At 43.0% G+C, this 144179-nt stretch overlaps 2 protein-coding genes across 2 annotated transcripts; one reads left to right on the top strand and one right to left on the bottom strand.

Annotated features, from left to right (window-relative positions):
- Positions 1 to 46788: 46788 nt before the first annotated feature.
- sst5 (somatostatin 5) lies at positions 46789 to 59688 on the top strand (the record flags this gene model as incomplete). Its single annotated transcript, XM_084312129.1, has 2 exons — positions 46789 to 46914; positions 59494 to 59688. 2 exons carry the CDS (start codon positions 46789 to 46791, stop codon positions 59686 to 59688), a joined length of 321 nt encoding a protein of 106 aa, XP_084168255.1.
- An 8095-nt stretch (positions 59689 to 67783) lies between these two features.
- On the bottom strand, positions 67784 to 131244 carry trip6 (thyroid hormone receptor interactor 6). Its single transcript, XM_084312427.1, has 11 exons — positions 131186 to 131244; positions 130577 to 130622; positions 119061 to 119280; positions 113299 to 113402; positions 104575 to 104688; positions 102291 to 102863; positions 98053 to 98149; positions 77733 to 77902; positions 77186 to 77364; positions 73584 to 73704; positions 67784 to 68036 (listed from the first exon to the last, which is right to left on the bottom strand). Exons 3-11 carry the CDS (start codon positions 119269 to 119271, stop codon positions 67905 to 67907), a joined length of 1701 nt encoding a protein of 566 aa, XP_084168553.1. The 5' UTR covers positions 119272 to 119280; positions 130577 to 130622; positions 131186 to 131244; the 3' UTR covers positions 67784 to 67904.
- Between the last annotated feature and the right edge of the window lie 12935 nt (positions 131245 to 144179).

The following is a 144179-nucleotide window of genomic DNA, read 5'->3' as shown; positions in this document are numbered from 1 at the left end:
TGGAATGTTATTCAGTACGCGTGCACGTACGCGAGGGAGTGCAGTAGGTGATGCCAAGCAGAGCCCCTTAACGAAAGAGAACAACTGCGTCTGCATTTGATCTCGTCTTGTCGATGGTGTAAAATGAATTAGGTATATTGTTAGTAAGTTAGCCATGTAATAAGCGGGATAATGTATAGCTATACTCTGTCATTGTCGCAAAATAATTGACCTTCACTGACGTTTAAAACACCTCTGCGAGGCGCCTCTGTGTTCTAAACTCTGTGTCTGTCAATTATTTTGCGACAATGACCTCGTAGCTATACATTATCCCTTACATATCTCTTGTTGTGGAATTAACACAACATTATTACATGGCGTTTTCACATTCGCCGAAATGCTTGCTTGCGATTGGTCAATAGCACTCGTCAGAGGTCTGATATTACTCGATAACGGACAATCTGACGAACAATAATGACTGCTGTGCGCAGCTGGACCAATCAAGCCCACTACACACACTGTATCAGTGCTGCTCAGCATATGCACAGCTGCACTCAGTCATGCAATCAGACCACAAACCTGCCGGCTGCCGATAATAATAATCACTTTATTTGGGCTGACAGAGCCACAGAACAACTGCGTCTGCATTTGATCTCGTCTTGTCGATGAATTAGGTATATTGTTAGTAAGTTAGCCATGTAATAAGCGGGATATACATAATGTATATGTATAACGTATTTTTTTCATCTCTCTATATTAACGTAACGCGCTATTCATATCAATCGGCATCACATCATTATAAATAACGTATTGTTTTCATCTCTCTATATTAACACTTTCTTCGCCAGGCTTATGTACATCATTATACCATCCTCTGACAGCTCTATTTGTCTATGGAGAAGTTCCCCTTCTTTGCAGGGCTATAACTTTTTAAATTGTATTGCTAAATTGACATTACTATGGCCCATTCAACGTCAATTATCTATCATTCAGGACGTAGAACGTTATACTTTTTCATTCACATATTCATACTAAAATACGGTCTAAAGTATAAATATGTTTTTATCGTTTTCTGCGGCATTCTCCAGAACGTGATTTATAGCCCTAAATGCATTATATTGATGATCAAATACAGTTTGATAGCGATCTGCGCGAGATAAAAAATTTCAAATGGACGTGCTTCTAGAAGTTACTACTTATCATCTGATGTTGACCGGATGGGGGGGGGGTCGTTTATAATTCCGTGGCCAACGTTAGATGATTCATCTAGTGTGGGTGATATGATCATTAGAGCAGTTTGTATCGAACACGGTAAAAAAAACGCTGAAACTCACCCCAGTCTCCTCGGGCCGTTGGGCGATGAGCGTGGAGCAAAAATATTCCTATTATGGGATGTTGAAATATGCGATCCATCTCCAGGTTGTATAATAGTATATACGTCCAAATCATGTTGTTTATCGAGTTATTGGTAACGGATTGCTATCCATTGTGTCTAGCTCGAGTCCCGGGACATATAGCGAGTGATCGGACCGAATTTGGATGAGCACCAGTTTCCGTTTCCGGTTTGGGCGATCCGCCGATCGGCCACCAGATGGCGTTCTTGAACTGTTGGAGAGTTGAGAGGGGATCAACAGTAGATCTCAAGTCTCCGCGGGAGAAATATGATTGCGATCACAGATTTTTGAAATATTTATCTCAATGACGTGTTACGGCGTCATTGGCAGAATTAGCATGGCGGGGAATGACGAGTTTAGGCGTCCTTGGCGGTCAAAGTGTTAACGTAACGCGCTATTCATATCAATCGGCATCACATCAATATAAATAACGTATTGTTTTCATCTCTCTATATTAACACAATCGCGGCCACTGGGATGAGTCTAATAAATCTCAAGAGGACCGGGAAATGTAAACAGACGTGGGGCTGTTTGTAGAGCTAAATCTATACTTTATAGTATTGCTATCTGTCCATTCTCATTGTCAATTGAGTCCATAAACCGTCCCTTCAAAATGGCTTAAAGAAAAAAATATTTCATCAATACGTTCTCATTTTATAGCGCCGTGAATATAAGCCTTATACAGGATTTGGTCTAGTATATTTTCTGGAAGGCTAGATATAGGGCTAATAGCTGCTAACGTTATATCCAATGGCATTTCCGTTTTACAGATGCTACAGAAATAACTCAAACTGCATATGATCTGATTATTGATTACCAATAACCGCGTTAGCCTCATAGGCCGAACGCCTGGTTGAGTATCATAATAATGCCCGATTGGGCTGTAATTTACGTGAAAAATATCTTACCGTGGTCCGTTGGGATCCCCCTGAGCATTTCCCCGTTATCGATCGCCATCTGGTAGATCGATATGTCCATTGGCTGATGATAAATCCCCTTATTGCATGGTGAAATCTGCGATGCAAAACGTAATCCAAGGTACAGGCTACACATCCAGAATCCAGCTACTGGAAACTCCTTAAAAAGCTCCAAAAAAATCTCTCTATATTAACGTAACGCGCTATTCATATCAATCGGCATCACATCAATATAAATAACGTATTGTTTTCATCTCTCTATATTAACGTAACTAGCTATTCATATCAATCGACATCACATCAATAATTAGTATATTGATGCACGGCGGTAGCAGTATATTAATGCACGGCGGTAGCAGTATATTGATGCACGGTGGTAGTAGTATATTGATGCACGGCAGTAGTAGTTAGTGCATTGATGTGCTAGTTAGTTAGTATATTGATGCACGGCGGTAGCTAGTTAGTTGATAGTTAGTAGTATATTGATGCAGGTAGGTAGCTGATGTGACAGACTTGTGGAACTGAGAAGTTCTGAAAGTTAGGAGCGAGCGTTAGGAGTAACGCGATTGGGTGTTGAGAGAAGCGTCAGTGGCCAATCAGGCCGTGCAAACCGAACGCGGAAGGACAACCACCTTGGGGAAAGTATTCCCGTGTCCTGGGCGTTGTAAACAGCGACTCCTACAGTTCGGTCGGGGCGCCTGCACAGCAAGGGAAGGATCTGGGGGAGGTAGTGTGATCATTCCACACGTTACACTCTCCCAGTGAGAGTCCGCGCTGCCAGGTGAAAAGAAGCGGTGGGCTGGGTACACATGTGTCGGAGGAAGCATGCGATAGTCTTCGCCCTCCCAGACCGACGGTAGGGGGCAGAGCACGCAACGACCAGGAAGGGGAGTGGGAATTGGCATAACGACTAACATTTGGAGGGGAGAAAAACCGAAAAAGATAATAAAAAAATGATTGGGTAAACTATAGCAAATCCTCTAATTGGCTAAACTTGACCTCTAAATGGGTCTCTCACCTCTTGACCCACGGCGGGGTGTGTGAGTGGGACGTGGAGCCGGTAGGAGTGGCTTCCGTTGGAGTGAGGAAGCCTGGACACCTCCGGGTCGCCGTGGCGGCTCCGGTTCTGGGTCCCGGTTAGGGCGTCACCCTCGCCCCCCACTGTGACCTTCCGGAGGGCCACGTCGGGAGGGAAGGGCCCTAAGGTGATGGAGACGACCCCCTGGGATGGGTCTGTGTCTGTGGGAAGAGAGAGAGAGAGAGAGAGAGAGAGAGAGAGAGAGAGAGAGAGAGAGAGAGAGAGATGGGGAAGTACTGAAACCTGCCGAATTTCCTGCCATTGACTAAAGACACACCTTTTCAATCAATATATGAAATGGACATTCCTTTTTGTAATGTAAAATTATATATATATATATAATTTTAAATGAATAACTAAATAATAATAATGATTTGATTTGATTTGATATTTTTTATTTTCGTGTCTTACATACAGATGTATGCCCAGCCCATATGGGCTTACAAGACACATAACAATAAGTATATAATAATATACTTTACCAATTACTTAACAAATGACATATAGACCAAGATGGCCATAAGAAAATACAAGAAAATACAATAAAACGTAATATAACACAAGCTGTACTCAATGTAAATAAACAGAAAAACAAGATGAATTCAAATACAATTATATAGGATACAGTGTGTTGTGTCTCAAGTGCCATGCTTTCTCCAAAAATCCTGCAAAACCGAAGATGTCCTCCACAAAAAAGCAACTCAACATACAACTCTCAGACTGCCAAAACAAATCCGGATTTACAATTTGAATTTTCTCAAATAAAGCCCTCCTCAAAGGGCAATAAAAAACAAAATGATATTCATCCTCCACCACTCCCAGATCACACAGAACACACACATAATAATAAAAAGAACGAATAACCTAGTACTGTCTTTCACTAGTATGCACTCTGATACTAAGGAATCTACTGCGCCTATATTACTACCTACTATGCCAATACTGTATGTCTTTACTACTATGCACTCAAGACTGTAACACTCAAGTTCAACAATGTTTAATGAACACTATCACTGACCCTTAGCTGCCAGTTGTACCCTTCCTGCCGACTTGTTGTACAGAACTTGTAACTAAGTGACTTTGGATAAAAGTGTTCAGCTAAATTACTAAATGTAAAGTATCTTCATCAGACGATGCACTGGCCGTGACCGCTCCTATTGATCAATACCTCGTGTGGGTTTTTAAATACCAATCAATGAAAGGCTTTATTGACAGATTTACCCATAAATAAGGAATGAACAATAGAGCAAGCAGTGCATTAGGTCTAGCAGTCAGAGTAAGTCTCATTGGAACCTTACTGCTGGTGAGACCTATAGTCCGTGGGACATGGGGCGTCCTCAGGAGCCTGAAGGTGCGGTGCTGGGTGACGGGCCAGCGGTGGTCTTCCCACTGGCGCGCGGAGAACAGGTGGGCCGACGTCGACTGGCCGTACGCGCCCTCCACAACACCACTCTGGAGGAGATACAAGAGAGAGATACTGAGGAGCGTAGCTTTGAGACAAATAACCACATGAGTCTATTTTAAAATTTACGTTTAGACAGTGGTCTTTAAATGTGAATGTATGCAAAACTCAAAACGTATAGAAGTAATGAAATCTAAAAACACCACTCATCTGAAAACTTCACGCATCAAATTCCCAATCAGGTCTCTGACATCAAGGCCACCTAATCGCCCCCCCCCCCCCCCCCCCCCCTCCCCCCCTTAATTGGCTGATATCAATCCCTGTCTCCTGAGCCATTCAGCCATTGTGTAGTGTGATGTGTGCCGGGTGCCAGTGTATGGCAGCCATTGAGCCTGCGTAGTCCAAGGTTGGGTGCTACCAGTGGTGGTGAAGGAGGCAATTTTCACCCTACATTGTGGGGAGCGCTTTGAGTCTGTCTAGAAAAATGCGCTATATTTAATGCAATGATCACTCAATGAATGAATGAGATGTCCAACTTGTTTACCTGTACCATTATGTCTCTTTTGTCGTACCTTGATGTGCCCACCCTGGGCTCCCAGAGGAATCCTGACCTCCAGCAGCCCCTCCCTCAGGCCCACCTGGTAGTCCCTCTCCTGGAGGTCCTGCTGACCCAGAGCCAGGGTCCCCACTCCAAGCCTCATCATGCCCTGGTCCCTGAACCCCCCCTGGGTCAGCGGGGAGAGGACCCGGGGGACAGGCCACAGCAGGTAGGAGCCATCCACTGTAGCCTCATCTGGGGCGGGGAGGGGGGGAGAAGAGAGGAGTGGGTGGAGGAGAAGAGCAGAAAACAAAGGATTAAGAAAAGGATGGAGAGAGAATCGTGGAGGTAAATGAGGGGAAGAAAGTGATTAATCTTACAGGTATAGTGAAGGTGATTAATCTTACAGGTATAGTGAAGGTGATTCATCTTACAGGTATAGTGAAGGTTTGATTGATTTATTGAAAATTGTATTAACAGATTGCAGAATGGGTACAATACAGTACAGCTCAATACACACAATTGTTAAGGGGATGCAGACCAGAGAAAGACTTGTCTTGTTTACATCAGGGTCCCCCATTTTCAATTCATCATAACATATATGACATACAGTACATGACATACAGAGACAATACTGCTACATCTATACATTTATGACATACCAGATTTACAAGATTTACAAATACAGTATTGTTTGTGATACAAAAAGAGTATTATCGACAAAATCTGACTTGGTCCCAAGAAGAGGGTCTTGTGTGTTATTGGGTTAGGACATTTACGGTGGCCAGTTTTGAATTGCAGTCTCCCGTAGGTGCTCTTTGAGAGTGGTTTTGAAAGTGGGTAGTGATTTACATTTCTTTACAGCTGTGGGTAGGGCGTTCCACATTGATGTGGCATAATTGCGAAACATGTTTAGTCCCTTGTTTGAGCCGAATCTGGGTTTAACATGATTTGTGCAACTCCCTCTGGTGTTGTGGTCGTGGTATTCACTGACCTTTGGGAAGTATTTTGACATGTACATGGGTACCTTAGTCGTGTAGTGTATCTTGTAGACCAGGCCCATTGCAAGTTGCTGTACTCTGTCGTCTACTCCAAGCCATCCTAGGTTGTCAAAGTGGGCAGGGGTGAGGTGGGTTCTAGGAGTAAGGTCAAGCAGTAGTCTGACCAGTTTGTTTTGTGATGTTTGTAATTGTTTTTAGCGCCTTTGGGGTGCTTTGGTACCATGAGGTGCAAGCATAGTCGTAGTACCCTTGAATGAGTGCTCCTGCCAGAGTCTTCAAGGTATTCTTGTTTACCAGAGAGGAGATCCGGTACAAGAATCTAGTTCGTTGGTAGACTTTTTTTTTATTACATTGGATGCCATTTTGTCACAGGAAAGATTTGCCTCTAGGATGGAACATAGGTATGTAATTTAATCTTTCCTTGTGACAGTATTGTCACCCACTGTAACTGAGAATCCGTCGGTCTTGCTGAGTTTGTTATTTGAACCGAAGAGAATGGACTCCGTTTTACCCAGGTGTAATGATAGTTTGTTATCAGCGAGCCAGATGCAGATTTTGCCTAGTTCCGAGCTGAGGGTTTTTTCAACCTGTAACTTGTTCTTGTCAGAGACCAGCAGGGCTGAGTCGTCCGTGAACAGGAACAAGTTGCAGTCACAAGCTGACGACATGTAATTTGCATAGATTAGGAACAGTAGGGGTCCTAGTATGCTTCCTTGTGATTAATCGTACAGGTATAGTGAAGGTGATTAATCTCACAGGTATAGTGAAGGTGATTCATCGCAGGTATAGTGAAGGTGATTATCATCTTACAGGTATAGTGAAGGTGATCCATCGCAGGTATAGTGAAGGTGATTCATCATCTTACAGGTATAGTGAAGGTGATCCATCTCACAGGTATAGTTCCAGCATAATGCAGGGTAATTATTTTTATCCTCTTTTTCACCACCTGATTTTTCTATTTTTCTCCCCATCCCAATTTAGTCGTTATGCCAATTCCCCCCCCTCCCCTACCTGGTTGTTGTGCGCATGTTCCTCCTACTGGTCGGTACAAGGGAACCCTGAAGTCTACCACATGCTTCCTCCGACACATGTGGAGACAGCCAGTGGCTCTTTTTTCACCTGGCAGCGAGGACTCTCATTGGTGAAGCGTAACGCGTGGGAGGTCACGCTGCCTTCACCATTTCCTGCCTTTCGCTGAGCAGGCGCCCAGACCTGACCTGTAGGAGTCGCTGTCCACAACGCCAGATTACCACCCACGACTTCCCTCCCCCTAACTCAGCCAAACGAGTTAGTATGACGACCGGCCCAAGCCGCAGGGCAATGCTGACTCCGGGAGTCGAGACCGCAGCCTCTTGCATTGGTGACGAGCGCAATCTCCGCTACGCCACCCGACATTTACATTTAGTCATTTAGCTGACGCTTTTATCCAAAGCGACTTACAAGTTCTGTACGACAGGTCATCAGGAAGGGTACAACTCTATCAGCTGAGTAACAATGTTCATCAAAGTGTTGCGTGTTACAGTGTAGGTTAGTTTATTAGGACAAGTGCATGACAGTAAGGTTAGTTTGATTTTTTTTTTGATTTTTTTTTTTTTCAGGTAATGGTTTAGTCGACGGCGAAAAATTTGATGGGATTCGGCTGTCCTAACTGGGGTGGGTAGTTCATTCCACCATTGTGGGGCAAGGACTGAGAATAGGCGGCTTCTCTTTGATGACCCTCCCGGAGCTTGGATAGGAGTAGGTCTGAGGCGGCCAGAAGATGCAGAGTGTAGGGGTCTTGAGGGTGTGTAGTTAGAGACCATTGACCGGAGGTAGGCGGGAGCGGTTCTCTTTGCCGCACGGTATGCTAGGTCGAGGGCCTTGAAGGGGATACGTGCAGCAATGGGGAGCCAGTGCAGGTCCATAAGAAGTGGGGTGACATGGGCCGACTTCAGTAGGTTTGAGATCAGGCGGGCCGCTGCGTTTTGAATGAGTTGAAGAGGCTTGGTGGCAGTGGCCGGGAGGCCAGCTAGAAGTGCGTTGCAGTAGTTGAGGCGGGAGATGACTGTTGATTGGACGAGGAGTTGGGTGGCTTCTTTTGTCAGGAAGTGGCGGATCCTTCTGACGTTGCTTAGGAGGAATCTGCAGGTTCTCGTTGTCACTGCGATGTGAGCAGAGAAGTTCAACTGGTCGTCGAGGACAACACCAAGGTTCTTGGCGGTCGGGGACACGGTCACAGCTGCATTCTCGACTGTGATGGAGAGGTCGTTAGGGGGGAGGATTTGGCCGGCAGGTGGAGCAATTCTGTTTTGCTTAGGTTCAGTTTGAGGTGGTTGGTCGTCATCCAGGCAGAGATGTCGGACAGACAGGCCGAGAGACGTGGATATCTGAGGGAGGGAAGGAGAGGAAGAGTTGAGTATCATCGGCATAACAATGATATGAGAAGCCATGAGACGTGATAATGTTACCCAGTGATTTAGTGTAGAGGGAGAAGAGAAGGGGTCCTAGGGCCGAGCCCTGGGGGACACCCGTCCGCAGGGTGTCTCCATGACACTTGGTAGGAGCGGTCATTGAGGTATGATGTCAGCGCAGATCCAGCCACTCCCATTCCTGCGAGGGCCTGGGAGGATCTGATGGTTGACTGTGTCGAAGGCTGCAGATAGATCTAGGAGAATCAGGAGAGAGGAGAGGCCTTTCGCTTTTGCTAAGTGAAGTGCCTCTGTGACCGCAATGAGGGCCGTTTCTGTGGAGTGGCCAGTCCGGAAGCCAGACTGATTAGGGTCTAGGAGATCATTCTGTAAGAGATAAGCAGTAAGTTGGTTGGATACAGCACGTGCAAGTGTTTTAGAAAGGAAGGAGAGAAGAGAGACAGGACGATAGTTGCCTATGACGGTGGGGTTCAGGGTTGGGTTATTTATGAGGGGCGTGACTCTGGCTTGTTTTAGGGAGGTGGGGACCACCCCCGAGTTGAGTGAGGAGTTGATGGTTGCAGTTAGGAATGGGATGATGTCCGGTGCTATGGTCTGGAGGAGTGGGGAGGGTAGCTGGTCCAGCTGGCATGTAGTGGGACGGTGCAACGTCAGGGTCTCGGCTTCTGTAATGGCAGAGAAAGATGACGGAGTGAAGGATGAGGTTCTCGATTCAGTGTTTGGAATGGGTGGGGGTTGGGAGAAGGAGCTGCAGATGTTCTCCACTTTTTCCTCAAAGAAGATCGCAAAGTCTTTGGCAGAAAAAGATGAGGGAGGAGGGGGTGGAGGGGGGGGGGAGTGAGGAGGGAGGACATGGTAGCATGCAGTTTTTCCGAAGATTCTTGGCAGAGGCCTCGATCCTAATTATAATGCAATATGGACAAAGATACTTACTCATAGTGCAGGCCACAGTAGCATCGACAGCTAGCAGAGTGTTCTGCAGTGGGTACAGGATGGTGGCGTTCAACACCTCCAAATCCACCCTGTGTACCTTGGATAATAGAACAGCATAAAACAAAGATAAAGTCATTTAAGAAATGCTGTACATGCCAGATATATAACACATAATATATATAACAAAACAAACTCAAACAATGCTATACACATAAAGATATCAGGGCCCAGTAATATAAACAAAAACACTTCCAAATTAATACACAAATGCACATTATCCCAGCCAGGCTTTGGTTGATAAACCATTTGAGATCCACACGACTACTCCTGGCTAATCGTCACTATAAGGGCAACCGAACAACAAAAAGATGCCAGTGAGGGAATATGGTACGAAGCTCTTTCCAACGCGTGGTGCTGTTGACAGTAATCAGGTCGTCTCGTTGAGTGCATTTTAAAAGTTTTATTTCCGCTTGCAGGGTGGATAAAGCAAAGCATAACATAAACTCTGTGTTTAAACTAACTTAAACAAATGACCTGTGTTGCAAAATAAACCTGAAAATAACTCAAAACAACTGAAAACAAACAAAACACACACAGTTGAAAAACGATAGGTTATGTAGATAACCTAGTTATATTAGTATTGGCTGAGCGTCCCGCTCTGAGCCTTATGAGATACCCCTTATCTCCTATGATACCTACTGTATCCCCAACGAAGAACTACATGCACCCACACCTGTATGGGGCCCCGCCCCTATGGAGGCGTAGCCCATATAACCATGACTCTGGTCACCAAACACCCTTCCTCGCCAAATCCCGTTCCAGGAAAAGATCCCTCAAGAGGGAACTCAGGGCCGCGCAGAGCGGGACGCTCAGCCAATACTAATATAACTAGGTTAACCTACATAACCTATCGTTATATATCGTATTTGCTTATCGCGTCCCGCTCTGAGCCTTATGAGATATGGGGAAGAGCGGACGCGAGACCCGACAGATGTACCCCCTGAGGACCCGTAAGCCCACATCAAGGGGTGCGGGGAGCCCTGTCACCCCATCCTTCCTAATGAAGGGGGGGCGCAGTCAACTCCACCTGAATGCGAACAAGAGGGAACCAGAACCCCTTGAACACACCGTACAGGCGGAACCACGTGTGACTCAACACACTGTGGCCCATACCCATACACTCCTGCTACCCGACCAAGGACGGGAAGCAGGAAAGGCCACAGACCCCAGAACCGCCTGGGAGACAGAACCCCCGGTCATGTCCATGAGGTAAAACCTTACAAAGGGACCCGGGGAGGACCATGAAGCTGCAGCACAGATGTCCTCCACGAGGCCCCACCCAGGAGAGCGGCAGAAGCAGCCACCCCACGAGTGGAGTGCGCCCTGACGCCCCCAGGGGGATCCTGCCCAGCCAACGTGTAGCAGAGGGTAATGCCCTCGCACAACCAATGGGACAGGCGCTGCTTCGACAGTGCCTTACCAGCACGAGCCCCACCGTAACAGACAAAAAGCTGGTCGGTAACCCTGAAGTCCTGAGTACGGCTGAGGTAAATCCCCAAAGCACGGACTGGACATGACAGGTGAAGGCCCGCATCTAACTCACTAGTGTGAGGAGGAGGACGGAACGCCTGAACCACAATATCCCGGGAGCGGAAGGAACTCCGGATATTCTTAGGCACGAAAGCAGGATTAGGTCGCAGAGTGGCACCGCAATCGGTCCGAAAAGACAGGCACTCTGGACGTACCGAGAGAGCACAGAGCTCACCTACGCGTTTAGCGGAAGTGACAGCCAGTAGGAACGCAGTCTTGAAGGACAGCTGTCCCAACGGCGCCTGCTCGAGCGGCTCAAACGGGGCCAAGGACAACCGACCGAGGACCAATTGAAGATCCCAAGTCGGAGCCAAGGAGCGTTGCACCGGCTTAACGCGTCGAGCGCCAAGCAGGAAACGCTTCACAAGAGGGTGGCTGAACAAGACATCCCCTCAAACCCCTCATGATAGGAGGATATAGCTGCTGCATATACCCTCACCGTCGAAGCCGACAGTCTATCAAGGAGAGACTGGAGGTAACTAAGGACAGCATCCAGGGGGCAGGAGACTGAGTCCCGGCCCCCCGCCTTACACCACACTTGGAACATACGTCATCTGCCCGCGTAAGCGCGACAGTGGAGGGAGCATGCGCATTCCAGATGGTAACACCATCAGGATCAAGAACCTGCGCCCCTCAACGTACCCGTCCCAACAACTGACCTAACAGATGTATGGGGAAGAATCCCTGGCGGCACGGCATCGGTCCCAGACCTGCCTGGCCATGTCCAGACGTAATCCTCACCCGTCAGGATGAGGACCGCCCCGCGACAGTACACCTGCACCCACATTCTCCCTGCCGGGGATGTGGGGAGCCCTCAGGCCACGCAGATGGAGGACGCCCATAGCCAGCCGCCCGCCGCCTGGTGCAGACAGGGGGAGCGTACTCCTCCCTGTCTGTCGATACACGACACTGACGTCGTATCGTCCGTCCTGATCAACACCATTTGTGGACCAGAAGGACCGCTTTCAACACCAACACATTGAACGTAGCGCAGACCGGGCAGCATGGTTTGCCAGCTGCCCCCTACTGCGTTGGCCCGACGCGTCACCAGCGAGGGAGGCGTCGTTGAAAACACGACATGAGACAACGCCGTAACCGTCCTAGGACGGAACCTCCCGAGCGTGTTGACAACACGCTCTGAGATGGATGCCCATAGCCCTCCAACCGTTGACTGGGAAGAGGAGTACTCTACATCCAGTCTACAGCAACCCCAGGCTGGTAGAGACCTGCCTGTTACGAGACCTGACGATCCACCATGACCACGAAGGACCAGAACGTCATCAGGGCAGAACACTCCGTAACCCCTGACGACGCAGAGGCCCCAGTGCGGCCTCCACGCACTTGGTGAAGATGCGGGGAGCCAGAGAAAACCGAACGGCAGCCTCTGGTACTCATACGCTAACCCTGCAAAGGAAGCGTAGGTAAGCCCTAGGATGGAAGATCAGAGATGCGCATACGCATCCTACAGGTCTATGGAGGAGAACCAGACCCCCACCTGACAGTGTTCAACAGGTAGGAGACGATCCAAAAAATGCTGAACCTTCCCATGGGACAGGTCCAGCCTGGGTCTTACACCCCTCCCTCCCGACTTCTCAGGCAGAGAACACCGGGAGGAGAACGCCACGACGATGGCTTGCTTCGTCCACAGAGATTGGATCTCGTTGACCAGAGCTGTCACTGCTGGAGACCCTGACAATAGGGTCTGTACCAAACCTGAAAACGGGTGGGGTTGTGTAAACACAAGTCCCCGCCACAGCGTTCTCTCCATCCACCTCGACATATGGTACTGCCGTAGTCATATGTGACGACACTCCCAACGCACCCGCCGTCACGTGGCGCAGGTCCGCCAGGAACTGTAGATAGTTGGCCCGGTCCCCCCGCTGTGCGTAGCCAACCCTGGAACCGTGCGAGCAGTGTGTTCCGTGTCGGAACATCTGACCCTGACACCACCCACGAGGCAATCGCACCCAAGGGGGAACCCCGACAGAAAGGGCCGGTCTGATACGGGGGGCTTCCGATGAAAAAAGCCCCCCCACTGAACACCCCTCCAGAACATGCTGAGGAGTTGTTCTGCAGCCGGACATGCAAGGTGTAAGGCCCCCATGGGTCCCTACACACCGTAGCCCTGCAGTGATATTACTACCACCCCAAATCACGTGTGCCTGCGACCACTTGCCAATATTTCAGGAGTGGGAGGCACCAACATGATACCTGGCCTGGCGAAGGCGAGGCCGGGGAAGCCTGCACTGTGTGCCTCAAAAGGTTTCGAGCCCCCCTGCTGACAACACTTAAGTTGACAGACGTAACACCAGGCTCAACCAACACAGCTCAAGGTGTGGGAGCCGCTTGACAGCACAACATTCTCACGGACAGACCCAGGCTCAGCCATCAACTGGGTGTCAGCCCCTGTCCCCATGAGAAGCGAAAGGGGGGCCGCCCGCGCCAACGAAGGCACGCGGCCCGCAGCCAAAGGAAACAATCAGAGCCCACTTTTTCCGCTGGTGTTGGGGAAGGGAGTGATCAGAGAGCGGGCTGCTCGCGGCAGGACAGTGACGGCTTGTTTGTTCAAGCCGAACCCATCCTACATGGCCGATCCCTCGGCCGCCAAGGCTGTCGGCCTTGTGGACACCTGTCGAATCAACGCCCAGGATACCTCCGGCGGGGGAAAACATGGCCGCCTGTCGAGGGCCTCGTCATCGCCGCTGACGAGGCCGTGCTCTCTCTTCTTCTGGCTGCGCGGTGTGAGGCGGTGTAGGGCCTAGGACAATACCGCCCGCGCTCCAGCAGAAGACCAAAATCCCCTGCGGAGAGGGGAACCCTGAGCGGTTATAACAAGCAGGAGAAAAAACAACCAGGTGCTCAGAAGGGAGAACTTGGTTAGCTCAGTTCAATATAGGTTAAGGTGCTCTTGGATCACCGGGAATGCAGAGTTCAGAGAAGAGAGTCGATCCAGGCACTCAAAAAGATGTAAAATCCAGAGGGAAGATGGTTAAAAAGCCTTTATTAAAAGTGGCTAAGTCATTTAAAATCTAATCCTAATCAACATGTTTCGACCATAGCGGTCTTCATCAGGATTGGAGTCAAATGTGCAAACACATCACCCCCTTAACACTTTGAGCGCCACGCCTGGTTTTCCGTTTTACCGGCTGAATGCCACCATCGGCGCCAATGTTAACGTTAATATCGCCTAATCTATGTTTTAAATTATGGCTATGTGTCTAATCTGCCCATCGCATTATCAAAGACTATTTTCCAGTCAGTGCTGTCAAGGCAGATTGTTTTTTTATCGCGTCGTTTCCGTTTCAGAGCAGTTAGAAAAGCCCCCGTTTTGATATAAAAAAAAACAGCTCATTCTGGAGCATTCTATGAAAATCTTCTTTTAGTGGAATATTCCACAACGTTGATATTCATCTGCCTTTTTATGAATCGTTTTCAAATAAACGCTAGATGATCAATATTATACGTGCACGCAAGCACATTACGGCCGCGCACAGATAATCGCTCCGTTGATTTCCTCACGGACTTTTACAGTGAAACCGAAAGAAGACATTTCACAAAACAGCTTATAACTTCATCAAACTTACTCTGATTATCCTACCACTGATAACATAGAGTCCTTACCTGACATCAGATGGTATCCAACTGGTATATTCCAATTCCTGATCACCATTCGAAAAAATCGATACGTGTATGGATCCAACGCGATACTGTAGATCTCTATGGTGATCTGTAGATCTCTAATTTTCAGTATAGAATCGTTATTATTGTGTACTTCTGTGAAATGTCTGGCTATGGGATAAACATGATTTTTGGTTCTGATGGCGTATTTGTGTTCAGCTAAACGATCCCGCAGACGCCGCTTGGTACGACCTACATAGAAGATGCCAGGACAAGTACATGACAAGCGATAAATGACATGAGTGGTATTACAGTTAATAAAGTCATTAATCTTGTATGATCGCTGAGATTTAAAGTCAGTGAATGTCTTGGTTTGTATGACGTTGACACAGTGTGGACAATTCATACATTTGTAGGTTCCAATAGGTCTTCTAAGCCAAGACTCAGAAAGATAGTGAGTTTCATCAACAGGCTGCTGATATGACTACCAGATTTGAAAATCGATCGTATAATCCAGATGTAGTGGCAAGGGCACGTAATAAGGCACAGACACTTAATAGGTCTGATTTGCTCAAGAAAAGTAGACGACGGAACGAGTCTCAGTCCCGCCCTTTCTTTGTGACCCAATATAGCACAGCAGCGGGACACGTTAAGCGCATCATTAATGCGAACTGGCCCATTATTGATAGTGACCCCACTCTCAGACAAGTGTTCCCTCAACCTCCAGTTTTTTCTTTCAGACGTGCTCCAACATTGAGAGACAAATTAGTTCATAGCTACCTTCCTCCCGCGACTAAGGAGTCTTGGCTTAGAAGACCTATTGGAACCTACAAATGTATGAATTGTCCACACTGTGTCAACGTCATACAAACCAAGACATTCACCGACTTTAAATCTCAGCGATCATACAAGATTAATGACTTTATTAACTGTAATACACTCATGTCATTTATCGCTTGTCATGTACTTGTCCTGGCATCTTCTATGTAGGTCGTACCAAGCGGCGTCTGCGGGATCGTTTAGCTGAACACAAATACGCCATCAGAACCAAAAATCATGTTTATCCCATAGCCAGACATTTCACAGAAGTACACAATAATAACGATTCTATACTGAAAATTGTGGGCATTGAACATATCAAACCTCTTATTAGGGGCGGAGACCGCATCCGCAAACTCAATCAGAGGGAAACATTCTGGATTCATAGCCTTGACGCTCTTAATGCCCCTGGGCTAAATGAGGATATTGACTTCATGTGTTATCTTTGATTTCTATCCTATATGTTTATTGCCATTGTATTGTGTGTATTCTTTTTACCTTACATAGGCTACATAGGCTATTATATTTTTCTGTATATTGCTTACTGATTATTTATCTATGCTTATACTTATAGCCTGTTTGATATATATATTTTTTTATTTTTCTACACTGTCACTGATTGATGGCTCCGCCCTTGCGTGTGCCTTCCAATCATCACTCGGTTCAATCATTTGGTGTTTATTGCTTTATTGTTTCACCTGACACTCACCTGTGGGTATTTAAGGGGGTGATGTGTTTGCACATTTTACTCCAATCCTGATGAAGACCGCTATGGTCGAAACATGTTGATTAGGATTAGATTTTAAATGACTTAGCCACTTTTAATAAAGGCTTTTTAACCATCTTCCCTCTGGATTTTACATCTTTTTGAGTGCCTGGATCGACTCTCTTCCCTGAGCGGTTATAGCTTGCGGCTGGGTCAAAGCTAATAACGTCAACAACCTCGCGCAATGTGTCGTCGTCGGCTGGCCCTCAAGGCCCCGCCATCTGACACCATTTTTTTAATAGAAAAAAACAGCAATTCGAACACAGTTCTAATCGTTGCCAATTCCATACCGTGGCGGTACAAGCTTTAACAGCCCACCAGCCACTCGCCAGGCCGACCCACCCATGGCGGCAACCTCCACTGTGGTGTGCACCATGAAAGGGTTAAATGAATAAAAGAACTAAACCACAAAATACTGTAGAATGAGCAAACCCATACACACAACGTTAAGGGGAGGCGGACCAGAGCGAACTAGTCCCGCCTTCATTCAAAATATTCACAACAGCACACCAGCCCTAGCTTAGCCCATTTACCAAAAAAGGTAAACAAAGCCCCCCCCGCACTACTCCCCCAGTATACCGATTGACCGTCAGTATGAATGGTTGAGAGGAGAGAAAACTGTAGCAAGACGGACCTTCTCATAGCAGAGTGACAGAACGAAACAATAGCCCACTACACAGGGCCGCCTCAGGGGGTGGGGGGCCTCGCGTTTAAATTCGCACAGGGCCTCACATTTCTCCCAGGCGGCCCTGCCCCTATACTACTACAGCCTAGCGTGAGGCGATGTGGGACCCAGATCAACAACCGCCTGCACACAGACACGCAACATGTTTACCATGTCGGCTGGACCCATAGCCCCACTACCAGTGCATGTGAGCGGATCGGAGCGTGAGCGGCGCGGGGCGCGGAGCGGCCGGTTTTGACGTGAGCGAGGAGTGGGTTTTAAAATGAGTCGGCGCGACGTCCGGAGCGAGAGTTCTCCTCCGCTCCAATCCACTCCAGGCCGCTCACAGTGGTTTAACACTGATGTAATATATACATGCAGTACAATGCCAAAGCAACAGATGGCGATGTACAAACATGAAGGCCATTTTCAACCAATGAGAAGGGTGAACCTGTGATAGGCTGTTCGTTCAGGCTTTGTCACTGTAGAGACGCCCACACTCACTCCAGTTAGAAAAAGTATATCGACGCCATTGTTGTTGACGTTAGCTTACATGCTAACGTTAATGGCAGCGACCATAGCATTGTGGCTCGGCTAGCCTATCATCGCTTAATAGAGATAGTGAATGGATAAACAACGTTATTTAACATTGCAGAATGGGTACAATTACAATGCGGCTCAATACAAACAATTGTTAAGGGGCCCAGGGGGTGTAGACTGTTGTAGTTTGAGCTCATTTACACCATGCTCCAAAAAAAGAAGAAAAAAAACTGCCGAGCGATCTGGCGCGGGGAGCGGGGAGCGCTCGATTCAAGGTGAGCGGGGAGCGAGCGGAGAGCGACTTGGGGGCGGGGTCAACATGAGTGATTAGCGGAGCGGACCAAGCTTTAAAGAGCGAAGAGCGGATTTCTCGGCCGCGCCGATCCGCTCACGTGGTCTGCCCACTACCCGACGCCAATGTGGATAGGAACTAGCCAGCTGAGCCATAACCCGCCGTTAAGTCCCATCCTGCAGTAATATAGCTCTACTGCTACACCGCCGAGCTCACGCATCGCCCCAGATGGGGACACCGTTCCATAGACCCCGCCGGAACACAAGGTAACATACCTGGCTAGGCTACCTAGCCACGGCCTACCCTGTTGTCAACCCATTTACCCGAAAAAAGGTAAATAGGACTCAGCAAAAAAAAACACAACAGCTACCGACTGACCTTCATTGATGAACCGGGCAAGAGGAGGGAGAAGTGACAACATCTCACGGCGGAGACATTAGAACAGCGTAGCAGTTAGCAGTAGTGGTAGCATGTGGCATTAGCGATAGCATGTAGCATAGCATTAGATGTTTAGTAGCACGCCCAAGACAGCTTGGAAACCGTTCCCTGCAGTGAACGTTCACCAAACCATCCTGCCCCCGGCGCCAACACACAACATGGTTGTGTAACAAATCAAACCAGCACTAACACTAATACCCATGCCTGAAGACACAGGGCCTACCTGGGTACAAGCTGGCCCGACAGCCAATCTTGTACAGCTGAACCTCGATCTGCTGTCATCAGACGAGGAACATCAACATAGGCCCGTCGTGTCGCCGAAAACATGCGTCGAAGATGCCAGGGGCCAGCAACCTCCGGTAAGCTTTCAACATTATGACTCTGATCTTTTTCATCCTGCTAGTTACGTATGGTGCACGCAGCCAGTACGCTGGAACGAAAATAGAGGAAGGGTGTTTGGTGACCAGAGTCATGGTTATATGGGCTACGCCTCCATAGGGGCGGGGCCCCATACAGGTGTGGGTGCATGTAGTTGTTCGTTGGGGATACAGTAGGTATCATAGGAGATAAGGGGTATCTCATAAGGCTCAGAGCGGGACGCGATAAGCAAATACGATATATAACTGTGTGGCTTCCCTGTGACGTTTCCCCAATTCCCTCCCGCTGCGCACCTGTGACACACATACAAATAGGCTGTGCCCGAGATCATCTGAGCCCCGCCTATGCCACCTGCCCAGCTAATTAGTCAATAATCTCAATAACACCTTCACAATAACACAGCACCTTCATACAATACAGTAACCACGGTATAATCATCAAATTGGCTACAACAGTCACCTTGCAGGATAAACCCAATATGTTAACCCCGCCTATTCACATTGCAGACAGAGAAAGTAAATATCTAAGCTCCTGGGGGGGGGGGGGGGGGGGTCATCCTTGGGGCGTCATTGCTCCACAATGGTGGAATGAACTTCTCACCACAGTCGGGACAGCTGAAACCCGGCCAATTTTCCACCGTTGACTAAAAACACACTTCTTCAATCAATATCTTACATTTTTATTTTTTTAAGGACTAACCTTCATACTGTCTTTTACTATCATGCACTTTGCTACTAAGTAATCTACCTTGCCTATATTACTACCTACTATGCTAATATGTCTATATTACTATGCACTCAAGACTGTAGCACTCAGGTTCAACACTGTTTAATGAACAATATCAGTTACCCTTAGCCTTTTTTTGGCGACCCCACACTTAATGTATAGCGTAATTTCAACGTGGAATTAAGGAATATAAAAATAAAAGCACACGTTTTTGAACTTGATCATGCATTTTTATTAGAAAATGTAATTACAGCACTATGTTATCAATACACATTTATAAAACGAGGCATATTTAACCAAAATATGTTGCCAGAACATAAAAAGAAATTTTTTTTTTTAAATGTTTACATGCCAATGCGCCACCCCACTGTCACCTACCCACGACCCCACTTTGGGTCGCGACCCGTAGTTTAAGAACCGCTGGTCTAATCGCTATCCAAAAGTACTTGTACCTTGACAGTGTATGAGAAAGGAGAGGAGTAGGGACCACGGAGGATGAGGCGTGAGCCGGCCTGTGAGATGTGGTATCCCAGAGCGGCAGCCTCCGTCCTGGACCTGGCTCTGGCCTCCCCTGGTGACTGGCCCGCTCTGTGGAACATCACAGCCCACTCTGGCTCCTCAGCACCCTGTACAGGGGAAAGAGATGAGAGAATGTCAACTCAAAGATAAGATATTCCTTTATTGATCCCCTGGGGAAATTCGGGCATCATAGCAGCAGGGAGGAGGGGAGGTACAGGTATGGGCAGGGTAATAGTAGAAAGACATAAATATAGGCAATAGAATTAGATCTGCATATAAAAATGAGAAAAAATAAACAGTGTAACTGAGGGGTACAATTCCCTGACTGTATTGTTAGATATGATACTTACTACCACTACCTCTTGTACTTTAGACTCTGGCCACCCAGTACTAGGCATAAATAATTATGGTAAACACTCCCACGTAGATGAAACGATCCAACACAAATGTACCAAGTCGAAAGTCTGCGTTTAATAATAATTAATACATAGCAAAAGGTATGTAGAGCAATCACTTAATTACATTTATGATTTGAAATAGGATGCACTTTTATGGCAAATGAGTATTCGTTGGTATATCAATAGAGAACGTCCAATCTCTGGTGGCGCAGGCGGTAAATATACAACCTGGAATATTTAAGGAATAATAGCAATGATACTTTAATGATTATAGAACTGGATACACTAGGGGGGAATTCCGGTCGCTTGTAAGACAACTGGAGAAGGGGGGGGGGGGGGTAGAGTCTGGCTGTATCCGTCTGGCCGAGGGTATCCTGGGAGAACCCACGGTTGTGCGGCTCGGTGCCTCAGCGATCCTCGATCCACAGATGAAAGCAGTTGGACTCTCTGTGGGCCGGCTTCCTCCGGTCCACGATGGAGAGACGTGAAGCGACCTCGTCGTGTAGAGCGTCTCCTCACCTGTCGTCCTCTCCGGGGGGGGGGTTTCCAACACACGGCAGTGTTGGTCTTTATCCATAGAATAATCACTGTATACAAAGCATAATCCGTGCCTGGGAAGGCGGGCTGTCGTCGGTAGAATAATCCGGTATGCAGGTCCACTCGCTCGTCGGCTCTGGGGCTCCTCGGGTGCAGCCTCACATGGGGTCGGCCACCCTGGATAAGCAGCCAGTTCTACCCGAAACGATGGGGGTACTGACTACGATAGTATTCTCACCGCACGAAGCACTACATATGAATAGACTATTATTAGCTTAATAGACTACGTCCAACTCGACGATATAGTGCCAAATATGACTATTCAAATATTAATATACACGATGTCTCAATACCGATGGTAGGCCGAACTTGGCCTTACTCCCACACGTGGCGTCGCGGGGAGGCTTTACGTCTGTCACTCTATTGGAGGGTAAGAAACTGGACTAAAAGGAAGTCCTACTTTAGTAGCGCAGTATATATACGCACTATGAACAAATAGTACCATTAGTGGTGCGGTAGCCAGATTCCTACGCGGAACTAGGACTTGTTCGTACATGTTGAGCGGTACGTTTGAACTGGGTCTGGGGGGTATGGCAGCCTGGCACCAAGGTCTCGACCAATAGTAGAATGGAGACTATTATGGGATGTTCAGTAGGCTAGAATGGATATTCAATGCATATTGTACAAGGAATATACAAGGGATATCAGGGAATATTAGAGAATATACAAATACAATTAAATATATATATATAAATAAATATATATATTCGGTTTAATCTGGCCCTTCACAACAAACAGTGTAAACAATATAATGAACTCTGAATATAACGATATGAAAAAATAAAGAGAGTAAACAATACAATGAACTCTGAATATAAAAATATGAGAAAAATAAACAGTGTAAACAAAGGTGGAGATGAGGGTCTGTACGCCCTATCGGTTATATTATATGTTACAATAAATATAGGCAATAAAACATTTGAATCTGAATAATATACTATGAGTGAGAATAAAAGTAAAAAAAAGGCACCCTAACTGGCATGATATATGTCATACGCTGTAGTTCGTGCAGGTTTAGGTGGTTAAGAGTCAGACACACTGACAAAACACATTTACCACATACATAGGGATCTGTAGTGTGCAGAGCTCTGAAAAGCAGCAAGGCCTCTTCAACAATTACAACGAGGACCAGTACCGGCAAAATAATCAGAAACTGGATTACAGCTCATGACTGTAGATTGTACCCTTCAAGAGTCCATACACTGACCTTTTCCTGACCTCTGGAGGCACCGGGCAGGACGGGACGCTGGATGGACACCTGAGGAGAGACATAGTTTCAAGTTTCTTTATTAGTTGTCATACAGAAGTACAGAATACTTTTATATAAAATGCTTATTTCTGTTTTGCTCCAGAGATTGTGCTAGATAAAAATAGATAAGGATAAAATAAGTATAGTAAGTATAAAATAGAAGTCAAGTATGTAGACAAAAGTGTTCAATATACATATATACAATGCAGAGTAGAAAAGTAACTGAGTTACAATACAATATACTGTACTATATACTATACAGTACAATGCAGAAATGGGATGAGGTACAATTTAGGTAACATTTACAGTAAGGTGTAATGAGGTATGGGTTGTAGTACAAATTCTTTACCAATAAATATAAAGTGTGTTTAGGTGTCTAAAGTGGGTAAAGTGGGTGCTGCAGTGAGTTGTTTGTTTAAAGTGCGTGTGTGCGTGTGGATGTGTGTGCTACTGTGCTGTGAGTGCATTTGATGGTTGTTACACAGTGTTATTGTCATTTAGCATTCTGATGGCCTGAGGATAGAAGCTTCTTCTGAGTCTCTCTGTGCTTGCCATGAGACTCCGGTATCGCTTGCCTGACCGCAGCAGTTCAAAGAGGCAGTTGTTTGGGTGGCTGGGGTCTTTGATTATTCTCTTGTAAATGTCTTGGAGAGTGGGAAGCCCCCCTCCAATTGTGTGTTCGGCTGAACAGGCCACTCTCTGTAGTCTGCTACGGTCTTGTGCAGTGCTATTCCCAAACCAGGAGGTGATATTGCCAGTCAGGATGCTCTCTATTGTGCATGAGTAGAAGTTCGGGTCTTCTGACTGACTTGGAACTTCCTTAGGCGCCTAAGGAAGTAGAGGTGTTGCTGTGCCTTCTTCACAACACTGCCAATGTGTGTGGTCCATGTCAAGTCCTCGGATATGTGGACTCTGAGGTACTTGAAACTGTTCACTCTCTCAACCGGTGCCCCGTCGATGCTGAGGGGGCTGTAGTCCCTGACCCCCGACCTCCTGAAGTCCACAATCATCTCTTTTGTTTTGCTGACGTTCAGGGAGAGGCAGTTCTCCTGACACCACTGCGACAGATTCTTTACCTCTTCCAGGTAGGCCCTCTCGTCGTTGGCAGAGATCAGGCCCACCACTACTGTGTCGTCAGCAAATTTGATGATTGTGTTGTTCCACTGTGCCACACAGTCGTGTGTGTACAGCGAGTAGAGGAGGGGACTCAGAACACAGCCCTTGAGCGTGATGGATGAGGAGGTGCAGTTGCCTGCTCTCACCACCTGGGGTCTACCCGTCAGGAAGTCCAAGACCCACTGGCAGAGGTCATAGTTCAAGCCCAGGTCCCTGAGCTTGGCTATGAGTTTGGAGGAGACTATGGTATTGAATGCTGAGCTGTAGTCGATGAACAGCATTCTCACATAGTTTCCCTGCCTCTTGTCCAGGTGTGATGCTGCTGTGTGCAGCACATGGGCTATGGCGTCCTCCGTGGACCTGTTGGGGTGATATGCAAATTGCAGGGGATCCAGGTTGATGGGGAGGGAGGAGCAGATGTAGCCCTTTACTAGCTTCTCAAAGCACTTCATGGCTATGGAGGTGAGAGCTACTGTACAGGGCGGTAGTCGTTGAGGCAAGCGGGCGTAGATTTTTTGGGTACAGGGATAATGGTGGACTTCTTCAGCCAGGTGGGGATGACAGCCTGTTCTAAGGACAGGTTAAATATGTCAGTGAATACTGGGGCCAATTGGTCGGGCTTTACATAGGGCTTTATTAACCTGGATGGACACCTGAGGAGAGACATAGGGCTTTATTAACCTGGATGGACACCTGAGGAGAGACATGGGGCTTTATTAATCTGGATGGACACCTGGGGAGAGACATAGATCTTTATGAAATCATCTGTAAGATCACCTGTCAGGCACAGCAGATACATCTGAAAAGGATCCAGTTCAGGTGGCAAAGTGGAGGATTTTACACCACAGGGCTACTGCAAGGTTTCAACCTTGCGACACTTGTTTTGTGGAACAGTAGGCTACAGTAGTTGATGCAATCTGGTTATCTGGGAACAGTTCATTGATCAAATGTGATTTCTTGGGGAACAGTTAAATGTCATGATGTCATGTATGTTGTGTACCTCAGTTAGTTGATAAAATTGTATTTATTTGGGAACGGTTAGTTGATAAAATGTGATTTATTTGGGAACAGTTAGCTGATGAAATGTGATTTCTTGGGGAACAGTTAGCTGATGAAATGTGATTTCTTGGGGAACAGTTAGCTGATGAAATGTGATTTCTTGGGGAACAGCTAGTCGTTCACCTCCATGTAGTTCTCCTCACAGACCATCTCCCTGGTTCCCCACGGCCACTGGAGGGCGCAGTGGAGGTGTAAGGGGTACGCCTCCACCCTCCCATCCACCTGGCCGTTAATGAACCACAGACGCAGTTGATACTCAGTGTCCGTCTGCATAGAGACAGAGAGACAGAGATAGAGATGGGAGAGTAGCAGTTTAGTCAGTAGTATATAGCAGTACTATATACCTGTATGTCATGTATGTCCCTATGCCATAAATGTCATGATGTCATGTATGTTGTGTACCTCAGTTATAGGTATCAAACTATGGAACTCTTTGCAGAATGATGAAAAGAGTTCTACTAATATATTTCACTTCAAAAGTTGTACAAAGAAAAGATAAATAGACAGTATAGCACAGTTTAGTATAATATTGCAGTTTAGCATAACAGGATAACATAGCATAGAATTGCAGTATAGGCCAGTATGAGTATAGTAATATAGTATATAGCAGCGTAACATAGAATAATAATATACAAAAATATTGTATAATACTGTATACCAATATGGTGTAGTATAAATAGTATGATTTAGTTATAAAATAAAAATTATATAGTATATAGAAGTATAATATAGAATAATACATTATATAAATGTATAGATACATATGTGTGTGTGTGTGTGTGTGTGTGTGTGTGTGTGTGTGTGTGTGTGTGTGTGTGTGTGTGTGTGTGTGTATGAACCTAAATGAATGAACCTAAATATCGCTGCTGGTGGGACAAAACCTCATAACTCCAAAAACCCAACTTTTCAGCAGATGAAAAAAACAAACACAGATTTGAGGGCGAATAGAGTTACGAGGTTTAGACAGATGATTGGTTTAATGCTTTCCCATTGTGTAGACTTTGTAAAACCACACACACATGGAGGATGATCTACTGAGTTGATCCAAATAAAAAAAATAAAAAATCAAAAAATATGGAGTTAGGCGGTTTTGTCCCGCCATATGTAGTTTGACTGATATACACAAAATGGGTTTATTTATGTTGATTTAATTTAGTTGGGTTGATGTTTCCATTTTTCCAAAATGGGTATATTCTGTTTGGTTTTACGCAATAAGTCTATCGGTGTGTTGTATGTGTGTAGGGGCAGGTATATATAAGAATTTTTCTTCTTCCTGTTCCTTTCGGCCATGGAATTTGGCGAATTATATTAATATGTACTGTTGGACTGTGGTAATTCCATGGGAATGATGATGATGATGATGATGATGATGATGATGATGATGATGATGATGATGATGATGATGATGATGATGATGATGATGATGATGATGATGATGATGATGATAAATGTCACTATGAATTGAAAATGGGGGACCCTGATGTAAACAAGACGAACGTCTTTCTCGGGTCTGCATCCCCTTAACAATTGTGTGTATTAAGCCATACTGTACCCATTCTGCAATCTGTTAAATAAAGTTTTCATTCATTCATTCTCTAAATAAATAAAAGTCTGCAGCGTTTCACTCTGACCACATGCAAGACTAGACATTATGGTGTCATGTGTGTCAGCGTGGGTCAATGTGTATTTGCGGTGGGCCTGGTGCACTGGCACAGATAAACATATATATATATACTGTGTTTTGAAAATAATAATAAAAGAGATTACATGAGCACCAGTGTTGTAGTGCTATGTCTAACTAAGGTGGCACGGTGGTGTAGTGGTTAACACTGTCGCCTCACAGCTAGAAGGTCCTGGGTTCGATTCCCACTTGGGGACCAGGTTGCCGTGTTGCCAGTTACCCAGGTGAGGTATCTCCCAGGCCTTTCTGTGTGGAGTTTGCATGTTCTCCCCGTGCTCGCAAGGGTTTCCCCTCCCGATAAGATAAACCCAATGGAAAAACATGCAGAACAGATCGCTAACGCTGTCGCATCTCTGACGAAGACAGACAGGAGCACTTGGATTGGTCCCTGGGCGCGGCCCCACGCCGCAGCCCATGTCTACTCCCGACTGCCGGGAAGGACGACGGGGTGGGAAAAGTGCAGAGAGACATTTCATCGGCGACTCAGTGCATGCGTCTGATCCTGTGGGTCGCCCATCTCGCATGTGTGTGTGTGTGTGTTAATCTGCATGACAAATAAAGACTTCTTCTCTAACTGTGATCATAGACTGTAGACACCCCTGGTGGATAACACATCAAAAACGATTCCATGTCAATCAACAACCTGTCTGCGGACGTGGCAGGCCAGGAAGGAGGCGCGGAACACCAGGTCGCCATGGTGATCGAGCAGCACGGTGTAGCCACACCCTGTGGCTTCCTGTGCAGAGAGGAAGTGGAACCCATGCTGGTCTGGTGTCGTCATTATCAGAGGTGGAGGAAGCAAGAGAGTAGGTAGGTTACATTTCAATGACGTAGAAAATGGGATTCAAAACCTAGCCTCTGAGACAAGAAACCAATGTGAAAAGGATAATCTCTCCTTTGGCCAATTAAAGAGGATATTACAATACGGAGATGCAAAGAAATCGAAGGGGGGGGGTGTTGCAGGGGACACGTCCCCCTCATAGAGAAGAGGTTAATTTCAGAAAATATAGCTATGAAAGACAACCCCCCCCCCCCCCCAAAGAGGTAATAAAATAAGGGGGTATTGTCCTCTATCCAGTAACGGTTGTGCACAATATGAGACCTGTAAGAGTAGCCTAATCTTTAAAGATGTGATTTCTTGTGATTTTGACTGTCAAGATTTATTGTTGATATGTACATGATTCTGAAAAAACAACCCAAAACACATGAGGTATGTTTTGAATGTGCAGAAACAATAAATGCCTTACTGCATTATATTTGTGTCAGCGGGTAGCTGAATATCGTCTTTTTCCTTTACATAAATAAAGACATTTCCACCATGAATTGATGCAGAAAAGGCACAAATTGGTGCAGAAAAGTACACCAGAATGCAGGAAGTGAAGTGTTTGATGCTCTAATCTAATTTCCTAGGGGAGGACCCCCCAATGTTGAAACCAAACCTACGCCATTGCTGAGATGTACCAATTAGCGGTGTAGTTACAGTGATCCCCCACCACCTCATCTACCATTACACCACTAATTGGTACATCTCAGTATTTAATTAACTGCTATAATGGGAGGAGGGCATGTGATCCACCATCCTGTGTATTTCAATGCTACGGAAGCCCCGGGCCTGGGGCCAGCTGAGGAAAAAATTTATTGATTTAGAAATCTGTACTCTCGATTTCATTTTTTCTCATCTGACCCCCTGGCTCCATAGTTACAATGGTAATTAATGCTGATATATGAAAATACTCTTATTGGTCAGAAAAAGAGGGGAGTAGAATCTGTATATCTACATGATAATACTGTATACCCTGAACTAGTATCCGACTGACTGACACCATGTCAGTGAGTATTTATACGCTTGTTATTGATTTTACCTTCAAAGTCAAAGCGGTTCTTCGGCCCAAGGAAGCTGGATTTGATGGAAAGCCAGAAGTGACGTTCATGACACGCACTCTGAAATGTTCCTAAAGACACGGAGGAGTGAATCAAATGTCACACTGCCGCGTTTTTAAGTGTAATTTGAATGTCAGCGACAATAATCATCGTATCATAAAATATGATATCATGTTATATACAGTATTTGTGTAATATTGCATTTGGAGCATTGGTTGCAGTGGAGGCCTCTAGAGTGCCACAATGTCATTCGGAAAAGTAGAATAATGCATCTTTCAGAATTAAGTTATGTTTTGGTCATGCATGGTAGGTCATCCGCTCATTGATTGATTGATTGATTGATTGATTGATTGATTGATTGATTGATTGATTGAAAATTGTATTAACAGAGCTCAAAGAACACCTACGAGAGACTGCAATTCGAAACTGGCCCCTGTAAATGTCCTAACGCAACCCCCTCCAATGTACAATAAATGTCCTATTAAACCCAATAATACACGAGACCCTCTTCTTGGGACCAAGTAAGGTTTCGTCGATATTCCAATGTACAGTTTTGCTTGTACAGTTGTACAGTTTCCCCCACCCCGCCTACCCAACCCCCCCCACCCAACCACCTCCAATGTAGAGTTCCCCCCCACCTACCCAACCCCCTCCAATGTACAGTTTCTACGTCAAGTGTATACTCTCTTTTTTAGACTCTTTTTGTAGCAAAAACAGTACTGTATTTGTAAATCTGGTATGTCATAAATGTATGTAGCAGTACTGTCTCTGTATGTCATAAATGTTATGATGAATTGAAAATGGGGGACCCTGATGTAAACAATCTTTCAATCAATCAATCAATCAATCAATCACAGATTGCAGAATGGGTACAATACAGTACAGCTCAATACACACAATTGTTAATAAGGGGATGCAGTCAGACCAGAGAAAGACTTTCGTCTTGTTTACATCAGGGTCCCCCATTTTCAATTCATCATAAGAATCACAGAATCAAACTTACCAGATGGTGCATCATGAGCGGCGACGCGGAGATGTGACGTCACGCCAAAGAGCAACAACACTATGCTGTAAAAAGATAATATTTCAAATTCAAAGCATATGACCTCCAATTTATGTTATCATGCTATGCTTTTTTACTCTGTGAAACTCACCCAGGAAATCTTGTTAATTTCATTTTGAAATGTATAGTCATGTTTGGAAAATGAAGAATATACTCTAACAAGTGATTGGATTTTTTCTTTTTGAATCTGTCTTCTTTCTCTACACCTACAGATTAATTAGTGACGCAGCCGCGCACCTGCCTAATTAACGTTAGTTGATAGATAAACAAACACAACTATTAATTGACATTAGATTTAGCGCCTACCTCAATAAAATCACGTAAATAGACTGGAGAAAGACAATATTCTCTAACAGATATAGACCACAGTCAACGTCGCCATAATTGTATGCTTTCATGTAAAAACTATTTGTTGTAAATTACGAGGACCAAATCAACAGGACACCAGCGCCTCCTCGTGGTTCATATAGAGAGACACACCTTACAACTGGTTTGATTGATTGATTGATTGATTGAAAAGTTTATTAACAGATTGCAGAATGGGTACAGTACAGTACAGCTCAATACATACAATTGTTAAGGGGATGCAGACCAGAGAAAGACTTTCGTCTTGTTTACATCAGGGTCCCCCATTTTCAATTCATCATAACATATATGACATACATGACATACAGATAGACAGTACTGCTACATCTATACATTTATGACATATCAGATTTGCAAATACAGTACTGTTTGTGATACAAAAGTGTCCAGAAAAGGAGTGTATATACATTTGGCGTAGAAACTGTACATTGGAGGAGGTTGGATGGGTGGCGTGGGGTGGGGTTGGGTGGGTTGGGTGAGGGCTGTACATTGGAGGTGGGGGGGGGAGGGGGGGGGGGGGGGGGTTGGGTAGGGGACACACACACATTTTACACTGTACATTGGAATACTGACAAAGCCTTACTTGGTCATTTACTGTACAACTAGGTTAGGACATTTGTAGGGGCCAGTTTCGAATTGCAGTCTCACGTAGTTTCATCCTCAGTGGTTTTACTGTTACACTGAGACTGTTGAAAGCAATGAAGAATCAAGATTCAAGAGAATTGACTAGGAATAAAGGCCAGACTGACATGTTTATAATTTTGCTTTCCATCTACGAGCATTGCAGAACTATCCCAAATGAAGATATATATTCACAGAGCCGCCAATATAAAGACCCTTTTAACCCTAAAACCCAGCAAATGCAATTTAAAAACGAATATTTACTGATTGTCTAGTGTTAGTCATTGTAGAGCTAAATTAACTCATATTCTCTTATTTTTTGGGGTATGCCCCGAAGATTGGCGCAGAACTTAGCATTTCTTCCAATAATTTGGTGGTTTGTAGACCCAATGAAGTCACACCCACTCTCCTTTTGCAGATACGTTTTTTTTTAATTTATCATAATTTATCATTAATAAATCAGACTTTTTACTAGCAAAAAGGATTGCAGGCCTCCAATACTTTAAGTCTAATTACACTGAACCTTTAAACAAGTACACTGAACCCTTCAACAAGTACACTGAACCCTTCAGCAAGTACACTGAACCTTTAAACAAGTACACTGAACCCTTCAGCAAGTACACTGAACCCTTCAACAAGTACACTGAACCCTTCAGCAAGTACACTGAACCTTTAAACAAGTACACTGAACCCTTCAACAAGTACACTGAACCCTTCAGCAAGTACACTGAACCTTTAAACAAGTACACTGAACCCTTCAACAAGTACAATGAACCCTTCAGCAAGTACACTGAATCCTTCAACAAGTACACTGAACCCTTCAGCAAGTACACTGAACCCTTCAACAAGCACTGAACCCTTCAGCAAGTACACTGAACCCTTGAGCAAGTACACTGAACCCTTGAGCAAGTACACTGAACCCTTAAACAAGTACACTGAACCCTTCAACAAGTACACTGAACCCTTGAGCAAGTACACTGAACCCTTGAGCAAGTACACTAAACCCTTGAGCAAGTACACTGAACCCTTCTAATAATTTGGTGGTTTGTAGACCCAATGAAGTCACACCCACTCTCCTTTTGCAGATACGTTTTTTTTTAATTTATCATAATTTATCATTAATAAATCAGACTTTTTACTAGCAAAAAGGATTGCAGGCCTCCAATACTTTAAGTCTAATTACACTGAACCTTTAAACAAGTACACTGAACCCTTCAACAAGTACACTGAACCCTTCAGCAAGTACACTGAACCTTTAAACAAGTACACTGAACCCTTCAGCAAGTACACTGAACCTTTAAACAAGTACACTGAACCCTTCAACAAGTACACTGAACCCTTCAGCAAGTACACTGAACCTTTAAACAAGTACACTGAACCCTTCAACAAGTACACTGAACCCTTCAGCAAGTACACTGAACCTTTAAACAAGTACACTGAACCCTTCAACAAGTACAATGAACCCTTCAGCAAGTACACTGAATCCTTCAACAAGTACACTGAACCCTTCAGCAAGTACACTGAACCCTTCAACAAGCACTGAACCCTTCAGCAAGTACACTGAACCCTTGAGCAAGTACACTGAACCCTTGAGCAAGTACACTGAACCCTTAAACAAGTACACTGAACCCTTCAACAAGTACACTGAACCCTTGAGCAAGTACACTGAACCCTTGAGCAAGTACACTGAACCCTTGAGCAAGTACACTGAACCCTTAAACAAGTACACTGAACCCTTCAACAAGCACTGAACCCTTAAACAAGTACACTGAACCCTTCAACAAGTACACTGAACCCTTCAGCAAGTACACTGAACCCTTCAACAAGTACACTGAACCCTTCAACAAGCACTGAACCCTTAAACAAGTACACTGAACCCTTCAACAAGTACACTGAACCCTTCAACAAGTACACTGAACCCTTCAGCAAGTACACTGAACCATTACACAAGTATACTGAACCCTTCAACAAGCACTGAACCCTTAAACAAGTACACTGAACCCTTCAACAAGTACACTGAACCCTTCAACAAGTACACTGAACCCTTCAACAAGTACAATGAACCCTTCAGCAAGTACACTGAATCCTTCAACAAGTACACTGAACCCTTCAGCAAGTACACTGAACCCTTCAACAAGCACTGAACCCTTCAGCAAGTACACTGAACCCTTGAGCAAGTACACTGAACCCTTGAGCAAGTACACTGAACCCTTAAACAAGTACACTGAACCCTTCAACAAGTACACTGAACCCTTGAGCAAGTACACTGAACCCTTGAGCAAGTACACTGAACCCTTGAGCAAGTACACTGAACCCTTAAACAAGTACACTGAACCCTTCAACAAGCACTGAACCCTTAAACAAGTACACTGAACCCTTCAACAAGTACACTGAACCCTTCAGCAAGTACACTGAACCCTTCAACAAGTACACTGAACCCTTCAACAAGCACTGAACCCTTAAACAAGTACACTGAACCCTTCAACAAGTACACTGAACCCTTCAACAAGTACACTGAACCCTTCAGCAAGTACACTGAACCATTACACAAGTATACTGAACCCTTCAACAAGCACTGAACCCTTAAACAAGTACACTGAACCCTTCAACAAGTACACTGAACCCTTCAACAAGTACACTGAACCCTTCAACAAGTACACTGAATCATTCATCAAGTACACTTAACCCTTCAACAAGCACTGAACCCTTAAACAAGTACACTGAACCCTTCAACAAGTACACTGAACCCTTCGGCAAGTACACTGAATCCTTCAACAAGTACACTGAACCCTTCAGTAAGTACACTGAATCCTTCAACAAGTACACTGAACCCTTAAACAAGTACACTGAACCCTTCATCAAGTACACTGAACTCTTCATCAAGTATACTGAACCCTTCAGCAAGTACACTGAACCATTCAGCAAGTACACTGAATTCTTCAACAAGTACACTGAGCCCTTCAACAAGTACACTGAACCCTTCAGCAAGTACACTGAACCCTTCAGCAAGTACACTGAACCCTTCAGCAAGTACACTGAACCCTTCAAAAAGTACTGAACCCTTAAACAAGTACACTGAACCCTTCAACAAGTACACTGAACCCTTCAGCAAGCACTGAATCCTTCAATAAGTACTGAACCCTTAAACAAGTACACTGAACCCTTCAACAAGTACACTGAACCCTTCGGCAAGTACACTGAATCCTTCAACAAGTACGCTGAACCCTTCAGCAAGTACACTGAACCCTTAAACAAGTACACTGAACCCTTCAACAAGTACACTGAACCCTTCAGCAAGTACACTGAACCCTTCAACAAGTACACTGAACTCTTCAGCAAGTACACTGAACCCTTCAACAAGTATACTGAACCCTTCAGCAAGTACACTGAACCCTTCAGCAAGTACACTGAACCCTTTCAACAAGTACACTGAACCCTTCAACAAGTACACTGAACCCTTCAGCAAGTACACTGAATCCTTCAACAAGTACACTGAACCCTTCAACAAGTACACTGAACCATTAAACAAGTACACTGAACCCTTCAGCAAGTACACTGAATCCTTCAACAAGTACACTGAACCATTAAACAAGTACACTGAACCCTTCAGCAAGTACACTGAACCCTTCAACAAGTACACTGAACCATTAAACAAGTACACTGAACCCTTCAGCAAGTACACTGAACCCTTCAACAAGTACACTGAACCCTTAAACAAGTACACTGAACCCTTCATCAAGTACACTGAACCCTTCATCAAGTATACTGAACCCTTCAGCAAGTACACTTAACCCTTCAGCAAGTACGCCTAATCCTTCAACAAGTACACTGAGCCCTTCAACAAGTACACTGAACCCTTCAGCAAGTATACTGAACCCTTCAGCAAGTACACTTAACCCTTCAGCAAGTACACTGAACCCTTCAGCAAGTACACTGAACTCTTCAGCAAGTACACTGAACCCTTCAACAAGTACACTGAACCATTCAACAAGTACACTGAACCCTTCAGCAAGTACACTGAACTCTTCAGCAAGTACACTGAACTCTTCATCAAGTACACTGAACCCTTCAGCAAGTACACTGAACTCTTCAGCAAGTACACTGAACCCTTCAACAAGTACACTGAACCATTCAACAAGTACACTGAACCATTCAACAAGCACACTGAACTCTTCAGCAAGTACACTGAACCCTTCAACAAGTACACTGAACCATTCAACAAGTACACTGAACTCTTCAGCAAGTACACTGAACCATTCAACAAGTACACTGAACCCTTCAGCAAGTACACTGAACCATTAAACAAGTACACTGAACCCTTCAGCAAGTACACTGAACCCTTCAACAAGTACACTGAACACTTCAGTAAGTACACTGAACCCTTCAACAAGTACACTGAACCCTTCAGCAAGTACACTGAACCCTTCAACAAGTACACTGAACCATTCAACAAGTACACTGAACCATTCAACAAGCACACTGAACTCTTCAGCAAGTACACTGAACCCTTCAACAAGTACACTGAACCATTCAACAAGTACACTGAACTCTTCAGCAAGTACACTGAACCATTCAACAAGTACACTGAACCCTTCAGCAAGTACACTGAACCATTAAACAAGTACACTGAACCATTAAACAAGTACACTGAACCCTTCAGCAAGTACACTGAACCCTTCAACAAGTACACTGAACCCATCAGCAAGTACACTGAACCCTTCAGCAAGTACACTGAACCCTTAAACAAGTACACTGAACCCTTCAACAAGTACACTGAACCCTTTGGCAAGTACACTGAATCCTTCAACAAGTACACTGAACCCTTCAGCAAGTACACTGAATCCTTCAACAAGTACACTGAACCATTAAACAAGTACACTGAACCCTTCAGCAAGTACACTGAACCATTAAACAAGTACACTGAACCATTAAACAAGTACACTGAACCCTTCAGCAAGTACACTGAATCCTTCAACAAGTACACTGAACCATTAAACAAGTACACTGAACCCTTCAACAAGCACTGAACCCTTCAGCAAGTACACTGAATCCTTCAACAAGTACACTGAACCATTAAACAAGTACACTTAACCCTTCAACAAGCACTGAACCCTTAAACAAGTACACTGAACCCTTCAACAAGTACACTGAACCCTTTGGCAAGTACACTGAATCCTTCAACAAGTACACTGAACCCTTCAGCAAGTACACTGAATCCTTCAACAAGTACACTGAACCCTTAAACAAGTACACTGAACCCTTCATCAAGTACACTGAACCATTAAACAAGTACACTGAACCCTTCATCAAGTATACTGAACCCTTCAGCAAGTACACTGAACCCTTCAGCAAGTACACTGAACCCTTTGGCAAGTACACTGAATCCTTCAACAAGTACACTGAACCCTTCAGCAAGTACACTGAACCATTAAACAAGTACACTGAACCATTAAACAAGTACACTGAACCATTAAACAAGTACACTGAACCCTTCAGCAAGTACACTGAACCCTTCAACAAGTACACTGAACCCTTCAGCAAGTACACTGAACCCTTCAGCAAGTACACTGAATCCTTCAACAAGTACACTGAACCCTTCAACAAGCACTGAACCCTTAAACAAGTACACTGAACCCTTCAACAAGTACACTGAACCCTTTGGCAAGTACACTGAATCCTTCAACAAGTACACTGAACCCTTCAGCAAGTACACTGAACCATTAAACAAGTACACTGAACCATTAAACAAGTACAATGAACCCTTCAGCAAGTACACTGAATCCTTCAACAAGTACACTGAACCCTTAAACAAGTACACTGAACCCTTCATCAAGTATACTGAACCCTTCAGCAAGTACACTGAACCCTTCAGCAAGTACACTGAACCCTTTGGCAAGTACACTGAATCCTTCAACAAGTACACTGAACCCTTCAGCAAGTACACTGAACCATTAAACAAGTACACTGAACCATTAAACAAGTACACTGAACCATTAAACAAGTACATTGAACCCTTCAGCAAGTACACTGAACCCTTCAACAAGTACACTGAACCCTTCAGCAAGTACACTGAACCCTTCAGCAAGTACACTGAATCCTTCAACAAGTACACTGAACCCTTCAACAAGCACTGAACCCTTAAACAAGTACACTGAACCCTTCAACAAGTACACTGAACCCTTTGGCAGGTACACTGAATCCTTCAACAAGTACACTGAACCCTTCAGCAAGTACACTGAACCATTAAACAAGTACACTGAACCATTAAACAAGTACACTGAACCCTTCAGCAAGTACACTGAACCATTAAACAAGTACACTGAACCATTAAACAAGTACAATGAACCCTTCAGCAAGTACACTGAATCCTTCAACAAGTACACTGAACCCTTAAACAAGTACACTGAACCCTTCATCAAGTATACTGAACCCTTCAGCAAGTACACTGAACCCTTCAGCAAGTACACTGAACCCTTTGGCAAGTACACTGAATCCTTCAACAAGTACACTGAACCCTTCAGCAAGTACACTGAACCATTAAACAAGTACACTGAACCATTAAACAAGTACACTGAACCATTAAACAAGTACATTGAACCCTTCAGCAAGTACACTGAACCCTTCAACAAGTACACTGAACCCTTCAGCAAGTACACTGAACCCTTCAGCAAGTACACTGAATCCTTCAACAAGTACACTGAACCCTTCAACAAGCACTGAACCATTAAACAAGTCCACTGAACCCTTCAACAAGTACACTGAACCCTTTGGCAAGTACACTGAATCCTTCAACAAGTACACTGAACCCTTCAGCAAGTACACTGAACCATTAAACAAGTACACTGAACCATTAAACAAGTACACTGAACCCTTCAGCAAGTACACTGAACCATTAAACAAGTACACTGAACCATTAAACAAGTACACTGAACCCTTCAGCAAGTACACTGAATCCTTCAACAAGTACACTGAACCCTTCAACAAGCACTGAACCCTTAAACAAGTACACTGAACCCTTCAACAAGTACACTGAACCCTTTGGCAAGTACACTGAATCCTTCAACAAGTACACTGAACCCTTCAGCAAGTACACTGAATCCTTCAACAAGTACACTGAACCCTTAAACAAGTACACTGAACCCTTCATCAAGTACACTGAACCCTTCATCAAGTATACTGAACCCTTCAGCAAGTACACTGAACCCTTCAGCAAGTACACTGAACTCTTCAGCAAAAACACTGAACCCTTCAACAAGTACACTGAACCCTTCAACAAGTACACTGAACTCTTCAGCAAGTACACTGAACCATTAAACAAGTACACTGAACCATTAAACAAGTACACTGAACCATTCAACAAGTACACTGAACTCTTCAACAAGTACACTGAACCCTTCAGCAAGTACACTGAACCATTAAACAAGTACACTGAACTCTTCAGCAAGTACACTGAACCATTAAACAAGTACACTGAACCATTAAACAAGTACACTGAACCCTTCAGCAAGTACACTGAACTCTTCAGCAAATACACTGAACCCTTCAACAAGTACACTGAACCCTTCAACAAGTACACTGAACTCTTCAACAAGTACACTGAACCCTTCAGCAAGTACACTGAACCATTAAACAAGTACACTGAACCATTAAACAAGTACACTGAACCCTTCATCAAGTACACTGAACCCTTCAGCAAGTACATTGAACCCTTCAACAAGTACACTGAACCCTTCAACAAGTACACTGAACCATTCAACAAGCACTGAACCCTTAAACAAGTACACTGAATCCTTCAACAAGTACACTGAATCCTTCAACAAGTACACTGAACCCTTAAACAAGTACACTGAACCCTTCATCAAGTACACTGAACCCTTCATCAAGTACACTGAACCCTTCAGCAAGTACACTGAACCCTTCAGCAAGTACACTGAACCTTTCAGCAAGTACACTGAACCCTTAAACAAGTACACTAAACCCTTCAACAAGTACACTGAACCCTTCAGCAAGTACACTGAATCCTTCAACAAGTACACTGAACCCTTCAGCAAGTACACTGAACCATTAAACACGTACACTGAACCTTTCAACAAGTACACTGAACCCTTCAGCAAGTACACTGAATCCTTCAACAAGTACACTGAACCCTTAAACAAGTACACTGAACCCTTCATCAAGTACACTGAACCATTCATCAAGTACACTGAACCCTTCAGCAAGTACACTGAACCATTAAACAAGTACACTGAACCCTTCATCAAGTACACTGAACCATTCATCAAGTACACTGAACCCTTCAGCAAGTACACTGAACCCTTCAGCAAGTACACTGAATCCTTCAACAAGTACACTGAGCCCTTCAACAAGTACACTGAACCCTCCAGCAAGTACACTGAGCCCTTCAGAAAGTACACTGAACCCTTAAACAAGTACACTGAACCCTTCATCAAGTACACTGAACCCTTCATCAAGTACACTGAACCCTTCAGCAAGTACACTGAACCCTTCAGCAAGTACACTGAATCCTTCAACAAGTACACTGAGCCCTTCAACAAGTACACTGAACCCTCCAGCAAGTACACTGAGCCCTTCAGAAAGTACACTGAACCCTTCAACAAGTACACTGAACCCTTCAGCAACCACTGAATCCTTCAATAAGTACACTGAACCCTTCAACAAGTACACTGAATCCTTCAATAAGTACACTGAACCCTTCAACAAGTACACTGAACCCTTCAAGCACAATGACTAAAGTATATAATGAAGAAAAGGAACAAAATAAGCAGCCATATACAGTATGTAACACTGATGCACAGGACTAACTTCAGCAAGCACACTGAACCCTTCCAGGAACGAAGCTCACATTACTATTATGCTTTTATGCTTAAGGTCCTTCAAGGTTTTTCTAATTTTGGAAAAACTGCCTTCTCTTTTAGTGCTCCATACTCTTGGAACGTCCTTCAATGCACTTTAAAGTTTGATACTCTTCCAGGCCAGCCTTTGGACAATTTATAGCTTTAATTAATAACCATTGTATGTCATTTTGTAATTGCTTTTAGTCTGCTTTTCCTGTTTCTTGTTTCCTGTTTTTATCTTATTTTAAAGGGGCTATGTATTGCTATTCCTAGCACTATTTGGGCAACTTTACACAATTCCTGTGAGTCTATGTAACACATCTGTAAGGTTTATTCCAAAAATAATCATTGTTTTATATTTCTAATCAAGTACTCAAAACCAGCATTTTTCTGTCTTAGGATTTCAAGCTGTTATTGGCTTGGCTCCACCCATACTAGCAGAATGCTTTGAGTGACAGCCACCCACCAAATAGCTCCGCCCATCTCCCCGTCCTTCCATCCAGGTGAAGGTCTCAGGTTTCAGGTTTTTATTTCGACACGCAAAACATATACCGATTTTACTAACTAATACAACATGGCTGTACATTATGTTTGGGATCCAGAGAGCGACCCACACCGTCACCACAGTATGATTCAGAAGAAGAAGTCGAGTTGCAACAGATTATGAACAGGATTACTGGACCCTACTCTATCAGCCTCTTCCTTGTGACTAGTTGGCGGCGCCAGCAGGGGGCGGTGGCAGGCAGAGAGCGTACGTGAGAGACGGAGAAGGAAGTGGACGGAAGTGCGAGGAAGCAGCCTGTTCGGTCATGTCTGGAGAGCCCCGTATTGAACCTGAGTATATTACGGGTTATCCTATGAATGTACTCGTAGTGGAGCCTTGCATGTTTCTCCCTGAATATCCCTAGTGATATACCACGAGTTATCCTAGAATAAGAACGCTATAGCCGAGTTGGGCTTAAGTTAAAGTTATTCCCTCTAGCGAGGCGCCCCTCTAGCGAGGCGCCCCGCCAGCGTGGCGCGAAGAGGACCAGTGTTTAGGAGCACCCTGCGTTATGATATATCCTGTCTAGCAGAAGGGCTGTTTGGGACCCAGAGTTTAGCTGCAGTGTGAGTGAGGGCAAGTTAGATCCGCGTGTCGACCCAGCACCAACTCTACAACCAGTCCGCTCCGGCTGTCTACAACCAGATCTGCACCCGGCTGCCTTCAGAGACCGACAGAGGTCGCTACCACCCAGCACACGCTCTCAGCCCAACACTGCCCTCTGCTCCAACCCCGCCGAGAGCGTTCGACGCCATCTTGCCTTCCGGACGACGGTGGCGCGGCGAGGCCGCCATTTTGGATGAGTACAAATGAGCATCTATGCTCCGGAGCTATTACACCGTACACAGTGTGGTGCAGCCTGCGGGCGAAGTTAACGTTGCTACTACAGTTCATAAGGGGAACCCCAAACAATATATGCCGGCATTAAGATAGGACTTTTGTATGGTATTTGTGGGCCCACCTTTTGATTTATTTTCATTTTCTTTGAGTGTGATAACATGTTTGCTCTTTAATAATATTTTCCCATTTAATTAACCCTTTCCCTTTGGGGAGGTTACAGACCTGGCGCATCATAAGCAAAGCCTTAGGGAGGTGTTATGCTTGCCATATAATTAAAGCCTGATAAGAGGTATTATACCGGGTACTGACCCAGACGTGGGTGAGGAGTCCAACACATTGACGTATATTAGCCCTGGCACTAACACAGAGGTGTGTGTAGAATATACGTAGACATGGTCTGTGTTGCTTGCATCCTTGTAACTAAACGGTAACAAATAACAGTAAAGAATTAGATGGGAGTTCTGTGTGCGTGTCCATTCCTGAGCCGTATTAACTCTTTTGGTGTGGGTAACATATATAATATTAACCCCTTCCTATTCAACCTTCCCTTTCCTACTGTAAGGTTTCTAGTGTCAACGAGGGAGGGTACTGCTTGCGGGGGGAACCAAGTTATTTATTTACAATCCAGTCACTAGGTGTGGGAGGGTGCTAGAGGAGTAATTGGGGGAAGTGAGAGCGTGTTGGGGAGTACTGCTGACCGCCCTGGAAGGGAGAGGAAGACCAGAGTACCGGACCAGGTTCGTAAATCCCGGGCCCATCCACTCCCACTGCCAGCCTCCAGTTGACGCTCCAGACCCAAAGACGGAGGTGCAGCTAGCCAGAGTTCTACTGTGTCTCGCTACCCAGTGACTGTGCACACCCGTTCCCACGAAGCATGGATAATCCACCCTGCTACATAATGATGATACATATTTGCCCTTTAGCTAGCCGTTGATGGTTTGAAGGAACTCAAAGGGAGGTAAGGTAAGAGTAGTGGGAGGTTTGGACCAGGCAGCAGTGGCCTGGCAGACACTCCAATTAACATTTGAGTCACTTTGTGTGATTAACAACAGAGCAGCAGTCAGACCTCACACTGAGCCTGGGAACACGGACAAGGCTGGTTTCACTAATCTACACTGACACAGCATTCGATTTTTATCTTCAATACCTTTGTCCCTTTGCATGTAGGGAAATCAAAATCGTTATTTTAATACCCATGGGGTAGGGTGGACTACAATCAGCAACGTTTATATATTAGATCTGCCCCAACCCTAGCTATTTTTTGTATCCACTTTTTCACCTTATTTTCAATTTTTTTCCCATCCCAATTTCGCTGTTTCCAATTCTCCCCTCCCCTGTCTTGAACGTTGCTCGCATATGCCCCCCACAGGTCGGTTGTAGGGAGGATAGAAGCCTTGCATCACGTGTCCCCTCCGATACACGAGGAGGCAGCCTGTCACATCTTTTCACCTGCCAGCGCGGACTCTCATTGGCGAGGTGTAACGTGTGGGAGGCTCACACTTTTCCTGTCTCTGCGGTGCAGGCGTCCCCCAACCGACCTGTAGGAGTCGCTGTTTACAACGTCCAGATTACCACCCATCGACTTCCACCCGCTAACTCTGCCAATTGAGCCAGTATGACGGCCAGCCCAAGCCGGAGGCAACGCCGACAGCCGGATTTGACCCCGGTGTCTCTTGCGTTGGTGACGAGTGCAATGTCCGCTGCGCCACCCAGCCGCACCAACCCTATAGCTATTTTTAAGTCTTTGTTAAAGACTCAGCTCTTCTGACTGGCTTTTCCTTCAGGTTGAGCCGTACATCCGTGCTTCTGTTTTGACTGTGACTATTTTCACATTGTATTTGTATTGTTTGTTATAATGTGTAGTACTGTTTACTATTTCTGTTAGTGGAAATTGTGCACCTTGTGTTATATCTTTATTAGTATTGTATTTACATTACTTTTCTACTTTCTATTGTGCAGCACTTTGGTCAACCTCTGTTGTTAAATAGATCTGACCTTGACCTTTTTTAATTACCATTTAAATTCAGTAGCGTAAAATGGAAATTATTTCCAAAACCAATTCTGACTTAATTATAGATATTGTTATGGTCACCTCTGGTTCTGGTAACACGATAAGTATTTGATTGACTGTCAGTCTTCTTAAGACAGGCTTTGATGATGGGAGCTGTCAAAACAGTCAGTCAGATCACGCTTGATTGACAGCTCCCTTTCAGCTGTCAAATGTGCCCTACTTGGTTAGAAAGCTTGGCTAATTGACTAACTAGCAAACTAGTTTAGACCGCCAAAATCTGTGTTTTTATTTAACTATACCTCCTGGAGTATGGTACTAATTATTTTAGAACTTTCTATTCACATACATGAAACGGTTAGCATCAGCTTTGCAATGCTATACTTTCGAGCTACTATCAACTCTGGGAGAACCATGCTAATGCGCTCTAGTTTTTATATAATGTTATGGGAGGGGTTATGATAAGGATGGCTCCAGAGTGTCATCAAGCCAGTATTTCAGGCCCAAAGAAATTCTGGACAGTGGACACAAAAATGGTGAAAAACTGTTTATTGGTCTAACTCCACTCCATCATACCCATGTTGGACAAGATGTTTTCCACATTCCGAGTGCTGGAGGTGGGGAAAACAGACAATGGCCCTCCTTTCAACGGTAATGACTTTACAAACTTCAGCTACTACATCAGGTTCAGACACAGAAAGATCACTCCCTGCTGGCTGATTGATTGATTGAATTGATTGAAAACGTTATTAACAGATTGCAGAATGGGTACAATACAGTACAGCTCAATACACACAATTGTTAAGGGGATACAGACCAGAGAAAGACTTTCGTCTTGTTTACATCAGGGTCCCCCATTTTCAATTCATCAGGACATATATGACATACATGACATGTCCCGGGGCCAAACGTGGAGGCAGAATCCTCAAGAAGACGGTCTCAGCCACCCTCCCTGCTGGCCCGGGGCCAAACGTGGAGGCAGAACCCTCAAGAAGACGGTCTCAGCCACCCTCCCTGCTAGCCCGGGGGCAAACGTGGAGGCAGAACCCTCAAGAAGACGTCGAGCGGCTGAGTAGCGCAGTGGACTAAGAACTCGCCTACCACCGCAGAGACAGCGGGTGGGAAGCCGGTGAGGTATGTGTCCTGGTCGTTGTAAACTGCGACTCCTACTGGTCGGTCGGAGCGCCTGTTCAGCAGGGAGGGGATCTGGGGGGAATGGTGGGAATCTCTGCATTCGTTATGCTCTCCCAGTGAAACTCCTCGCTGTCAGGTGAAAAGAAGCGGCTGGCGACTCCACATGTATCGGAGGAGACATGTGGTAGTTCTACAGTCACCCTCCCCAGGCAGACAGTGGGGCAATGCACGCAACGACCAGGAAGGGAATTGTCATAACGACAAAATTGGGTTGGGTGAAAAATACAGAAAGCCCAAAAAATAAATAGAATAAAATAAATTCTAAAAAGAAGACGGTCTCAGCCACCAACTCACTGGAAAGCCCTGGAACCAGAAAACAGCCCCTAGCACTACACAAAAGACAGCAGAACTACTGTTCAGGCGTAAGACTTTTGGTACTCCAGCAGCACTGCTTTTTCTGAGACAGTTCCCCTGACACTAGTGGTCTTAACTTACGGGGGTAGGATAACACCGACCCCCCCTTTAGGGTACACTGATCCAGAGAGTACCAGATTCTCAACCGTGGCGGAAATCTCGAAAATCACATTGCATCACAACCTTGACCCCTACTCCCCTCAAAGGCCTTCAGCTGGTATTGCTATCCCACTTCTGACACCAATAGTGTTTGTTAATTCAAAAATAATTATAAAAAATATATATTTAGTCAGTATGAAAGTCAAATGTGATCTGAATAGTGAGATCTTTTCTTTTTTTTCTTTTATTCTTTATTCCTATTATCATAAAAAAAAATCTTGTTTAAACTGTGGATTGTTGTTTCTTTGTATATGGTATAAATGATTATTTTGTGTAAATTAGGTTGTACACCGACCATCAAGTAATACTTGTTTAGTTTAGGAATAAGGGGCAGGTAACTATAAGAATTATTCTTCTTCCTGCTCCTTTTGCCCATGGTATGGTATTTATGATTTTGTATGAAAAACTCCATGATTGTATTGTTTCCATGTGGCAAATAAAACTCTGAATCTGAATCTGAATCTGAATCTGAATCTGAATGGATGGATAATTGATAAATTGGAGGTGAGACAGCTGGATTGTATAGACATACGCGTATGTATTTACGCTGTGTCCAAACTCCCACTTTAGGTGATATGATGAGATAATATTACCTCAAGAATAGTTTTTCTTTGGGTAAATATTTGGCTTAATTGGTTACTAGGAAAATTGGGTCCAGCACCAGGCCATCACTTACTTACCTATTTTTGCCCTTGGCACGATAGTATGAGATTCTGAACAATCTTCATGTCCTCCTCATAGAATGTTGACAGAACTCTGCCTCACATGAAGTTGTTGTAATGATGATACATATTGCCCTTTAGCTAGATGTTGATGGTTTGAAGGAACTCAAAGGGAGGTATGGTAAGAGTAGGAGGTTTGGACCAGGCAGCAGTGGCCTGGCTCCAATTAACATTTGAGTCACTTTGTGTGATTAACAACAGAGCAGCAGTCAGATCTCACACTGAGCCTGGGAACACGGTTTCACTAATCTACACTGACATAGCATTTGCTCCCAGTGGAGTCATACTGCACATCAGCATACTCTGTTAACACCTATACCACAGATTAGATTAAAATGTATTGTCATCATACAGCACAAGTACAATACAACAAAAATAAGTTTGGCATCCAACCAGAGTTCAACTGTAACAGTAAAGTGCAATAGTAATATACAATGTACAGGTGATTAAACTGGGTATAAAATATATAAATCAGTACTAATGAGTAATAGCGCTAATCATATGTATGTACAGAATTCTAGTATTAATATGTACAGTGATACAGGTATAAAGATACTATGGTAGTAAGTCATACTGGCCAGCAGCGTAACTAGTAGGTAAGGGATATGTACAGATATAGATATAGTATCTACACAGATATGTAAAAACTAAAAAGGATTATATGCAGGTATGTACAGACATGTGGATATGGATAATATATATATATATATATATATGGTAAGAATAAATATATACAGCATTATTGTACATGCTATCATACAGAGTTATGTGGGTTATATGCAGATGCATTAAGTAGGTACATAGGAGGATTATATGCAGGTATATTTAGACAGATGTGTGTATATATATAGAGAGTGCGCGCGAGAGAGTGAGAGAACACAAGCCTGACACACTTTCCCAAGACAGACATGAGCACATGACAAGACAAGTTACCAGGGGCCATGTTTCAATTCCTCTACCGAGATCAAATGCAATGAAAATAACTGCTATGTATATAGGGCCATCTCACAGTGGAATAGGTTGCCATATGCAATTACCCAAGCAACAAGCCAAGAAAGCTCTAAAAAGCAAGTAAAGAGGTTACTTTTGGGTATAGGCACAATGCTTGACATATACAATTTTATTATTTTACATTTTGTAATATTTTGATATAATGCTAATGTAATGAGTTGGGTTGGATGGGTGTGGGGGGGGGGTTGTTTGATTATGTTATGTATAGTGTTTCGTATGTTTGTTGTTGGTTTTATTTTTATTTTTATTTATTTATTTAAATTTTTTATTATTATTATTTTTTAGTTTGTTTGTATTTATTGTTTTCTGTGGACCCCAGGAAGAGTAGCTGTTGCCATTTGTAACAGCTAATGGGGATCCAAATAAACTTAAACTTTGTTTGTCACACATTTAAAACACATTCCATGTCAGGGACACTTCTCACATTTGGGGGTCGCTTGCCATTTGTAAGGTCGCAACTTGTGGTGTTGGTTAAGACCTTGGATGCAAATAAAAGCGCTAATGACTAAATGACCACCTCCTCCCTCACAGCCTCCAGCCCCCACCTCCTCCCTCACAGCCTCCAGCCCCCACCTCCTCCCTCACAGCCTCCAGCCCCCACCTGCTGTACGTCCTCCTCCTCAACCAATCAGGCCGCTTTGTTGGCCTGAGGATGAGGATGATTTGAGGATGAAGAGACCTATTTATCAGCCCAAACAAATGACCAGAGACCAGCGACTTTAAACCGCTCAACGTCTCCATCCCTCCTGAAAGACCTCAACGTCTCCATCCCTCCTGAAAGACCTCAACGTCTCCATCCCTCCTGAAAGACCTCAACGTCTCCATCCCTCCTGAAAGACCTCAACGTCTCCATCCCTCCTGAAAGACCCCAACGTCTCCATCCCTCCTGAAAGACCTCAACGTCTCCATCCCTCCTGAAAGACCTCAGGCCCGGCTGCTTCTCCTTCAGGACGTCATCGAACAGATCAGTTAGTGTCGCAGGAAGCAGCTCCGGTGGTTATTATTATAATAGGATATTAGGAGATAGTGTGTGTTAGTTTCATAGAGGCTTGGTCAGCAGGAGCTAAACGATGCTGCGCTCCCAGCTGCAGGTGCTTCTGGTGGCTCTGTTCTCCTCTGTGCCGCAGGTCAGCGGCGCTCCCCACACAGACGTGCTGACGGGGCTGCTGAGAGCAGACCTCTCCGAGAACAGCGAGGTGAGTGCTGGATTTAGGGCTGTACCGAATGCTTCGAAGCTTCGATCATGTTGACATTCGAATTTTACATTTTTAATAAAACTTTTTTTTTTATTCAATCTGATTAAACCAATGGGGGTTTTCTCCACAGTTGCAGTTAAATATTAGGCTACACTAATATTATAATATTATACTATAAGATGTCACCATCACTTTCATACCAACTGTGCCCTTATTGGATTATTTATGTTATTATTATTATTATTATTTATGAAACTGATGAGTTATATTCATTAAAGAAAGTTGAAAATACTCATTTAATCAGATTAATCACTTTATTCAAATTGAGGATTTAGTTTGAGAATTATTTTAATTTATTTTATTTTTTAAGTAATTTCTTTTTATATAGACATTCGAAGCTTCGTTCGAATACTTCAATCGAAGCTTCGAATGTTAAAAAATGATATTCGGTACAGTCCTAGATTTATACCTGTGTGTTGTTGTTGTTGTTGTTGTTGTTGTTGTTGTTGTTGTTGTTGTTGTTGTTGTTGTTGTTGTGTAACTACTGCCATAACAACTGCACCCTGAGAGAGGGAACTGCGCCCTGAGTGGGAGGTTCGAAGGGTCAAAGTGGGTATCAAAGAGGAGGGAAGACTGTCAGGTTTTAAACTGTGGATACCAAACAGAGAAGGTAAAGACGACTTTAAACTGTCCAGAACTATTTTATTGCACTGTAAAAAACTGATTTTATATGTCTGCACTTATATGTCTGCTCATTTTATGTCCATTCTATTCTACTATTTGATTGCACTGCACTATCTTACCCTTTTTTATTATTGTCTATTTAAAACTGAATCAAACCATAAACAAGGTGGCCTGTTGGGATGTTAGATCCTAATGTGAAAAACTGTGATTTTATGCCTCTCTTTTTTCTGTTGTGAAGCACTTTGAGCTGCAGTTTCTGTATGAAAGGTGCTATACAAATAAAGTGTATTATTATTATAATTATAATAATAATAATTATTATTATTATTATTATTATTATTATTATTATTATTATTATTATTATTATTATTATTATTATTATTATTATTATTATTATTATTATTATTATTATTATTATTATTATTATTATTATTATTATTATTATTATTATTATTATTATTATTATTATTATTATTATTATTATTATTATTATAACCATACAACCAATACAGCCATGACTTTCACTGTGGATAGTGCCACCTCCCAAATTCACTGCACTGATCATGCCTAAAAATACTATATAACTATTGGTTATATTATCATACTGGCCAATCGCGTCTCGCTCTTCGCCATAATGAGATAACTCTTATCTCCTAGCACCTACTGTGCTCATGAACAAATAATTTGCACCCATGCACGTGACCAGGCCGCGTGAATATTTTAGGCAACCAACTTGTGTTCAGCGTTTCTCTGATTGGCCACTTCGCCCATGTGACCGCGGCAGCGAGAGAGCGGCAGTGCGGAAATAGGCTGCATTCTATTGCCATTCTCTGCGACAAACTCTAACCTTAACCAACTCCGAAACAGCGCCTAAACTTAACCCTTCTAACCTTAACCAACTCCGAAACAATGCCTAAACTTAACCATAACCTTAACCAACTCCGAAATAATATTGCCATGCTCTAAGACAAACTCTAACCTTAACCAACTCCGAAACAGCGCCTAAACTTAACCCTTCTAACCTTAACCAACTCCGAAACAATGCCTAAACTTAACCCTAACCTTAACCAACTCCGAAACAATGCCTAAACTTAAAGGGGAACTATTTTACTATTTCTTTCACTATTTGGGCACTTTTACACAATTCCTGTGAGTTTATGGAACACCTCTGTAATTTGAATTTTTTTTTAATTCATTGTTTTGTATTTCTAATCAAGTACTCAAAAACAGCATTTTTCTACCTCAAGATCTTAAGCCGTTTTGAGCTGATGTGGCCTGGGGTGCAGGGGCCTGATGCTACACAGCCACATTATTATGCAGCGGAGTCTCTCTGACATCACAGATCAGCACATCTTCAGATGACTCAGTTCAGTGAGGGTGAATATTGTGAGAGGAGAATTGGAAGAATGCGCCAATATGAGAATTAGAGACATAGATCATATTAATATAAGTCCACATAGCTAGGAAACAATGCTAAACACTGAAAAAGGCCATTTATAAGATAGTTCCCCTTTAACCGGCGAAAGAATGCACGTTAAAAAAAAAAAAATTGAAGGGATTCAAACTTGTTACCAACGCACCACAGGATCCACAGCAAGGTGGCGAACAAGTTGAGCTAGCCGTCAATGTTAAAAGAGGGGGAATTACTGCTACATAATGCTGCCGCGGCAGAGCGGAGCTGCCGCCTGCCGCTACCGTGTCGCCGCGGGGGCGTGGCTAGACGCAAGTTGGTTACCTTAAATAATTACGCGACCAGGCCACGCCCCAGCGTCCTCCTATAAGACGCCGGACATGGTCACACTCCTCCTTCCTCTTTTTTTGTTTCCAACATGGACGCTGCAGTGCACTCCATGAACTAGTTGTTATGAAATGCAGAGAGAAATTACACAATGTTGGGTTTTCGCCGGAGATTCACCAGCCCCTGGAATCTTCTCGGCACATCCTAACAGCGCATCGGGCCTGTCCTGGGGTTTCCTCGTCTCGTGACAGCGGATCGAGGGACGTCGCGCGGCGGCTAGCTGTCGGGCTAGGTCGCGCACAGGTAGGGCCTGCGCTGCCAGGCATTAACACTTTGAATGCCAGCCACGACATAACACGTGTTAGCAGCCCGCCCCCTGAATGCCCACTACGATAATTAGCGTGACATTTTTTTAATTAGCGTTCTGAATTCTGAATATTTCATCAACCAAGTCTACCGTTGGGAAACCAGCCCCACCAGGAGCTCAGATGTGAAAAAAGCGCCCCCTATCGTCTCCCAGATGGTAATGCACCCTTTTGGAATGGACTCAATGAAAATGGATGAGAAAAAGAAATTCCGGAATCCACATTTTACTTCTCACGCATGTAACCGGAGATGATCCCAGTCATTGTGGAGCCTCCGAACAGCGTGTAATATGTGTTTTACAGTATACGCGTTGGATCAATAAAAGGATCGATTTTTGGAATGGCAATCAAGAATTGGAATAATCTTTTTGGATACCATCTGATCTCAGGTAAGGAATCTATTTTACCAGTTTTAGGATAATCAGACCTGTTTTCACGGAGATATAAGCTTTTCCGCTATGTGTCATATGGCTGTTTGGCTGTGCGAGCGATCAGGAAATATATCAGATCAGATATCAGATCGCGGCCCCAGCGTGCATATGTACACATATACTATCGATAATCTAGCGTTTATTTGAAAACGATTCATAAATAGGCCGAAAAATTTGAACTTTTTTGTGTATTCTAGAACATTCAGTTTATTTTGGAATATTTTTATTTTCCTTGAAAACGAGGGCTTTTCAAGATGCTATAAAACGGAAATGAACCGATAAAAAAACAATCCGCTTCGACAATGTTGACTGGAAAATGAGTCATTGATAAGCGACGGGCAGATTAGATACATAGCCATAATTTAAAACATAGATTAGGCGATATTAATGCTAACATTGAAGTGGATGTTGGGCATTCAAGCACTAAATCGTGCGCCCCCTGCTGGGCACTGAAAGTGTTAATGCTAGCATTTGTGATACTGCTCATTGTCCCGTGAGGCAGCCGAGTTGTGTATTGGCGCGAGGGGCAGGATATTTGGGAAAACATGGTCGTCATGACTCTGTTTTGGGTGTTTTCCCAGCTATCCTAGTGCGCGCGGCTAATGCTAATGCTACAATGCTGGGTCTCCGTTCTTGTTCCCCGCCGAGGGCTGTCTTTTCTAAAAGGTCTTCCCTCCTCTTAACCATTCATGCTGACGGTCAATTGGTGTCTACTGTTTGGGAGTTTTGACGGGGGCTTGTTTACCATTTCATGGGTGGATGGGCTGAGGCCTAGGGCTGGTGTGCTTTTTGTGAATCTATGAATTGTGTGCGGGACTGGTGTTTTTATCTGGTCTGCATCCCCTTAACATTTGTGTGTATGGGCTAGCCCATTCTGCAGTGTGTTAGTGGAGTTTTCGTTCATTTATTCATTTACCCCTTCATGGGTGCACACCACAGTGGAGGTTGCTGCATTCCTACTAGTGAGGCAGTGCTTCACTAGTAGTAGTCTTTTGTTGCAGCTACCACTGGTGCTCCGTGCTTGTGAAGCAGGTGGCATCAGTCCTTTGCCTCTGACATGGTGGAACGGTGTCACGCCCGGCCGACGCCATGAGGAGAGTCGGCCCGGCAGGTGGCTGGTGGGCTGTTAAGCCTATACCGCCACGGTATAGAATTAGCAGCGACTAGCAACATTGTTCGAATTGCTGTTTTTTCTGTCAAAAATGATGTCGGGTGGTGGGGCCTTAGGGCCAGCCGACGTCGAAACATCGTGCAAGGTTTTGAGGTTATTAGCTTTGACCTAGCCGCAAGCTATAAGGGCTAGGATGCTGTCAACGCTTGTTTACAGACATTTTGGTTGGAGGAGGAGAGAAGTTTTTCCCTCCTCTGGGCTCCCCTCTCTGCAGAGGGACTTTGGTCTTTCCGCAGGAGCGCGGGCGGTATTTGATCTAGGCCCCACCACCGCACACTGCACAGCCAGAGGTGAGGGCGCGGCCTCACCAGCGGCTGTGGCGAGGCCCACAACCAGCGGCCATGTTTCCCCCCGCCTGAGGTACCCTGGACACAAAGACAACAGGTGATCACAAGGCCAACAGCCTTGGCGGCCGAGGGATCGGCTACATTAGATGAGCACGCCCTAAAAAAACGTCGCCGTCTAGCTGTGTCTAGCTCGCTCTCCAGTCACTCCCCCCCCGCAACACCAGCGGGATAAGGGCTCTGATTTGTTTCCTTTGGCTGCGGGCCGCATGCCTTCAATGAAGAGCAAGCGGCCACACGTTTCGCTTCTCATGGGGACAGGGGCTGACACCCAGTTGCTGGCTAGGCCTGGGTCTGTCCGTGAGAATGTTGTGCTGTCAAGCGGCTCCCACGCCACACGTTCTGCGTCTGTGTTTGGTGAGCCTGGTGTTGTGTCTGTCAACAACAAAGGTTGTCAGCAGGGGAGCTCGAGGCCCTTGGGGTCGCAGCGCGAGTTCCCCCAGCCCCGCCCTCGCCAGTTAGTGCCTCCCACGGCCGGAAGACCGGCGGTGGTCAGGCAGGCGCGCGTGATTTGGGTGGTAGTAATATCACTGCAGGGCTACGGTGTGTAGGAACCCACCCTATCGGGCAGTGTGGGGACCTCACGCCTTGTATGTCCAGCTGTATAACAGTTCCTCAGCAATCCATGCCGGGGAGGTGTTGGCTTTTGTCACCCTGTGTGATATCAGATCCCCCCGTATCAAGACCGGCCCTTTCTGTCGGGGTCCCCCCTTGGGTGCGTTTGCCTCGTTGGTAGTGTCAGGGTCCGATATCCCGACTCCGTGAGACACCCTGTTCGCGCGGTTGGCGGGTCCAGGGTTGGCAACGCACAGCGGGTGGGACTGGGCCGCCTATCTACGGTTCCTGGCGGACCAGCGCCAAGTGGCGGCGGGTGCGCTTAGGATTATCATCACATATGGCTATAGCAGTGCCATATGTCGAGGTGGATGGAGAGAACGCTGAGGTTTTCAGGTTTGGTACAGACCCTATTGTCGGGGTCAACAGCAGTGACAGCTCTGGCCGACGAGATCCAATCTCTGTGGGCGAAGCAAGCCATCGTCGTGGTCCCAAAGGAGGACGCGATGTGTGGCATTCCTCCCGGTATTCTCTGGTGCCCGAGAAATCGGGGGGGGGGGGGGGGGGGGGGGTGTCAGACCCATACTGGACCTGTCCCATGGAAGGTTCAGAATGTTGACCGTATCCCACCTGTTAGACGCTGTCAGGTGGGGGCCTGGTTCTCCTCCATAGACCTGTAGGATGCGTATTCGCATCCACGATCTTCCATCCTAGGGCTTACCTACTCTTCCTTTGCAGGGCTTAGCGTACGAGTACCAGAGGCTGCCGTTCGGCTATTCTCTGGCTCCCCGCATCTTCACCAAGTGCGTGTAGACCGCACTGGGGCCTCTGCGTCGTCGGGGGTTACGAAGTGTATTCTGCCCTGGACGATGTTCTGGTCCTTGGCCGGTCAGGGTAGATCGCCAGGTCTCATACCAGGCAGGTGGTGTCTCACCAGCCTGGGTTTTGCTGTAGACTGGAAGTAGAGTTATCCTCTTTCCAGTCAACGGGTGGAGTACTTCTCTAAGCTTTTTCTAAGCTCAAGGTCTATATGGGCATCCCTCTCGGAGCGGCGGCGAGTGGTTGGGTTCTCGCCGCGCTCGGGAGGTTCCGTCCTAGGACGGTTACGGCGCTGTACGTGATGCACCTGCTGCTGGGGTCCCTCTTGGCCTCCTCTTCATGGGGAGGATGCAGAGGTGGTTTTTTCCAGTATGGAAATGGACCCGGTGTGAGACATATGGAAGCGGCTGAAGGTTCCCATGTCAGTACTGGGGGACCTTGTCTTCTGGGGAGGGTCTGGTGCCCTCACCTGCGGGGTTCCCTTGGGCAGCAGGCTGTCGCATGTCACGGTCTTCACCGACGCCTCCCTCATGGGATGGGGGGGACGTGTCGGACCAACGCAGTAGGGGGCAGCTGCCATGCTGCTCGGTCTGCGCTACATTCAATGTGTTGGGATTGAAGGCAGTCCTTCTGGTCCTCAAACGGCTCGACCACCTTGTGGTGGGCAAGCGTGTTCTGGTCAGGACGGACAACACGACGTCAGCGTCGTATATTGTCGGACAGGGAGGAGTGCGCTCCCCCCGTCTGCACCGGGCGGCGGTCGGGCTCTGGCTATGGGCGTTCTCCATCTGCTCTGCCTGAGGGCTCTCCACATCCCCGGCAGGGTGATGTGGGTGCAGGTGTGATATCGCGGGGCAGTCCTCACCCTGATGAGTGGAGACTACGTCCAGACATAGTCGGGCAGGTCTGGGACAGATTCCGTGGCCGTCCGGGATTCTGTACGCTTCCCCCCCTTACACCTGATAGCTCAGCTGTTGGGGCGGGTACGTCGGGAGAGCGGGACTTGGTCCTGGTCGTGCCGGGCCGGGGCTCAGCTGTGTGGTCCCCGGCCCTGATTCAGCTGTGTGGCCCCGCCGTGGCCTGTTCCGTGGTCACCGCGGGCCCTCTCTCAGGCACGCGGAACTCTGTTCTGCCTTCCTGTTCTGGGGCAGCCTCTAGGCTTGGCTGCTGACAGTGTGAATCTAGTGGGGATGCATCTTGACTATTCTGTGGTTAACGCTATCCGGTACGCGCGCGCTCCGTCCTCTACCACGGCTTACGCTGGGGAGTGGCGTATGGTCGAGTGTGGGGGCGGATATTGTGATTCAGGCGTTTCATCCGCCTCCTCAAGCTAGTGGGTTAGAGGCGAGCCTTCATCTGTCGTGTCCTGTCCGTGCTTGGGGGTTACCTCAGTCGGACTCGGGATCTCAGGGCTGCCGATCAACTTTTTGTTTGTTACGGTGGCCCTCGTGCTGGTAAGGCACTGTCCAAGCAGCGCCGGTCACATTGGTTGTGCGAGGGCATTGCCCTTTGCTACACGTTGGCTGGACAGGTCCCCCCTGGAGTGGCGGCCTCTGCCGCCTTGTTAGGGGGGGGACATCTGTGCTGCGGCCTCCTAGTCCTCCCCGGGTCCCTTCGTTAAGTTTTACCTCATGGACATGACTGGGGGTTCTGTCTCCCAGGCGGTTCTGAGGTCTGGGACCTCCCCTGCGTCCCGCCTGTCGGTGGGTTAGCAGGGGTGTGTGCCACGGGGTGATGTGTCACATGTGGTCCCGCCTTCGCTAGGACGGGCGGGTGGACGGGACTCCCCTCCCCCCTGGTAGTAGGGCTTGCGGGCGCTCAGGGGGTACACTTGTCGGGCCACACGTCTGCTCTGCCCCATATCTCATTATGGCGAAGAGCGAGACGCGATTGGCCAGTATGATAATATAACGAAAGGTTATCCTATAACCCAGTTATATGAATACTGACTGAGCGTCTCGCTCTTAGCGCCCTGAGGTCGCTCTCTCGTTGTCGGAACACAGTGTGAGAAGAGCATTTATGCAGGTGAACACCAGGAAGGCTGCTGGCCCAGATGGCATAACAGGACGTATACTCAAGACCTGTGCCAACCAGCTGGCCCCTGTGTTCACCGCCATATTTAATCAATCACTGGCGGAGTCAGTGGTCCCTGCCTGCTTCAAGATGTCTACCATCATCCCTGTGCCGAAGAAACCCTCCCCAGCATGTCCAAATGACTACAGACCGGTGGCACTCACCTCTGTGGTCATGAAATGTTTCGAGAGGCTGGTCAAGGACCACATTTGTGCCTCCCTCCCCAGTGATATGGACCCTATGCAATTTGCATACAGGACAAACAGGTCCACCGACGACGCGGTCTCCCAGGTACTGCACAGCACCCTCTCGCACCTTGACCGTCAGAAGGGGGGCTATGTGAGACTGTTGTTCATTGACTACAGCTCAGCGTTCAACACCATAGTCCCCACCAGACTGGTGGACAAGCTGATCGAGCTAGGTCTGAGCTCCGCCCTGAGCGCCTGGGTACTGGACTTTCTGAGCGAAAGACCACAGGCGGTCAGGGTGGGGGGTCAGACCTCCAACACCATCACCCTGAGCATCGGGTCCCCCCAGGGCTGTGTTCTGAGCCCCCTGCTGTACTCACTCTACACACACGACTGTGTGGCCAAGTTCAGCTCCAACTCCATAGTGAAGTTTGCAGATGACACAGTGGTGGTGGGGCTGATCTCGGACAACGACGAGAAGGCCTACCGGGAGGAGGTTGAGGTACTGGAACGCTGGTGCCAGGACAACAGCCTGCTCCTGAACATTGGTAAAACCAAGGAGCTGATCGTGGATTATAGGAGAGGACAGCAGGAGACGCACACACCACTGATGATTAACGGGGCTACCGTGGACAGGGTGAGCAGCTTCAAGTACCTGGGGGTCCACATCTCAGAGGACCTGACATGGTCAACACACATAGACACAGTAGTAAAGAAGGCGAAACAGCGTCTCTACCACCTGAGACAGTTAAGGAAGTTCAGAGTATCGGGAAAGATACTCCAGTCCTTCTACTCAGGAGCTGTAGAGAGCATCCTGACCAGAAACATCACTGCCTGGTATGGAAACAGCACGGCACAGGACAAGAAGGCCCTACAGAGAGTGGTGCGCTCAGCAAAGCGTACCACGGGTATTGCACTACCCCCCCTGCAGGTTCTATACAACAAGAGGTGCAAATCCAGAGCCTGCAGGATAATGAAAGACCCTCACCACCCCAATAACAGCCTGTTTCAGCTGCTGAGGTCAGGCAGACGCCTGCGAACCCCAGCTACTAGGACAGAGCGGCTTAGGCTCAGCTTCTTCCCCCAGGCCATCAGAGTCATGAACAATGAACATTGAGTGCTCAGAACACTGAACTGTCCACACACAAGCACACATGAACACACACACGACACGCACACTGTGCACGCTCACACACGAGCAGCCACTTAACACTTTAACATGAGCGGGCACACACTCATGTCGCACACACGCACACTTATGGCCAAAGGAAAGGACACTTTAAATTAGAATAACAGGAACAGTGTATTGCACTACCAAAGCTAACTAGCATGTCCCATATGCTCTGTAAATAACTATGTACAGATACCGAGATGTCACTCCATGTTACCTGCTACCTGTTACTGCACAATGTTGTTTCCTTTTTTGATTCTATTATATGTATCACTGTATTGCACATCGTTGCGGGCAAGACCACCCGCATTTCATTGTATACCTGTATGCCGTGACAATTAAAACTCTTGACTTGACTTGACTTGAGGTCCCTTGGTTGGGTTTTCAATGTTGGAAACTTTTTTTCCCGAGGAAGGGGAAGTGTGACCATGTCCGGCGTCTTATAGGAGGACGCTGGGGCGTGGCCTGGTCACGTGCATGGGTGTAAATTGTTTGTTCATGAGCACAGTAGGTGCTAGGAGATAAGAGTTATCTCATTATGGCGAATAGCGAGACGCTCAGCCAGTATTCATATAACTAGGTTATAGGATAACCTTTCGTTATGGCTTATGATCAGCTATTTGTCAAAACGGTGTTCACTAGCGGTATGGTGGTTTTATATGACGAGGGTAAGGAATTGTGCATCAAGAAGGTCTGGAGATGTTTCTTCATAGTGACTTAATAATAAAATCAGGCTAAAATAAAGTCCTGTTGTATGCAGTGTGGTAAATCAATGGCTGGCTTACTGTATATTGACAGTGAGAGTTATAATTGACTTCAACACATCACTGTGACTTATACACATGGCCATCGTTACACTCAATGAGAAATTCATTGGCTTACACTAATTTACAAACCCTTCCTTGGTCTGACCCCTCCTTATTAGATACACCTGTTAAAATAGTCATCTACTCCCCTATAACACCAGAGCTGCTCACCATATCTCTCTAGATGTTCCCCGTGTTAACACTGCCTTTGGTCAATCCTCCTTCCAATGTGCTGCTCCCATCAGATGGAACGAGATGCAAAAGACTTTGAAAATGGACAAATGAATCCCCCTCATTTTTTTTTTTTTATCAAATCTTTTTTATAAAAAAAATTCCACATGAAACAAGACACAACACAATACATTAATAATAATAATAATAATAATAATAATAATAATAATACATAAAAAGACATCACAGGACAGTAACTTATTACAATAATCACAAGACAATAATTGAGACAGACTGTATAGTGATCATCTTGAGCCCCCTCCATCACCAGACACAGCAGCCACGATCCCCCAGCCACGATCAAAGCATCATGCCTCTTTAACACCACGACTCGCCGAGGCCCCGAACCAGGGCCCCCCCCATTCCGAGCCCGCAACCATCAGACCCACAGCCAAAGGGGCCCAAAACATATACATAATTAAATATACAAAAAACACCAAAAAAAGAAAAACCAATGGACATGGGCACTCGCTCGCTCTCCCCCCCGCTCACCCCAGGACCTCAACGTGAGTTACATACACAATATATGATTCAGTAATCGAAATTTATATGCACTCTTTTAGCTTTGCCCCCTCATTACATACCTTGTCATTTTATTTGGTTAACTTGTTTGTTTGATGTGTGTTTTATTTTTATAAATTTTTTTAAGATAAATTTTTTTTGGTCGATTTGTATTGGTTTATTGGACAAGCCCGGCAGAGAGGAAGGATGGGAGAAGATATGGGCGGAGGACATGCGGCAAAGGTGGCCGGGTCCGGGAGTCGAACCCGGGACGGCCGCGTTGCACTGCAGTGCGTTACATGGTGTGCCACCCTGGCACCCCTGTTTGATGTGTTTTAATTATTTCCCTTAGTTCTGTGATTTATGTATCTCGTCTCTTTTCTATTTTATTTCATAAAATATTTGTGTCCCCTTTCCCTGTTACCCTTCGAGAGGCCCTTTGTCCTCTCGCCAGGCCGTCATTGTAAATAAAAACTTGTTCTTAATAATATCGCCTTAGGGCTTGTGTCCACCAGGGACGTTTTTAGGGGTCGTTGGACAAATCGGGCCACCCATAGGGGTCGGTGGACCCCTATGTGGCGACCGACACATAGCCTTAAGCTGTAAGGTCCCCCAATTGGGGGACCCTGCTGTTTTTATCATAAATCGATCAATACAGACCGTATTAATTAATGTTGTTTCTTTTTCAAATGTAGCCAAGAGTAAAGACCTTAACCCTATAAAAACAGCAGTCAAAGTGTATATTTTCAGCACTAAGTTTGTTTACCGATGTTTTTAAGATTTTCCAAAAATAAGAATTGATCGGAAAAATGCTAATTCTATCTCTCTTTTATCGAAAAACCGTGTGGAAATGACTAAATCCAGATGTAACACTCCCATTGGAAAGAGGAGCTTTTCCCCTATCCACAGATGTATGATTTGGCCATAATAAGGTAATTTATAGTTCATAATAACATTTTGAATGTATCATTCAAATGGATTATAATTTATTACTGTATCTACAAATCCTTCTGTTTAATCATCTTCCCTTTATTCATTTGCTTAGATTTTTTTTACACTTTATCTCAAGAAGGTGCTGAATGAGCTCAGTGAGCGAGGTTGGATGCGGCACAATTATCACATGGTGTTATTCACCGGCAGAGATGCAAAAGAAAATCATAATTTATATTCTCCTTTGTTTCATCACAGTTTACTCAAGCCTAGTAACAGACACAATATTTCTGACACTGGGAAATACATACCCCCAGGTCCCTAGATGTTCCTAGATACAAGGAACATGCTAATTGACCTTGTAAAAGTGGAGTAATCTTCCATTTACTTGGGCATGTACCTTTAGGTGAGATTTCTGAAAATAGGGCTACAGTTTAAAAGGTTTGACCTGCCTGGTTAAAGAAATTAAAATAAAAAAAGATTTGACATGGGAAAACAAGCTTGCTTCTGATAGTAGTTTCTATTTCTAACGTCCCTTCTTCCTCTTCCTCCTCCCCTTCCCCCTCCTCCAGGACCTCACACACCTGCTCCTGCTGAAGCTCATGTCTGAGCTGGTGGACGAGGGAGAAGACAAGGTCCTACCTGAGCTGGACCAGAGGTCGGAGGTCAGGGAGGAGTTGTCACAACGACAACACCTGCTACTCTCCCAACGAGAGCGCAAGGCGGGCTGCCGGAACTTCTTCTGGAAGACGTTCACCTCGTGTTGAAAACCTTATTATTAATGTCTCAAAATATGAAGATACTTCTTTAGATACATGTTTTCCTTTTTGCATCCTTTGTCTTAAAATATGTCACTGTCTCTTGTCACAAGACACGTTTCTTGGGTTATGATGACAGGTTGTTAATGTAAGCCTACTGCTACTTCTATGTTGGCTTCATTTAGCTGTAATACCCTGGGGGGTTCCTAGCTTATATGCCGCACTGGGCGAGCCCCTCCCTATGCCTCCTCATGCCGCACTGGGCGGCTGCCCATGTCTACGTCCGCCACTGGTGATACCAAATGTACAGGTGTGTTGATGATTGTAACTGATACAAGGCTGCACTGTCTGTCTAGAGATGTCGACAGATGAAAGTTGTGGCAGCGCTGAGCAGGGAGATGAACTCTGTCTCGCAAGTCAAAGCAGAAGCCAATTAAAAGGCTGTTTCTTGTTTCTCATGCTACACCTTTGTCTGGTCTTTTTTCCTCATCTTCTCAGAGTTGTTTTTTAAATGAGTAGGCGGTCTGCTCATTCTTTTCTTCATTAAAACAGCTGGAAGGCTGAGAAGGAGACAGAATAGGGGTGATACGGGAAGAGAAGGTTCTGGTGGGATCTGATCCCAGGTCAGTATTGAGCTGTACTGTACTGTACCCATTCTGCAATCTGTTAATAAAGTTTTCAATCAATCAATCAATCAATCAATCAAGCAGGGGTACTTGTGCAAGCCTTGGTGCTCAATTCTGATTTATGGCTCATATCAGATTTAAAAAAATAAAATAAAAAATGTGGCCAATATCAGATGCCAGTGTGAACTGACCCACATACGCAAAATGAACAATAACGATGATGGACATGGAGGACACTGAAGTCACAGTTTATGGTTTAATTTCTAAGTTGAATGCAGTGGAGGCCAGATGATCAAAACAGATCAGACCTGTATCTGATTTAGGACCACGTATGAAAGTGGCCCAAATCAGAATTGAAAAGATCAGATTCCATGTGATTTGTGCTGCTCACTGTTGAAAAGACTATTGCTGTCAATAGATAATTTTTAAACTAATTAATCTCACAATTTCTGTAATTAATCTAGATTAAAAATAGCATTTTTCTATTTAAGACTGAAGCTTGTAACAGATATTTACTTTAAAAAAATCATGGAATTAATGTAAAATCAACACAAAGAAAGTATATTTCGATTCAAAGACTATTTAAATAGCTTTCTTTGAATAGTTTCTCTCCTGTGAAATACAAATGTTCAACCAAACCATCAACATTGACTCAGCTAGACCGCTTTCTTATATCCGTGGCGCTAACAGAAATAAAAACAACGCCGGCCTATGTTAATGTGCAGATTGGCTTAGAGGACGATAATGTCGTGTATGAACTACCAGTAATATAAATAATATTAACAACAAAAATGTGTTCCATCTTCATGTCAGATGATTTTCAAAAAGGTGCATGAGTCGATGCAAAAAATGAACAAGCAAATTATACTGCTGAAAGTTCAGAACGTTGAAGATTTTTCACTCCATAGATTAATCTAGATTAATTTATTTTAATGCTTTAAATAATTTTAATTAATCTCAAGTTAAAGCATTAACTTTGACAGCCCTAGAAAAACCCCACCTGAGTCAGATAAAAACAGGGTCACTTTTCACTGCAGTCTGAACGTAGCTTTAAAGGGATAGTTCTGAGTTTTGGAATCGTAGCATAATTTACTTTTTAAATTAAGTCATCTCTTCATGCTGCTTGTCACCTCTGGTAAAAACAAATCATTAATCATCTGGATCATGCCGTTCCTACCCAGTTGTGAAATGACTCATAAATATAATATATTCGGTTACGTTTTTCTCAAAACTTGAAAATATGACATAAGCCAATGAGGGAGGGGGGGGGGGGGATCAGATTTGGGACACTCTTTGCCTGCAGTGTGAACAGTCTTGGTGTCTTTGTTTTTCATGGCAAGAGAACATTCAAGTAATAATAATAAAAATGAAGAAAAGACAAATGCACCTATGCGTTTGCTGAAAAACGGATGTTTTAATAATATATCAATTAGGTACTAATGTTACAATCTGCCTCTGAAGGAGAAAAAGCTAACACAGAGACGGGGGGTTCAACACATGCAGACGCTTCTCCATTCACTCACCTACTCTGGGGTCCTACTCCAAACATAGTTACACTGCACAACCACCTGCTTCGCCGGTACAAAAAGCCTCCTCCTGCTCCTCCCGCTCTCAGTTCGTATTCTTCATTTGGACAGATAGTTCTGTTGCAGTACCAAAGGGCTTTCTCTCTCCCCCCCCCGAACGGTTTGCATTCATGAGTAAAATTTCACAGCATTCCAACATTTACACACACAACCGGTGGAGCCATCAAGGCCGCACGACCAGGCAACGAAGAGACAGTGGGGGTATGGGGTGATGAAGCACAAATAACTGGCTTACACAATAAAAAAAAATTAAAGAAAACATATTGAATTGAAAAAGAAAATGTCAGCACTTACAAAACACATTTAAATGCTTATTTCATGCATGGCGACGGACAGAGATGAACAAGTCTCCAGGGTCGTCGTCTTCTGCCGTATAAGCATTTTATATATATATTTTTTTTTGTGCTGACGTTTCCTTTTCAGATTGAAAGGTATACCGGTACAAAAAAAGTGATGTTGTTACAATGAGCAATGTTTCTATGACAACGCACTTGGCGTTCTTACACGACACTGTGAAACAAACGGAATATAACCCGCCGCGAGCATAAACCAGATTGAACGAACAACGTGAGATGAAATAAATTAACGGATGTGTAAAGAAAAAAATGCATGTCGAAAAATACTGTCGACCAAGTGTGCTGATAAAACCGTTTAGACTGGAAAGAAAAACACAGAATCAGGGTTTCGAAGGACTAGCGTCAGACTGAATGAGATTGTTAAAAGGAACACGCCGACGCTATGGGAAATGCACTCAGTCTTCTCCAGAGTCAGACAAGAAGATACCAATTTAGTAGAAAGCTTTCCGGCTGCAAGCCATCCTAGCATAGCACAAACAGCCTATATAGCTGGTGTTGGCCAAAAATACCTCTCCCGGAGTTTTAACCTAGGCTAGGCTAGCTTGCAGATGGATAGGTTTCTACTGAACGCAGGGAAATTGGTATCGCATCTTCTTCTCGGACTATGGAGAACACGGTAAGCACATTTCCCATAATGTTGGCATGTTCCTTTCATATAAGGCTTTATAATGACAAGCCCCTGGTGTCACCGTTACATAAAACACCTGTCAACACTGGGACGGAGAGACGGAGGTGATACTAAATCAAAGTGGCAGTTATAAAATATTACTAAGTTGGCCGACACAACAAACTAAAAGAAATACTCCACAAAATAAAACACAGATAAAAACAGACAACATATATTAGGATGTTTTCACAGCCGACAAGCCACTGTCAGGCAACTTAAGCACCCCGTTTCCTCCATTAGACAGTGGAAAGCATTTGACTTCATTGCACCCTCATCTTCATTGTAACAGTCATGTATTAAATCAACAAACAAATATTAAAAATGAAAAAAATAATTAATAATAAGCGCATGGAGTTGCCTTCCTAGCAAATATCTTAACGGACATTCAAAAATGTTGATTTGGCTGGTATTACAAGAACAAAACATCCTTTCCAATTTAATAACCTGCTATGTTGATAGTGTGACTATGCGTTCGTGTTGAAGGAGCGAACGTGTCATCGGTCAAATAAACGTATTCTACATAGTACGAGCATTGAGTAACAACAAACCTCTCTCTCCCCTCGGGGTCACTCACTACGCATTCCTTCAATCTACTTTTCTTAATCCTATCAGGCTACTCACTGCAAAATTCACTGCATCTAACACTACATGCTTTCCAACGCGGCGGATTTGTTCCAAATCGACCAGTTTAAATATAGCCACAGCTTAGCATTCCGTCATGTGCTTTTCATAGTGCTTCTTCTTGAGACAGATCAGCACCGAAGACTATAGTGGTTTCATCGTTTTTCTGTGACTTCACAATCGTCCTACTACACCGATCAGATACCGGGTCGATACCAAGGCTAAAAAAATAAAACAGTGCATCGATATCAGAGGATTTCCCCAATACTAAGATCGGATGCCAAGAGCCATGTCAAAACAACATGAATTTATTTGTCCATTTCTGGCATATAGAAAGATGTTAGATCTCTCTTATGGAGAAAATGGATTATATAGGTAAGAGAACGGTCAAAGTCTGTACCGGTCAGTAATACAGGTACGTACTGGATTTGGACCGGTTCTTGGCATCGGCCGATACTTTCATTTTAAAACTCGGCCTCAGTATCGTCAGAGCATCCCCCTAAATCCTCATCCCCTGCGGGTAACGCCGCCGTCATCAACATGATTTCTCAAAACAATCTTCAATCAGTCACTGAGCCGATCCCACATCCTCTTTTTTTGTCCTGGACAGGAAGAACACTGTGCAGTAGTGATAATGTGCAGTACCATCATGGGGGGGGGGGGGGGGGGTAGTTAAGTTAGTGGAGCCCCTGCTGCCTGCAGATCAGGAGCCACTGTGCAGTAAACATGTGGGAATATAACACTAGTGCACCAGGAAGTAACACAAGACGATAACATCATGTGTCAAGATCCTATAGCCCGGAAGGACGCTTTAAACCCTTTCACTGCCACACGACAACGGGGTTAACCCTTTCACAGCGACAACAATACAGAAGGTTAACCCTTTCACTGCCACACAACAATGGGTTAACCCTTTCACAACAGTCTGTAGTGTGGTAGTGAAAGGGTTAAAAAAAAGGGAATTGGGACTTTTTTTGGCCATAGCTGCAAAGCTGTAACTTGTCCGTGAACCTATTCCTTACCTTTAACACATTGAGTGCCACGCCCCTTCCGGGAAGTGCATCTGGCCTTGTAGTTGTAGTTTGTAGAGCTAAACCTATATTTTATATTATAGCTATGGGTCTAATAACGCCGTCGATTGACAGTGAGTTGCATCCAGTCAACATGCAAAAAACGGATTCTTTTTTCATCCGTACATTTCCGTTTTATACCGTTTTGAATATGAATATAGTTTGGGTGCTTCTGAGTAATTCCAGGAAAAAGATGCGATAATAGCGTTTTTTGTGTAATTCACTTATCACGTTGTGATTTTTCGCCTGATTATCAAATCTTCCTGAAATCAACGCTAGATTATCGTTATTATCCTTCCTCATGCATACATGAAATGTGGTTTAGATATTAGATCAACGCAAGATTGGATATATCCAATCCTTACCTGGTCTCTGATGTAATGCAAAAAAAATTATCCAATTATTTGATCGCCATTCCAGTTATCCACAGCGATCCTGTCTCAGACGTTATTGGGCATTGCACATGAACGGGCGGGCGGGGTCAGTTGTCCAAGCCCTACAAGCGCGTGTTTTGCCGGAGTGTTTAGGACCCGCCCCTACGCCGCAGCTCGGTAGAGAAAAGAAACTACACCGTTTCGAATGGAGTGCAATAGCGGCCGAAGGCGTTAGAGGGCGGTATAAGACCGTCTGCCAGCTCAGACACACTCAGAACAGTATGCACAAGGTGCCCCGCTGAATTATGAATGGCAATAGCGAATAAAATAAATATCGTGAGAAAAACGTAGTTCTACGTTTCCGGCACTCAACCGTCGGGCGACAGAAACGTAGAACAACGTGAACGGCACCCCAAAGGGTTAAGGCTGTGATCACATCGGATCTGCGCTCTAACGCGCGGCGGTGTACACGGAGAATCGAAAGTGCACAGGGCGCAACGAGCGATACCACCGATGACCGTTGCTGCCTCAGCTAACGTTAATATGAGTTACATACATTACTGCTCACGGCCCTCCAGGCGTTGCTGTTCATATCTCGTCGTGGTTTGTTGTCAACTGCCAAAATGAGCTTCTCCTCCATTATCGATTGATTTGTTTCGCGTGAGTTTCTCTTCAGATACCTCAGGTTTGTAATCCCTCCGCTCGGTTGATTTGATCGGTCCGTCGACAGGAAGGTTTCAACTTTATCGTTGTTTAAAAAAACTCTGCGTGTAGTTTGGAGGAGACGTGCACCCCCGCCGTGACAAAATCATTGAAAACCGCAGAGAGAGGGCGCAGGCGTGTTCAAAAAGGTGTCCAATGTGCTCACAACCTAACCCTGACTTGAGAATAAATGTACAGGACTTGGAGAAGCTGACGTCATGTTTCTAGGGCAAGCTGCCAGTTGTACAGGAGTATTCCCATTGACTGGGTGTGTTGGACTGGCAGGTTTTTGGGTTAAGAGACGGTTTTCAGGGTTTGTCGTTTGAAGAGCTGCCACAGAAGGTCACACGACCCTCACTAGGAGAAACCTCCTCCCTTCTCTTTCTCCATCCCTTCCTCTGTTCTTGTACATTTCGCAGTTCTAGCGATTTCTCAATACAAATTGATTGTAACGTGATCATCCAGAGACGTCGTCCATAGCAACCATCTCTAACTTCCCGCCCACACCCCGAGCACCCGAGCTATGGGATCTAGGCATAATCGTAACATAAGACGGTAGGGGAATGAATGGAAATAGAACTGGAGTGATGAGAGCCTCAAAACACAATTTTCTCTTTTGCTGATATCAGCGACATGAAGCAAAGACTTTTCTACAAATAATAACGTCTGAGTCGGGCAGCAGGGTGGCCTGGTGGTGAGAGAGACCGCCCTGTACCGGGAGGGTCGCAGGTTCGATCCTCTGCAACAGTTAAATGTGTCCATCCCTGTCAAAAGTGTCCTTGAGCAAAAGACACTGAACCCTTACCTGCCGCCAGACGGCTGACCCTGCGCTCTGATCCCTCTCTGGTTTGCACTGTGTGTAATATGGCAGTAAGAGTCTGAACAACCACCAGAGGGACCCACAGCATTTGGGACTCGCTCGATGGGACTTGGGACGAGGAAGATGGTACACAGGACAGGAGCGCAAAGGGAGGGCGGGATGAAAGTGTTACCCTTGATTGTTGGGGTCTATTGACCTATCTACAAGCACCAGCCGCCTTTCTCGATCCTCCAATCACAACTGTTGCTCGTAAGAAAATAGGGCGGGTTTGAGATAGGTAAATTGTCCTTTTTAAACAATGTTTTGACCCTCTGTAGATAAAAGGTGCTATACGTGGTATTTATTTTGTTAAAATAAGTGTTAAGTAGCTCTACATTCCAACAGCCATCACTGAAATAGAGTGTTTGGTCAGTAACATGGGTCTCCGATAGGGATGTCCCGATCCGATCACGTGATCGGGGCCGATCACGTGATTTTCCAAAGATCGGGATCCGCATTTAAAAAAAAAAAAAAAATCAGGATTTTTGTATTCAACAAACATGACCATGTTCACATCTTAAACTCATACTGAGGCCTTAGTTTTGGTTTTAAATTGCATATCATCATTCATTTATTTATGTCACACAGAGCAGAAGAATTTTGCCAAAACAAACCAATAGTATCCAGCTGCAGAACGGCAGACCAGCCACACTCTCAGACCCAAACGCATTTCCTTTGATTTAATTATACATCAAATGATTTATGTCAAGGATTGCAATGCCTCGCTTGAATGAAGTTAACTTTTCACCTGGATAACGTCAACATTCAGGGTGAATGTAATGTGAGAAATTGGGATAAAAAAAAAAAAAAAAAAAAAATTATATATATTTTTTGATCGGATCGGGAAAGATCGGTATCGGTAGATACTCAAAATCACATGATCGGGATCAGATCGGGAGCAAAAAAATGTGATCGTGACATCCCTAGTCTCCGAGTCCCTCCGCTCTGCAGTAAGCAGAAAATACATGTTTTGATACCCCTTCCCACTTTATCCAATCAGGAGAGAGAACCCTATATATCATTACTTATTTCAAGAAATCTTGCCAAGGCATATTTGCTGGCAGATTATTTTACTTGTTTCAAGCACATATTTAGCTTAAAACAGACAATTTTTTTGTTCTCTCCCCTGATTGGATGAAGTGAGAACGGGATGCCAGGATATATATAGTGTTTACTGCAGAGTGGAGGGACTGGGAGACCCATGTTACTGATCACACACTCTATATCAGTGATGGCTGTCGGAATGTAGAGCTATTCTTTTAACATGTAGACTTACAGCACCTTTAAGATAAATCCTATCGAGGTTCCTGACACTAGGGGTGTTGGGGGGGGGGGGGGGGGCTTGGTTGAGCAGCCCAAAAGGATCAGCAGTCTGTGGAGATCTTGGCAGAGAGGTGCTGGATACGGCGGGCGCTGCAGCTCTTGCACAAGATGTGACCGTCTAGCGGGTAGCAGCCGCGGCCCTCTCCCTCCGAGGACAGCAGGAGACCACACTCCTGAGGAACACACACACTTACATCAGCTCAGTGTTACTCGCGCTCTCATCTCCCTGTCCAAAACCAAAGCCTTTACATCCCCTCCCTCTCCGTCTCTAATCTCTCTTTCTGTCTCTAATCTCACTTTCTCTCTCCGTCTGTCTCTAATCTCTTTCTTTCTCTCCGTCTCTAATCTCTTTCTTTCTCTCTCTCTTTCTCTAATCTCTCTTTCTGTCTCTAATCTCTCTCTCCGTCTCTAATCTCTCTTTCAGTCTCTTAATCTCTCTTTCTCTCTCTGTCTGTCTCTAATATCTTTCTTTCTCTCGTCTCTAATCTCTTTCTTTCTCTCTCTCCGTCTCTTAATCTCTCTTTCTCTCTCTCTGTCTCTAATCTCTCTTTCTGTCTCTCTGTCTCTAATCTCTCTCTCCCTCTAATCTCTTTTTCAGTCTCTAATCTCGCTTTCTCTCTCTGTCTGTCTCTAATCTCTTCCTTTCTCTGTCTCTAATCTGTCTTTCTCTCTCTCTCTGTCTCTAATCTCTTCCTTTCTGTCTCTAATCTCTTTCTCTCTCTCTATGTCTCTAATCTGTCTTTCTCTCTCTCTGTCTCTAATCTATCTCTTGCTGTGTCTCTAATCTATCTTTCTGTCTCTCTCTGTCTCCAATCTCTTTCTTTCTCTCCATCTCTAATCTCTCTCTATCTCTAATCTCTTTCTCTCTCTGTCTCTAATCCATCTTTCTGTCTCTCTCCGTCTCCAGTCTCTCTTTCTTTCTCTCCGTCTCTAATCTCTCTCTCTCTCCGTCTCCAATCTCTCTCTCGTCTATTTTACTTCACAAGAGTACATGTACACTGTGATTATTGTACACGTTTCAGACATACACTTTCAGACATGTTTTCTTCAATCCTCCCTGGATGAATTGAGCGTGGCTGGGTCGTGATGTTGAACAGCCTCCTAGGGGCCCGGCCACATTGATCCGTTGTGTCTGTCAGTCTACATTTGTTTTATTTGTATATTTTTCTCAGATTTTTATATTCAGATAACATTTTATGGCCCATATTTATTAGGGATGTCCCGATCCGATCACGTGATCGGAATCGGCGTCGATCACGTGCTTTTCAGAGTATCGGGGATCGGGAAAAAATAATAATAAAAATCGGCAGTCAAAAAAAGAAAAATTTTATTCAACAAACATGACCATGTCCACGTCTTAAACTCATACGGAGGCCTTAGTTTTGGTTTTAAATTACATATAATATATCATCATTAATGTATTTATTGTCACACAGAGCAGAATAATTATCCACAACAAACACATTCCCCTTTAATTTTCACCGTTGCAACAAACATTCCCTTTAATTTAGACGCTACACGCTACACGCAAGTCGCGACCACATCACAACAACAACACGTCGCTCCCGAAACACGGTTAATATCCACTGACTTGAGCAGCTAGACTTAATGTCAGAGGTTTGGAACTAAGCATTTTAAAATAGAAAGTCAAGCAAGTTGCAATGTTTGCAAGAAGGAGATTCCGCGTGGAGGAAAAACTCATGAAGCAGCAGGCTGGAGGCGAAGTTTTCAGACTAACTTTTCAACTGGAGGATAACGTTACGTCGGCGTTTCAGACCAGAATGGACCATTACGTAAGTCGAACACTGAATGTATACTAATGTGCAAACATATATTGAAACTTTTAATATTTCTCATATGAAGCAGAAGCACATTTCTCAGGGTGAATGTAATAACAAAAGCCTCCGCTCTCGCGCCCTATTATAGGCAACAGATGGGCTTGTCTCACTCTGCCAGTTTCTGACAAAAATGCGTCAAAATTGATTACTAATGTGAAAGATCGGATCGGAAACGATCGGATCGATAGATATTTAAAATCATATGATCGGGATCGGAAGCAAAAAAAGGCGATCGGGACATCCCTAATATTTATGTCTTTCTACCATTACCCTGCCCATAACGGTACCTGTACCTTGAGAACTGTTAGGACTATCTGACTTAATAATAAACACTGTTAGAACTATCTGACTGTTAATAATAAACACTGTTAGGACTATCTGACTCTTAATAATAAACACTGTTAGGACTATCTGACTGTTAATAATAAAGACTGTTAGGACTATCTGACTCTTAACCCTTTCAGTGCCACGGACGACATATCTTGTTTTATCAGCCCCCCCATTGAGTGCCCACGACGACATATTGTTTTATTTTTTTTATTAGCGATCTGAATTCATATTTCATCAACCGAGTCTCCCGTTGGTACACCAGCCCCTACAGGAGCTCAGATTGGAAAAAAGCACCCCCTATCGTCTATCCCTGTGTAACTGCAGGTCAGTCGCTTAGACCTGGGATCTGTAGATCTCTGGGGGGGGGGGGCAACTGGCTCCTTGTGCTGGCGAGCAGTCTGCTCAAGAGGGATCTGCTCGCGGGACGGAAATCAGCCTGGAATATATATTTACAGCAGCCAATAATCAATCAATAAGCGTGATCGATATTTGGAATGGCGATCAGGAATTGGAATACTCTTTTTGGAGAACATCTGATCTAAGGTAAGGAGTCTATGTTACCAGTCTTGGGGTAATCGGAGCTGTATTCGTGGAGATATCAGCGTGTCCCCTATGTGTGATGTGCTGTTTGGCTGTGATCGCTGATGAGGAAATAAGAGAATACATTTTTCAGCTCGCGTCTATAGCGTGCATACGTACACATATACTATCGATAATCTAGCGTTTATTTGAAAACTATTCATAAATAGGCCGAAAAATGACAACGTTTTTGTGTATTCTAGAATATTCCAGTAAATGTCTTTTATCATGGAATCTTTATATTTTCCTTGAAAACGATATAAAAAATATAAAAAAATATAAAAATAAAATATTTTTTTTTAAATAAAAAATAAAAAATTCAAATGTTGATTTAGAATTCGAATGTCAACATTATGATCGAAGCTTCGAAGCATTCGGTACAGCCCTAGCTAATGGCACGCATACCAGAGGCTAACTGCCTATGAAAACAGGCACAGAGGCACTGAAAGAGGATTTCACCCATCTAATGAACACACTAGACTAGACAAATATCAAGATGTATCCATCAGTGGACCAATTGCATGCTTTTGCAGAGGACAAGAAGCCTTCAATCGACTCCTTCAGACATTAAGCATCCCCAACAGCCCAAATGGAATGATAATTTTTTATTTATTTTTTATACTTTTTAATTTTTTTTGTCGACCAACTAACAGCAAATTTTGGCCAATCATAGTCGACCATCCAAATCCTTAGTCGGGGACAGCCCTAAAACACTGCACAGACTCTGGTGCAGTGCGTTACTATGGTTTCTTTGGACTTTGGACTATTACTACTGTGTGATTGAATCCTGCCACGCACTACTGTACACTACTACTCTTATCACTATTATCATTACTACTTGCAATTTGTTCTACTATTATTACTACCTTAGAAACATAGCTAAGGTACGGCCGTTTATAAATCAACGCTGAAAAACGTATCCATGTCTTTATCTCTTATTTTATTGCACAGTATTATTTTACTCAAAGTGGGTATAAAACAGGAGGGAAGACTGTTTTAAACTGTGGATACCAAACAGAGAAGGTAAAGACGGCTTTGACCCCTCGCTCCTCTACTGAGCCTGAGTGCTCGGCCCCACGAGGGACGGACCTGGGATGTGGGGGAGCCCTATTTCTAGGGGTGGATGGCGGGAGGGGTCCCCCTCTTATGGGGGTCTGGGCGGCTGAACGCAGCCGTATTATAGAAATTCAAGGGGCCCATGTTTGTATATTGTTATGTTATTGATGTCATTGTAAGTAGTGTCTAAGTGTTGTATGTCTATAAATGTTAATACAAATTTTAGTAAAAAAAAAAAAAAAAAAAAAAAAAGGCTTTGAACTAATCCAGAACTATTTTATTTCACTGTAAAAAAAAATTCTATTATACTATTTTATTGCACTGCACTATTGCACTATTTTACAGTCTATTTTATCTTACTCTTTTTATTATTGTCTATTTAAAACTGAATCAAACCATAAACAAGGTGGCCTGTTGGGATCCTAATGTGAAAAACTGATTTTATATGTCTGCACTTTATGTGCTCATTTTATGCCTGTCTTTTTTCTGTTGTGAAGCACTTTGATCTGCAGTTTCTGTATGAAAGGTGCTATACAAATAAAAGTTTATTATTATTATTATATTATTATTACCTATCCTACCTGTACCCCCCCCCCCCCCCGCCCATGCTGCTATGACACTTGAATTTCCCTAATGGGATTGATAAAGGAACACTTGACTTGATACGTCGCAGCTGTTGTTTCTCAAAAACTCACGATTATGTTTCTCTTAACACAATGGCGCCCGACCACGGAGATCTGTGTTTCGAATCCAACGGTTGAGGACCAACCACGGACATGTCCGTGGCAAGGTTGTTTTGGCTTTTATTCCATTTTAATAACCTACTCGATGTCACCGAGCAGCACTGCAGAAGTACCCTACTCTTTGAATTCGAAAAAGTGCATTACCGGCCAGATCCTTAGGGGCGCTATCTCGATAATGCAGTGTTCCCTGTGGCAGAAGTGGTCTTGTTTTTTCTGAAACTCCAATGTAGTTTTCTGCTAACATGAAGCGATGCCTATAGCCTGTAGCTTGGAATATGTTGTGGGACGCGGATTTCAGTGTGCAGTAAAAGAATATATCATCAGCCAATGGACATATCGATCTACCAGATGGCGACCGATAACTGGGAAATCCTTTGGGGGATCCAACCGGCCCACGGTAAGATCTTTTTCACGTAAATTACATGCTGATCAGGGCTTGTTATGATAGCCATCCACCCGGTCAGCGAATGTGGCTACTGAGGCTAACGCGGTTATTGGTAATCAATAATCAGAAACGACGTCCCCCCCCCCCCCTTTCATGGATTCATGGTGGACCATCATATCGATCATATGCAGTTTGAGTTTTAACTGTAGCTTCTGTATATCCAAAATGCCATTGGATTTAACGTTAGTAGCTTAGCGGCCTGTATCTCGCCTTCCAGGAAATATACTAGTCCAAATCCCTTATAACGCTTATATTCAAGACGCTATAAAATGAGAACGTATTGATGAAAAAAATATTTCTTTAAGCCATTTTGAAGGGACGGTTTATGGTGTCAATTGACAATAAGAATGGACAGATAGCAATACTATAAAGTATAGATTTAGCTCTACAAACAGCCCCACGGACTATGCAAGTCTGTTTAGAAATGCTGGCCGTCTAGAGTGATTTTAGACGGATCCAAGTGGCCGCGAAAGTGTTAATTCAAAAGCAAACTAACGGACAGCGATTACCTTCCATCGGTTTCATCTGTTTCCTAATGGATCAGTGTGGCCGCTCCCCTGAGACCCAACATAGCCTCCAGAACACAAGCATCTGTCTCAACAGCCGACACGTCACATGGCTCATCATCATCTCAACCCTCTGGGACTTTGTTCCTAGACAATAACATTGAGCTTCTCAACGTTGTTATCTGGGAAAGGTAAACAAACAAAAAGTGCAGCGTTATCTAACCTCGCAGACGTAGCAGTTGACGTGGAAGCTGCGGTCCAGGGCCACGATCCTGACGGTCTCCTCCTGGCCAGGCTCCGGCATGATGGCCTGGCCGCACACAGAGCAGCGCGGGGCGAACTTCCTGTTCGGGGGGCCAAAAGCACCGGGAGGGACGTTTACAAACTCCAGCCTGACTTTGATTCCCCCCCGTTCAACCACACCCTCCCCCAGACCGCCGGTAAGGGCAGCGCAACGACCGGCGAGGGAATTGGCATAATGACTCAATTGGGGGATGGGAGCAAATGATAAAAAGGCAAAAAAAATTATTTCTGTAGATATGAACAAATGCTAAATGCGCTTGCGGGATGGTACAGTGCAAGGGGTTAAAGCCTTATGCATATTTTATACTCAGACGTCAAAGTGGTTGCGCAGGTTGCGGAAGTCAAATCCAAGTCTACCGGCGAGGCCTACATGCAGCTGGCAAAAATTTAACTGTGCATCAAATCGACACGAGATGACGCGGACAGTGAAGAGCTGTGATTGGCCGCTGCCCTGGGCTGGTCCGTGCTCCTCTGACGTACCTCCGTATTTACCATTTATCATCTCGGGAGCTCAGTCGGAGCGTTCCATTATCGATCGTGGTTAACTACATCTCAAACGTGGACCAAATCGAAGAAAGACTGGCAGAGGAAGTCCCGAAGATATATAGCCATTTGTACAACACAAGGCAGCACAGCCTCGGTGGTGTACTGCAACCCACGTGTTGAACTGACGTCAGTCTCTAGCGCGTGCTAGTGACGTTAAGATTCACCGATTCGCATCGGTGCACCGGCATAAACTTTCAAGATGCAAGTGCACCGATAGAATAAGTGCGCATCGGCTAGAATTCAGGTTGAACTCGCGATGCATCTGTTGTTAGCGTCTTTGCATCGGTCAAAACCGATTCATTCATATAATTTCCTCTCATCCACTTCTGTCAGCAGTGCACTGCACACAGCAGATACTATCTTTGCTTCGCTACTACAGAAGGCGAGCGTTATCAACAAACAGTGGAAGTCGAGGAGGAGACATGAATTGAATTGATCAACTGGCTAACGTTAGTAGCCGCTGGCTAACGTTAGCCAGTTAGCCGTTCAGCTAACGCTAAACTACAGTATCTAACTAACTAACGTGACTCTGCAACACCAGTTCCATTAGTGAGGAAATGGGGGGGGGGGGTATATTGATGACGTTTGACAACAGGTTCAAAGATAACTTCACATTTATTGGCAATTTGTTTCTTTATATCGCTTCCTCCAGGTTCAAACTGTGTTGTTGACAAAATGCCATCATGGTGTGGTTAGCTACGGAGCATCAGAACGCTCAAACTCAAATGCGCTCTCTCTCTCTCTCTACGTTCAATGATTTAAAGTGGCCAAACGTTACAATATAAATACTAACTGGATAGTTGATTTCATTATCTGAAATATTATAAAATCATTAAGTCTGCTATAAGCCATTATCCCTTTGTGTGTGATTATTATTGTCTCACAGTAGTGTGTATATACATTGTGTGTGTGACTAATTTGGTAGTCGACTAATCTGTCGATTATTTTTTCGATTAGTCGACTAATCGAAAACCAATTATGTAAACAAAAAAAAACAAAAAACAAAAAAGGATATCATTTTTTTTTTTTTTTTTAAACTACCTATCTTTGTGAAAGTGGCTTCTCAGCTCTGGTCCAGCTGAAGACAGAGCAGAGGAACAGATTGGACATTGAGCATGACCTCAGAGTTGCTTGTCTACCATCACCCCAGACTTTGAGACTCTTGTCAGGACCAAACAACAACATCATAACATGATGATCCCATAGCAAATTAAAATAATGACTCATGAAACATTTGAATTTGGATCTTAAGCCACTTTAAATGAAAATGTATTTGAAGAACAATACAGCAATCACTCATAACAAGATAAATAAATTAAATAATACAAATTAAAGTGGAAGTGTACTTTAAATAACTAAAAAGATAATAATAAAAAAGAAATAACTAGCAGCATCTGCCCCCAGCACCGCGGCTGATAGGGCTGTAACTTGGTCCAGGACCAGGAGGGTGACGTGGAACAGCTGTAAGGGGAGAGGGGGATGAGTCAGATCAGACAGACTTCTAGGTCTTTTGTTTGCTGTGTGTGAGAGGAGTCCGTGTGTGTATGTGTGTATGTGTGTGTGTCTTACTCTGATCGCTGTGTGAGTGAGAGGAGTGTGTGTACTGTGTAATTTGTGTGTGTCTTACTCTGATCGCTGTGTGAGTGAGAGGTGTGTACTGTGTAATTTGTGTATGTGTGTGTGTCTTACTCTGATCGCTGTGTGTGAGTGAGAGGAGTGTGAATGTGTGTGTGTCTTACTCTGATGGCGGTGTGTGAGAGAGAGGAGTGTGAATGTGTGTGTGTCTTACTCTGATCGCTGTGTGTGAGTGAGAGGAGTGTGTATGTGTGTGTGTCTTACTCTGATCGCTGTGTGTGAGTGAGAGGAGTGTGTATGTGTGTGTCTTACTCTGATCGCTGTGTGTGAGTGACAGGAGTGCGTGTGTAATGTATTGTGTGTCTAGTCTGATCATCATCTCCTGCAGGGGAACAATGTTTTCAATGTCCAAAATTTGCTATGGGATCATCATGTTATGATGTTGTCTGGAACCCTGAGAAGCCACTCTCACAAAGATAGGTAATGCAAAAAAAAAAAAAAAAAAAAAAAAATTAAATAATTTTTTTTAATGACTAATCGACGCAACAATTTCTCGTCAACGATTTTTTATAAACGACGTCGTTGATTATGTCGACTAATCGTTGCAGCCCTAGTCTTAGGCACCCAAGAGTTTTTATATAAATTGTCTTACAGTAGATTATTTAATTTTTAATAATAATATAAGCTGCATATAAGGAATACAACCAAATCCTCTGTCATACCATAAAATTGTATCATTATTTTGCATCGTGTTGAATCGTATCGCATTATGTTGAATCAAATCGTATCGAATCGTATCTCAACAGGGGTGAATCGTATCGCATCGCCCGGTGCTTCAAATGTAACGTATCGTTGGCACCGTATCGAGATGCGCATCGCATCGGCCTCAGTGATGGAGATGCACATCCCTACCACGCGTTAAATATCGGCAACAGCCAACATTGAAGCATATCTCAGCCTTTAAATGTGTGGCAGTTTCATTTTTGTTTCTTTCTTATTAGTGATGCACAGATGTGAAAATTGTGGCCGATACCGATAACCGATATTAATATTGCCTCTCTGGCCGATACCGATATTTACCGATGTCGATATCCCTGTATTTATGATAATCAAATAAAGAGCTATTTTCCAAAACGCAGTTTCTTTTTACTTTTGTAACTTATTTTCAGAAATGACTGATATTCTGAAAATATTTGAGGCCAAAACATGTAAAAAAATAAAAAAAATAAATAAAAAAAAGATTAATAAAAAATATATATATATTATATATATATATTTTTTTATCTGCCCATATCGGCCCTATTTTGATATCGGACCGATACCGATGTGTAAAAAAACGGCCGTTATATTGTGCATCACTATTTCTTATGAAATGGCTTGTGGTGTGGAACGTGCATGTACCTGTGGAAGTCCTCTATGCAGTGGATCTGGGAGGTGGCGTCCACAGTGAAAGGTACTCCGTCGAGGCAGCAATTACACACCACGCAGGTGAAGCAGCGTGGGTGGTAGGCCTTGCCCATGGCTCGCAGGATACGGTCCAGGATGGGTTTGGAGCACTTGGAACAGCGCTCTAGAGTACTCTGAGCAGGAGGGGGAGGAACCCAGAGAGGAACGGAGGGGAGAACCGCGAGATGGTGAGTACAATGTTAAAAAAATATATTTAGGCTTTCTACTGATGATGTCATGGTGGCTACTGATCATTGAAAGCTAGAGACGGTTTCAAAGTGACAACAAAACCGTTCTAAAAAGGACCCATGTTTGTATTTCCTGTTGCATTTAAATAGTTAACAGGAAATACATTTGGACACAGACAGACAAGACAGACAGACAGACAGACAGACAGACAGACAGACAGACAGACAGACAGACAGACAGACAGACAGACAGACAGACAGACAGACAGACAGACAGACAGACAGACAGACAGACGCAGTGTGTCTCCACTCACGATGTAACAGCTCTCACAGTAGCTCTTCTTGTCCAGGGCGTAGAAGGGCTGTCCGCGCAGGCGGGCGTGGCAGGTGATGCAGGTGAAGCACTCCACGTGGAACACCTGCTCCATGGCGATGCAGCCGCTGCCGTCCCCGAGCACGTTGTCGCCGCAGCGAGCGCAGCGGCCTGAGGGAGGGAGACGGCGGAAAAAACGAGTCAGCAATGTGACGGCAGACATCTTACAAAACGTGGTCAAATGCATGTTTCTTGTAGTGTGTGACGACTAGGGCTGACCTTCGAATTATTTTTTTGAATTCGAAGCTTCGGGGCCGAGATTCGATTTTAATTCGAAGCTTCGAGATAAAAAAAAATAAAAAATTATAAATGTTTACCTTATTTTCTTTTTTTTATGTTGTGGGACTTGTACAGCACTTTGTTCAACTTTGTCAGTGCTGTAAAGTTTAAACCTTTTTAAATCTTAGACAAACAAAACACTTTGGTTTCATGAAATATTGTAAGCCGTCATTTGAGGCTTTATAAAAGCAGCACAATGAGCACAAGTCAGTGTCCGACCTCATCTTAAATAACAAACAGCATTGCTTGTTGTAGTTAACACATCCTGCGCCAAAAACGTCATAAAACGTGTTTCAAGGTCATGCTAATTCTGCCATTCCACGGCGTACGACGTTATTGAGATCATATTTAATTTTTTCGCCATGGTATTCAGAATGCCCTCACCCAGCCTCGGCTGATACAGTGGGAGCCTGCACAACTCTGCAACGCTTCAATACTGCCGCCTGGTGGTGATCAGGCGAGTTACAACCGGAAATGGATCTCTGGTGATCTCCGTGTACCCGGGAAATGCGTCCGGCACTCACATATTGTGGGACTCTAGACACACGTCCGTACATATGGATCGCTGCCATAACTCAAGAATCGATATGATTTGGGCGTTTATTATTATTATACAAACCGGAAATGGATCTAGGCGATCCACGTCAAATAAGTGGGATCTTTTTCCTCCAGTCTCATCGGCGAACGGTAAGAGGACGCTGACGGCATTTTCACCGTGATTGTTTATTATTATTATGTTTATATATACTTCCTGCTTCTGCTATGCAAGCTGCTTTTCACTGTCGCTCCGTGTTTTTCTACCTATCGCTACCTTAATGATTTATTATAGCCCTTTCAACTCTAAATACTCTGTATGTTAACTCCCAGTTCCTATGGTACTTCTCCAGAACTGTGAATTTATTTATTTAGATTTATGACCGCAGTACTTCACCGAAAGGAGAGTAGCGAGCTCTCTCCGTGGGAGGACCAGCGAGATGAAGAAATCTCCGTCTTATCAGCTACACACAAAGGACTATATCAGGCACTGCTGAAGGCGAAGATATTTATGAAAGGCGAGAATACTTCATAAAGACCCCGGCTGAAAGAAAACAAGACCCACCATCACCAGCTAAGTACCTAGCTTAGCTTCAGTTTAGCCTAACCTAAAAAGACAATTAATAAGGGAAGATGCCGGGACTCGGCTCTCCCGCAGAATGTACTAGCTGCATGAGGATGAGTAAAAGGATTGTAGAGCTGGAGGCTCGAGTTACTATCCTGCACCAAATCCAACAGGATGAGCGAATCATTGACTATTTTTGAAGCTACTACAAATATAGCCAACGCTACCATGATTGAGACCTGGCCTAGGCTAGTTACAGAACAGCACCACCCAAAAGACGGTCCCTGGCACAAGCAAGGAGCTAGACCAAAGCAGTGAACCACCGTCAAGGATAAAAGGAGAAATAAACGAACCAGGAACACGACTATTACCTCGCCCCCGGTACCGCCAGGAAATAGTTTCAACCTACTCTCGGAAACACGCATATCAACACCAAAAGCAAAGAGACATAGAAGCGTGGCTAATGACGCTAGCGAAGCAAACAGCGAGCGGAACGGAGCTCACGCTAACAACGCTAATAGCAGGAATACCGGAGCTCACGCTAACACTAGCGAAGCAAACAGCTTGTATGCCGGAGCTCACGCTAATGCTAGCGAAGCTAACAGCCGGCACATCGGAGCACACGCTAACGACGAGACGACGAGGAAAACAGAGCCACGAGCGACACGGCTAGCAAACACGACCCAGGCCGAGCTAACGGCTAACAGCAAAGAGACTACCATGCGCAGAGGAGAACGTTGCGGTAGCCAACGCCAAAGGTACGCGACCAGCGTTAACATGCCGGCTATTGAGAAGGCTAGCGAGGCTTCACCAAGGCCACAGGACTGTGGTAAGAACCGGCAGGCTAGGCCTAGCCCAAAAACAAACGGCCCCAAAGCTGTTGGAAAGAAAAATGCTAACCTCACACAGAAAATAGACTGCATACTGATTGGAGATTCCACAACAAGGTATGTGGAGATGGCAAACACAGAAAATATCTGTCTAGACAATACATCTGTGAAAGAGCTGGCCGAAATACTTCCAACACTCATCAGACCGGGAATAACAAAAATTGTCATTCACTCTGGATCGTTTGACATCCTGCGAAAGAAGACTGGCACAGAGACTTTGAAAGACGATTTCACACGTTTAATGAACACACTAGACAAACATCAGTCTGTGTACATAGACACTGATGTGTCCATCAGTGGACCAATTGCATGCTTTCGCAGAGGACAAGAAGCCTTTAGTCGACTCCTAAATTTGAATTCATGGTTAGGGTCTGCATGTCTTATACACGGCCTGAAATTCATCGACAACTTCAATGTTTTCTGGAATAACCCAGAACGTTTTCAAAGAAATGACTTCTTCCCAAATCGCTTAGGTTCGAGGCTTCTAGCAGCAAACATGCGTCATGTCTTAATGCAAACCGTGCAATGTAACCATGAGAAGTTTCACATGCATCACATTAGATGTACTCTGCAAAAACTGTCTCAGAATGTAACTCCTCCACCTCAGACATTGATCCTATACCTACAGCTTTCTTCAAACGGGTGTTTAATAGTGTTTCAAGCCCTGTGCTAGATATCATAAACACTTCCCTTAGGACTGGTATTTTCCCAGATGCCTTTAAAACAGCAGTTGTAAAGCCATTACTAAAAAAGACCTAACTTGAATAGTAATGAAATGGCAAATTATCGTCCAATATCCAACCTACCATTCATTCATTAGTAAAAGTACTTGAAAATATAGTTTCAGTTCAAATAAACTCCTTTCTTGAAGAAAACAACATCTTAGAATAATTTCAGTCAGGATTCAGAAAATATCATAGCACTGAAACTGCCCTCACCAAAATAATCAGTGACCTCAGACTAAACTCTGACGAGAATAAGATCTCCATCCTTATCCTGTTAGATCTCAGTGCAGCATTTGATACAATCGATCACGATATTCTAATCGATCGTCTTGAAAACCATGTCGGTTTCTCAGAACATGTGCTGGGCTGGTTTAAAACATACATCAGAGGGAGGAAATTCTATGTTAAACTAGGAGATCACATGTCTGATATATACGACAACAACTATGGAGTTGCACAAGGGAGTTGCTTAGGTCCTTTACTCTTCTCCCTTTACATGTTACCGCTGGGTGATATCATCAGAGAACATAATGTAGATTTCCATAGCTATGCGGATGATACACAACTGTACATATCTGCTGAACCAAATGATACAGCGATTAGCTCCATTACAGACTGCTTACTGGCAATAAATAAATGGATGAGTAAGAACTTCCTGAAACTAAACGAGAACAAAACTGAAATTCTAATTATCGGCTCCAAAACTAAAAAAGAAACATTAATAAAGAACCTGGGGGGACTAACCCCTTGGATCAAATCTGAGGTCACTAGTCTTGGGGTTATCATAGATTCAGAACTGAACTTCAATTCTCATATTAGCAAAGTGACGAAAACATCGTTCTTCCATCTCAGAAATATAGCAAAAGTACGACCATTTATTAATCAGAACGATGCTGAGAAGCTAATTCATGCATTAATATCTAGCCGGTTAGACTACTGTAATGCACTTTTCACAGGTCTCCCTAAGAAAACCACAGAGAGGCTTCAGCTAATCCAAAACTCTGCAGCCCGACTGCTAACTAGAACCAAAAGGAGAGAGCACATTAGTCCAGTTTTAGCTGCTTTACACTGGCTTCCTGTAACATTTAGAATCGACTTTAAGGTCCTTCTCCTTACATACAAAGCTCTAAATGGACAGGGACCTAGCTACATCGCCACTAATAAATTACACACCAGCAAGAACACTGCGATCATCAGCTGCTGGACTACTAGAGGCTCCCAGAAGCAGTCAAAAGAGGATCGGTAATGCAGCCTTTATCAACTATGCCCCAAAACTATGGAAGAAACTACCCCAAAACATCAGGGAAGCCAACTCGCTAGACATCTTTAAAAGACAGCTTAAAACCTCTTTACTCAGGCATTTCACTGATAGATATCTGCTACCACCTAGTGGCAAGAGGAAACATCAGGGATATCCTGACACAACTTGTATTTACCTGCACTATTCTTACCCTGCCTACTCTTATACACTGCCTATCAAATTCATGTGTCGGTTATTGCACTTTTTACTGATTACTATTTTTAAACTGAATCATTTTAAACTACTTTTATTATTTGCTAGATCCAAATGTGAAACACTGTGATTAATGGTATTACTGAATAGAGAGCCTATTAAGATGCTAGATCCTAATGTGAAACACCGTGATTTACCATACCTTGCTATGCTCGCTCATGCCTGTATTTTTTATGTCCGTTCTATTTTATAATTTTTAGACTATTTTTAAACTGAATCATTTTAAACAATTTTTATTATTTGTGTTACTGAAAACTGTAAGCGGAGAGCCTATTGGGATGCTAGATCCTAATGTGAAACACTGTGATTTGCCATACCTTGCTACCTGTCTATCTTTTTTATGCCCGCTTATCATAGCTGTCAACACGCACGGTTTTACCGGGATTCTCCTGTATTTCGACCGTCTGCACGGCGTCTTTACGGTGCACGGATTGGTACGTATTTTGTACTAATTATTATTTATTTATTTTTTACAAAATGGGTGCAATTCTCCTCCGTGACGACAGGTGGCAGCAGTGTAGATTAGACCGTTATCACAGGAAGTCAGACCGGGAGACGGTTGCGAGCCGAAGAAGAATAAGAACAGATCAGCGAGCGGATTTGCTCAGAGCTCAGGGGAGAGACTGATGCGGCACCGAGGGTGTCAAATCAACTTAGCCAGTGACTCTTGATTGCCCACTCTGTGGCTTTTGTCTCTGGAACAAAGGGTTTGCAAATCTTCTGTGGATAAAACAATACAAAGTTACTGTGTATGTGATGCAGGAAGGAATGTGTAAATGTCTTGGTGAACAGCCGTTTGCTCTGCGCCTCGGCGTCCCCCTCCTTCACTCTGACGCCCAATTTCCTGAATGCGATTTATAAATAATAATTGATCCGTTTTAAAAGTTGTCGTGAATTGTCATGGTATGACAAATACAGTTACTGGTAACTCGCAGGCATTGCAGAGATATTGAGGAAAAACACAAAATCGCATTGGCTTTTTTTCTATCTCACATTTCTCTGTAGACACACACTGTTCCAAAATAATATTCCCACTGCTAAATTAATGACCATAGGTATTTTTTTATAGCTTTAACGAGTTGTAGTATTAATATGTAGCCTGCTACAGTGATGAAGGTATAAAGACACTATGGTAATACATTGATTGATTGCTTTTATAGTTTCACAAACACATGAAGACAAATCACAAACACAAAGAAATAAAAAGAACAATAGTATGTTGCCAGACACTGTCACATCAATGAACAAACATACACCATGTCATATGCTTTACACTAAGGACGCAAGGGGCTGATTCTCTGACATATATACACACATTACATATATACACATACACATATATATATACATATATATATATATATATATATATATATATATATATATATATATATAATATATACACCAGCGCCGCCAATAGATAAAAAAAATTAACTAATCAATCTCACAATTTTCTGTAATCAATCTAGATTAATCTAGATTAAAAACAGCATTTTTCTACATAAAACCGAAGCTTGTAACAGATATTTACTTGAGTAAAATCATGGAATTAATGTAAAATCAACACAAAGAAAGTATATTTAGATTCAAAGACTATTTTAATAGCTTTCTTTGAATACAGTTTCTCTCCTGTGAAATACAAATGTTCAACAAAACCATAATTTACATAGCATTTACACTCTAAGTAGGAAAAGTTTACCCTACAACGAAATGGCTGGGTACATACAGGTTTTGACCAGCAGATGGCAGCGACGAGGCAGCTCCATTGGGAGGGGGCGGGGCCGGGTTGGAGGGGGCGGGCTGAGGGGGCGGGGCCAGGAGAAGGGGCGGGGCTAAAACGTGCACGTTTTCTCAAAACGAAATGTTGACAGCTATGCCGCTTATGCCTGTATTTTTTACTGTTGTGAAGCACTTTGAACTGCAACCTCTGTATGAAAAGTGCTATACAAATAAAGTTATTATTATTATTATTATTAGTGGCCTCCAAGAATATCAAACTCATACCAGCACGAGAGATAATCACGAAGGACACAATCTCGCCACGAGGTGCAGCAGCAGCACAAGGCATTCTCCCCCCCCCCCCCCCCCATATCACACAAGGCCATCTCGTCTGATCAAATGTCCCCGAAAGCACAGTACAGTCAGTACGCTGCAGTATAGCACAATTGCCATGCCATCTCTCAAAACATACCGGTAATCATAACCAGCCAATGGCATGGTGAAAAATATACGCCATCAATGCGTTTACCTGCTATTAACCTCAGGGCCATCAAGGTCAAGCCAAAGCAGACCTCCTCTAATGAAGTCCAACAAATAAAATTAGCACTCCTAAATGTCAGATCACTGAATAATAAAACATTCTTAGTAAATGATCTGATTAAAGAAAATAACTTAGATTGCATCTGCCTAGTAGAGACATGGCTAAATAATGACACAGCTACATCAATAATGATAGAAGCTTGTCCATCAGACTATAACTTTTTTCAAATACCCAGAAAAAATAGAAGGGGCGGAGGAGTTGCAGCAATCTTCTCCTCAAAACTCTTGTTTAGAATCACAGAACTAGGCGAGTTCATGTCGATGGAATATCTTGCCATTGAGCTCAAAACAGAATCAACTATTATCGTCACAATATACCGCCCGCCTAGACACTCACCAATATTTATACAGGAGCTCTCTGAACTGATCTCACTATGTGTTACCGGATATGATAAGGTGATCCTAAATGGAGACTTGAACATCCATTTAATAAGAAAACAGACTCCAAAACTATAGAACAAAAAAATCTACTGGATAGCTTTGACCTAATACAGCATATAACAAATGCAACTCACAGGCTTGGGAATACACTAGACTTAGTTATAACAACAACTGGGCTAAGCATAACAAATATCTCAATAACTGAATTACCTCTCTCCGACCATCACTGTATATTTTTTGATACTCAAATAACCCTTACTAAAACAAAAAAAGAAATCATAGTTCAAAAGAGACTCCTAAACGACAAGGCTGAATCAAAGTTCATTGATCTACATGAACCACACAATCATGACAGCTCTCTAAATGAAATGGTAGAAAATCTCAATGATGCAATGTCATCTATAATAAATTCTGTCGCCCCATTAAAAACGAAAAAGAAGAAAACTAGAGCCTTGCCCTGGTTGAACTATAATACGGTCAACAAAGAAAAAAGGAAATGTCGTGCAGCGGAGCGAAAATGGAGAAAAACAAAAACCACCATATGCTGTGATATATACAAAGATGCTTTAACTGCTTATAATAAAACCATCCGCTTAGCAAGGAAAGATTACTTCTCTAAAATCATTACAGAAAATGCTGGAAACTCCAGAATCCTTTTTTCCACTATTAATGTACTACTCAACACTGCCCCTACACCTCCTCAGTCATCAACGGTTAAGTGTGAAGAACTTGCACTATTCTTTAACAACAAAATAACCTTGATCAGGGCCAGCATTACTCATGATGGAAATAAAGCTGATTGCGGCAAACCGCGCAATGTAACCATGAGAAGTTTCACATGCATCACATTAGATGTACTCTGCAAAACTGTCTCAGAATGTAACTCCTCCACCTCAGACATTGACCCTATACCTACAGCTTTTTTCAAACGGGTGTTTAATAGTGTTTCAAGCCCTGTGCTAGATATCATAAACACTTCCCTTAGGACTGGTATTTTCCCAGATGCCTTTAAAACAGCAGTTGTAAAGCCATTACTAAAAAAACCTAACTTGGATAGTAATGAAATGGCAAATTATCGTCCAATATCCAACCTACCATTCATTAGTAAAGTACTTGAAAAGATAGTTTCAGTTCAAATAAATTCCTTTCTTGAAGAAAACAACATCTTAGAAGAATTTCAGTCGGGATTCAGAAAATATCATAGCACTGAAACTGCCCTCACCAAAATAATCAGTGACCTCAGACTAAACTCTGACGAGAATAAGATCTCCATCCTTATCCTGCTAGATCTCAGTGCAGCATTTGATACAATCGATCACGATATTCTAATCGATCGTCTTGAAAACCATGTCGGTTTCTCAGAACATGAGCTAGGCTGGTTTAAAACATACATCAGAGGGTGTTAAACTAGGAGATCACATGTCTGATATATACGACAACAACTATTGTAACTGAGGGGTACAATTCCCTGACTGTATTGAATAAGTATGGTATCATTAAACCACTACTGCGTTATGTACATTACTACTGGCCATACAGTACACATGTATATGAGATGAACACCCACACAATAACACGGCTTAACAAGAAAGTACTGTTTATAATATTTATTAGAAGAGCACCAAGATTATCTTACATTTATTAAGAATTAGAGTTGTGCTTGTAAGGCGAAGAATGTGCATGAATAGGTCAAGAGCGTAAGTCCGGGGAGCTCCAGTAGCTCACCACGTACCGCGAGTGCTATTTCAGCGCCGTGGACAACCGCGCTCGCGCGGATCTGGGGCTGAGCGCGTTCGAATCCCGGACGGCAGCCGTGCCTTTCCCAGAGTGTCTCTCCCCCCCATCTGAACCCTTTCAGCCTGCATCTGTCGGTCGAACTTGACCAAGTATGAATGCGAAGAAAAAGCGATAAACGCTAAAAAGAACCAGGTGACTGGTCAAAGTTTTAAAAAAAGAGCCTAAGTCCATGAGCATAATACGATGGGGATAATTAATACCACCTGTAGCATAAGAATTATATAAGGTACACTCGTAGGTCAGCTGGAGATACTAGGGGGGTTCCCTCCGGTTGTAAGCCAGCAGGGGAGAGGAATGTTCGGGAGCAAAAGTCTGGATCAACGCGGAATCAATAAGCTCCAGCTACGGGAGGCGGTACATTACTCCCTTGATCGGCAGACGAAAGCAGCAGCTATAATCCAAGTATGCGTGACAGCATAGGTGAAAGCCAGCCAGCCTCTTCCTAGAGACGGGCTCGAGTGATGCTCCTCACGGGTTGATCCCACACAGCAGCGGGGTAGACGGTTCTCTGCTCCAGCAACCACAGTACCAAATCAATATAATCCAGCCGGAAAAGGCTCTGCATTCACCGGTGTAGATTCTCCTGTGCACGGTACTTCACATTAACTAGGTCGAACTTGACGTTATTTCACTAAGCTCTGACACTTTTACTATCCTATTCGCACGCGGTTCTAAGTGCTCTATTTAGATGCACGGTTGCTCACTTCACTTGGTCGTTGACTCGTGATGAAGGCTTTACTAGTAAGGAACGAACGATACGTTGAACGAACGTTTTTGTTTTTTTAAACTTTGACCAGTCAGCTGGTTCTTTTAGCGTTTATTGCTTTTTCATCGCATTCATACTTGGTCAAGTTCGACCGACAGAAGCAGGCTGAAAGGGTTCAGATGGGGGGGAAGACACTCTGGGAAAGGCACGGCTGCCGTCCGGGATTCGAACGCGCTCAGCCCCAGATCCGTGACGAGCACGGTTGTCCACGGCGCTGAAATAGCACTCGCGGTACGTGGTGAGCTACTGGAGCTCCCCCTGAACGAACGTTTTAGGATAAGACAAGACTACTGCTGTATCCACCTGCGACGTATTTATACGTAAGGTGAATAATCTAGTGCCAACCTCAGTTCTGTCTCGTATTACTGCGCAAATCTGGGCATGTTGAGACATGTCTTAGCGGTGACTTTGAACTAGACATTGGGGGTATGGCCGTGGCGCCTAGGGGATCGCTGTCCAATAGGAGAACGAATATTATGGTCTGGCCTGTACTAGGTAAAGGGATATTCCGTGTATATGTACAAAGAATATACAAGGGATATCAGACGATATACAAATACTATACAATATATCTCAAGTAATAAATATATATATTCGGTTTAATCTGACCCTTTGTAACAACTATGGAGTTGCACAAGGGAGTTGCTTAGGTCCTTTACTCTTCTCCCTTTACATGTTACCTCTGGGTGATATCATCAGAGAACATAATGTAGATTTCCATAGCTATGCGGATGATACACAACTGTACATATCTGCTGAACCAAATGATACAGCGATTAGCTCCATTGCAGACTGCTTACTGGCAATAAATAAATGGATGAGTAAGAACTTCCTGAAACTAAACGAGAACAAAACTGAAATTCTAATTATCGGCTCCAAAACTAAAAAAGAAACATTAATAAAGAACCTGGGGGGACTAACCCCTTGGATCAAATCTGAGGTCACTAGTCTCGGGGTTATCATAGATTCAGAACTGAACTTCAATTCTCATATTAGCAAAGTGACGAAAACATCGTTCTTCCATCTCAGAAATATAGCAAAAGTACGACCATTTATTAATCAGAACGATGCTGAGAAGCTAATTCATGCATTCAGATCTAGCCGATTAGACTACTGTAATGCACTTTTCACAGGTCTCCCTAAGAAAACCACAGAGAGGCTTCAGCTAATCCAAAACTCTGCAGCCCGACTGCTAACTAGAACCAAAAGGAGAGAGCACATTAGTCCAGTCTTAGCTGCTTTACACTGGCTTCCTGTAACATTTAGAATTGACTTTAAGGTCCTTCTCCTTACATACAAAGCTCTAAATGGACAGGGACCTAGCTACATCGCCAACACTCTAATAAATTACACACCAGCAAGAACACTGCGATCATCAGCTGCTGGACTACTAGAGGCTCCCAGAAGCAGTCAAAAGAGGATCGGTAATGCAGCCTTTATCAACTATGCCCCAAAACTATGGAACAAACTACCCCAAAACAGGCATTTCACTGATCGATATCTGCTACCACCTAGTGGCAAGAGGAAACATCAGGGATATCCTGACACAACTTGTACTTACCTGCACTATTCTTACCCTGCCTACTCTTATACACTGCCTATCAAATTCATGTGTCGGTTATCGCACTTTTTACTTCTTACTGATGACTATTTTTCCAAATGTGAAACACTGATTATTTGTATTACTGAATAGAGAGCCTATTAGGATGCTAGATCCTAATGTGAAACACTGTGATTTACCATACCTTGCTATGCTCGCTCATGCCTGTATTTTTTATGTCCGTTCTATTTTTTTTTGTATTTTTTTTTTTTATTATTTTTTAAACAAACAAACAAACAAACAAACATGACAACACACGATAAGATATACAAGCATTAGTTGACAGTGCACATCCAATGAAATCACATTTGAGTTAATTGTCATATATAGGATATACCCTTAATACCTGTTATCTAAAAACCTACACACATATGCTCCAGCTCGTACCCCCCCCTCCCGGACCCCCCATTGGATAATCCATCCATTTTCCCTCGCTCCTAACCAGACATTACCATTATATGCTAGCTTTTATTTTCTCCACCACTTCTAACCACAATGTCATTTTGGATTCATTGAGACCCAAAATTCTTGCTGTAGATATTTCTTGATAGATCACATCGAGATATGTAATAATCCAGACCTTTCGGCAAATTTTTTCCGGTTGGAACCATTGTGATGCTATCAGCTTTTTAGCCACTGTGATACCCGATAAAACCAATCTCTTTAGCTGTGGATGTACTGCACACTCAAAAACATCATTCAGCAGTAATACAGAGGGGTGTACAGGTATATTCCAAGTTAAGAGATTTGATAATTGCTGGGTCACCTCTTTCCAGAATATCTTAACTGGTGGGCAGTCCCAGTACATGTGCATAAATGTCCCCTCGTCCCCATTTGTACATAAAGAGCATTTGGAGTCTTGTTTAAGACCCATTCTGTTCAGTCTTATAGGAGTCAAGTATGTCCTGTGAATATAGTTAAGATTGATTTGTTGATGGTCCGGGTTCCTTGATGTGAGTCGAACATTTGCATTTGCCCAGGCTTCTTGCCAATCAAAATCACTTTCCAGTTCTGGTATATCCCTCCTCCAGACGGAGTCTAGGTGGAGGGTTTCATATGAGGACGTTAGTAATTGATGATACAAATCTGAAACAAAACCTCTTGATGTCTCTCTTTCATAGAAGAATTTGTGGTATCTGTGGTGTTCAATTGGTTTCGTTAATGGAACACCTTGAGTCTTCAAACATAACAATAACTGTAAGTAAAAAAGATGTGTGGACTTGGTGAGATTACATTTCTTCTGTATTTCTTCATAACTACAGAAACCCTGTTTGTTAAAAACATCCCCTAATGAGTGTATGCCTTGCTTTTCCCATATAGGGAATCGTATAGGTCGTTTTCCAATCAAGAGTGCATTGTTATTGAATAAGGGAGTATGATTGTGCCATTTATGTGGGTTAGGATATTTTTTTTGTGTTTCACGCCATATCCGGATCGCATGAGTAATTATGGGGCCAAATTTCCGTTCGCAAAGCTTGATTGGCAGTTTAGTGTATGCTATGTCCTTCAGTCTATGTGGGGCTACTATGTTTTCTTCTAATTTTCTCCAGGATACTAATGCTTGGGGATCAAACCATGTTGTCAATGGTCTTTTTTTTTTTTTTGATCCACTTTTTCTCCCATTTTCTATATTTTCTCCCATCCCAATTTCGTATCATCCAATTCAACCCTCCCCTGTCACGAACGCTGTTTCTTGCCTCCCACAAGCCGGCTGCAGTGAGGACTAAGTCATACATAGCACAAGTCCCCTCCGGTACTTGAGGTAACAGCAGTCGCATCTTTTCACCTGCGCAGCTCGACCTCTCAGTGTCGAGGAGTAACGCGTGGGAGGCTCACGCTGCCCCCGACACTTCCTGATTCTACTGCGCAGGCGCACCAACCGACTTGTAGGAGTCGCTTGTTCACAACGTTCGATCCCCACCCTTCAGTTTTTCCCTCCCCGTAATACGGCCAATGTGTATTACTGCGGACGACCAGCCAAACTGAAAAACAATGTGGAGAGCTGGATTCGAACACGCGAATCCTAGCGTCTCCACACTGGTGGCGAGTGCCTTAGACCACTACACCACCTAGCCGCCCTATGTTGTCAATGGTCTTAATGTGTACGCCTTAAAATAGTGGAAAAAATCTGGAAATGCCATGCCACCGTCTGCTTTATTTCTCTGTGCGGTGGATCTTTTTATACGTGGTGGTTTGTTATTCCAAATAAATTTGTATGTGGAGGAGTGTAATCTTTTCCAGTAACCCTCTGGAGGGGGTAACGGTAGCATTGAGCTGAAGAAGTTGATTCTAGGTAGTACGTCCATCTTAACTATTGATATCCGTGCGAGTTTTTAAGTTTTGCCCACCTATCAAGGTCGTCTTTGATTTTGTTTTGGATTTTTGTGTAATTGTGCTTCACCGTTTGTCTTATGGTGGGGAATATTTCCACTCCCAAACATCTAAAATGTTTTACAATAGGTATCTCTCCTGGGAGGGTTATATCTTTTTTTGCAGGGGCGTTAAGTGGAAGGAAAGCCGACTTCGACCAATTTATCTTGAATCCCGATAAATCTCCAAAGTTCTCAATCAACTTGAGCAGATGAGGCAGTGTGGTGTTGGGGTTTTGCATGAACAGTATTACGTCGTCCGCATATAAACTAATTTTATGTTGTGTGCCCTTGATTACGATTGGTTCTATGGATTGGGATTGTCTTATATATTGTGCTAAAGGTTCTAATGATAGATCGAATAGTCCGGGACTAAGAGAGCAACCCTGTCTAGCTGAGCGTGATACCGGAAAGATTCCGGAGGTGATTATACCTGTTGTAATCATGGCCGATGGGTCTTTGTATACTACTTTAATCATATAAATGAAACCTTTACCTAACCCCATCTTCTCTAATACTGCCCATAGATACGACCATTCAAGCCTGTCAAAAGCTTTCATTGCATCCAGGGACAGCATCGCCTTAGGTATGGTGTCGTCCTTGTCGGCATCTAGTATGTGCAGTATTCGTCTTATGTTATCAGTGATCAGGCGGCCTCTTATGAAGCCAGTTTGGTCCGGATGAACTAAAGACGTCATATGCTTTTGTAATCTGATGGCTAATACCTTAGAGTACAGTTTGATATCGGTTCCGAGGAGGCTTAAGGGTCTGTAACTACCGCACTCGGTGGGGTCTTTGTCTTTTTTTAGATGGACTGTTATGAGTGCAATATTGTCGTTCTTATGGAAGTTCCCCTCCTTGACTGAGTATAAGATCATTTTAGTAATAAGGGTCCAATTATGTCCCAACAAGAGAGGTACATTTCTGGTGGGATACCGTCTCTTCCAGGAGCCTTACCACTTTGCATTTCGGATATGGCCTTCTTGAGTTCCTCTAGTGTGATCGGTGTTTCTAACTGTTTAGCGTCATCCTCTGAAAGTTTAGGGAGAATAATTTGATTAAGATATGTGTCCATTTTGTTTTGATCGAAGGTCGTTTCTGATTTATATAAGTTGGAGTAGAATTCTTTGAATGTCACGTTTATTTTTTCCGGGTCTGTTTCAAGTACTTGTTGTGCTCTAATGGTAGTTATATCTGCAAATTTTGCATTAATTCTTAATCGCATGGCTAATAGGTGACTAGGTTTAGAACCTTGGGAGTACTGCTGTTGTCTTGTGCTACGTATTTGTATTTCCGATTGTTGTCTGTATATGGCATTGATCTCTTTTTTTAGTACCTTAACTTGATTTTCTAGTCGAGTTGAGTTGTTGTATTGTAAAGAATTAAATAACGTTGAGTAAAGCATTTCCAGTTCAACCAGTTTTGTGCATCGATTCTTGCGCATTTTGGAGGAAAAGCTATCAGTGAAATCCTTGATCATTCCCTTTACCGACATCCATATTATTCTGGGGTCTTGCACCGAGTTTGCATTCTCCCGTAGGAATACTATAAGAGCTTCTTTGAGTTGTGTAATGAATTCCTTGTTATTAAGCAGCATCGAGTTAAATCGCCATCTTGGGGCTCGGGAAGATAGTATACCAAATGTTCCTTTTAGGAGTAAATAACAGTGATCTGATAGTGCATTGGGTATCATTTCCACTTCATAGTTATCAAATAGTCTCGGGGATGCAAAGACATAATCTATTCTGGATAATGTGTTATGTCTCGCAGATCGACAAGAGTACTTTCGGGTCGTGGGATTAAGTGATCGTCATAAGTCATTTACACCTGTAATCTTCGACCAATCCTTTAATGCATTAGATGAATTCTTTTGTTCGCTGGAAAAGGCGAGGTAAGATTTGTCCATCCTTGGATTCCAAATGGCATTAAAATCCGCACCTATTATAAATGAGTAATCGGGAAGGTCTAACATTGCTTTGGTTAGTGTAGTGAAGAAACCCTCTTCGTACAAATTTGGGGCGTATACCGCTGCCAACGCTATTTTCCTGTTGTGTACAATCTTAGCTATAGTTATCCGACCATCTACATCAGACCATACTCCCTTTAATTCAATATTCAACTTACGTCTAACGACTATGGCTACACCTCGAGTTCTCGTACCAAAAGAAGAGTGACTAATATTATGATATGTGTTGTCACCTAACGTATCTATGTCTTTCTCTAGAATGTGCGTTTCGCTTAGCAGAGCAACGTCCACCTGTTCTTTTTTCATCAGTGTGAGCACGCGTTTGCGTTTGTGTTGGTTATTTATTCCCCCAGTGTTCCAGATCATTATATTCAAACTAGCCATAATCTATACATGTTGTTGTGTAGTTATTGGTAATGCTTCTGGAGTGCGAGGCAACAATAGATATACATCCAACTAGTGAGGTCCCGTTGAGAGCCGAGCTTAAAAACATACATATATACAAATAAAAATCCCCTTTCCCCCCCTCCCATCGAGAGTCGTACAGGATTGTGTCCCATAGACACATCCTACACTTATGACTCCCTCCCTTAGGCCACCGGATTACCCAAATTGAGCTTTGTAATCCTATTCTTCCTATGCTAATTGCCATAGGATCTAAAACGTTCATTCTAATTCGATAGAATGTCGCTTTTGGTCTTGCGCCTTCCCATTAATGTACTAACAATAGTTTGAAAAATGAAAAATATACCTTCATTAATATATTCATTTGAACCTTCTACTAACTTATGTAGGAAACATCAGAAAAAAGGAAAAGAGTGGAGATAAACACTAACACCTTAAAATGAAAAAAGATAACAATGAAAGATAAAAAATAAAAAAGGAGTGAGAACTAAAATAAAACTCAGAGAAAAACAGATAAAATAAAATTGAGTAAAGAGAAAAAAAGAGAAAAATAGACTTTTAGAGCTACATTGTGCAAATCTCTAAATCAGTGGAGTAATTATTTAAAATATTAGAATAACCTTGTTGTGCTTATGCATTTAGATGTGGCTAATGTCTTTTTATTTTTTATTTTTTTTAAAGCCTTATTAAAGCCTAATTAAACTTCAGTCCTTGAATCCTATGCTTATTCACACCGGATGTTAGTGTTAAATTTACAGGCCTTCGTTGAAGGGGTGCATTATATTCTAGAAGGTTGTAGAATACTAGTAAATATGTAAACACTGCTGTTATGATCCAGAATGATCTTCCTACCCAGGGGTCATGACCTTCTAGTATTTTCCGGGATATTTCTTTGTGTCCCTGAGCAGTCGAGAGAGGAGCCCAGAATGTTCCAGAATATTCATAATGTCAATGTTGGATTATTGTCTCCACAGAGACCAGAAGACTGTAAATATAATGCCTTACGAGCCATATTAAACATCTTGTGCCTTATTGTTGCCAGCGTGCATATCATCTGTTACTTTTGTTGAGCCGTGGTAAAGTCATTCTAATAAAATTACTAAAATACAAAGAAATAGAGAGATGAGTAAGCTTATCTGATTCAAGCCAGTGTTGCGTCCTGCCCGGGGGGACCTGATCCATGTAGCTTCATGTAATCTTCGGCGGCTTTAGGCGTGCGTATTCCCTGTCTAATACCGTCTTTTCCCATGATCGATAATAGTGCCGGGTAGTTAAGAATTGGCCTGAGACCACTCTTGAACATTCTCTGCATCACATCCTTGTAGGGGAAACGCTGAGCGATGGCCTCCTTACATAGATCTTCGTAGATAGCTATTGAATTTACACCATATTTCAGTTTCCCCCTTTGATTGCGCGCTGCTCTAATGATGGCGTCTCTTATTACCGTCTTACGCAGGGTAACAATGATAACTCTCGGACCGTTACCTCTTTGGCCTCGTGTACCGACTCTGTAACATTGGTCCACTGTCGGCGCTGTGGGAAGGTTGTTATTACCTAAAATATCTACTAACACTGTTGGAAAGCTGTCGTGTGTGCATTTGACTGATTCATCCAGTCCCACGATGCGGATATTATTTCGCCTGTAGTAACGTTGGGTCTCGAGCAGCCTCTCCATTGCTTTCTCTTCGACTTCTTGTATTTTCTTCCGACATTCTTCCTCCACCTGTTTTATCTCCGTCGATAATTCTGTTAATCCATCGTTGAGGTTCTTCTCGTTCACTTGGACCCTCTGTGTAATTTCTATCACCGTATTCTCCACTGCCGTGATTCGCCCGGCCTGTACAGCGGCTGCTTCCATCACCAGTTCGAATTTAGCACCGATGTGTGCTTTGAATTCCTCGATAGCGACCATCTGTTCCTTCATCAGGATAGTCAGAGAGTAGAAGTCGGGATGTGAAATTGCACTGCTTGTGTCAGATGGTGTTGTGGGTGCAATGATGGACCCGATGAGTTTGTTGGAGATTATCTTCTCAAATTCCCCGGCTTTATCTTTTACGGTATTTTTACACGTCGTTACCGTTGTGTCGTCAACTGCTGTCTCCCTCTCGGGGCCAGTCGTCGTTGGTCCCGGTATATTCTCTATTATAGACCCCCCATCGGGGCTAGTCTCCAACGGTACCGCTGCTGCGTCAGCTGTGCCCTTCGAACGTGTCAAAATCGGCGCCGTTTGAGGGTTTTTCTTTCCACTCTTTTTCTTATCATTAATATCCATGTTGAGTCTTTCTGTCTTTTGATATAGTTAGTAGAAGGTCTTATCAATACATACAATGTGGTTTAATCTCTTTTGGTTTATTGTTTATTGTTCAAATAAGGTTTTTAAACGAAATTAACGTTGACGGGAGCGGAGCTATAACCAAACGCGTATCGCTTCACATTGCGTTCAAACCGTTCTATTTTATAATTTTTAGACTATTTTTAAACTGAATCATTTTAAACAATTTTTATTATTTGTATTACTGAAAACTGTAAGCGGAGAGCCTATTGGGATGCTAGATCCTAATGTGAAACACTGTGATTTGCCATACCTTGCTACCTGTCTATCTTTTTTATGCCCGCTTATGCCTGTATTTTTTACTGTTGTGAAGCACTTTGAACTGCAACCTCTGTATGAAAAGTGCTATACAAATAAAGTTATTATTATTGTTATTATTAATGCAAACTGCTCTGATCAATATATCACCCATACTACATAAAGCATTTACTGACGATCAAGGAATTATAAACGACCCCCCCCCCCCCGTTCATCCGCACAGTCATAACGTTTAGGATCATGTACAGTTGATTTTTAATATAGCGTGTATTGGCAACAAACGGCAGTTGATAATCTATATATGCGTTTATGCCTATAACTCACGTTCTAGGAATTACTGCAGAAAACAATAAAAACATATTTATATTCTAGACGGTATTTTCGTATGAATCTATGAATGAAAAAATTAGGGCTGTCAGTTTATCGCGTTAATTAGATTAATTAATTACACAGCAAATAATCGCGTTATGAAAATTAACTCAAAATTAATTACAAAAAAAAGTTTTTTTTTTTTTTAATATAATAATTTTTTTTTTGTATCATTCATTCCATACGCATGTAGGATACACATTTACAATTTTTTTTAATATGGTCCATTTGCATGTTCTTGGTATCTGATTCTAGGGACATCTATGAATCTCAGGGAATGTATTCCCAGTGTCAGAAATACTGTGGGCTAGATCCACAAAGAATGGATTGCACGGTGCAAGTTGCACCCTTACTTACAATTCATTATGAATTGAAAATGGGGGACCCTGATGTAAACAAGACGAAAGTCTTTCTCTGGTCTGCATTCCCTTAACAATTGTGTGTATTGAGCCGTACTGTATTGTACCCATTCTGCAATCTGTTAATAACATTTTCATTCAATCAATCAATCTGCGCGGTGATTGATTGAATGAAAATTTTATTTTGAGTAAATTGTAATGAACCAAATGAGAATATCAATAAATTTTTTTTTATCTTTGACTGTGAATAACACCATGCTCAAATTGACCAGACCTGAAAAATCTAAGCAAATTAATAGATGGAAGATGATTAAACAGAAGGTTTTGTAGATACAGTACTGAATTCTGCCATCCGGACACATGCAATTTGAAATATGATTATAGAATATGAGGCATAAAATGGTAATGCGATTAAAATGCGATTAATTAATTACAAATCCTGTAATTAATTAGATTCATTTTTTTAATCGCTTGACAGCACTAGAAAAAATTTAACGTTCCTACATCCTGAACGATAGATAATCGATGTTGAATGGGCCATAGTAATGTCAATTTAGCAATACAATTTAAAAAGTTATAGCCCTGCAAAAAAGGTAAACATCTCCATAGGCTTAGAGTGGTGGCAGAGAGTGGTATGAGATTGGCAAACTCGCAGTTAATGTGTTAACAAAGAGAGGCAGAGTTGATTTTGCAAAGAAATTATAAAAATATATCATATATATTTTTTTTAATAATCTAATTTTATTTACATATTCGAATCCCATGCCCATCGAACGAAGCTTCGAAGTATTTAAGACAGCCCTAGTGATGACTATCAACGATGAGGACAAATACCAAAGTATTCTTCGGCAGGGGGGTGGTTCATGTCGTACACCAGTTTCTTGGTGAGGCGGTCCAGCTCCTCTTCAGGCCTGGATGCCGCCGCCGCTCCCTGGTGGAGGAATGAGGAAGAAGGGGTCAAGAACTTGCTCACGCCGATTTAAGAACGCACATTTTTACAAAGGCTACGTTCACACTGCAAGCCTTAGTGCTCAATTCTGATTTATTGCTCAGATCAGATAATTTTTTTGTTTGGCTGTTCACATATTTACATTTTTATTTAATTTTTTTTATTCCAGTGTGAACTGGTTCACACTCCTGAACAGTAGGCCTGTCGCAATAAGCAATAAATCAATTTATCGCGCATTAATGAAAATGAATGCAATGATTTTGACAGGCGCAATTAATTGCTATTTGCGTGTTTGTTTTAATGAGGCGGGAACCAGTACCTTTTGTCAGTCACTCTCCGTGTGGGGAGGCGGGCCGCTGGCGTTACTACAGAGTACAGCACGGGAGCTCCTGTGAGCACCATGCGTATGTTGGGCAGTAGCAATGCTATGCTTAACTACATTTCTCAGTAGCGTGATGGTAGCGTCGCTCCTTTTGAACCAAGTAGCGTTCTTTGTAGTGTAGCTATTTTTAGACCCAAGTAGTGATGTAGCGTGAACAAACGCTATACGCTACTGCCCGGAGAAACTGGACTGCTAAATAAAGATTAAAGATCTAGCGTTGATGCTATGACGCTTCCTCCTCATCGTTGATTGCCTGTAGTAGCTGCATCTAACGTTAGTAGCTAACGTTAAAACGAACCTAAAGTTAGTTGTTCACCAACCAAAACAAACATTTGTTTTATCATTAGCTCAAAAACACAGAACCGGACGACACAAGTTGTCCGCTCATAGGTTCTGCTAGGATAATAACAACAATACTTCCGGTCGGTGGGTTTCAAAATAAAAGAGCAAAGTCTAAAACACTGGAAAAGAAGTTTATTTTGTACAGCGTTTTCCTCCACGAGTACTCGAGTACATCATGTGATCAATCGATCTGGATTTTTTTTGCCCATCCCTAGTTTATCCTGTGCTGAAAAGTCTCCATTCCAATAGATAGTATATATTTTGGTGTTTATTTGATTATTGTTTCACTGCCTTTTATTTATTACGTTTCCACAGTTTTTTCCTCATACTTTATTAACATTTTGTACATGGTACCGCAAGGTTAGGGATGCCCCCCGGACCCCGGTTCTAAACGGGAACCGGTACTGAATTAGAAAAAAACTGAGTATTGATAAGCTCCGACGTTATTGGTATATCGATACTCTAGAAATTATTATTACTATGAGTTTTTTTTCGAGGAATTTAAACGTTGCGAACTATCTCTCCTCTCTGTCTCTGCACGAGAAGCGAGCCGCAGCGAGCCATTATTACTCACACTCAACTTTTTTTGCCATTGCTATGTCTACTATACATTGGTTTCTTGTTCGAATGCATTTATTTCTATAGACCAGTGGTGCCCAACCAGTCGGCCGTGATCGACCGGTAGATCAATGACATGCAATAATTGATGCGAGCAATGTTAGCTGCTAACTAAGCGTTAGCCGCTAACCCTGGAAAACGCTCAAAGCGGACTCCACGACACCAGTTCCATTCGTGAGAAAAGGGGGTGGGTTATATTGACAAGGCTTGACAACAGAGGTTCAAATATAACTTCATATTTATTGGTTATTTGTTTCTTTATATCGGGCATCCAGTTTCCACCACCGTGTGTTAAAACTCTTCCTGTGTTGACGTTCGAGCGTGACATCATCGCCTACGGCAAGCTTACACGCTCAAAACGCAAACCGTAAACAGAACCCGGAGCGCACCAAGACACACAGCCTCTACTAATAACATGGAGTATTGAACGGTTTTTAACACTTTCAGTGCCAGCCGTATTTTCCTTTTTACCCCCTTGAATGCCTCCACCCACTTCAATGATAGCGTTAAAAACGCATAATCTATGTTTTAAATTATGGCTATGTGTCTAATCTGCCCGTCGCTTATCAATGACTTGTTTGCAGTCAACATTGTCGAAACGGATTGTTTTTTTTAATCGGTTCATATTCTTTTTATAGGATTTCGAAAAGCTATCGTTCTCTCGAAAACTTCAGGAAAATAGAAAGATTCAGTCTAAACGGCATTTATTGGAATATTCTCGAATACACTAGACACGTTGTCATTTGTCGGCCTATTTATGAATCGTTTTCAAATAAACGCTAGATTATCGATAGTATATGTGTACTTATGCACGCTATAGAAGCGAGCTGAGAAATCGATTCTCTTATATTCTCAACAGCACACACACATACGGGACACGCTGTTTTCTCAGTGAAAACAGCTCTGATTATCCTAAAACTGGTAACATAGACTCCTTACCTTAGATCAGATGTTCTCCAAAAAGATTATTCCAATTCCTGATCGCCATTCCAAATATCGATCGCGTTTATTGATTGATTATTGGCTGCTGTAAATATATATTCCAGGCTGCTTTCCATCTCACAATCACTTCCCTCTTCATCAGATCCCTCGCCAGCATAGTGGAGCCAGTAGGCTCCCCCCCCCCACAGATCCACCAGTGTAATCGAATGGCCTGCAGTTACATGGGATAGACGATAGGGGGCGGTATTTTCCCATCGGAGCTCCTAGAGGGGCTGCTGTACCAACGGGAGACTCGTTGATGAAATATGAATTCAGATCGCTAATAAAAAAAAAAAAAAAAAAAAAAAACAATTTGCGTCGTCTGCACTCAACGGGGGGCATGAAATAACACGTCGCTGGCACTCAAAGTGTTAACAGCTGGGTATTGGGTGGGACATTCTGATTTAAGAACTTTCTAAATCAAATACAAAGTCCCAAAATAGTTAATTTATCTGACTGCTTGTATTAATTGATAAAAAAGTAGCCATGTGCTGTAATATAGTTATATAAAAGAATAATAAAGCAATGTCGATTCTGTTCTTAATTAAAAAGAAAAATTTGCTAAATAAAAAAGAACCGATAAAGAGTATCGATAAAGCACCAAACCGTTAAGCAGTATCGATAAGAGTAGTAGTATCGATAAAATCCTAACGATACCCATCCCTACGCAAGGTACATTAATACAAGTACATGTTAAAAGCCAGACAGAGGGCTTGTTTCCAGTTTCAGTTTGTTTTATAATAAACAATCAAACTGAGAATTTTTTGCCTGCCTATTTGTTCGGTGGAAACTTGATCATGAAGTTGATAAAAAAAAAAGTAGTGCCGATGTAGCTAGCTATTTTTGCCATGTTGCTTGTAGTGTAGCTTGCTACATTTATCTGGGGATAGCTATTGTTGTAGTTGAGCTATATTTAAATTGAGAGTAACTGGTAGTGTAGCTTACTACATTTTCCAAGTAGCTTGCCCATCACATAATCCGCATGCAACAGTAAACAAACGCGAGCCACAGTTAGGGTGACCAGGTGTCCCGCTTTTGGTTGTACTGCACAGCCATTTGACCTAATGTCCCGCGTCCCGCATATTGAGAGGATGTCCCTCTTTTCGAAGCAAAACAAAAAACATGGGTCTAAAAGCCCCTTCCTACAGTAAACGTAGCAACCCGCCTCTTGTCCACACACATTGCTCTGCTCGTTTTATCATTGCTCTCACGGAGATAAAACTGGGAAACGAGGTTACTCTGCTTCTGATGCTACCTCATATCGCAGATCTGATTGGTTAGGTAGTAATTTAGGATATTTTAAATGTCTTCCAATGTTAAATAAAGGTTTATTGCACTTTGAAACGTTTTCCTTGCATTATTATGCTATTATCATTATATTAGTAAAAAAATAAAGTTTATTGAAAACTTTTGGGAAATACATTTCTCAAGAAAATTATTTCTCTCAAAACCGCAATAATATCACTTATCGCAATAATTTCTGGGACAATTAATCGCCCAACAAAATGTGTTATCGTGACAGGCCAGCGCAAATTAACAATAAAGGAGATGGATGTAAAAAGTTAATCTGACCTGTATCTGATTTAGGACCACATAATATGAAATTGTGGCCCAAATCAGAATTGAAAAGATCAGATTCCATGTGATTTGTGCTGTTCACACTGTCGTGAAAAAAAAACCCACATCAGAGTCACATAGGAGCAAAAAGATTAATTTGATTTGGGCCACTTCTGCCTGCAGTGTGAACGTAGCCAAAGCATAGATAATACATGTATCCTACAGGGACAGTGGACCCCCTACCATGCCAGGCTGATACGTGGCACTCTGTCCCGACCCGGAGCCCGCCTGGTTCATCTCCGGACCCCTCTTGGCCTGGCCGCCTCTCCCTCCGGACCCCATGGCGCTTCCCTGGTACCCCGCCTCGGAGTGCACGTCCTGGGGAGGGTACCAGCCCTGGGGCCCTTGGGCCTGCTGGGCCTGCGGCCGCGAGGCGTGCTGGCGGGGCGGGGGCGGGGTGTACGCCTGCTCCGCCTGCCGGCCCGTCTGGGAGTAGGTGACGGGCTGGGCCGTCTTCACCTGCACACTGAACCGGGGGCCCGTGGGGGTGGAGGCGGTGGTGTAGGAGGCGGGGACGGGCTGGGGGTAGGGCTTAGGGGAGGATGACGAGGAGGAGGAGTAGTAGTCCTGCTGGTGGGCGGTGGCGTACTGGGGCGCCGGGTGCTCACTGGGGTACGGGGGCGCCGGGTGGTACTGGTTCTGGGGGTGTGGGGGGTATCCCATGGACGGCCTGCCCTGGGGAGGGGCTGCAGGCTGGGCTGTGGCCTTGTAGCGCTCCCCCGGGACGTGTTTGGTGTAAGGCACGTTGTCATACAGCTACGAGAGGAGGAGGAGACACAAGGAGAAATCAACGGCGCAATTTATACATTGAATACAACGTTTATACATTTTGCATTGAATGTATTAAATATTAAATTCATATAAATTCTAAAATCTAACCCTTGAGGAGTGGCACACACAAGTATCCCAAAAAGGAAAAACGGTTCCAGTGGGAGTACTTTCCCTTGTGTATACTGTTTACTTTTACTCTCACTCATAGTATACCGTATATTCAGATTCTAATTCTTTATTGCCTATATTTATTGTCAAGTATAATATAACCGATAGGGCATACAAACCTCATCTGCACCTTTGTTTACACTGTTGATTTTTCTCGTATTTTTATATTCAGATCAAATTGTATTGCCTATATTTATGTCTTTCTACCATTACCCTGCCCATACCCCCCTCCCCCTCCCCCATGCTGCCCGAATTTCCCGCAAGGGGATCAATAAAGGAACATCTTATCTTAAACTGTCAGGTTTTAAACTGTGGATACCAAACGGAAGGTAAAGACGACTTTGAACTGTTAAACAGTAATCCAGAACTATTTTATTGCACTGTAAAAAACGTATTTTATAGTATGTCTGCACTTTATGTGCTCATTTCATCATTCATGTCTTTTCTATTCTACTAAAACTGAATCAAACCATAAACAAGGTGGCCTGTTGGGATGTTAGATCCTAATGTGAAAAACTGTGATTTTATGTCTGCTCGTTGTACCCTTGCTATTATTTTACTTATATTTACTTTTATCTCTACGCCCCACTATCCGCTGGGTGCATACTCTGACCTTTATCGTGTTTTGTAACAGATTACAGAAGCCTATTGGAACGTGAGGTTCTGATATGATTTGATTAATATATCTGCATTATTTTATCCCACTTTATGCTTTGTTCTTGCTGCTTGTTTTACACTGATTTTATGTCTTATTTCTTACTGATGTAAAGCACTTTGAACTGCAATCCCCTGTATGAAAGGTGCTATACAAATAAAAAAAATGTATCTACTTTTTCTCCCCATTTTTCTATTTTTCTCCCATCCCAATTTTCGTATTATCCAATTTCTTCCCTCCCCTGTCTCAAACGTTGCTAGACCATGGCTCCCACTGGTCGGCTGCAATGTGGACGAAGCCTTGCATCACGTGTCCCCTCCGGTACACAAGGAGGCAGCCGTCGCATCTTTTCACCTGTACAGCGCAATCTCTCAGTGGCGAGGAGTAGGGTTGGGAACCGAGAACCGGTTCTAATAGGAACCGGTTCCTAACTTCCGGTTCTGGAAAAAAAAATCTCCTGCGAAATAAGCTGTGACCTGTTCTGACCTGCACCTCAAAGAATCGGAATCGAGAATCGTTTAGAACAGGAATCGAAATGGAGAATCGGAACCGGAATCGTTCAAATCCAAACGATGCCCAACCCTAGCGAGGAGTAACGCGTGGGAGGCTCACGCTGGGCCCGATACGTCCTGATTCTGCTGTACAGGCGCACCAACCGACCTGTAGGAGTCGCTGTCCACAAAGTCCGATCCCCACCCACCGGCTTTCCCACCCCCTAATACTGACAATTGTATTAGTATGAACGACCAGCCAAGCCGGAAGCAACGCTGAGAGCTGGGCTCGAACCCAGCATCTCCTGCACATTAGTGGCCACTTAGCCGCCCCAAATAAAATTATTATTATTATTAAACTTAGCAGCGATGTTGCCGTTACCTGTGTGGTGGAGTTGAGTGGGTGGCTGTCCAGGTCTGCCAGCATGCTGGTGAGAGAGTCTATATCGGCGTCAATGTTGGAGTGGTGGCTGACCGGCTTCTCAGGACCACGGTGCTGCTAACAACAACAACAACAACAACAACAACAACATGCATGTTAGTTCATTGTGTGCTCACCCAAAACCTCAGACATTTCACCCACTACCAGTGTAAATGTTTGTGACCCTATCCCTAGGCCCCATCTCAAACCCCACCCTCTTTTCTTGATCCTCCGAATGTTCAGAGAGGGAAGTTGTGATTTAACACATTCCCGCCCGGCCACGGACATGTCCGTGTTTAGAATCCAACGGTAGAGGGCCAACCACGGACATGTCCGTGGCAAGGTTGTTTTGGCTTTTATTCCATTTTAATAACCTACTCAATGTCACCGAGCGGCACTGCAGATTTACCCCACTCTTGGAATTCTGAAAAGTGCATTACCGGCCAGATCCTCGTAGGGGCGCTGTCTCGATAATGCAGTGTGCCCTGTGGCAGAACGGTGCCTTTTTTTTTATTTTTTTTTTAAACTTTGAATGGAGTTTACTGTTAGCTGGAATCTATATGTGTAGCCTGTAGCTTGGAATACCTTTTGCGACGCCAAATTCACTATGCAGTAAAGGAATATATCATCAGCCAATGGACATATCGATCTACCAGATGGCAATCGATAACTGGGAAATCCGTTTGGGGATCCAACCGGCCCACGGTAAGATCTTTTTCGCGTAAATTTCATGCTGATCGGGCCTTGCTTTGATAGCCACCCAGGCGATCAGCGAATGTGGCTACTGAGGCTAACGCGGTTATTGGTAATCAATAATCAGAAACGACATCCCCCGCCCCCCCCTTTCATGCATTCATGGTGGACCATGAATACAGACAATATGCATTTTGCGTTTTAGCTCCAGCTTCTGTAGGGCCGAAACGCTGTTAGATTTAATGTTATTAGCTTAGCGCCCTGTATCTCGCCTTCCAGGAAATATACTAACCCAAATCCCATATAACGTTTATATTCACGAGGCTATAAAATGAGAACGTATTGATGAAAAAATTATTTCTTTAAGCCATTTTGAAGGGACGGTTTATGGTCTCAATTGACAATGAGAATGGACAGATAGCAATACTATAAAGTATAGATTTAGCTCTACAAACAGCCTCACGCACAATGCAAGTCTGTTTTGAAATGCTGGCCTTATAGCATGAGATTAGACAGCCCCCAATGGCCCTGAATGTGTTAAGGGGGCAACTTCACTTAAAATATCCTACTGTTCGCACCGCTCTTAACCCTTTATTCGCCAATGACGTGTTACTACGTCATTCTCCGCCATGCGTAATCTGCCAATGACGCCGTAAGGCGTCTTTGAGATCAATATTTAAAAAATCTGTGATGGCAATCATATTTTACCCACGGAGTCTTGAGATCTCCTGTTGATCTCCTCTCAACTCTCCAACGGTTCAAGAGCGCCATCTGGTGGCCGATCGGCGGATCGCCCAAACAGGAAGTGACGCGCCGGAAGTGGTGCTCGCCCATATTTCATCCGGGCACTCGCTATCGTTAGCGGGACTCCATCTTGATACACTGGACATCGATCGGTTGCAAATAACTCGATAAACAACATGATTTGGACGTATATTATATTATTATACAACCTGGAAATGGATCGCATATATCAACATCCCATAATCGCGAACGTTCTGCTCCACGCTGACCACCCAACGGTCAGAGGAAGCTGCGGTAAGTTTTAGCGTGTTTGAATATTATGATCCATATAAACTGCTGTGATCTATGTATGGCCCATACTACATAAATGATTTAACGTCGGCCACGGACTTATAAACCCGCCCCCCCCCCCCCCCCCCCCCCCCCCTCCGGTCACCAGCAGATGATGAGGCATGACGCTTAGGACCTTGCACAATTGAAAGTTTTAATATGACGTCAATCGGTATCAAACTACATTTGATGATGTAATATGTATTTAGGGCTATAAATCACGTTCTGCAGAATGCTACAGAAAACGAATAAAACACATTTATACTTTAGACCGTATTTTAGTATGAATATGTGAATGAAAAAGTAGAACGTTGCTACATCCTAAACGATATACTTGACGTTGAATGGGCCATAGTAATGTCAATTTAGCAATACAATTTAAAGTTATAGCCCTGCAAAGAAGGGGAACATCTCCATAGACTTACAGTGGTGGCAGAGAGGGGTATAAGATCAGAATAATCCCTGGCAGATAAAGGGTTAACACTATCAGTGCCGGCCTTGTTTACCTTTTTACCCCCTTGAATGCCATCATCCACTTCAATGTTAGCGTTAAAAACGCAAAATCTATGTTTTAAATTATGGCTATGTGTCTAATCTGCCCGTCGCTTATCAATGACTTGTTTGCAGTCAACATTGTCGAAACGGATTGTTTTTTTTTTTTAATCGGATCATATCCTTTTTATAGCATTTCGAAAAGCTATCGTTCTCGAAAATTTCCGGGAAAATAGAAAGATTCCCCCATAAATGGCATTTATTGGAATATTCTCGAATACACTAGACACGTTGTCATTTGTCGGCCTATTTATGAATCGTTTTCAAATAAACGCTAGATTATCGATAGTATATGTGTACTTATGCACGCTATAGAGGCGGGCTGAAAAATCGATTACCTCATTTCCTCAAGATCACACACACACACATACACACACGGCACATGCTGATATCTCAGTGAATACAGCTCTGATTACCCCAAGACTGGTAACATAGACTCCTTACCTTAGATCAGATGTTCTCCAAAAAGATTATTCGAATTCCTGATCGCCATTCCAAATATCGATCGCGTTTATTGATTGATTATTGGCTGCTGTAAATATATATTCCACGCTGCATTCCAACTTGCGATCACTTCCATGTTCATCAGACGGCTTGCCAGCACAGTGGAGCCAGTTGGCTCCACCTCCACAGATCCAGCAGTATAATCGAATGACCTGCAGTTACACAGGGATATACGATAGGGGGCGGTATTTTCCCATCTGAGCTCCTAGAGGGTCTGCTGTACCAACGGGAGACTCGGTTGATGAAATATGAATTCAGATCGCTAATAAAAAAAATGAAACGACAATACACGTCGTCGGCATTCAAAGTGTTAAAAGCATGTGTGTTTCAGTTTGTGGGGTAGATTTATGGAATGGACTACAAGTGGAAACTAAACAGAGCAATAACGTTGCACAGTTCAAAGATAGATACAGAAAAGCACTGATAAGACAAATATAGAACTGAGGAACTATAGATAGTTGGGTCATTCTACGAAAGCTTGCCATTTTCACTTTTTAATGTTTGATTTGAAAAGTATTGTTTTAAAAGTTTTGGATACATTTTTTTTATTAAGTGGATTCTTATCTCTCAGACAAATGGACCGTGCCATATCAGGCTATTATATTTTTAATTGTTTTCACATTTAAACAACATGCATACCGGTATTTGTTTTTCCGTCAGCCCTGTTACTACATATCAATTACTGTTTGAAAAGGTTATAAATACATATTTAGAATAATTATGATATCATATGAAAGATAAAAGCCCCTTGTTACAATAGTGTGTTTGTAGTTAGAATATTGACGAGTTAACTTTTTTTCCCATGAATAAATATGCCCATTCACAATGGACCCTTTCACAGCATCTTTGATTTAAGAAAAAGATATGAAAGCAAAATAATAATATCCCAATTTCTTTAAGGGAGCCACTGGTTTCTATTACTTAACATATAAAATGAGTTTGTTTTACATTTTTATTTTATTTTCTTAAATTACATCAGAATATTGTACAATTAACAGGGCTGACACCTCAGTAACAGGAATGACACAGTTACCGAAATGGTTATACTGCTTGTTTAAGTTACAATTGTGGGTGTAATGGAGTTATTTAAGAAGATGTTATGGAGATAGTTATGACACAGTCATAAGCCTTTAATTCAACATGACATATCAGAATACTTTGTTGACAGATATGAGGTTTTAGTGTAGAAGATGATGAAAATAATTATGATACTGCAGATGTAGTCAAATTCAATCAATTGTTTTATTCAAAAACAAAACAAAAAACAATCAGGAATAGGAGGGGGGAAAACGCCATCTCAGGTACCCTATCAACCTCGGTTGACAGCTGAAATTCAACCTTGGCAACAAACAGCAGTAGAACAATGTTTCAAACATCTAACATCTTTTCAAACATCTACACCCCCCTCCCTAGAATTGCAGAACAAACAATCACCTAATGCACCATTAGTTTGCCTATACCCAACAAGTTTTGACCAGATGTCTTTCCGGATCTCTACATGTCGTGCTGTCACATTGACAGGAGAAGGAATCAACCTTAAAATGTCGTCAAACATGTACCAGATACAGTCCTCGCGGGATGGCCAGAAATATCTATTCTGGCCAATATGGCGCATGCACTTCACTTGGGCATATCCTTCACCTGTTGCCACAATGATTCCAGGGTACAGCTCCTGGTCATATGTAAGGACACACCATTGACCGATAATCCCATCACTACTCCAATCGATCTCCTGGGGTCCTTGAAGTTCTTCAGTGAGCTGTTCTGCTGACTTTTGTGCTTGTGTGGTTGGCTGAGGTATGGCTGGGGTGCTTGTGGTTGGCTGAGGTATGGCTGGGGTGCTTGAGGCTTGGGTTGCCTTGATCATTTGGGGGCCCATTATCAGTGGAGCAAAGATGAAGTGGTTAGTGTTGAAACATGTACAGGACAGGTTCTTCAATGTGGCACACAGACAACTGACATCCTTGGTGATCAAGTGGCCTTTCCTGTTGGTGACCACTTGGTGTATTCGCATTGTCCCTGGAACTAATGGGATATTTGCTGGCATGTTACGATAAGCATCCACAATGTTCTCGGTTTCCACATAAAAGAGCTTCACTGTCGTGCCAGTTGTAAGTAGTGCTCGGTAAAGTGTGGTGGCATCAGGAATGTCACGCCCTGTACTCACAAGTTGATCTGCCAGTCTTTTTAATACTCCCCCAACACCATCAGGCGCTCCCTTTCCGTGGCTTGCTTCAAAAGAATTCCATGTGCCACTCTCAAAGCCCCTCTTACTCAATTCAGTACAGAACAGGAAGAGATTACCCTTCTGCCTGTATTGAGTACAAGGACCGTCACTGAAGAAGTGGACCACAGACACAGGTGGATGATTGGCTTGTACGTGGCTCAAGGTGTTGCCAGATCGCAGGGGGACCTTTTTGCTTGGATTCTGAGATGGTGCAGAAGCAGAGAGGGCGTGCATCTTCACCAACATACAACACACCTGTGTGCATTGATGCCTGTTGGTGCGAGGCACCGAAATGCACAGCCTGGATCTCAGCACTGTACTTACATGAGTAGTTTTCTGAGAAATCCACATGTATAATGCATTCGTGTGAGGACAGACTTCTCTTTAGCTCTCTGGAGAATGAGAACTGCTGCTTGATGTTGAACACATGTTTCTTAAACATGTGCAGCAGACAAGTGAAATGCTCAATGAGCTCCTCTACAGAGCTTTCAATTTGTTTTTTAGCTGTCACTTTGAATGACACAGCCTTTTCTTGTAGCATGGTCTTCTCCTCCATTACCCACTGTATGTATGCAACACACATGTTGGTGTCAGGAACAGTAGCCAGTGGGAAGCTTTTCAGTTTGCATGTGGGACACTCTCCATACATGCACTCTTTACTGTTTGTGCTGCAAGAGACCTCTTCAATAAACTGCTCAAGGTTGGAATTGGTAAGCAAACTTAGTTGCTTCAGCTCGTCAGCCACAAAGCCGAGGTTCTCATGGATTTTACACATGCACGTATCTCTGTCCTGAATGGTGGGATGTACCACCCAGAAGGGTCGAAGTCTGCAAAAGAGACTGTAGGACAAAGCTCTGTGTGGATTTTCAGATAGGAACTTCCTGTGAAGATTTTGCAGTGAATCAACAAGAAATCTCTTTTGTTTTTTAACTTTATGCCGTGTTATTGTCTGCTTTCTTCCAGTCGTGACTCGACTGACATCATCACGGTCATAGAAAGCTTTGACATTTGATTTGAACTGTGTTGGGATGCGGAGCTTTGCTTTACCAGTGAAAGAAAGTGAATTTTTTCCCAAAGTCTTCCACCTTCTTCTTGGAAGACCACTGGCACTATTTCCATATTTCTGCATGCGGTACCTTTTTACAATCTTCCCGGATAACATTTGGGAGATAATCTGCTTTTCTCGTTCATCTTTTGAATCTAAATATTTTCTTTTTATGTCCCTCAACAGTGCAGTGTGAAATTTGAGGGTTCTTCATGCTTGTGAGCGCGCAGATGGGGTGCTCAAGTCATGGTTCACTTTGGAAGATGGGGATGCTGCTTTTTTCTTCAAGCGAAAGTACTTTTTTTGTACTTATCTAGCTTTTGTTTTTATTTTTCCAGGCTACTCCTCAATTTTTCCAGCTCTTGGTGGAGCCTCTTTCTCTCCTTCTTTGACCTTAAATGCCCCTGAGCACGTTGCCTGCAGCACAATAAAGCAAAGATTAGTCAAATAGTTGTACTGACAAATCAAATACTCACCAATGCATGTGACTTACTCAAATGCTCCCCTTACACATACACACACTCACACTCACTCATACACACACTCTCTCTCTCTCTCTTGTTCCTCTAACCTTGAGGGGCCTGGATCTGACCCAGGATCTGACCCTGAATTTGGCCCTGGGTCTGGGTCTGGACTTAGAGGCTGTCATGCACTGATCTATGGTTGCTGCAACTGCTGTTTTGGCTGCTCTGCATCTCAGTTGTTGCGCTCTCCATTTGCGCCGCTTGGCTCTCCTTTCTCTGTCACTTAGTTGACTTATAGACAGCTTTTTCCCTGTCTCCTTATCTTCTCCAGTTTCACCCTCTCTTTCTCTAAATATCTTAGTCGCTTTTCGGGATCGGCATCTCTACGTTGCCTGTATAGGCACTGTTTCTCCACTGCAGATAGTCATCCTAAGAAAATCATATAAAATACAAATACAAAAGTCACGTTAACATTGGCTGTAACCTCTTACTATTGGTTAGGGAAGTATATTTTAATGTACACACAAAAGCATATACTTTTGTCAGCCCTGTTACCATTCAATCAACCCTGTTACCCATTGAAAGGTAACAGGGCTGATGGTATCAGGGCTGACGAAAAAGGCAACTAGCAGCCATTACTAGCCATATGCTAATGGTCTTGACACCACATGGTGTGCATTCGAGAGGAAATAATTATGTTAAATATGTATATTCACAATTTCAAACAAATAACTTTTTAACATGCGCATTTATGGTAACAGTTCTGACGCAACAAGCTCGTCCCCCTCTGTTGGACATCACATAACTCGAATAAAATGCATGAAAAGAGGAGCACACGGGGAGCTCCAGTAGCTCACCGCGTATCTCGGCGCTATTTCGGCGTCGGGGACAACCGTGCGCGTCACGGATCTGGGGTACACGAGTTCGACTCCCGGACTCGACGTATTTTCTCAGAGTGTCTTCCCCTACTCTACACCCCATTCAACCTGTTTCTGTCGGTCATGCTTGACCAGAAAAAGCGATAAACGCTAAAAAGAACCAGCTGTCTGGTCAAAGTTTTAAAAAAAAGAAAAGAGGAGCACACTTACTTGTCTTTTCTCCACCATCTTTAGAAAAGGAAGATGATGTCAGTTCCTGGGCTATATGTAAATTTCAAAACAGTCCATTATCTCTGAAGGGGTGTAACAGGGTTGACAACAGGGTTGACAACAACATGGGGACCCAACTAAAAAGTCATTTTCATTCATGCGTAGTGAAACAACACTTGTACCTTGATATAGGTTTACTTTTTATGTTCTAGTTTGGATTTTTTTGGCCTTAATAGCTAGCTTCGCACAAAAGTGTTTAAAATTCTTTTAAAAACAAAAAGCAAAATAAATTGTATTTGTTTTTATGTTACATGACACATCAGGAATCTAAATTATGAAATGTTTTATTGTTCATTCTTTTTTTTATTAAAATTGACAGGAGTTTTGTTCGAGGGACACAAAATGGCAAGCTTTCGTATAATGACCCAGTTGCTCTCAGGGAATGTTTTGCTTTCTTCAAAACAGAAAACAATGGTTGTCTTGTTTCCCCCCCCCCCTCTTTTTTAGGTAGTAAGAGAGTTTTCTTTTAAATGTTGTGATATTGTAAGAAAGGGGCAGGACTAGATAAGCTGTGCTTCCTTCTGCCTCTTCTCCAACTCATCCATGTTGGTTTTACGGACGGATTCACTTGTTTATGTTTACATTTTGTCTTTACTGTGATTTGTATGTCTGTTGTGTTCCGAGATAAATAAAGATAAAATCTAAACAGATCAGATCAGATCAAATCAACTGAAAGAAAAGAGGGCGGGGTTTGAGATAGGTCCTTTGCCTATTGGCTGATGGCAGTGCGTAGGTTTGATAACCATGTGAGACCAGCCATCACTCTGCGGCCCCCGTGGCTAAGTGTGTATAACAGATGGATGTCTTATTCAACTGCAAGCAGAAGCTACACATCACCTACCATTAGGAAAAAAAGCAAAGAGTGCAGGTAACTTATTTGTTCAAATAGCGCACACACACACACACACACACACACACACACACACACACACACACACACACACACACACACATACACACACACACACACACACCTACCATTAACTCGTAACTGTCTACATGAGGGTTCCAGTTGCGGTCGTCTTTGGGCCCGTGCTGAGGAGGGTAGTAGTGGTCAGCAGGTGGATGTTGCAGAGGTCCACCTTTTGTGTGGAGAACAGGCATCAAAACAGGTCTTTGAATGAGACTAAAACGCGTATAGAATATAAATGACGTATTCACAAAGCTTCCCGGAGTAGGAGTGCAGATCAGGGGTCAGTGAGTAGTGTTGTCACGATACTGGAATTTCGAACTTCGATACGATACCTTGAAAAGTATCGATATTCTATACCATTTTCGATACCACGGGGAAAAAGGTTCAATCTTAAAATGTAAAAAAAAAAATAAGAATAAATATATAAATATATATATATTTTATTTAATAAATGTTGCTTTTGTTGCTGGTTGATTCTCCTCAGCTTCTCTCTGGTACTATAAGATAAATATACTGTTGGATTAGGGCTGGGCGATATAACGATAACGATAAATATCACGATATATTTTAATAATCGATATCGAATATCGAAAAAAAATATATATAGAAAAATCGTTTTTTTTTTTTTTTACCTGCAACAGGGCAGTTTTAAAACCAGAGACAGTGGACAGACTTGTCTTTCTTGCCTGCAACTTAAAGTAATGACTTTGCTTGTCCAAATGACAATACTGACCAAATTGAGATTTATTTATCTCTTGTCCATTTTTTTTTCTTGCTTTCTAATTTGAAACCGTCTGTACACAGTAGGCTATGTGTGCTAGCAGAGCTAGACTCCAGTCATGAGTCACGGTGCACATGTGCGGTGGTTTGTCCACCAAAAAAGCGCCAAAAGATCGAAAATAAACTAGCAGAGCCAGAACTGTTCCAACTCCCCTGGAGCCACAGCCAGCAGAGAAGCCGGTTTACTTTTGCTTTTAAACCAGCTGCAGCCTGAGAACTGGAGTGTGAGGGGATGTAACACTAAAGATGGCGGCAACGACAAATAATTGCTGCAAAATAAACATACATCTGTTGTTTTATAAAAAGAAGAAAAAAAAATTATACTTATAACAATTTCGATAATTATCGATAGAGAAATATGATAACATTATCATATCGTTATCGCGATATGATTTTTTGCCATATCGCCCAGCCCTATGTTGGATTCTGATCAATCAGCCAGTATCACGTCTTCATCTGTTTGGCTTGTGTAATCATCTCCCCATCTGCGTTGTGTTTTATCTCTCCGACGTCTCATACACTGGCTGTACAATCCTTATCATTCCCTGTTAATGCAATCCGCGAGCATAAGTATTCACCACCTCCGTAAGAATTCGACACTTGACAGTGTACTACCTTACAGGGAAAAGCGTTGTTTATTCCATAAAGAGAAACCTCAGCTCAGATGTTATCAGATTGTATTGTCCTTGCTATCGTCTCTTCTGTGTGTTCAGTCCAATGGTGGCTCAGGCCTTGTCGCTAGCCAGAACCCTTCCCCCGTTAGCCGAAGCTAATGATGATGTGGCATTCCCCCCCCCCCTCCGTGGGATTCGTTCCTCAGTCGTTCTTAGTCTCAGTCTTGGTCTGGCTTACACCCGGAAACACTGTTAGATTTATAGGATCTTCATCATAGCAACGACGGCCTCGCCCCTCTCCTGGTTGTCATGCGACGTGCTGTCATGACAACTGCTAATAACCTTTACCACACATTCAAAATGTTTCATTACTGTCAAACCCTCCATCGCTCTGCTCTGTCTCCTGCCGCTGTTATCAGTGTTTATGTTACCACCCTGCCGATGACCTCGGAGCCCATGGCTCTCTGTCTAGTTTGACTAGAGACAGACACACATGCTAAAAAAAATGATGATAATGGTAATGATGATAATGGTATTACCCTCTTAAAGCTTGTCTCTATATATCAGTTATAAACCAAATATACATTGAAAAACACAGATTTCTTTCACTTTTAAAACCCTTTGTTTATCTTTAGATCACACATATAAAAATAACTAAATGATATAATCGTAGAAATTAAGTAAAGTTAATAGTACTGCGTGTAAACGACCCTCTAGGTAGCGTCATTCGGTTTGTGTGTGATAGGGAACTTTTATTTTGAAGCACCGCCAAACCGGAAGCAGCTACCTCGAGCATGAGCTTAGCTCGACGGATGAGATGAAGGTTTAGGTTACGGCTAAAAGGAAAGAGAGATCTCCGTGAATATCTTCGTTATTCTTTTGTTATTTGGGAATTGTTTACAAGGTAACTGCTGTGCACTTCTATGGTTTTAATATTTGGTTTGAACTCACTTTTGTTTGTGTTTTTGACAACCTAAAGTTATTCCTGTTACTGTGAGGAATACGTTATTTTCTTGCTAGCTTGGTCATTGCAAATTGCTAGCTTGCCTACACATTTAATAAGGTCCAGAGTACCAGCATTTTAAGAGTTTTGTTTGCTTATAGATCCGGAAAGAAGACTTTCATATGGTTTATGGTTAAGCCCCCTGTTGGAGAGAGAGGACAAGGTACGGGATGTCAAATTGTCCTAGTGATATGGGCTGTTTATCTTATATTTGTATTCATTTATGTATTTGGCTATGTCACTGTTATTGGAAGCCATTTGTGTCAAGTGTTATGTTAGCTTTATTGAACAATGTGAATGTGGCATTTATGTATATCTAATGTATATCTGTATATATATAATGTATATATCGGAGTATCTTTTCTTTGTCTTTCTTTGTCTTTTCACTTTGTGAACTGAAAATAAACATTCATGAAACACCAGTAAAGGAGTCCATCCATCACTCTCCCAGGGATGCTACACTGTGTGTTAAGCATAACAGATTGATTGATTGCAAATTGTATTAACAGATTGCAGAATTGGTACAATACAGTACAGCTCAATACACACAACTGTTTTTTTTATTATCTACTTTTTCTCCCCATTTTCTGTTTTTCTCCCATCCCCAATTTTCGTATTGTCCAATTCTACCCTCCCCTGTCTCGAACGTTGTTAGGCCATGCCTCCCACAAGCCGGCTGCAATGTGGACGAAGCCTTGGATCACGTGTCCCCTCCGGTACACGAGGAGGCAGCCGTCGCATCTTTTCACCTGCACAGCGCAATCTCTCAGCGGCGAGGGTCTGCGTGGGAGGGTCACGCCGCCCCCGTTGCTTCCTGATTCTGCTGCACAGGTGCACCAACCGACCTGTAGGAGTCGCTGTCCACAACGTCCGATCACCACCCACCAGCTTCCCACCCCTAACACTGCCAATTGCGTTAGTATGAACGACCAGCCAAGCTGGTAGCAATGCCGAGAGCTGGCTCAAACCCAGCATCTCCTGCATTAGTGGTGAGCGCCTTGCCCACTGCGCCACTTAGCCGCCAAATACACACAATTGTTAAGGGGATGCAGACCAGAGAAAGACTTTTGTCTTGTTTACATCAGGGTCCCCCATTTTCAATTCATCATAACATATATGACATTTAATTTTTTTTTTAAATGTCATCAAATTTAATGTATTACCTTTTTTCAACTGCAAAGTAAAACTTTGTCAACATGTTTTTATCTAATAAAATAAAGTTCAGTCTGTTCATCTCACTTCAACCATTTTTATTGCAGAACATGGTATTTTCTCAAGCAGACTGATGTAAACACTGTAATCTGTGTTGCATGTACCTGACAAACTGAACTGTTTGTATTACAGTCATATTCCAACTTAACTGAATGCACATGTGTGTGTGTGGACTACTGTACTATTACAGGTATTGAAATGAACAATGCAACTTCCTTATACAAAATGTATTTTTTATTTTTATGAATAATTAAATATAGATATTGCAGGAAATTAGTATTGAAACCGTTTTAAATAATCAGAATCGAATATCGAAAAATCGATATTTTTGACAACACTATCAGTGAGCCAGGAGCGCTTGACTTCATGACCTCATTCACACCAACAGACTGAAGCGGATTTGAGATCAGTACTCCCACTTTGCTTTGTGAAAATGGAGTCCTTCCTTTGAGCACTTGAGTCTTTTCTAACTATAATGTGTTCAATGTCAGGGTATTTCAACAAGTTACATTTAAGACTTTTTAAGATCTTTTTAATACCACTTAGAGCAAAATGTAATATCAAGAGACTCAGAAGGAGCTTCTATCCCCAGGCCATCAGGATGCTCAATGACAATAACACTATGTAACAAACCATCAAATACACTCACAGCACACACATCCACACGCACACACTCACTTTAAATAAACAACTCACTGTAGCACTTTACCCACTTTAGACACTTTAACACACTTTATATTTATATTATTGGTAAAGATATTTGCACTACAACTCATACCTCATTGCACCTTACCCTAAGTTGTACCTCATCCCATTTCTGCATTGTACTTTATATTGTAACTCAGTTACACATTTCTTTTTCTACTCTGTATTGTATATATGTATATTGAACACTTTTGTTTTGAACACTTTTGTTTACACTTGTTACGTACTTTTGACTTCTATTTTTTATTTATCTATTTTATTTTTATCTAGCACACTCCCAGGAGCAGAACAGGAAAAAGCATTTCATATAAAAGTATTCTGTATTTTTGTATGACAACTTGAAACTTGAAACTTGAACTCAATTTCACGACCATACGACAACACATAGTGACACTGAACTGGCAGCTGCACTGAACTGGAGGCTGCACTTGTGCGCCAATTTAAATGAAAAGTCCCACGTTCCATACAAGCTCTCGCCAGACACGCCAAGCTCCCTGTAGCGCCGCCAAAAACAACAACTTGAATACAAAAACATTTTGTATATTTAATATTATTTCATCTACCGACAGCCGGGCTGCCCCCACAACCTTTTTTTTTTTAATACCTTTTAGGGGTGCACGATATTGATTTTTTGACCCCGATATCGATAACTTTCTGCTCCTCAAGGTCGATACAGATACCGATAACCGATATATATATATATATTTATTGTATTATAATACATTTTTTAGGTATATTCCTGTAGTTTTGACCTAACCAGATTTATCATGACATGAGCGTTACTACTATGAACAAAACAAAGCCAAGAGAACAGTTTTGACTCTTCAAATAAAGTGACTATATTTATTTTTCAAAATAAATATAATTTGAGTCAATCACAAAATTCACAATCCATCAATGTCATTAACAATGTGTTTCCCTGAACAATGAGTGAACTAAAAACCAACAGGTATTGTGCTTTGTCAGTAGGCCAGGGATGGGTACCGTTCACATTTGAACCGATAACGGTACCGGTACCTGTGAATCGATACCGGTACCCAACGGTACCTTTTTTCTGTACTTTAGTCTCTAAAAATGTAATCTACCTACCTCAGTTGTGAGAAAAAAAAATCCAAACTTCAAATTTTCAACCGTTTTCGGCTTGCCATTGCCCCGACTGCTTTGTTGTTGAATCAAGTCAAATCCTAAGTAAGCATATATTGTGCGTGTGAACGTTGACATGAAAAGAAAAAAAGAAAAAGATAAATACAAAAAAAAGTGTAAAATATATATATATATATATATATTTAAAAAAAAAAAAATCGGAGCTATCAATACTTTTATCGGGTTTATCGGGATGACGTCATAATTGCTGATATCGGCCCGATAATTATCGACCCGATAATTATCGTGCATCCCTAATACCTTTTAAGGCCTTAAATTGAGAATTATGAATGTAATACTTTTTAATACCCTGAATAAGAAGGAAATGTTCTGTGACCCTATGTCACTCATATGTCACTCATGGTCTTACCTGTGGGTCCAGTCGCCATGTAACGATTAGCCATCCCCCCTCCTCCTCCTCCTCCGTTCTGGTCATACTGGCCGTATTTGGGCCGGGGGTCGGACGTGCTCTTCTTGTTGGGGGCTCTGTAGATGGCTGGCCCGCCTGAGTGGGACATCTGGGGGATGGCTCGCTCTGGGCTGCCTAGAGTCCTTGGCGGCAGCCAGGTAGGACCAGACATAGCAGGTTTCTGAGGACGAAGCAGGGGAGAAGCTCAGTGTTGCGTTACCTCGCGTGTTGTTCTGAGTCCTATAGGATATTGTAGACACCTATGGCATATTGTAGACACCTATAGGATATTGTAGAGGCCTATAGGATATGGTACAGGCCTATAGGACATGGTACAGGTCTATAGGACATGGTACAGGTCTATAGGACATGGTACAGGCCTATAGGACATGGTACAGGCCTATAGGATATTGCACAGGCCTATAGGATATTGTACAGGCCTATAGGATATGGTACAGGCCTATAGGACATGGCACAGGCCTATAGGATATTGTACATGCCTATAGGATATTGTACATGCCTATAGGATATGGTACAGGCCTATAGGCAGGGATTAAAGCAAAAAAAAATCTCCTGACTGAACTTTTTTCAGGCCAAGTCATATTCTTATTTTAACCTCCACTATATATTTTTATTTAATAGCGTTAGCGTTTTAAGGGAACTAGATCATTTTGAACATCTTTTCTATTGCCAGTTTGCTTTTACGTAATAGCAATGCTGTTTTCAATTCATTAAATGAAACTGATTGCAAGGGTTGACTGACTTTGTCATAAAAATAAACAAATCTACATACTGTAACCTTTCAGTATTGTGTATAGTTCAAATTATGTATTGTCTATAGTTCAAATTCAGTATTGTGTATAGTTCAAATTCAGTATTGTGTATAGTTCAACTTCAAATTCAGTATTGTATATAGTTCAAATTATGTATTGTCTATAGTTCAAATTATGTATTGTGTATAGTTCAAATTATGCAGGGCTCGAAATAAAAAATGTTACTTGGTAGCACTGGTGCTCCCAACTTCGAAAGGTTGGGAGCACCAGCAAAATTGTAGGAGCACCCACCTACATGTAAGGAGCACCAACAATATATATGTAATATATTTTTTGTATTGATAAAAAAAATGACAATATAACAGTACTGTAATGCAGTAAAACAGTGAAAGTAGCCTTAAACTATAGTATAGTGTAGACCTAGTAGTGTAGCCTATAGTGTAACTAGGCATGTGCCGGTATGACATTTTGAGGGTACGATAACCTTGGGCAAAAATACCACGGTTTCACGGTATTCGGTACATACAAAAATCCCCCATTGAACACAACGTATTACAGTGCACAATAAGCTTTTCTGTAGCATAGCAGGTTTCTGAGGACGAAGCGGGGGAGAAGCTCAGTGTTGCGTTACCTCGCGTGTTGTTCTGAGTCCTATAGGATATTGTAGACACCTATGGCATATTGTAGACACCTATGGCATATTGTAGACACCTATAGGATATTGTAGAGGCCTATAGGATATGGTACAGGCCTATAGGACATGGTACAGGTCTATAGGACATGGTACAGGTCTATAGGACATGGTACAGGTCTATAGGACATGGTACAGGCCTATAGGACATGGTACAGGCCTATAGGATATTGCACAGGCCTATAGGATATTGTACAGGCCTATAGGATATGGCACAGGCCTATATGATATTGTACATGCCTATAGGATATTGTACATGCCTATAGGATATGGTACAGGCCTATAGGCAGGGATTAAAGCAAAAAAAAATCTCCTGACTGAACTTTTTTCAGGCCAAGTCATATTCTTATTTTAACCTCCACTATATATTTTTATTTAATAGCGTTAGCGTTTTAAGGGAACTAGATCATTTTGAACATCTTTTCTATTGCCAGTTTGCTTTTACGTAATAGCAATGCTGTTTTCAATTCATTAAATGAAACTGATTGCAAGGGTTGACTGACTTTGTCATAAAAATAAACAAATCTACATACTGTAACCTTTCAGTATTGTGTATAGTTCAAATTATGTATTGTCTATAGTTCAAATTCAGTATTGTGTACAGTTCAAATTCAGTATTGTGTATAGTTCAACTTCAAATTCAGTATTGTATATAGTTCAAATTATGTATTGTCTATAGTTCAAATTATGTATTGTGTATAGTTCAAATTATGCAGGGCTCGAAATAAAAAATGTTACTTGGTAGCACTGGTGCTCCCAACTTCGAAAGGTTGGGAGCACCAGCAAAATTGTAGGAGCACCCACCTACATGTAAGGAGCACCAACAATATATATGTAATATATTTTTTGTATTGATAAAAAAAATGACAATATAACAGTACTGTAATGCAGTAAAACAGTGAAAGTAGCCTTAAACTATAGTATAGTGTAGACCTAGTAGTGTAGCCTATAGTGTAACTAGGCATGTGCCGGTATGACATTTTGAGGGTACGATAACCTTGGGCAAAAATACCACGGTTTCACGGTATTCGGTACATACAAAAATCCCCCATTGAACACAACGTATTACAGTGCACAATAAGCTTTTCTGTAAGTGTTATTTATGAATGTGTGAAGACTGTCTGTATTACACACAGAGGGAACTGTCTGACCACTTTAAAACTAAGTACAGAATATAAAATACTTCCAAATAAACGTTCATGATTATGAATATGTAGGCTACATGTCAAAAGGGCATTTTGCTAATGTAATCTACTTGCAAAGATGTGTTATAATATAGCCTAGTACTATTCTTAATTTCTTACTATATTAAACTTTGGATTCATCTTTTGTGGTGGCTGAACATTATTCACACACGGAATTTTTTGTGTTGGGGATGATGGTTCCGCACGGACCATATTGTTTGTTATATTGCTGTCGGCAAACTTGCTCAACAGAGTGTTTTGAAGTTGATTTTAGCTGCTAGCTGGCTACCCGAACAGCCAGGCAGCCAACCGTACAAAATACAGTCTCAGCCAATCACATCGATTTGTACAGTTAGTTAGCTCCACTCCATTGCGAATTAAAAGTTAGCCAGCCAGGACGCGTTTCTCGCAGACGCTCTCTGATTGGCCGACGCCTGTTTCTACACTGGTTAAGCTTAGGCACTCTTTCGAAGTTGGTTAAGGTTAGAGTTTGTCTTAGAGCGTGACGGCAAGTTCTTTCGACGGTTAAGCTTAGGCACTCTTTCGAAGTTGGTTAAGGTTAGAGTTTGTCTTAGAGCATGGCGATAGAACGCCAGGTAGTTTGCAGGCTGTTCGACGCGGAAATGGGCAAAGACACAGCTCGTCACGCGATTGGGCAAACATGTCAGTGGCCAATCAGAGAGCGTCAGTCAGTGGCCAATCAGAGAGCGTCTCCGAGAAATGCGGCTAGGAAAAGAAATAACGCAGCCAGGACAGCCCGTATTAGCATGCTACAGTTGCTAGGTAGCTAACGTTAGCCACCCGAAGATCAGTAGCTAGCTAACGTTAGCCACAGCTTCAAAAACGAATTTCAATTATGTTATGAGCTATCAGCTAGCCAGCTAGATAACGTTAGACAACACGCCACGCCTCGTGTAGTAAACTAAAGTGAATAGTTTACTGGGCCATTGTTTAATGCTTCAGTGGTGTTAAAAGAGGACCTGCACACTTGCCATCTTCGGTGCAAATGATACGGGTCTGTGACAAGACGGGTCTGTGAGGGGGAGGGCACTGCGAGCAGCGTGTGTGTGCGTCAAGCTCACATTTGATTGGTTAGAATGGTCAAAATGCCCTTTTTCATGATATTTGACGCCTCTGATTGGCTAAATGTTGTTTCAATCTTTATACATCTACAAATCATATTATACCAGGTAGCCAATTCCGTCAGACTCCAAATCAAATTGATGGGGGAAAAAAAGAAAAAAAAATACTGAAATCGTTCTAACGCGTTCTAACGCTTTAATGCATGCCTATAGGACATGGCACAGGCTATAGGATATTGCACAGGCCGATAGGATATTGTACAGGCCTATATAGGGCTGGGCGATATAACAATAACGATAAATATCGCGATATATTTTAATAATCGATATCGAATATCGAAATTTAAAAGAAATCGAAAAATCGTTTTTTTTTTTTTTGTGACCTGCAACAGGGCAGTTTTAAAACCAGAGACAGTGGACAGACTTGTCTTTCTTGCCTGCAACTTAAAGTAATGGCTTTGCTTGTCCAAATGACAATACTGACCAAATTGAGATTTATTTTTCTCTTGTCCATTTATTTTGTTTGCTTTCTAATTTAAAATACAGTTTGAAACCGTCTGTACACAGTAGGCTATGTGTGCTAGCAGAACTAGACTCCAATCACGAGTCACGGTGCACATGTGCGGTGGTTTGTCCACCAAAAAAGCGCCAAAAGATCGAAAATAAACTAGCAGAGCCAGAACTGTTCAACTCCCCTGGAGCCACAGCCAGCAGAGAAGCCGGTTTACTTTCGCTTTTAAACCAGCTGCAGCCTGAGAACTGGAGTGTGCAATAGGGTCCAGCTGCAGACTCGGAGCCTCGGTCCAGATTGGAACTTCCGCCCTGCCACAGGATTATTACTCCTGTGACAGGGCAATGCGCTGATTGGCGGAAAGTACGGAAGTATCTCGAAGTACGTCTGACGTATCTCGAATTACGTCTGACGTTTCTCTACGTTAGCGAACGTTAAACGTTGTATTCATAAAATAATATAAATTCAGCAGCATGGGGAGGGCCGGGGGGAGGGGAGGTACAGGTAGTAGAAGACATAGAGGTACAGGTCACATAATTATAGTACAGTGGAGAAGTAAAAATAGAATAAAAAGGCAGTGTAAACAATATACAATATTATTAACTCTAATAATAACACGCCTCGCGGGCTCATTATAATACGAGAGCCGTGGGTCTGCATTGTATAGAGCGGATCCCCCGGCCGTATTCAAGCGCTGGAGTGCTTTGCGATGGATCAAACTGTATTAATATAGTAGTAATAATAGTAGTTGGCTAGTTGCGCGCTTCTGGCCACCTCCCGCAGTGCGCGCATACACACATACTGTCTGTAGCCTATACAGTACGTGCAAAATTAGTTGTCAAGAGCCAATCGCACAGGTTGCCTCATCTCATCTGGCTCTGCAAATAGATCTAGAGTCTGAATATCATATATAGCCTGCTGATGATCTCTCTCGAGTCAAATCCATTCTGAGAACGGAATGCAGTGCCCGCGACGAGGGTCTTGATTGATTGATTGATTGATTGATTGAAAATTGTATTAACAGATCATGCTGGACCTACAAAAGGCCTTTGACACTGTCAATCACTCCATTCTTGATTGAACATTTTATTAACAGATTGCAGAATGGGTACAGTACAGTACAGCTCAATACACACAATTGTTAAGGGGATGCAGACCAGAGAAAGACTTTCGCCTTGGGGGGGGGGGGGGTCGGGTAGGAGGGGTGGGTGGGTGGGGGACACTGTACAACTGTACAAGCAAAACTGTATATTGGAATATTGACAACTTGGTCATTTACTGTACATTGGAGGGGGTTGGGTTACAACACAGGAGCAGAGTATAAACAACAGTACAGGAATGAGAAACAGTGCTCCTGTGTTGTAACCCAACCCCCTCCAATGTACAGTAAATGACCAAGTATGGTTGTCAATATTCCAATGTACAGTTTTGCTTGTACAGTTGTACAGTGTCCCTCACCCACCCACCCCTCCTACCCAACCCCCCCCCCCCCCCCCCAACCACCTCCAATGTACAGTCCCCCCCCCCCCCACCTACCCAACCTCCTCCAATGTACAGTTTCTACGTCAAATGTATATACTCTCTTTTCTGGACTCTTTTTCTATCACAAACAATACTGTATTTGCAAATCTGGTATGTCATAAATGTATAGATGTAGCAGTACTGTCTATCTGTATGTCGTGTATGTCATATGTTATGATGAATTGAAAATGGGGGACCCTGATGTAAACAAGACAAAAGTCTTTCTCTGGTCTGCATCCCCTTAACAATTGTGTGTATTGAGCTGTACTGTACTGTACCCATTCTGCAATCTGTTAATAAAATGTTCAATCAAGAATGGAGTGATTGACAGTGTCAAAGGCCTTTTGTAGGTCCAGCATGATCTGTTAATACAATAATCAATCAATCAATCAATCAATCAAGACCCTCGTCGCGGGCACTGCATTCCGTTCTCAGAATGGATTTGACTCGAGAGAGATCATCAGCAGGCTATATATGATATTGAGACACCCCAGCCGTTCCATGTATTTGTTAAATTCCACCACCAGCACACCTTGATTCAACTAATAAAGGGCTAGTTAAGTTGAATCAGGTGTGCTGGTGGTGGAATTTAACAAATACATTGAACGGCTGGGGTGCTTCGAGGAGAGGATTGGGAAGCACTAGTCTAGTCGATTTTTGTGTTTTGAGCACAAAGTTCATCATAGATCTAGCCTCTTTATTTTGCTCTCAAATTGCACCAGATTGATGCATTTAACTTTAAAATGTACAAAAAAGAAAAGTTCCGGGGGGGGGGGGGGGGGGCATGCCCCCGGACCCCCCTAGAGGGTCGGGGGTTCACTCCCCATAGTCTCTGAAAATCCTGTGGGAAACACTGCATTATGATTAGCTCAAAATGTGAAAGAAATATGCTTTTATCATAATAAAGTATCCAAATAAGAAGCGTTTCAGTGCTGCCTAACAGCCCAGCCCACAGCGGAGCCAAAAGAAGGACAGAAACGACCCCAGTGACCACGGCTACAAAACAGTTACATACAGAGGAAACATTACATGCAGTGTTTTCCATGCATAGACCACCAGAAAGGCAGATAGACCCACCATAAATAGATCTCATCAAACATATCAAACGGTGCTTCTTGCGGACTATGCACATTCTATTCCACTGCTGTGCTAGATTAGATTAGATTCAAATGTCATCATACAGCACAACAAAAAGAAGTTTGGCATCCAACCAGAGTGCACATGTAACAGTATAGTGCAACAGCCAACAGCAATATACAATGTACACTACAGGTGGTTAAACTGGGTATAAAATATATACATTAGTACTACTAGGTAATGTGGGTATAGTGCTAATCAGATGTATGTACAGGGTTGTAGTATTAGTACAGTGATACGGGTATAAAGACACTATGGTAGTAAGTCATACTGGCCAACAGCGTAACTAGTAGGAAAGGGAATAAGGGATATGTACAGATAATAAAGATATAGTATCCACAGATATGTAAAAGGATTATATGCAGATTGGATAGATATATATATAGTAAGAATAAATAAATATATATATGTGGTATATACAGTGCATTATTGTACATGCTAGTCCCCCGGCTGGCCACCACCTCAAACACTATAACTAGTGGGGGAAACGCTGTCTTATACGATGCGTTTAATCGTCTCTCAAGTGTTTTCTCTGGCATCCGAGCGCGATGGAACACCGCAACTCTCTCTCGACGACCGCAATCCAACCTAACAAGCCGGCTTCCATCACTCTACCGCAGTCGAAAGCAAACAACAAGAGAGTGAGAACGTCCGGCTTCCCATTCAGCTTCCATTCAGCTTCCACCCAGATCCGCCCGACCGCAGCTGCGGCCACCGCTGAGGCGTGTGTGTTTGTGTCGTGGTACAGTAGGTAACCAATGGAAACGGAGAGATGCTACGGCGTGGGTTTCCCTTGGCAACCGGCACACATGAACTCAACAATAGGCCTCTAGCTGAGGAGCAGGAAGAGAACAAGAACTCCCAGAGGCGAGGGGATTTCCTCCAAACAGTCACGCACTGCCCCCCGAAACGTGCGTGCGCGACTGCGCGCATGCACGTGCGAGTGGATGTCGAGTGCGAGTATTTTCCAGAGAATCCCCCACCACACACACACACAAATGCAAGAGGTCTTCAAAACACACATACGCACACAGGCAGGTGCAAACCCACGGTTGTATGCCCCACAATAGTTATTGTCTCTGCTGTTTACGCCCAGGTTCTAAGTGATTACAAAGTGAAGTCAAAACAAAAACAAGACAGGAAACGCCGTGTAATGATAATGTCTGTGTACATTAGCACCTGGCTCACAACAATATATCACATTATCCTATGTGGGGGGTAAATAACAGCTGAGGTGAGGAGAGGCCGGCCTGGCTCACTGTGATGCTAGCCCTCTCCTCCTTACAGCAATAAGAAGCATGGGGGTGTAAAGGTACATGTATCCATACCGAACCGTTTCAGTGTGTAGTACCGTGTACCATACCTTACCGAGCGGCTGTGTACCAAACTAATACAACCGTATGTTGTTAACCACTAACGACCGCCCACCGGGGGCTGTTTTTTTTCACAATCTAATATAATACATTTTTTTCTTTACAAGTAGATTATTAATTTCAATATAGAATATTCGTTGACAGCCCTACAAGTACAATTAGTTACTGCACAATACATCACCCCTGAGTGGAGCATGGAAAGCCAGACTTTTCCCCCACTGTACCGAAAACCCGTACCGAACCGTGACTTCAAAACCGAGGTACGTACCGAACCGTGGTTTTTGTGTACAGTTACACCCATTGGATGTTGTTGTGTTCAAATTCATTCATTGCAATAACCAGACTGCAAAATACAAATATGATTGTTTAAATATACATTACAATTAAGTAAAAGATTTGTCAGACGTGCTTCATTCAAACACAGAAATACTCTGCCTATAACACAAGGACATTGGTCACCATCACTGGATATCCTATAGGGGACTGCGTAATACACAGGCTATAGGTCATCATCAGTGGGATATCCTAGTATAGGAGACAGTGTAATACACAGCCTACTATATGCGATTACTATTACATAGTGGTAAATAGGGATGCCCTGATAAAAGATTTTGCCAATGATACCGAATGCCGATCATCTACGAGCCATATCGGCCATATGCTGCTGATACCGATTATTGTTTAGTTATAGCAGCTGGTATAGCAGTATTACAGGGCAGGTTACATTGAAGATCTGTCTCAGACACTGAATAGGAATAGTTCAAACATGCTTCAGGGTCGTTAGCGTGTGACAATGACGGCAACTCTGCTGAGAATTGTCTCGCGTTTGTTGCATCATCGATCGGTCGGCATAAATTAACTAATGTTTATATGATCTTGGGGTCATACATACCATTCATCCTAGTGATGCACGATATATCGGCCGCCGATATAATATCGGCCGATATGGCCGTTTTTTTACACATCGGTATCGGTCCGATATCAAGATAGGGCAGATAAAAAAAAAAAAAAAAAAAAAAATTATCTTTTTTTTCTTCTTTTTACATGTTTTGGCCTTAAATAGTTTCAAAATATCAGTCATTTCTGAAAATAAGTTACAAAAGTAAAAAAAATTATGCGTTTTGGAAAATAGCTCTATTTGATTATCATAAAAAAGTGTTTTCTATACAGAGATATCGACATCGGTAAATATCGGTATCGGCCAGAACAGCAATATTAATATCGGTTATCGGTATCGGCCACAATTTTCACATCGGTGCATCACTAATTCATCCTTAAAGAAAAAACACGCCAACATTATGGGAAAAGTCAGACAAGAAGACAGATACCAATTTCCTACTATGACAAATGAATGGAAGTGGATATGGACCAGCTAGCCTAGCTGTTGACCAAGAACACCTATCCATGAGTGTTAGGCTAGGCTAGCTAGGCTAGTGGTCCGTATCCGCTTCCATTCGTATGTCCTAAGCTAGCGTGCAGTCGGATAGCTTCCTACTGAACGCACAGAGAGGACATTTCCCATAACATTGATGTGTTCCTTTAAGGTATGTGTTGGAACCTTTCGTCCTAAAGGTTTCTTCTATAGGACAGTGGGTACCCTAGTCTGACATCCTTTGTGGAATTAGTCCACATGGAGGACCACAACCGCTGGGAGAGGCCACAGCAGTTCAGTCATCCCAAAGTGAAATTGACAGTACACTCAAAATTGATTGTGGGACCAAATAAGGTTGTCGATATTCCAATGTACAGTTTTGCTTGTACAGTTTCCCCCACCCTGTCTACCCAACCCCCCCCCCCCCCCCCACCCCACCCACCCACCCACCCACCCACCTCCAATGTACAGTTCCCCCCCACCTACCCAACCTCCTCCAATGTACAGTTTCTACATCAAATGTATATACTCTCTTTTTTAGACTATTTTTTGTATCACAAACAGTACTGTATTTGTAAATCTGGTATGTCATAAATGTATAGATGTAGCAGTACTGTCTATCTGTATGTCATATATGTTATGATGAATTGAAAATGGGGGACCCTGATGTAAACAAGACGAAAGTCTTTCTCTGGTCTGCATCCCCTTAACAATTGTGTGTATTGAGCTGTACTGTATTGTACCCATTCTGCAATCTGTTAATAAAGTTTTCAATCAATCAATTGTAAGAGGGACAGCGGCTGCAATACTGTCTTTGTTGGTAAGAGAGGATTATAATCTTCAGTGAGAAGAAGATGCCTACAAGTATATAGCCTACATTATGACCATCACTTGATTCTAAGTTGTAGTTGTCGTGTCCTTTTTTCTTTTAATCGTGTAGTTCTTCCTAGCAAAGAGAGAGAGAGAGAGATGTCCGTGGAGCCTATTTGTTTTGTATTTGTTAAAATGTGTAGCAGTGAACGGTGATTTGATTGCTATTATTCCATGACCATTCACAAGAACATGTGGGACTATAGCCCCCCACCCCTCGACCTGGTTTTAAACCCCGTCTAAATCCGGCTGAGCACACACTCAAATCTGGGGATTGCTGGGCCGTGGAAATTAATCACAACAACGGCTTTATCTTTCTGTGATTAAAAGCTACTTGATGAGGTTGCGATACACAGATCACCCAATCATTAGCTATAGCTCTCTAGTCTCACTCTGAGTGAAAACGGTCCAAGAGAGAGATGACACACTACTGTCACACTTCAAAACAGAACAGCCCTGTTGTCCTCGCAGAAGTGTATTTGCTACAATGAACAGCAACCCACCATAGAACCAATGAACACTGTAGCAGAAATGTAGCAATGCTTTGGTTTGTTCATTGTAGTTCATTCTTGGCCAACAGCTAAGGATAGCTGGTCCGTATCTGCTTCCATTCATGTGTGCTAGCTAGCTTGTGGCCCGGATTGCTTTCTACTGAATGCACACAGAGAGGATGCCACTACTACTGTCAAACTTCAAAAGGAACAGAACAGCCCCATAATTGTCGTCCTTGCGGACGTTTATTATTTGCTACAATGAACAAACCAAAGCATTGTGGACGTTTCTGCTACAGTGTGGATTGATTGATTGAAAACTTTATTAACAGATTGCAGAATGGTACCGTACAATACAGTACAGCTCAATACACACAATTGTTAAGGGGATGCAGACCAGAGAAAGACTTTCGTCTTGTTTACATCATCAGGGTCCCCCATTTTCAATTTATCATATCCCTTGTCCTCCTACCTTTTTACACTTCCGCAGAGGCTGCTCTCCTTGTCTTCGGTCTCATCTATACGAATACAAGAAAAAGGACACAATGAATGAATGAAAACTTTATTTAACAGAATGGGTACAATACAGTACGGATGCAGACCAGAGAAAGACGTTTGTCTTGTTTACAAGAGGCTGCATGTTATATCGGCGCAATGTCCACTGCTGTACTGTCTAGGCAAACGTGCAATGATGCCTCATACTAGTAGGAATTAATATTAATAGACAACTCTTGTGTTTCGTATCCCCAGTCAGTCCCCACCCTGTGTTTCGTCTCAAATTGGCCTCGCTGCTGGCGGCGTCACGACTTAAATGTAAAAATAAACAATAAACAGTTAAACACTGTAGATTTAAGGGAGGCTAAATGGCGACCATTAACTTTAATGACGGGTTTGTTTACTTGATAGCCTGTTGTCTCTCTAGGCTACTCGTAGTGTAGCCCCCTCTCTCACGCAGAAAAAAAGCGAATTTTACCAAGTTTACGCGAATAATGTAACTCTATACGAATTCTGCGACCGACTTCGGACATCAATTATTCGAAAGCAACTTTCTTTGTTTACGGTTAATTTCTCGTTAACCTACTTTCTCGTGGATCGTGAGTTTGAGTCACAGGCCTTCCTCCTTCTAACAGCTTAAACAGCAGCAGCAGCAGCAGTCGACGTCACCACATTCCAAATGCGTGACGTAGCTCCTCGCTGTGTCCCAATAGGGGGTATCTGCAGAGCCGCAGAGCCAGGCTGGACGGGTATAAGTGGTCTGGACAAGTATAAGTGGTCTGGACAAGTAGTTGCGAATGGGGGGGGGGGGGGCGGGGTTCGTCTCGTTTACATAGGTACATTATACATAGACAGTAATGTTACATCTAGACATGTAATAATAGAGTAAACTTGTACCCATACAGTGTTACATCTAGACATACCAGATCTAGTAATAATAGAGTAAACTTAACTTTCGTCTCAGTAACAATGTTCATAAAGTGTTGAGTGCTACAGTGTAGGTTAGTTTATTAGGACAATTCCACCATTGTGGGGCAAGGACTAAGAATAGGCGACTTCTCTTTGATGACCCGACTTCTCTTTGATGACCCTCCCGGAGCTTGGATAGGAGTAGGAATAAACTGTACATATACAGCACTGTTTGAACCTGGCACACAACATACTTCACATGTCATTTTTCTTTTTGTTATTCCACCATTGTGGGGCAAGGACTAAGAATAGGCGACTTCTCTTTGATGACCCGACTTCTCTTTGATGACCCTCCCGGAGCTTGGATAGGAGTAGGAATAAACTGTACATATACAGCACTGTTTGAACCTGGCACACAACATACTTCACATGTAATTTTTCTTTTTGTGGAGACGAAGATGATGAGTACCGGTCTTCTCCTCAGACATAAAATCAGTTTTTCAATACAAGTACGACTCAAGACACAGAACATTAGTATGCAAAACAAAAAATAAACACAGATTTTGAGTGTGAATGAAAACTTTATTGCAACAAGATTGCAGAATGGGTACAATACAGTACGGCTCAATACACACAATTGTTAAGGGGATGCAGACCAGAGAAAGAAGTTTTGTCTTGTCTTCTCGTACTGAAAACGTGACTGTTAGCACAGAGACGGCTGCAGTTACACACAGGGCCATTTTCGTTTCGTTTTCAGGGTCAGTTTCGCTTTTCAGAACGCAACGTAATGGCAGGCAAGTTGCCCAGTCCACACGAGCTCTGGATTTAATATAACCATGATTGTATGTGCGCAGTTGCACTGTTCGGCCACACACAACCGGGGATTTGCTACACTGCAACCCCGGTCTTTGAAAACGGCGGACGTGTGCCCCTCTCACCCAAACGGCAGAATCTGCTCCGATAGAATGTTTAGTTAATAGCTATCAAAGCCTTTTAGTTTATAATTCCTTATAAACAGATTAAGTTTATAAGACACGCATTACTAATTTCACTTACACATAGCACAAAGTGGTTTTCGGTCCAGGCTGGAAAGACTATTGCATGTTTCATCTTCATGTCAGCCTAATATTTATGAAACATGAGTTTGCCATTAGAGTAGGGATGTGCCATTATGCTTATTCAATTTACTAACTGAATAATTATATTTATTTCATCAATTAATTACACTTACCGGAAATGAAGCTAACGGGTTGATACTTCGGTCCTTCCAGGTAGGAACAACATACATGTCTTCTATATAAATGTCCATGTCCTGATGAGGAAAAAACAAACATGATTATTAATAGTCTGCCTTCAGTACCAAAAGTTACTTTTAAATGTGTAATTAAAAAAGAGGTCATACACGTTTCAGAGCCAGTTCACCAATGAGCTTCAGGCATGCATTTCCAATCTGCAAGAAATCACAATTAAGACATTATAGTGAACATGACTGAAACTCTCCCTTCGGTAATAAATGTTAATCTGTTAGACCATGTGACTACTCACAGTTGAATCCATATAGCTGTTCAACCCAATAAGGCTCCAAAACTCATCCCGTGTCAAACAAGTTTGTCCTTCCTTCACAATTATTTCTTCCGAAGGCCTCTTTCGGTCCAGGACATAACTGAGCTGAAGATAATAACCATTGTTGTGATACAGATGAGTAGTTTTACATAGAAAGTAATTATTTGTAGAAATTTGCCTACCAGTTGTTGTTCGATAGGGTTTCGGGACTTCGCCCAGGGTTGGTCTGGTGAGTAGTCATTGTCCACTGGAATCTCAAGTTCTACAGGGATGGACATACATAAAAATATAAGAGAAATAATAACAATGTTTAATAAAACTAATAGTGTAGAGGTAAGAATTACTGTAGGCATAGGTTTTTATAGGCCTGCTTCTGCTGCAGAAGCCAGGTTCTATGGTGTACTAGTTAGCACTCTTGACTTGGAGCAATTAAGAGTTCACTATTTAAGGTAGTGGGTGGCAGTTTAATATGATTATTGGACAAATCATGCGTGGTTTCAGTCAATAGGCGGCTAAACTTGAATTTAAGGACATTTTAAGACTTTCTAAGGACCCAGGCATGCAATTCCACTTACTTGTCATTGCTGGGGGCAGACCTGAACCCGCTTCAGGGAGCACACCTTGAGCTGCTTCCAGTGATGGATCAAGGACTGCTTCCTGTGACACTGTAAGCAGATGACAAACACAGCTTAGTAAGGAACAGTGAACTTGATGAATGAAGACATTTATACATTATTTCCTAGATCAATTAAAAACAGGATTAATGCATTAAATATCTTTAATGCAAGTGCAAGTAGAAAATGTACCCAATACAGCCTGGTGGTAGCTGTTTATTGCCACCGCTGTCGTCCCAAATAACTTTTTGATGTTGTCCATTCGCTTCTTGTTTTTGTTGTTGTTGAAGTGTTCTAGGATGTTTCTCATTAGGAACAGATGGGTCGATGGTAGTTGCTGCGTTAAAAAGTAATTGTTCTTTCTCAAGTCGGGTCATCAAAGAGAAGTCGCCTATTCTTAGTCCTTGCCCCACAATGGTGGAATAACAAAAAGAAAAATGACATGTGAAGTATGTTGTGTGCCAGGTTCAAACAGTGCTGTATATGTACAGTTTATTCCTACTCCTATCCAAGCTCCGGGAGGGTCATCAAAGAGAAATCGGGTCATCAAAGAGAAGTCGCCTATTCTTAGTCCTTGCCCCACAATGGTGGAATTGTCCTAATAAACTAACCTACACTGTAGCACTCAACACTTTATGAACATTGTTACTGAGACGAAAGTTAAGTTTACTCTATTATTACTAGATCTGGTATGTCTAGATGTAACACTGTATGGGTACAAGTTTACTCTATTATTACATGTCTAGATGTAACATTACTGTCTATGTATAATGTACCTATGTAAACGAGACGAACCCCGCCCCCCCCCCCCCCCCCCATTCGCAACTACTTGTCCAGACCACTTATACTTGTCCAGACCACTTATACCCGTCCAGCCTGGCTCTGCGGCTCTGCAGATACCCCCTACTCCTGTGTCTAGCAATAGTATCTAGCTGCAGAACCACAGAGCCCAACGTCTGGGCGGGGCTTCGTGGCGTGGACGTGGCTTGTGGCATGGACCTGGCTTTGCACTACTGCGCATGCGGATGAGGGGGGGGCTCTCTCGCTCGCTTTGATTGATTGATTGAAAAGTTTATTAACAGATTGCAGAATGGGTACAGTACAGTACAGCTCAATACATCAGTGGCGTCGCGTGGGTAAAATAACAGGGGAAGCCAAAAAAAAATTATTAAAAAAAAAATTATTTAATATTTTTATTAATATTTTTATTTATTTTTTTTTTTTTAAGTCAAGCAGTCACCATGTACACTACAGTATGGCTCGGCGGCCAGTCAAACTTTCTTTTTATTTATTTAACAGATTGCAGAATGGGTACAATACAGTACGGCTCAATACACACAATTGTATAAGGGGATGCAGACCAGAGAAAGACGTTTGTCTTGTTTACATCAGGGTCATTAATACTGCTGGAGCATTGGTTAATTTTTGGTCCGATTTTTCCTTGCACGATTTTGCGCGCCGCGTGGGCGAGACACATATTCGGTTGCAAAAAGGTGTCCCACGGTCTCATCTATGGCCGTGAATATTTTCACGCGGATCGGAATCACGGCGCGCCCGTGGGACACTTTTCCGTTTCGGCGAGTTTATTCCACGCTTTCTGTTTTCCTTTTCTAAGCATTTTAGGGGCTACATGTGATTGAGTAAAAGTTGCGGGACGCCCAGATGTTTCCACGATAGAAAGCTCGCGTGGATCCCATAATAGGCTCACTTAATACAGCGTTTTTAAAATCACGCGACATTTTCAGGGTCGCGAGCCGACCTTTTCCCCTCGTTTTCGATGATGGAAGTGATTTAGGAAAAGCTTCGGCACGCCGAGAGGTCCCCGTGGATTTAATCTCGCGAGGATCGGGGCAATATTCGGCCCGTGGGAACAGTTACGGGTTGCAGAGGGGAAAATATGCTGAGTGTTTTCCTCTGGCAGTCAGCTGTGGCAGTCAGCTCGAATCTGATTGGCTAGGATCGGATTTGGACTCTATAATGCTGGAAGCCTGGAGAAAGAGACCTACCATCTGCCTCCTCTCCTGCTGCAGTGAGCATAGTGAGGCTGACAGTGTGTTAGAGGGAGTGAGAAGGAGAAGAGGGCGACATTAAAAAAAAAAAAAAAAAATATAACACAGATGCACAGATGAAAAAGAATGTAAACTATATTAAAAAAAATATATATATTTTTTTTTTCATATTTCATATTTGATATTAATTCATATTTTAATATTAGGGAGGCATGGCTTCCGTTGGCTTCCATAAGGATTCGCCACTGCAATACATACAATTGTTAAGAGGATGCAGACCTGAGAAAGACTTTCGTCTTGTTTACATCAGGGTCCCCCATTTTCAACGCAATTTATGGTATGTCATAAATGTATAGATGTAGCAGTACTGACTATCTGTATGTCATGTATGTCATATATGTCCTGATGAATTGAAAATGGGGGACCCTGATGTAAACAAGACGAAAGTCTTTCTCTGGTCTGCATCCCCTTAACAATTGTGTGTATTGAGCTGTACTGTATTGTACCCATTCTGCAATCTGTTAATAAAGTTTTCAATCAATCAATCAATTCATCATAACATGACATACAGATAGACAGTACTTGTTGTGAAGGGCCAGATTAAAGCTGAGAATCTACATTTATTGTTTTATATACCTTGTATATTATTTATATATACGTTATATCCCTTTAAGCCTGCGTTTGACTCCTAGTAATATTCACTTTCCTTATGGATAATGCCCCTGACGGCGGCGCCAGGCAGTCTCGCACTCAGACAGGTTCAAGAGCGAGTCTGGGCAAGTCAGGACATGCCCTTGGCAGCGCATTGATTCCGGGCAAGTGGTTAGGTTTGGCACTAGAAAGTCACTTAAGTATATATATACGGCGGCAGGTGCGAACAGTAGCTGTTCATCGTTCATCAAGTTCAGTGTGATTCTAATGTAGTGAGAAGCAGTTCGTCTAACAGAGCGTTGAGAACCACGTGCGAAGTGAATAGTAAAAGTGTCAGATTTAATGCAGTAACGTCAAGTTCGACTTAGCTTAATGTGAAGTAAAGAGTCGTTAATTATTGTGTATCGTGCCAACAGCAGTTTGTTCGTGTGCAGCATTACCCAGCAGTTTGTTCGTTTAGCTAGTGGACCTTAGCCAGGGTGCGTGGACTAAATACATTGGTGCCAGTACACGAGGAGGCCTAGTCGGAGAACCTACTGGACATGTGCATATTGGAACCGACGGCGGCGATTGCAGAACCAGTATTGGTTGGATTATAGTGATTGTGGAACGTACTACCCTTGGAGAAGAGCATCGTTAATCTCCACTGGCGTTTGGATTTAACCACCGTGAGGACCTACTTCGGGCTGGCTTCGTGGATTGAGGCTAGCTGGCTATCATCATTGCTATCGTGCAATTGGATTACAGTTATTGCTTTGTGGCTGAGCTTTGGATTACAAGGACTGGATTCTGTACGTGAACCCCCTTCTTCTTCAATTGATCAGACTGAGTATCCAAACATTCCTCTCGCCTCCAGAGCTTACATCTCTGGGAGGAACCCCCTTGTCTCCAGCGGTACCAGCGTTTCCCCCTATAAGTGCCATCCTACGCCAGGCGGCGTTAGCCTAGTACCCCATCGTAGGAATTATTCTATTCCCATTGACTTCTGCTACTGACTGACTTATGCATATTCTTCGCCATATAATTCTCATATATGTACAATTTGATGCATAACAATAAATACCCTCAATGATATTTCTTTGTCCCCGTGCCGTGTTATTATGAGTGTCTGCCATAATTAGATGTACTGTCTGGCAAGTAATACTAAGTACATAACTAGCAGTGGTTTAATCTATCACAATCTTTAATACAGTCAGGGTTTTGTAACCCCTCAGTTACAGTACTGTTACATCTACACTGTAAAAAGTAACCAGCATTTCACAACATTTAACAGTATTATCTTACAGTAACATATTGTAATTAAGGCCTCCTGTAATATCCCAACAAATACATGTAAAAAAGACAGTATCTTTTGATTTCACATTATATTATTCTTATTTCACAATAAAATACCGCAATCAAAATCCTCTGTAATATCACATCAGATGTTGTAATCTCACAATAGCATACCAACATATCACATTATATTATTCTTATTTCACAATAAGATACAGCAATCAAAATCCTCTGTAATATCACATCAGATGTTGTAATCTCACAGTAGCATATGAATATTTCACATAATTTATTTATTATTTCACAATAAAATATTGCAATCAAAATCCTCTGTAATATCACATCAGATGTTGTAATCTCACAGTAGCATATCAACATATCACATTATATTATTCTTATTTCACAATAAGATATTGCAATTTTATACAAAACAAGACGAAAGTGTTTCTCTGTAATATCACATCAGATGTTGTAATCTCACAATAGCATATCAATTTATCACATTATATTATTCTTATTTCACAATCAAATATTGTAATTTTATACAAAACAAGACGAAAGTCTTTCTCTGTAATATCACATCAGATGTTGTAATCTCACAATAGCATATCAACATATCACATTATATTATTCTTATTTCACAATAAGATACCACAATCAAAATCCTCTGTAATATCACATCAGATGTTGTAATCTCACAGTAGCATATGAATATTTCACGTAATTTATTTATTATTTCACAATAAAATATTGCAATCAAAATCCACTGTAATATCACATCAGATGTTGTAATCTCACAGTAGCATATCAACATATCACATTATATTATTCTTATTTCACAATAAGATATTGCAATTTTATACAAAACAAGACGAAAGTGTTTCTCTGTAATATCACATCAGATGTTGTAATCTCACAATAGCATATCAATTTATCACATTATATTATTCTTATTTCACAATCAAATATTGTAATTTTATACAAAACAAGACGAAAGTCTTTCTCTGTAATATCACATCAGATGTTGTAATCTCACAATAGCATATCAACATATCACATTATATTATTCTTATTTCACAATAAGATACCGCAATCAAAATCCTCTGTAATATCACATCAGATGTTGTAATCTCACAGTAGCATATGAATATTTCACGTAATTTATTTATTATTTCACAATAAAATATTGCAATCAAAATCCACTGTAATATCACATCAGATGTTGTAATCTCACAGTAGCATATCAACATATCACATTATATTATTCTTATTTCACAATAAAATATTGTAATTTTATACAAAACAAGACGAAAGTCTTTCTCTGTAATATCACATCAGATGTTGTAATCTCACAATAGCATATCAACATATCACATTATATTATTCTTATTTCACAATAAGATACCGCAATCAAAATCCTCTGTAATATCACATCAGATGTTGTAATCTCACAGTAGCATATGAATATTTCACATAATTTATTTATTATTTCTCAATAAAATATTGCAATCAAAATCCTCTGTAATATCACATCACATTTTGTAATCTCACAGTAGCATATGAATATTTCACATAATTTATTTATTATTTTACAATAATATATTGTAATTTTATTAAAAAAAAACAAGACAAAAGTCTTTCTCTGTCATATCACATCAGATGTTGTAATCTCACAATAGCATATCAACATATCACATTATATTATTCTTATTTCACAATAAGGTGTTATATATGGTTGCTAGGGTGTTTCTAGGTGGTTGCTAGGGTGTTATAAGTGGTTGTTAGGGTGTTTCTAGGTGGTTGCTAGGGTGTTATAAGTGGTTGCTAGGGTGTTTCTAGGTGGTTGCTAGGGTGTTATATATGGTTGCTAGGTTGTTTCTAGGTGGTTGCTAGGGTGTTATAAGTGGTTGCTAGGGTGTTTCTATGGTTGCTAGGGTGTTATAAGTGGTTGCTAGGGTGTTTCTAGGTGGTTGCTAGGGTGTTATAGCTGGTTGCTAGGGTGTTTCTAGGTGGTTGCTAGGGTGTTTCTATGGTTGCTAGGGTGTTATAAGTGGTTGCTAGGGTGTTTCTAGGTGGTTGCTAGGGTGTTTCTAGGTGGTTGCTAGGGTGTTATGGATGGTTGCTAGGGTGTTTCTAGGTGGTTGCTAGGGTGTTATAAGTGGTTGCTAGGGTGTTTCTAGGTGGTTGCTAGAGTGTTATATGTGGTTGCTAGGGTGTTTCTAGGTGGTTGCTAGGGTGTTTCTATGGTTGCTAGGGTGTTATAGCTGGTTGCTAGGGTGTTTCTAGGTGGTTGCTAGGGTGTTTCTATGGTTGCTAGGGTGTTATAAGTGGTTTCTAGGGTGTTTCTAGGTGGTTGCTAGGGTGTTTCTAGGTGGTTGCTAGGGTGTTATGGGTGGTTGCTAGGGTGTTTCTAGGTGGTTGCTAGGGTGTTATAAGTGGTTGCTAGGGTGTTTCTAGGTGGTTGCTAGGGTGTTTCTAGGTGGTTGCTAGGGTGTTATGGGTGGTTGCTAGGGTGTTTCTAGGTGGTTGCTAGGGTGTTATAAGTGGTTGCTAGGGTGTTTCTAGGTGGTTGCTAGGGTGTTTCTAGGTGGTTGCTAGGGTGTTATAGGTGGTTGCTAGGGTGTTTCTAGGTGGTTGCTAGGGTGTTATAAGTGGTTGCTAGGGTGTTTCTAGGTGGTTGCTAGGGTGTTATAAGTGGTTGCTAGGGTGTTTCTAGGTGGTTGCTAGGGTGTTATATATGGTTGCTAGGGTGTTTCTAGGTGGTTGCTAGGGTGTTATAAGTGGTTGCTAGGGTGTTTCTAGGTGGTTGCTAGGGTGTTATAAGTGGTTGCTAGGGTGTTTCTAGGTGGTTGCTAGGGTGTTATATATGGTTGCTAGGTTGTTTCTAGGTGGCTGCTAGGGTGTTACATGTGGTTGCTAGGGTGTTTCTAGGTGGTTGCTAGGGTGTTATAAGTGGTTGCTAGGGTGTTTCTAGGTGGTTGCTAGGGTGTTATATGTGGTTGCTAGGGTGTTTCTAGGTGGTTGCTAGGGTGAAAAGCATGGTGAAGAGGTCGTGACCCGGGTGGGCGGGGTCTGCCATGATCTTCCTCGCCCTCCTCAAGGCCCTGGAGGAATGTAGGGACTCGAGGGAGGGAAGGGGGCAGCCGATCACACTCTCCGCTGATCGTATCACCCGCTGCAGCCTTGTCCCTGACCGTGGCTGCAGGGAACCAGGTGATGATGGAGAGGGTGAGGATGGACTGGATGATGGCAGTGTAGAACTGGACCATCATAGTCCTCTGCAGCCTAAACTTCCCTAACAGGGGAGCCTATATCATTGGGACAGGTCTCTGCTCATCAGCAAGGAAAGGTACTGCTTTGGGGAGAAAGTATATCATCTATCACTACTGCCACCAGGTGTGGGAGGGTGCGGGTAGTATTAGGAGAAGTGTGGGTGTGTGGGGAATTACTGAGAGTCGCCCTGGAGGGCAAGAAGGACCAGCTCACTACCCCTAGGTTAGTAAATCCTATAGGCCCCATCCACCACTCTGCTAAAGCTCCACTCTACTCCTGCACTAAAGTCAGGGATTCAGTTGGACTCAGATCTGCATGCTGCGTTCCCCCTACCTGGTGAAAGTTCATAGGGATAATCCACCCTGCTACACAAACAAACTGGTCAGACTACATGCTTGACCTTACTCCTAGAACCCACCTCACCCCTGCCCACTTTGACAACCTAGGATGGCTTAGAGACGACAGAGTACAGCAACATGCAATGGGCCTGGTACCCAGATTCGGCTCAATCAGGGACTAAACATGTTTCGCAATTATGCCACATCAATGTGGAACGCCCTACCCAAAGCTGTAAAGGAATGTGAATCACTACCCACTTTCAAAACCACTCTCAAAGAACACCTATACGGGAGACTGCAATTCGAAACTGGCCCCTGTAAATGTCCTAACCCAACCCCCTCCAATGTACAGTAAATTACCAAACATGGTTTTGTCAATATTCCAATGTGCTTGTATACAGTTGTACAGTGTCCACCCACCCCTCCTATACCCAACCTACCCAACCCCCCCACCCCACCCACCCAACCACCTCCAATGTACAGCCCCCCCCACCCCACCCCACCTAATGTACGGTTTCATAAATGTATAGATGTAGCAGTACTGTCTGTATGTCATGTATGTGTGTGTGTGTGTGTGTGTGTGTGTGTGTGTGAGTGTGTAAATGAATGAACCAAAATATGTAGTTTGCTGATAGATACACAAAATGGGTTTATTTATGTTGATTTAATTTGGTTGTGTTGATGTTTCCATTTTTGCAAAATGCATATTCTGTTTGTTTTACACAATAAGTCTATTGGTGTGTTGTGTGTGTGTAGGGGCAGGTGTAGAAGATTTTTTCTTCTTCCTGTTCCTTTCGGCCATGGTATTTGGTGAATTATATGTACTGTTGGACTGTGGTAATTCCATGTACGAATAAATAAATGATGATGACGATGTATGTCCTGATGAATTGAAAATGGGGGACCCTGATGTAAACAAGACGAAAGTCTTTCTCTGGTCTGCATCCCCTTAACAATTGTGTGTATTGAGCTGTACTGTATTGTACCCATTCTGCAATCTGTTAATAAAGTTTTCAATCAATCAATCAATCAATCAGTACCCGTTCTGCACCTGCGTATTGGGGGCCACTATATAATGCATGATTAGGAGACATGTTGAGACTTGTCTAAGGCTGCCTGCACACACACCAGCTTCCTGGGCGGGCGCCTCCCAGAATGCACTACACCTGTACCTCGCCTCCCAGAATACCTGCAACCTTCCTCCATTGTTGTATCAGCGTGTGCTGTGTCTCTGCATCGTTAATCGACAATAAAACGTGAGTAGTGCATGATAAAGTCGATGGTGGATATCATTCTGTATCTATGATTTCGATTGCAAACGCCAGCGGAGTAGAGCTGTGTTCGTTTTTTACATGGTTATGCGTTTTTACACGTTATGCGTGCCTGCTGCTAATTTAGCTATGTTAGCTGTTAGCTATGTCTGACCTCTGTTGGGTAATGCAACGTTGCCTACCAAACAACGGGACCACTGTGTTTTTTTTTTGTATTGCTCCTGGCTGAAAACTAAATTTGCTCCTGGCCAAACTAATTTTACCGTGTGAAAGAGAGGAAAGTTGGTTCATTTCCACAAACTACCAGTGAAAAAGTGTTGTTCTGAACTGGAGCTATAGTATAGCCAGCCATTTAGCTACCTGGCTACCTATATAGCTTCAGTTCAGCTAACTAGCTACATGCAGCATTTAGCCAGTGATGGGCAAGCTACTTGGAAAATGTAGTAAGCTACACTAGTTACACTCGATTAAATATAGCTCAACTACAATGGAAGCTATCCCCAGATAAATGTAGCAAGCTACACTACAAAAATAGCACACTACTTTTTCTTTTTTTTTTTTACTTTACTTTATGATCAGGTTTCCACCAAACAAATACAGTAGGCAGGCAAAAGAAAGTTCAGTTTGTTTATGAAACAAGCCCTCGGTCTGGCTTTTTGTGTCATCATTTTAACATGAACTTGTATTATGTACAAAATGTTAATAAAGTATGAGGAAATAACTGTGGAAACGTAATAAATAAAAGGCCAAATCAATCAAATAAACACTAACATATATACTCTCTCTATTGGAATGGAGACTTTTCAGCACAGGATAAACTGCCCACTTTATCAACCAAAACTTCTTCAATATCAGAATTTTAACTAATAATAACTGTCTTACTGAATTTTACTATTATGCTACCATGTCTATACTACCACCAACTATGCTGTCTATACTACAGTATGTACTCAGAGTATAACACTCAAGCTCGACACTGCTAGACAAACAATACTAATTTATAGACTATATTTGTTTCCTGTGCAGTACACCTGAGATTAATCACCTCATCCAGTACTGTTTGACATGAATTTATGCGTCGTTCCCTGTGTTTTTTTTCTTTCCTCTTGCCTCCCTCCCTTGTCCTAGGGCCTGCCTACTGATTGCCTGCCTGAATCTTTCCGGCCGACAAGGCGTACAGGACAGTAATCTGCACTGACGTCTCCCCAGATCCATGCACGGATTGCTTCCTGGTTGTATAGGTAGGCCTATATGCAACACAGATCGTAGTTTATAGACTATATTTGTTTCCTGTGCAGTACACCTGAGATTAGCCTATAGTATACGTTCATAATCTGCATGCAAACTGTAATCTCTCCTTTCTCTGGTTTCCTTTTTTCTAGGTCATCAGAGAGGTCTTTAACATACAGTATCCTGTTCAGTGGCATCTTGTTCAGTGAGGCAGCCAGGCTAACCAGTGTTCAGTGTGAGGCAGATGTAATGATTGGGTAGGTAACTATAGCACGCACAACAATGTTCCACTGTAAATATATTCGATGTCAGCATGTGTCTGAGAGTGTGCATACCTTTGTCCAGCACGCGCAGCTCCACAGTAACGCCCCCAATTATCAGTGCGGGGTACCTGACTGCTCACAGAGGTTCAGAAAACACGCAGCACTGAGATCTCATATATATAGG

The sequence above is a fragment of the Notolepis coatsorum genome (genome assembly GCF_963971535.1).
Source record: "Notolepis coatsorum genome assembly, chromosome: 4".
Taxonomy (NCBI): domain Eukaryota; kingdom Metazoa; phylum Chordata; class Actinopteri; order Aulopiformes; family Paralepididae; genus Notolepis; species Notolepis coatsorum.
This window is presented reverse-complemented; position numbering and strand designations above follow the sequence as displayed.

Excerpts from the sequence above, each read along its gene's own strand:
- trip6 (XM_084312427.1), bottom strand. The coding sequence starts at position 119,271 with ATGTCTGGTCCTACCTGGCTGCCGCCAAGGACTCTAGGCAGCCCAGAG. Across the intron at positions 102,864-104,574 it reads CACTCAACTCCACCACACAG|CTGTATGACAACGTGCCTTA; the intron begins GTAACGGCAACA and ends CTCCTCTCGTAG. Across the intron at positions 73,705-77,185 it reads TGCATAGAGGACTTCCACAG|GAAGTTCGCCCCGCGCTGCT; the intron begins GTACATGCACGT and ends CCCCCCGAACAG.